The sequence below is a fragment of the Paroedura picta genome, chromosome 1, assembly GCF_049243985.1.
Source record: "Paroedura picta isolate Pp20150507F chromosome 1, Ppicta_v3.0, whole genome shotgun sequence".
Lineage (NCBI taxonomy): Eukaryota > Metazoa > Chordata > Lepidosauria > Squamata > Gekkonidae > Paroedura > Paroedura picta.
In genome coordinates, this window is record NC_135369.1 from 29,435,292 (window position 1) to 29,557,187 (window position 121,896).

The following is a 121,896-nucleotide window of genomic DNA, read 5'->3' on the forward strand; positions in this document are numbered from 1 at the left end:
TGTTTCAGTCTATTGCGATGTTTGAGAGCAGTTTTATCCAGGTAAGTGAAAAAGAGAAGAGGCTATCTCACAATTACATGTTGTGGTCTAGAACTTCATAGCTAGGAATTCTTATCACTGTAAGGATCAGTCTCCAGGAGGGACCTGGGAATCTCCAAACTACAGAGATCAATTCCTCTGAAGAAAACAGATGATTTGAAGGGTGTATTCTTTGGCATTGTGCCCCTTTGGGGTCCCTGTCCTCCCCAGGTTCCATTGTCAATCTCCAGAAATTTCCCAGCTTGGATCTGGCAACCCTATGGTGCCCACCCTCCAATGATGGCAACAACAGTGGCCCACCTGGGAAGGTCAGGTCAAATGGAACCTAAGGTAGGAGGTTTCAGGTGCTTATATACCAATGCCCAAAGAATGGACAATAAGGAACAGCTTGAGCTTCTCGTGAATGCTTCTTATTTTTGTGACCGAGGTAAGGAACCCTGCACCTCCTTATTGAACTGCATCTTGTTCTCATTGGCTCACATTTCCAGTGAGATCTGAATATGCAGGAGAAGTGAGCCAATTAGAACAAGATGCAATTCAATAAGGAGAAGTGCAAAGTTCTACGTCTGGGTCTCAAAAATGAGACACATGCATACTGGATAGGAGATACACTTCTGGGTAGCAGTTTGTGTGAACGAGATCTTGGGGTACTTCTGGGCTGTAAGCTAAATATGAGCAGTAGGCAGTAAAAAAGGTAAATGCAGAGGAGGACTCATCCCAGCTACCATCAGGTGCTATACAGAATCTGTGTGTCATTCCCACTCTGCAGACACTCCCTTGGTTACTGATCAAGTACTGGGCTCTGTTCAATAGTCTATCACCTGCAGAGCCCTTAATGTCACTTGGACCCACATGCCTGCAGGACCATTATGTTCTCTTGCGACAGTTTTTCTCATCTGAGCAAAAACCTTCTGAATATGCCCTTCTGCAAACAGGCAAAATGGGCAGCTGCTAATTCACGCACATTCTCTGCGGTGGTTCCCACATTACGGAATAGTCTGATGGAGGCTATTAGGAAGGCCTCTGCACTTCTAAAATGGGCAGACCAGAATTGCTCAGCAGGGGAGTCTTGTAGAAGCAGTCGAACAGGGGTGCAATGGATCAGCTCGGGAGGAGACCTCCCTTAGGAAAAATGTATTTCTTCCCATCCTTCAAATCCAGCCCTGCTTCATTATGTTGTCTGAGTACGAACCTTTGCCATTGGACTCAAATGTTCTAATCACACTTTGCAACCTGCTTACTAATTAACTAAATCGCTTTGCTTTATAAGGAATCTCTGCTGCCCAAATTAAATGTTCAAGTTGAAATGGATGGGCAGTTGCTTTCAAAAGTAGTTCTTAAGCCAATGCGTAATTTGTTAGTCGAATTTACTTCCACAAGATGGGGTGATGACCTTTGTGGAAGATGGCTTTAAAACACTTGGAGGAGAAGTCTGTCAAAGTCTGTGAGCCAAGAGGGAGGCCCATGTTCGGGGACAGTATGGTGGCCACTGCAGGAGGGAAGAAGTGAAGGTTAGCTCTTGCCTTATATGTCCTGATTGTGGGCTCCCTGGAGGCCTTTGGCCAGCCACTGTTGGAACTATAGCTAGATTTCAAGCACCGGAGCCCCTTAGAGATTTGAGGGATACAACTCTCAAGAGTCGGAACTCCCTTTGTCAGGAGTCTGGATTCTCAAATGTTTACACTCTTGTGGGTCACTAATAACCACCAGGAAGTGCTGACCTGACTGCTGGAGACAGGAAAGACTCCATAACTCTAGAACTACAAGATGTCATAGTCCCACTGTATACGGCACTGGTCAGACCACACCTGGAGTACTGGAGTACTGTGGAGTACTGGAGTACTATGAAGACAGGTTGAGGGACTTGGGAATGTTCAGCTTGGAGGAAAGGAGGTTGACAGGAGACATGATAGCCCTCTTTAAATATTTGAAAGATTGTCACTTGGAGGAGGGCAGGATGCTGTTCTCGTTGGCTGCAGAGGAAAGGACACGCAGTAATGGGTTTAAACTACAAGTACAATGATATAGGCTAGATATCAGGAAAACATTTTTCACTGCCTAAGGAGGTGGTGAGCTCCCCTCACTGGCAGTCTTCAAGCAAAGGCTGGATACACACTTTTCTTGGATGCTTTAGGATGCTTAGGGCTGATCCTGCGTTGAGCAGTGGGTTGTACTAGATGGCCTGTATAGCCCCTTCCAACTCTATGATTCTGTGATTCTGTGAACTACCCCACCTCCCTGGGTGGTATAATATTAGTTGGGGGGAATTAGAATGCTATGTTTTAACCTAAGTACCATGCTGTTTACCCATCCTGAGCTGTATTGGAAGAGTGGGCTAGAAAAATAAAGTTTTAGAAGGTTCTCCTGAACTCTGATCTAGCTGTTCTACTGCAGACACATCTGGCTACTCTCTGAAAAAGCCAGAAATGTAATACTGGGCAAGACCAACTCTTGGTTTCACCCAACAGGGTTCTTTTTAGGTTCTCCAGTAACTGAGCCATCTTGTCACCTGGGGATGGGGCCATGGCTCAGTGGCAGCACATCTGCTTTGCATGTCAAATGACTGCAGTTCCATCAATGACACCTCCAACTCAAAAGAATTTGGCAATAAGTGATGTCAAAAACCTTGCCATGAGACCCTGGAGAGTTGCTGCCAGACTCTCACCTTGACAGATCAGCTGTCTGACTCATCACAAAGTTGCTTCACATGCCCAGATTGCCACGCTAGAGACAGCCACCTTGTGTTGCTTGGTCCCTACAATGGGTCACCAAAAGCAATATGAGTAGTTTGCAGCACTTTGTTTTCTCTTCTTGAAGGTCACAAGGAAGGGCAAGCAAGTCTTTATCCACAACAACTGCAACCAGGCTATCGTGGGCATTGCTACTACGAACCCGAAACTGCCCTTGCCCAATATAATGTTCATCGCTCGTCCAGGTGTTGGCCGGGTCTCGTCAGAACAACACAGAGAAGAGCTGATGCTCACCAGGTGAGTTGGAGACATGTGCAGCAGCCATGGGATTGTACAGGGTGGAGTCTGCACAGAGTTTTTATTCCAATCCCAGGTCTATTCAGTCCCTGCCATCTCCATTTTGATTTTGTCTGATTTAAATTTTCCCTCTGCAACAAGCATGATTGATCCGGAGTGACCCTACCTTTATCCTGCAATATCCTGGAGTGGTTTTAACCCTCAATATTTGAAGAATAAGATTGAGAAAGTATGAGAAAGCATGAGGAGTTCCAGCTGCTTCGAATTTGTTCCTCAACTCCATGGTAGAGAAGCCCTGATTGGCCAAGACTGCCCAGGTGACAAGCTTGCCTTAAAGGGGAAGCCCCTAATTTCTCTCAGCAGAAGCTCCCAGAAGCCCTAACTTCTGTCAGTAGAGATTTGCCTCTTGTTTTTTTTCTCCCTCCTCTGCTGTCTACAATCCTCTCCCCCACACACACACCTTCAAGAAAACAAAGAAAACGGCTCCAGCTGTGCTTGGCTCCCCCTCCCCTTCTGAACTTCCCTAACCATGTTCAGAACACTTTTCTGTTTCAATGGGGGGGGGGAGAAAAAGACCCGACTTCAATTCTATTCAGCAGGATCCACAACGGAATAAACAAGTAAGTGCAGATTCAGCCCAGGACAATTCCTCTGCACTGAAGACACTTTAAGAAACAAGAAAACACGATGTGTAGGTGCTTGTAACCCTCAGCAAGAGACAGTTTTGCTCCTCTGCCCCATTAATTAGTCACTGAACAGCACATTATACGTTTGTGAAAAATAACCTTTGGTTCTCTATATTTTTCTTTCTGTTTTTAATGTCTTTACTATTAGGAGCTGGATCTCAGGACTCTGACCTGGTACACTGGATCTTATGACTCTCTTTGGCTGAGTCTTTCTCTCTTAAGAAGGACTTCCTCCCACAGAGAATGATTTTTTCTATTGGAGAAAGTTTTTCTTTGTTGAAGGAAGTCTCTTCTGTTGGAGGTAGGTTTGGTGGAAGAGAGTCCTAGGATCCAACCCTAGATGTAATATTTATTTGTTCATGCATTTTAAGGAGTGCTTTAATTGTTCTCCTTCCTTATAAAACAACAGTAGTTGATGGACCTGTGAAAATTTAATTCTGGGTGTATGGTGTGCAATACTTTTGGAACTGGCTACATAGTTTAGTTTTAATGGAAATAGGGTTGCCAATCTGTCCTTAGCACATTCCAAGAGGTTTTTAGGGCAGTGCCTGAGGAGGGTGGCGTTTCAGAGGATGTGATGTCGCATCTTCCATGCTGCTCTGGGAATTTCTCTAATCTTTATAGCAAAGACAATAGAGACTGGGGGAATACCTAAAGTATCATGGAAGATGTGACATCCATTCCAGGCGAAGATTTGGACATTGTGACAACACTTCTGGGCAATGCTCTATGCCTTCAACCATAGAAACAAGCAATTCCTAGAACGCCACCTTTGATGCTACTTTCCCCACCTCCATTTTTGATGGCTCTAATCATCAAGGGTTGGGGATTATCTGCCATCACTGAGCAAATGATGAGGCTAAATGGAAAAGGGGGGCAGGATGTAAGTAGGAAAGGTCCACTGGAGGCTGAGATAGCTAGCCAATGAAAAGGAAGAAGAGAGAAGAGTTGGTTTTTATACCCTGCTTTTCACTATGCTAAGGGGTCTCAAATTGACTCCCGATCACCTTCCCTTTCCTCTCCCCACAACAGACACCCTGTGAAGTAGGTCAGGCTGAGCCCTGATATTACTACTCTGTGAGAACAGCACTGTCCAGACTGTGACCAGCCCAAGGTCACCAAGCCAGCTGCTTGTGGAGGGGGAATGGACCAACCATGAGAAAGACAGCTGGGCTTGCACCTCCTTCTGAATAGAAACAGGCCCTGAACACAGCTCCTTGTGGCCAAATGGGCACCTCCCGTAATCTGAATTTCAATTGCTCTACAGGATGGAACATGGAAAGAGAGGAGAAGGGGGTTGGACTAGATGGCCTGTGTGGCGCCTTCCAACTCTGTGATTCTATGATTCTATGAGAAGGAGCTAGTTGTGAGGTGTGTTGGGCCTCATTTGGTTGCCCCAGGTGCACTGCATTTTCATCCTCTTGGCTTTCCTAACAGACTCATCCCTTTGAAGTTTGTGCGGATCTCCATCCACGACTCCAAGAAGAGGCTCATCAAGATCAAGCTGATCAACAGACGTTCTTATTACCTGCAGTTGTATTCCTCCACTGAGGATGTCAAGGCCTTGTTTGACTGCTGGCTGACGCTCATCCGTATCCTCCATCATCCACCACGGAACTACCTGCAGCCCTGCCCCAAATCCCGCACAATGGGAAAAAGCCTTCGTGTTCAAGTTGTCTCAAGCGAAATAGACACAAAACCAGATGAGGGCTTTTTAGAGAGAGAGGTAAGAGCCCAGGGCAAGCATCTGGGGAAACTGTTTTTCCACAGAGAGTTTTTCAAAATTTCCAATGGAAAAAATGAGAAATTTGGGAGAGCAGTAAAAACTATCAGATGTTTTACTGCCCGAAGAAGTAAAATGGGCTAAGATTGCTCAAGATGTAGCAGTATGCGGCTCTCATTTTAGTATTGAGTGTAGTTATATAATTTTGCTTTTAAAAAACGAAGGCAGTTGATAACTATTCCAATTCATACAGTTTTATATGCAAAGTAAGTAATGTCATTGAGTGGATCCCATTCTTTCTGGCTGGCTTGCTCCTAATCTTCCCTTCCTTCCCCTTCCTTCTCTTAATTGCTACTTTTGTCCCACAGTTTTCTGCCCATCTCCCCATCATCTAAAGGGAACCTGAACTAAGGGGAGGAACCAGACGCATGCCATTAACATGCTGAAGGGCATTTAGTGTCCACTTGTGACCAGCTGGTGCTTTCTAGTAGCTGCAGATGTCGGTCATCTTTCAGCTGGAGTCTTCCCCTCTTTATCCTCGCATTGTGGCATCTATTTCCCCCCCCCTCAATCTCCAAACTTCACCCCTCCTGGTATTGCCACTCCACCCACCCCCCAAAAGTGCTGTCCCTCTCAATGACTTTGTCATCTCCACTGCCTGACTGATATTTCTGCTCCGCTGCCTCCCCCTCCATCTCATATTCTATTTGCAAAGACTGAATTCTCATCTTTTTTCTACAGCCTTCCTTTCTCCATATCCTCCTCCAAGCCATTGACAAGGGCACCATGCCTCAACATCCTCTGTGACCTCTTCTCTGGACTTCGGCTCCCGCATGCTGTCAGTCATGAATTCATGTTGCATTTCCATTTATGGTCCCTTGATGGGGACCCTGCCTCATGCGCTGGTCACCACCAACCTTCACTGTCACAACCTCCTCCTGCCTGGTCACTCTTCCTGTCTTCCTCTCTTTCCCTTTATCCAGAACTGTGACACAGTTGTTCACCTGGCTGTCAGATGCCCTCCCTGGCTTCCTGTATGCTCCAGAATCCAACACAAACTCCTTGCTTTCAAAGCTTTCCCTCCGCTTATCTTGCTGCCCTCAGCTGAGAGTCAGAGTAGTGTAGTGGTTAAGAGAGGTGGCCTCTAATCTGGAGAATCGGGTGTGATTCCCCACTCCTCCACATACAGCTGGGTTGGGTGACCTTGGGCTAGTTGCAGTTCTCTTTGAGTTCTCTCGGCCCCTCCTACCTCACAGGGTATCTGTTGCCAGGAGAGGAATGTGTTTGTAAGTCATGTTGAGACTCCTTCCGGTAGGGAAAAGCAGGGTATAAAAAAATAGATTTTCTTCTCATGATCAGCTATATATCACACCCTGCTTTTCCAGGTCTACCACTCATCCAAAGGTCCACCACCCAAAACACGCCCCCCTCTCTTCCTTAGAACTCCTTTTCTGTAGGCACAGCCCCTCTGGCCTGCAGAAATGAAGCCTAGACATTCGGAAAAGGGGACTCTTGCATGTTCTTTCCCTGTTTACTCCCACTTACCCTCCTTTCTCCTTCTCTTGCTGTCCCTTTTCTCCTTCTCTTGGTATGTCAACTTTTAGATTTGGACATTCCTTAGGACATAAACCCTTCTTTTACCCTGTCATCCATATCAAAGGTGAGAGGTAAGCAAATGAGTAACATTAATCATTTCTTATAGGATGCTCCAGACTCCTGGGAGGACGAGATGGATTCTTTAACGCTAGAGATGGCTCCTTTGGAGAAGAAGTCAACCAAAGGATTGCTTCCAAGCCAGGAGACCATCATGGGAGAAGCTTACACACAATCAGAGGATCACATCATCCGCATGAGATCTAGGCTGCTGACCAGTAGCCGGCGGAGCCTAATCTCCGAACTGGAGAGCTTTGAGAGCTACAACATGAGCCTGACTTCAACACCAAAGATATCACAGTAAGCCCTGAGGGGAAGCATTTTTGTCTCCAAAACACATGTCACATTGATGGCAGGACAAAATGGCTACAGCCTGAATCATAGCATATGTACTGGTGGCTGTCCTCCAAGTGGTGACATATCACAGCATGGATGTCACCTCCTAGCAGCAAGTTGATCTTTTTTCGAAGATCCTGCCAAGTGGTAAGAATCTTAACAGGCATTAGCACCTGATTAGGAACCCGAAGGAGCAGGGAAAACTCTTACCACTTGGCAAGATGGCACAGAGAGCAGAAACACAAATAATCCAGGGTAAACTCTTTCATGCTGGGGTACTTTGGTCATCTGTATTGTGCTAGCAAGCTAAAGGTGCAGGTATGTATTGAAACGACCAGAGGCAGCTGGCTTATTCACTGGCAGTGTTATGCATCAGAACCTACCAGCTCAGGAAAAGGAGGAGAGCTCACTGCAGTCCTCTGGGGTTATTCTGGGCCTTGGAGGGCACAGCACCCCCAAGTGGGCTCCAGAGACATAGACCTTGTTGGAGTCCGAGATTCTGCTGACACAGGCTACCAGCCCCCATAATTAACCTTTCAGTCCTAGGAATGGTCAACCTGAGCACAGGCCATCCTTAGAGGGACCTCCCGTATGCTGAGCAGAAGCTATGCCCCCGAACCACAGCACCCTTCCCACTGTCCCCAGTAGATGAGATGCTGATGCAGTATCCGAATGTCCAGGGATACAGCATGAAGAGTGGGCGGCCAAGACTGCCGTAAAATCTCTCAGCAACCAGTTGCTACCTGGAAGCTGTAGATGGAACATTTAACAGCTGAGCTCTGTAGTCCCAATTCTCTCCTTTCTTAAGCACTCTTGGGCTTAGATCTTCCCCAGGCTGCCCTCTGCCTCCTAGACATCTCCATGCTCCTCCTTCCTTATGGTGGCAAGAGAGGGACAGTGTGGCGAGTTGCTAATTGCTTAGTGCCTGTCTGTTTCCCCACCATAGTTTCTGCAGCCAGTTGGATTGCAATGCTTTGGAGCAGGGGAAGGGGAAACATTCATTAGTTTTCAAGAGCTGCTGTGCCCAGGACTTGGGGTCAGAGCAGGAGGTTGGCCTTGGCAATTGATGCTCACACCTCAATGTTCCCTCCCGCTGCTCCATTGACAAGGGTTGCCCGAGCATGAAGAGAACGGGGCTGACTGAGAATGGATGGAACGAGGCACAAGATGATCAGAATGTCATGTGGAATCTAGACAGTCACTCTGTTGGTCGTACAAAGCAGTGGTGGGAGTGGCCAGGAAAGCTGCTTGGGGGTCTCTCTGCCGCGCAACTTCAGGGAACTGTCCTATGTGCTGAAATTCATATGCAGTGTCCTTTCTCTGCACAACTCACAATGCTAGTGTGGAACTTTCAGAGTTCAAATGCTCTGGGGTCACCTGAAAGACCAGCTTCTCCTACGATAATATTGTCCAAATGTTGAGATAATTTAAGAGTATTACTCCAGGTCCCCCCACTTTTGAAAGTCAGGTGAATTCCTGCAGGAGCCAAGGCTCCTCCCCTCTCCCCATGATTCTTTTCTACTTATGCAAACCCTTCTCCCCAAGAACTCTTTGCTTGGCCTCATCCATGCCTTCCATTAGGCACCAAGTAAAGTCTAGGTGGAGGACTCAGAGCACACGTGTTCCATGCAGAAGGCCCTAGCTGTTGGGAGAGGCTTTTCTCTTGAGACCTTGAAGAGCTATTGCCGATGACAGCATACAGTTCTGAGCTAGATAAACTAGTGGTTTGACTTGGTATGAAGAAGCTTGATATGTTCAGTTCCATTCTGTTCAACTTCCTCTTTGGTGGCCCGCAAATGTGTAAAATTTTGACGTTGTTTTATTAAGTTGCTCAATAATGACCTAATACGTAGTCATCATTAATGCTTCCATTTCTGTTCTGCTGGTTTTGTATTGTTTTGCAGTGGTTAAGAACAGCAGCTTCTAATCTGGTGATCTCGGTTTGATTCCCTGCTCCTAATCTGGGTTTGATTCCCCAGTTTGGTGTCGCGTTTAAGAGTGGTAGTTTCTAATCTGGCAAGCTGGGGTTGTTTTCCCGCTCCTCCACATGCAGCCAGCTGGGTGACTTCAAGCTAGTCACAGCCCTGATAGTGCTGTTCTCACAGAGCAATTTTGTTAAAGCTCTCTCATCCCCATCTACCTCACAGTGTGTCTGTTCTGTGGAGAGGAAGGAAAGGCAATTGTAGCCACTTTGAGAGTCCTTTGGGTAGTGGCAAGCCAGGTATAAAAGCCAACTCTTCTTCTTTTTATTTATTTATTTATTTATCATACTTATATACCGCCCTCCCCGGAGGCTCAGGGCGATTTTCTGTTCCTCTGTTTATATATTGCAAGGACTGTCTGTAGAAAGGAAGTCTGTAAATCTTGTATAAACTGAAGAAGAAGAAGAGTTGGTTCTTATATGCCGCTTTTCCCTACCCAAAGGAGGCTCAAAGCGGCTTACAATTGCCTTCTCTTTCCTCTCCCTCTAACAGACACCCTGTGAGGTGAGTGAGGCTGAGAGAACCCTGATATCACTGCTTGGTCAGAACAGTTTTATCAGTGCCGTGGCGAGCCCAAGGTCACCCAGCTGGTTGCATGTGGGGGAGCGCAGAATTGAACCTGGCATGCCAGATTAGAAGTCCACACTCCTAACCACTACACCAAACTGGCAGTGCAATCCCATGCAGAGCTGCTCCAATCTAAGCTGACAGATCTTGCTGGATTTAGAGTGCTAACTTTTGACATAGGATTTCATTGTAAATCACCTACATCTCCTTGGGACACAATGGTGCAAAGCTGATTTGGAGTCTGCAGGGGTTAGGTCTAGTAGAACCTGAGACATCATCAGCCTCTTCTCCAAACATTGGCTGAATGAGCTCCAATAAGCTTCAGCCACCACTTTTCGAAAGGGCTCTTGGGCAGATGCCGGCTGCCACGCAGGGAAGGTGGGAAGGGAGATTTAGGTTCCTTGGCTGGTCGAAGGCCGTTATCTTCTCTTTTTTATTTCAGTGCTCTTCATACTGCCTCATAGCTATCCTAATGTTCTCAAGGCAGTTTACCAGGAACTAAAAGAAACAAAGGAAAAAACCCTGCAGTGGGCAGAGAACGTTCCCACCAAACTCCTAAATCGATAAGACAAGCAACAATAGCACCATCCATACATTTGAACGGCAGCAGCTGTTAAGATTTAAACTAATTTAGTTTGGCGGTATTCAGAAGAGCAGAATATGAAAAGCATAATAAATTAAATTAGTAGCAATACAGCCTGTGTAATTAGAGGAAACAAAACTATCTAAAGACTAACCTATAAAAGACCAGGAGAATAAATGGAGTTACCAGGCACCTGGAACTTAAGTGGCAGGGAGGGAGTTCCACAAATGAGCACCATGGAAAAGGCCCCATCAATGGCCAGCCCACCTTGATCAGACAGCTTGCTATAGTGGAGAAAAGGAGGTTGAGAAAAGGAGGTCAAGAGGGGACATGATAGCCCTCTTTAAGTATTTGAAAGGTTGTCACTTGGAGGAGGGCAGGATGCTGCTTCTGTTGGCTGCAGAGGAAAGGACACGCAGTAAGGGGTTTAAACTACAAGTACAACGATATAGGCTAGATATCAGGAAAAAAATGTTCACAGTCAGAGTAGTTCAGCAGTGGAATAGGCTGCCTAAGGAGGTGGTGAGCTCCCCCTCACTGGCAGTCTTCAAGCAAAGGTTGGATACACACTTTTCTTGGATGCTTTAGGATGCTTTGGGCTGATCCTGCGTTGAGCAGGGGGTTGGACTAGATGGCCTGTATGGCCCCTTCCAACTCTATGATTCTGTAATTCTATGATTCTAGGAGCGTGGACTTCTAATTTGGTGAGCCGGGTTTGATTTCCCACTCCTCCACATGCAGCCAGCTGGGTAACCTTGGGCTCACCACAGCACTGATAAAGTTGTTCTGACTGAGCAGTGATATCAGGACTTCATCTACCTCACAGGGTGTCTGTTGTGGGGAAAGGAAAGGAAAGCCGATTTGTAAGCCGCTTTGAGACTCCTCCTGGTAGAGAAAAGTGGCCTATAAGAACCAACTCTTCTTCTTCATACTCAGCAGGGTTTGTGTACTGATTTTAGTGTTTTGCAGTCTCCAACAATGCAGTCTTAAGCAGAGTTACATCCTTCTATCAAAATCACTCCACTTCAGCAGGTGTAACTATGCTTAGAAATACACTGTAAGATGCTTCAGTCTGTTTTGGGTTTTTCAAGTGAGCTCCAGTGTTTTGAATGGTGCCTGGACAGGAACTCTCAGGGCCTTCAGGACCTGGTGAGAGGACTTCTTGCAGCTGTGTCAGCAGACTTAGTAACCTTGCTCCTGTTATTTGCACTAAAAGATATTCCCAAAATCTTAAAAACAAAAATCCAATTCAAATTCAAAAATCCAGTGACAACCACTATGATAAATTATGAAAGCCACCAATTTAGCCCAGTGGCTTAGCAAAACCAGCAACAATTCCATAAACGTGATGTCCCCACAGAAAAGGCCCTGGTCCCTTATGGCAGGGGTAGTCAACCTGTGGTCCTCCAAATGTCCATGGACTACAATTCCCATGAGCCCCTGCCAGCAGGGGCTCATGGGAATTGTAGTCCATGGACATCTGGAGGACCACAGGTTGACTGTCCCTGCCTTATGGGCACCAATTCTGCCCCAGTCAAGAAAAGAACTCAGAGCACAATGCATAGAATGACTTGTAGGGGATGAAGTGCACTCCAAGGCACTCTGGACTCAAACATCTGGGATGGTCAAAGGTCAGCTGCAGCACCTTGAATTTAGCCTGGTGCCAACTGGCATTCACCAGTGAAATATGACTGATGCCACTTGCGGCAGTTAATAATCTTTCTTCCAACTTTTGGACCTGCAGAATTTTCTGAACAGTCTTCAAAGGTCAGCCTATACAATATGTTATTGTAGTCCAATCTGTGATCTTACCAAGGCAGACAGTCCTTTGCATGTCATTCTAAGAGCACTGTGAGACAGAGTTGGATACAAATAGTTTCAAGTTTGAAAATCAGGGAACAACCCTGAACTTGAAATTAAGTCCTGTTTTATCCAATGAGCCTTACTCCCAGGAAAGCATTCATAGGACAGTGACCTTGAGCCTGTATGCCTCAAGGTTATACTGTCCGGAAGCCACTTATTTATTTATTTATTTTGTCTGAGCATTGACTAAAACCAACCTATGCCTGATTTTGGCCTGTGGATGATCTTGAAAAAAGCATGGTCATCTAGGAGCAGCAATCGCTCTGTAATAGCCACTTGATAAAGTTACCTTCTCTGAGTGTAAAAGTTAGCATGATCTACAGTGTTTTCTTGAATGTGGCCTTCAGGGGGTTACAACAACTGCTAATCTGTTTCCTCCCCCTAGGAGATACAGCACATTATCAGATGAGTTCTCAGACGACTCAGACTTAACTCTCAGCAGATGCTCCCTGCCACCCACACAGGTTCCAGGTGAGCACAAAACCTTCCCTCGGTTGCACATTTCTTTATACAAAATGGCTCTAAGTTGCATAAGGATCTTAAGGGCTGCTGTTTTGGGCCAGTCCATTGCAGGACTGGTACCTTGGCCATAAATCCAGCAGGAGGCTTGAGAATCACTGCCAGTGCCCCCTGGCATGCCCAGCCCTAAGACAGAAGGGGCCTCCACATTTGCAGTTGGCCGTGGGGCGGCGGCTGGTACTGCTGCAATGAACAGGTGGCCTGAGCTTGGTAGGCTTGGTAGGTATGAGCTGCCACCACCATGAATGGGACCTGCCTGGCAAGCAGCGCAGCAGCTGCTAACAAGCAGCCCCAGCTCCACAGAAGTCTGGGCGATATGCATCCCTCAACAGCTCAGAGGGATCTGGCCAGCTTGTTCACCTTGCTGCTTGTGCAGCCAGAGCATCGGCAGATCCTGCCCAGTTGACTGGGTGAGTTCCACCTGACCCTGCTACTCTGGCTACCAGAGTGTCTTGCATCTTCCTCCTTTCCTGGAGGGACTATAAGGTCTTGGCCAGCAGTCTACAGCCTTGCCATGGGTGTTAATCAAAGGATGATGCAATCAGGGTGCAACCCTTTATGCAGGGGACTGAGAATGAAATAGTTATCCTATACTCTTGAGTCCTCTAGGTGGGAAGTTGGTCTCCTGTTGGATCTTCTACCTGTTTAGTGTTTAGATTTACCCTGATGTGCTTGGCATCCAAGTAATATTAGGGGCTGGGAGATATGACAGTGGGACAAGAGTTGTCCTTTGAAGAGTACAGAGATGCAGGAATGCTCAGAGCCAGTCTCCAAGCCACCCCTAGGAAAGAAGGTGAACAAACCCTTCAACTCCCTTCCTCTTTGTCATGAATGCGGTGTAATGCCAGACTGGTTAAATACAAGAGTGATGCCCTGTGGGATGTTTCTTGACAAGGTGGCTTCAGTCTGGCCTACTTGACCAACACCTGGTTGGGAGGTGTTGAGGTGGATTCTCTTGCTCAGCTGATCCTCCTCCCCAGTTACTTGGTCTTTCATCAGTTTGAGAGGGCAGTTGTTGAACAGCTTCAGGTCTTTTTCAATGAGACTTCCACACTTGACCAATTCCAGTCTGGCTTCAGGGCTGTTTTGGGGACACAGATAGTCCCTGTAACTCTTCTGAATGAATATGGAATATGACTGACGATTATATTTATGTATTGGCTGCATGCCTGCTTACTTGGTTTATATAATAAAAACTGGAGAGCAGGAAGGAAGTGGGCAGGTGAGCAGCTGGAAAGGCGAAGGGTGTCTTGGATCGCTCAACCAGCCAGAAAATCTGGGGAAAAGAGCTACACAGATCATTGTCACCATGTAAAGGCAACCAAGGAAAAGAGTCCGAGTGTAACGTAATGGCTGCTCTGAGTCTGGAACTGGGTGGGGTGGGGTAGGGATGCATTAAAGGGCACTATTTTAAAACAACGTTCTGGCTTTCCCTGCAGGGTACAACAACCAAGGAATAAGGGCAATGTCAGCTCTTTGTGCCTCTTCATTCTCTCTCACGTGTCTGTGTTTGTGTTTGTGTTTCCAGAAAAAGGAGAAAGCAGTGACGTTAATATCGTCACCATCTTTTCCATTGTCTCCAAACATGCTGACACAGGAGACTGCTGCAAAAGCTGATCACGGATGAGGAAGTACCTAGGACTGATGGTGCTAGAGGCCAAAAAACGGAGCCAAAGGTGCGAGTAAGAAAGCCCTTGCTCGATTCCGTTCTGTACAGGTATCGGGGAGGGGGAGGGGCCAGCCTCCAGGCAGGGTGAGCTCCAGACTACCAAGATAGATTCCCCTAGATGAAATGGTAGCTTCAGAAGGTGGACTCTACACCATGACATTCCTGCTAGAGATGCCAGGCTCCAGATGGGACCTGGGGAACCCCCAAAATTACAGCTCACCTCCAGACTACAGAGATCAGTTCCCTGGGAGAAAATGGAGGTTTTGGAGGGTGGACTCTATGGCTTTATGCCCCACTGAAGACTCTGGCCTCCCAAGACTCTTTCCCGAGAGCCAGCTTGGTATAGCGGATAGGAGTGCAGCAGACTTCTAATCAGGCAAGCCAGATTTGATTCCCTGCTCCTCCCCCACATGCAGCCAGCTGGGTGACCTTGGGCTCACCACGGCGCTGATAAAGCTGTTCTGACCGAGCAGTAATATCAGGGCTCTCTCAGCCTCACCTCCCTCACAAGGGGTCTGTTCTGGGGAGAGGAAAGGGAAGGCAATTGGAAGCCACTTTGAGACTCCTTCAGGGAGTGAAAAGCGGCATATAAGAACCAACTCTTCTTCTTCGTCCCCAAACCTCCAAGAGTTTCCCAACTTGGATCTGGCAATTCTGCCCCCCCCATCCCCCACGGGTATCCAGCAAGGATTTGGCATACCCTAATTTCTGCTGAGTTCCCTCCACATTCATCAAAATATCCAGGAATTTCCAAACCCAGAGTTGGCAACAGCACCCCCAAATAGCACGGTGTTTCCCCAGACTGGGTAGGCAGCCTTAGCTGTGAGGAGGGAATTAGGAGGCAGAATGCCAGGGGCCCTGGTTGCTCAGGTTGCTGGCAAGGCACTGCTGCTGCATGGCCACACGTTCAGTGGCCCCTTGACTGCAGTGGGAAGGAAGAATGTGGCTTCCGGGCAATCACTTTCAGGCAAGCCTGCCTCCAGAGGGTGGCTGTGAAGCTAAAACGGCCAGGAAGTGATCTTGAACGTTGCTCTGAGCTTCTGGGAGGAAGGGTGGGCTAAATTGTGAGGAGGGGGACAGTAAAAGGAAAATCTATGGTGTCCCTAGCCTGTTTGTGCAAACCACAAGCCCTGTGATTTGATTTGGCATGAGGCTGAGGACGGGCCTGGGTGGGGTGGAGACGAACAGAGGAAACATCTCCTGGAAGTCTGTGGTGGCACTCGATGGTAAGGAAAGGAGGAAACAGTGGTGAAAATAAAATCAGAATTCAGTTACACCTTTAAGACCAACAAATATCAAGGTATGCTCGGGGGTCGCATAATACGACCCACAAGCACGCTTTGAATAAATCTTGGTCTTAAAGGTGTTACTGGGCTCTGATTTTATTATGCTACTTCAGACCAACACAGCTACTCATTTGAATCTATCCTAGTGGAGACCTCAGTCACACTGGTCCATTTTGACCGATGTGTTCATGTCCTCTCTTTTGTTTGTTATTTTTCTGAGGAAACAGAGGCATATCCATTTATCAAATCTGTTTGTTCCGCCTCTTATTTCACTTAGTTCAGTTACTACTTTGTTATGCCATTGGTTGCATTAAGCTACTCCATGTTGTCAATATTTAACTTTTAGGTTCCTGGCTCGGTTTTTTTGTTTTGTTTTGTTTTTCATTTCATTAAGTAACCAATCTACTAGTGTCACCGTCTCAGATCAGCTTCCATCAGGGGCCATTCTGTTCATCTGATGCAAGCAAAATAGCAGTCTTGTGGCTTTTTAAGAGAGATAGTGTGATATGTGGGCTTCCCTCACAGTTTTTCTTCAGGGAGAAACTTGCAAATGGTGCCACGGGTAAGGAAGTGGAGAAAGAAGCCAAGCTGCAGCATAAACCCAGTGCAGGAATGCCCTTCCAGTGTGGCAAACGCTTTTGTGAACTAAAACCAAATAATTATTACCTTCAGATGACCAAAATATAGATATAGATTGCTTCCACAGTTTTTTCCTAATGGAGACCAGCACACACATCTCTGCCCCCAGTGCAATACAGGCTTCTACATGGTGAGCACAACTCAGCTTTCTCCATTTCTTGAACATTTCCTTTTTCTTCCTTAGCTCCTCCTGAAGTTCTCTGCTCATCCAAATAGGAGGAAGTTCTCTGTACACCCAAACAGGATGAAATTCTCTGTTCATCCAAACAGGATGAAGTTTTCTGTTCATCCAAACAGGCTTCTTGGATTCCTTACCATGTTTCCATCTTGCTAGAATAGTCGTGGTTTGAGCATGCAATAGCTCTTGTTTAATTCAACTCCAAGACAGCGTGAATAAGGAGTGAATAAGGAGTGGGCCAGGAAAAGGAGGCTGGATCTGTAAAAATGAAAACGAGAGCATCCAGGCAAGTGCAATGTCCAGGGGAATGTGTCAATACAGACTGGTATCCCCATACCTATGTGAGCCTGTGGCCAGTATTATACTATTAATATATATAAGGACTTGTCACTGATGAAAGAACTGAAAACGGAGATTACCTGGATTCCGTTTTGACAAAAGTCCTAGAGAATAAAGAAACAAGGAAAACTACAAAAATAGGACATTTTTCTTTATTTATCATATTGCCAGTGGATAGGTCTGTTTCTCTCTGTTTGCTTTAATTATTAGACCGTCCTTCTTATACTTTTGTATGAAGTGCAATGTCCATGCCTAGGCTTCAAAACCACTAGAGCCCACTTTCCCAACTGGTCATTCTTTGCTTTCTGGAGCTAAACATGGACAATATCGACAGCCAGCCTGACATCATGTAGCTGAAGCACACGATCCCCAGGCTCCCAACGGGAGGGTGGTATGAACATACTAGACCTGAAAGCCACAAAGAAGGCCATTGTGAAGGCTGTCCGGAAGAGGGGAACTTCATACCTAGATGTACAAACCCTGGACAACTGCCAAAGTAAGTGGCCTGGCAGCCAAAAAGAAATAGGGAGTCATGGGTCAATTCAGGGGGTCAATGAGCACAGGTCCTACCAATCCCTTAATATGCAGTAACATGAAATGCCTGACAAGTGAATGTTAATGGTGTGAGCTGAAAAGTCAGCCTGGACCACTGACCTTGGGCTTTTTTGGATGTGTAGAGAGGCAGCTTTTAAACATTAAACAAAATAGACTATAGTCCATAAAAGTTGATGTGACAATACATCCGTCAGGTGTCACAAGGCTCCCTTTTGTTTCTCCCCCGTACCTGATGTGCTTGGATTCAGTAAAGAACCTCTAGCAGAAAATGTTCATGATCTCCACGTGTCACATCCTGACACTTCCAGTCCGCCAGAATGCAAGAATCTTGTCTTTCTCTCCTCCAGCCGACTGCCTCCTTCAAAGCAGGAAATCCAACAGGGGAAAGAGGACTTGGTTTGTTTCATTCAAAACACCTAAGAAGATTGGAACTTGGAAGGAACATTCCAAGGATAAAAGGGAAAGAAATACCAGGAATAATAGAAGACTGCACAAGTAAGGGTTCAAAAAGAAAATGTGAGCCTTTTTGAAAAAGGAAATGTTTTACCTTCACTGTTTTCTTGCATAGAATGTCAGCCGATTCCTGTCAGCTAGATTCAAAAGTAATATATTTCAGTTTAGTGATTACCTGCCTCTATTCTCACCTGGATAGCCCTCTCTTCTCAGATCTGGAAAGCTAAGCCCTGGTTAGTTGGGTGGGAGACCACCAAGGGGTGCTCTGCAGAGGCTGGCCATGGCAAACTCCCTCTGAATGTCTCTTGCCTTGAAAACCCCTATGGGGTTGCCACAAATGGGGCTACAATGGCAAGGAAGAACAGCATATTTGGCAGTCTCATGAAGGAGAACTTTTAAATATGTAGATTACTCTGTGCGGTATTTTGGGCTCGTCGTAGTCCAATAGCAAAAGGCAAGTCTAATTTCCCTAAAAGGTAAAGGTATCCCCTGTGCAAGCACTGGGTCATGTCTGACCCTTGGGGTGATGCTCTCTATTGTTTTCATGGCAGACTCAATACAGGGTGGTTTGCCAGTGCTTTCCCCAGTCATTACCATTTACCCCCCAGCAAGCTGGGTACTCATTTTACTGACCTCGGAAGGATGGAAGGCTGAGTCAACCTTGAGCCGGCTGCTGGGATCGAACTCCCAGCCTCATGGGCAGACAGCTTCAGACAGCATTTCTGCTGCCTTAACACCCTGCGCCACAAGAGGCTCTTAATTTTCCTAACTGGCAATATATACATCAGTAACTCCTTACGCCTAAGCTGCACATGTAGCAGCTCTCGCACATCCCAATTTCACATTTGATTGCTTAACCAGAAGCCAGATATCCAAGGGGAGCTCAGAGGCAGATACTTGGCACAACACAGTAGCCCTTTTCAGACATTCTGTGAAGATTCAAGGAGGTGGCAGGTTACAGTGGATGAGTGATTGGGATGTGAGTGTTCTGCATACTGCAGGGGGTTGGACTAGATGACCCATGAGGTCCCTTCCAACTCTATGATTCTAACCCACCAACTGCCCACAAATACCCTCAACATGCCCAGTTGCTGTGCTGTGTGAATAGGGGCCACATTTATCATATGCATGACCCTAAAAACTTCAGGGGTCAGTTTGTGCACGGTGGAGCTGTACCTTCCACGATACTTACACCCATTTCTCCTGTTCACACATCAGGAGGATCTACACAGGATGTGCATGTGCCTGCAACATCTGCAATGTGCCAGTCATGTGCATGTTCTGTGAATTTGCTTGTGTGTAGCTGGCTGTCACTCCTGGAGCAGCCATGTCTCCTTATGCTGCAATCCTAAAGATCCTTTTCCGGGAGTAAGTCCCACTGAATAGAATCACAGAATCATAGAGTTGGAAGGGGCCATACAGGCCATCTAGTCCAACCCCCTGCTCAACGCAGCATCCTAAAGCATCCAAGAAAAGTGTGTATCCAACCTTTGCTTGAAGACTGCCAGTGAGGGGGAGCTCACCACCTCCTTAGGCAGCCTACTCCACTGCTGAACTACTCTGACTGTGAAACATTTTTCCTGATATCTAGCCTATATCGTTGTACTTGTAGTTTAAACCCCTTACTGCGTGTCCTCTCCCCTGCAGCCAATGGGAACAGCATCCTGCCCTCCTCCAAGTGACAACCTTTCAAATACTTAAAGAGCGCTATCATGTCCCCTCTCAACCTCCTTTTCTCCAGGCTGAAGAAATAATATGGATCTGACTTCTCAGTAGGTCCACATAGGATCCCTCCATTAAAGTGCTTTTCTGTTTTCTTCTACAGGTGATGAAGCAGTTTGGAGGGGTGTGAAATGACAGGAAGGGAAAGGACTGAGCTGGCCACCATGGGGCATCCCATTCCTACTCTTGACTGCAATTGGTCGGTTTTTAGCCAAAATATCCAGAATATGAGAAAGGAATGTGTGGAGTTTGGTTCTGGAGGTGTGGAACAAACAGTTTAAAAAGCATTGTGATTGAAGTGATGTAAAGAACTCCATCATGATCTGATCTCTTTTAGTGCAGTCTATCGTGGCTACATGCTGAAACGACCCTTTCAGTGGGCTGGTCTGCGAGCAGGATCCCCTACCTCACGTCTCAATGCTTTAAGCACCCCCGTCCCTGCACGTGTGCACACACACCTTCAATTAACCTAGGTCCCACCTCTGAGCCCCTGCTTACAACCTCATTAGCAATGAAGCCAATAGGTAATTGAGTTGTCGGTTTAATTGGATGGGGGGGGGAGAAATCACCCGGCTCTCCTTTTCCAGCACATTGAGCATAAAGAGGCAATCAGATGGGCTTAAGGTCTATTGTATTAGCAAGATGAGCGGGTGATGGGAATGGCACCAATTAATATTTCTGCCCATTCAGCAGGAATGAGACAGTGGCAAGTATATTTCGCTCTCCTGCCTCTTGTCAGTCCAATTTAATGCCAAGACAGGTGCAACATCTCAAGGATGGAAGAAGCAGTTTTGAGGCATGTGGGCTGCTGTCAAGACTTCAGAGTGCACAGCTATTTTCACACTTGACCATTAACAGAACTAGGAGGAGGGCCTATAAAGACCCCAGGGCACACTCGGTCACCAAGGATTGATGCTCTTTCCGGAAATCTTTGCTGTAAGGCCATCTGGAAGCCTCAAAATGACTTGCTTTCTCTGCAGGGCTGCCAATGAAATAATAAGAAGTATTAAAGACTTCTTTAAGTCTTAAGTGAGCTAAGATTGGCCAGGGAAGCCCACTGTAACAAGAAAAGATTTTTCAGTTACGTGAGGAGCAAACGTAAAGTAAAGGAGGCAATAGGCCCACTGTTGGGTGCGGATGGACAAACTCTAACGAAAGATGCAGAGAAAGCAGAAAGGCTTAGTGCCTATTTTACATCTGTTTTTTCCCACAGGTCAAAGTGTTTAGGCACATCTAGAGATGGCTGTAGCCAAAGGATAGTGTCTGGGTGGCAGGTTAACATGGATAGAGAGGTTGTCGAGAGGCATTTAGCTGCACTGGATGAGTTCAAATCCCCTGGTCCAGATGAAATGCACCCGAGAGTACTCAAAGTACTTTCCAGAGAACTTGCACAGCCCTTGTCCATCATCTTCGGAACCTCTTTAAGGACTGGAGATGTCCCGGAGGACTGGAAAAGAGCAAACGTTATTCCGATCTTCAAAAAAGGGAGGAAGGATGACCCGGGAAACTACAGACCAGTGAGTCTGACCTCTGTTGTGGGGAAGATAATGGAGCAGATATTAAAGGGAGCGATCTGCAAACATCTGGAGGACAATTTGGTGATCCAAGGAAGTCAGCATGGATTTGTCTCCAACAGGTCCTGCCAGACCAACCTGGTTTCCTTTTTTGACCAAGTAACAGGTTTGCTGGATCGGGGAAATTTGGTTGATGTCATTTACTTGGATTTTAGTAAAGCTTTTGACAAGGTTCCCCATGATGTTCTGATGGATAAGTTGAAGGACTGCAATCTGGATTTTCAGATCGTTAGGTGGATAGGGAATTGGTTAGAGAACCGCACTCAAAGAGTTGTTGTCAATGGTGTTTCATCAGACTGGAGAGAGGTGAGTAGCGGGGTACCTCAGGGTTCGGTGCTCGGCCCGGTACTTTTTAACATATTTATTAATGATCTAGATGAGGGGGTGGAGGGACTACTCATCAAGTTTGCAGATGACACCAAATTGGGAGGACTGGCAAATACTCCGGAAGATAGAGACAGAGTTCAACGAGATCTGAACACAATGGAAAAATGGGCAAATGAGAACAAGATGCAATTTAATAAAGATAAGTGTAAAGTTCTGCATCTGGGTCAGAAAAATGAAAAGCATACCTACTGGATGGGGGATACGCTTCTAGGTAGCACTGTGTGTGAACGAGACCTTGGGGTACTTGTGGATTGTAAACTAAACATGAGCAGGCAGTGTGATGCAGCGGTAAAAAAGGCAAATGCCATTTTGGGCTGTATCAACAGAGGCATCACATCAAAATCACAAGATGTCATAGTCCCATTGTATACAGCACTGGTCAGACCACACCTGGAGTACTGTGTGCAGTTCTGGAGGCCTCACTTCAAGAAGGACATCGATAAAATTGAAAGGGTACAGAGGAGAGCGACGAAGATGATCTGGGGCCAAGGGACCAAGCTCTATGAAGATAGGTTGAGGGACTTGGGAATGTTCAGCCTGGAGAAAAGGAGGTTGAGAGGGGACATGATAGCCCTCTTTAAGTATTTGAAAGGTTGTCACTTGGAGGAGGGCAGGATGCTGTTTCTGCTGGCTGCAGAGGAAAGGACACGCAGTAATGGGTTTAAACTTCAAGTACAACGATATAGGCTAGATATCAGGAAAAAGTTTTTCACAGTCAGAGTAGTTCAGCAGTGGAATAGGCTGCCTAAGGAGGTGGTGAGCTCCCCCTCACTGGCAGTCTTCAAGCAAAGGTTGGATACACACTTTTCTTGGATGCTTTAGGATGCTTAGGGCTGATCCTGCGTTGAGCAGGGGGTTGGACTAGATGGCCTGTATGGCCCCTTCAACTCTATGATTCTATGATTCTATGATTCTATGATTCTATGATTCTTTTAAAAAGGCATATCGCCATTTTCGCATGCTGAGTTTAAGGTAGGTTAGCAGCAACCAGATCATCAGCGCCGTTGTTAATTTTCGATCGACACCCAAATCACCCTGTTTGTTCTTGCTGCAGCCTTTAAGGAGCGTGGCAGGATGGCTGCCCAATTACTCTGAATGGGTATGGCCTACAGTGGCTCAGCTGGTGAGAGGCAAAGGACTTTGGAAAAGAGCAATCAGGTTACTCCAGGGGCACTGGTTGTTCAGTAATAGTCTCCTTCTGTATCTGTGCTTAAGTACCCACCAGAGCTTGTAGGAGCAGGAACAGGGAGGGGTGTGTTGGGGAGGGAGGTACCTTGAGGGTGCAGGATTTTCCCCTGGAGACCTGATTTGGCTTACAAGATCTACTGCCTTGTAGGAGTGCTTCTTTGCCCCTACGTATGGTCCGCCCATATATGTTTAAATGCATGAAATTCTACAGAAGTCTCCAGCACGCTCTTATCCAAAGGGTTCGTTCCTGTCTCTGAGACAGTTTGCTGGTAGCAAAATCAGTGATATCATCCAGGTACACTGCACAGCTTCAGAGCCTGGCTGCTACTTCTTGCTGGCCAAAAGGGGGCTGATAGTTTCAGCTGTTCTGCATCACCCTTCCCTCACCCACAGGTATCCCCTCCAATTACACCCCCGCCCCCAGTGGGAGTTCCAAGCTCTGGTTTCCCTTGCAAAGAAGAGCCGGAAGAAAGGACAAGTTGCTGCTCCTCTCCTGGCAATGGAACTTTCCTGGCGCCATTTTGAAGGGCTTGTCTGGCAGCGGAACGTGTCCTGCTGCTGGCGTCAATGAAAGACCATGCAAGAATTCACAGGGCCATTCTCAAGGGGATCTCCTTGGCTTGAGTGACCACAGCTGGGGAAGAAAGGGGCAGAAAACATGAAAGAACAATGAGACCCTTCTTTGCCCAGACCTCTTCAGTGTTGAACAGAGAGCTTGGGAAAGGATGGAAGTGTAAGGTGACCAGATTTTAACATTGGTAAAGCGGGACACCATTGACCGGGGGGGGGGGTTCTTGATTAAAAAAAAATTGTCTATATGGAGCAACAAAAAATTTCATTGAATGCATAGAATGCAAAAATAGTATTGTAATATATATTTTTTAATTTCAACGTAAGTACTATTTGCCAGGTACCCCCAGATGTCCCTCCAAAAGTGGGACAATCTGGTCACCTTATGCAAGTGGTAAGGTTGCTGGTGCCCTCATGGGCCCCTAAACTAAGATGCCATCTTTAGCCTCTGCCTTCCTTTCTTGGGATAGCCTGCCAAGTAACAGCCTACAGTCTTCCTGGCCTAAAAGAAGTTTGCCTAGCCTGCACCAGGGCCAGGGCCTTCTCAGTTCTGGCTCCCAGCTGGTGGAACAAGCTCCCAGAGGAGACTTTGGCCCTGTTGTAGCTCACTGAATTCCACAGGACCTGCTAAACAGAGCTCTTCTACCAGGAATTTGGTTGAGATCAGACTACAGGGCCCATTTAAAGGCCACCCCTTCCCTCGTATTTTTAATGAATAGTTTAAATTAAATTAAATTATCGATTATTGTCTATTGGTTTTAAACTGTTGTCCAGTGCCGCAAGATGACTGTGCCAAAAGGAGCGGTTTATAAATATAATAAATCAATCAAAATCTAATGGGACAAACTTCTAAACATCAACAAAGCTACTAAAATGCAATTCCCCTGTTCCACCTGGAGGCTGCTCACATCCAGAGAACACACAGAAGAGACTGTCTTAGAACAGGTAAGCTGCTGTTGTTCCCCAAAAGCACTGTGCCTGCCTCCCTCTGCCATAAGAATGGTATAGCTCTAGTCTTCCCCACCCCCACCCTGATTTGACCAAAGGCTTTGCATGCGCAAGACCAGAATCCCTGACACTGACTGTTAAAGGATCTCCCTGGCCTACATGTGCAACAGAGATTTGCCAGATCTAGTCCATTCAAATTAACAAGTATATCCTTGGAAACTCTGTCAAATCAGTAAGTACTGAGAAGGTATTCAGTGTCCAGGCCAATTAATTTCTACATCAACACATTAGCATCAGGCCCTGTTCGAGCATTAAAATCTCCAGCCAACATAAACTTGCAAAACAGAGGACTGGCCTTTCAATTGATTTCCTAATTGGACTTAACCCTGATATTATTTAAGGCCTGACTCCAGCAGTTGTTAAGCCCAATATCAAGAAGTATATCAAGAAGAATATCAAGAAGAATATACAAGATATCAAGAATATCAAGAAGAATATCCAAGATATATCATACCCACAGCAGAGTTTGCTCTTCTCTCTTTTTTGATAATCCTCCACCTAAATCGTTGCTTTCCTATACTTTTAATCTAACATTCCCAAATTATTTTAGAGTTTTCTTAGTATCTCAGTTGAATGCACAGCCCACTCCAGTTCTGAAAAGCAGATTAAAAAAAATTCCTTACTTAGACTGACTTTGTGAATGTTCTCAGGGGGAAATTGGTACTTTAATATATATCTTATTGGAGTGTTCTTTTTATATTAACTTTGGAAATAGGTTTTTAAGATAGTCCCCAGGTAATTTTTCATCTTTGCCTCATCACAAGCTAGTTTTACTCCTTTAGTCTGACAGACTCCTTAATTCTTTTTATCTGACGGACTCCTCACCCTGGCAATGGCAAGATTTTTCCACTGGTTTAGTGTTGTGTCCAGATGATGCTACTGAGCAGAAGGATTTTTGATTGCTCAAGACTTCTAGTTAAGGAGTTTTAATCAGATTAAAGGAAAGGATCATTGCAGGGCCAGCCAGAGAAGAGTCCATTTTTTTTCTGAGTCCATTAAAGTCAATGGGTTTAGAAGGGTGTCTCTCTACTTAGGCAAGGTTTTTCATATCACCTACTGTCCTTAAATGGAGATGCCAGGATTGAACCTGGGACCTTCTGCCTACAAAGCAGATAGAATCATAGAATCATAGAATCATAGAGTTGGAAGGGGCCACACAGGCCATCTAGTCCAACCCCCTGCTCAACGCAGGATCAGCCCTAAGCATCCTAAAGCATCCAAGAAAAGTGTGTATCCAACCTTTGCTTGAAGACTGCCAGTGAGGGGGAGCTCACCACCTCCTTAGGCAGCCTATTCCACTGCTGAACTACTCTGACTGTGAATTTTTTTTTCCTGATATCTAGCCTATATTGTTGTACTTGTAGTTTAAATCCATTACTGCGTGTCCTTTCCTCTGCAGCCAATGGGAACAGCATCCTGCCCTCCTCCAAGTGACAACCTTTCAAATACTTAAAGAGGGCTATCATGTCCCCTCTCAACCTCCTTTTCTCCAGGCTGTACCCTTCTCCAGATGCTCTACCCTTGAGCCACAGCCCACTCATCAGACAAAGTAGACAAAATTGACTGGCTGTTACACAAACACACACACACAAAAGTGGAAGTGGCAGAGCCAAGTAACTGGTGCTGACATTTCAGGAAGGGTGGGAGCAGTCCTGAAAATACATTCATTTCTCGGCTTTGCACAGCCTCAGCCATCTCTGGCTCATACATATGCATGCTTAGATAGAATGCTGATGATTCCAGCGTGGTGCTCGGGGATGGAAAATGAATTTGGAGGCCACAGCCTGAGACAAATGAAGCCCTGGCGCTATAGGTAAACAAAAGGAAAGGAGTCATATAGTATTTGCTGCCTTCTCAATGAGTCACAAGTGTATCGACTGCCTATGATCCAATTCTTATCCAAAAGCCTTTTAAAGAGAAAAAATCATTTCCTGCTGCGCTCGCTGGAAGGGAAATAGAACAGCCAGGAGAGATGAGCGTGATATAATCAGAAGAGACCAGTGGTCCAGAACGGTTTGATTGTCCCAAACCAGAATCTTCCTGCCCCGACATTCATAAAACAAGCCCAGGGAAGTACTTAGTGCTCTCGACAGCATGGCAAGCCTTCGTCGAGCAGTGCTGAGGAACGAAATGGACTCTCGTAAAACTCAATGCCACAGAAAGAGAGCAGAGAGACACTCTCACAAAAATGACGAAGCTTCATTGTAGTTGGGAAATTTATGATTCCTGCAGGCTGGGAGATGAGCATGCCGTTGCCGGGTTGGAGGTTAAATTATTTTTCCATAACAAATGTTCATTTTTATTTATTTAACTGAGCAGAACCCATTTCAAACTGAGATACTGCAGCAATTCATTTCTTGTACAAGATGGTTGGGTTCTAGTGCTCCATCATGGCTAAATGTCACAATGGTGTAGGGCAGAAAACTTTCCTCTCCCGAAATCCAGGTGGCTGCAGGGTACCTTGTGGTGGGGGACTGATGAAAGAAAGACATTCATTCATTCAGGATAGATTCAAATGAGTAGCCGTGTTGGTCTGGAGTAGCACAATAAAATCAGAGTCCAGTTGCACCTTTAAGACCAACAAAGCCTTGAATAAATCTTTGTTGGTCTTAAAGGTGCTACTGGACTCTGATTTCATTAATTAATTAATTAATTAATTCAAAGATGATAAGCCCCAAATTCTCTCCCTCCCCTTAAAAGATGCTTGCTATTCAAACCCCCTTAAATGCCCTGGCAACCAAGCCTTGCAGCACCTCATGAAGATCTCCAAGGAGTGGGCTGCTCTCAGCTCTAAAGGGAGACCATTCCAAAGAGTTGGAGACATGATGGAAAAAGCCCAGGCTCTGGTCAGTGCCAGATGGGCCACCTTAAATGGTGGGACAGCCAGCAGACAGCTGCCTGATGACCATAGTTGAAAGCACAGGAACATGAGGAAGAAGAGGGCCCTTCAAACATGTGAGTCCCAGATAGTGAAGGGCTTTAATAAGGTCAGAGTCCACTGCCCTTAACTCACTCACCGGAACCTAATACTCTGGAGAACTTCTGCCAGAGAGAATAAACAACACTTACCTGGGCCCATTCTGCACACGTTGGATAATGCACGTTCAATGCACTTTAGAAGTAGATTATCCTGTTCTGCAAGAAAATCCAGCTGCAAAAGAACTTTGAAGTGCATTATCCAATGTGTGCAGAATAGGCCCTGGACAGACCAGTAGTCTGACTCGGTAAAGACTGCTTCACGTATACGTACATGAATGTCTGTGAAAAAATATTCCTCACAGTTTCCCTCATTACAGCCCCATGACACATGCGTGTTGTCCATGTGGGTCCCGTGACCCTGAACACAGCCTTTTTGGGCATCAAATGGGACACTTTCTTCTCTTTCTACCAGTGGAAAGGCAAGCTGTGTTCAATCCAATGTAAATGTTCCATTTCTAAAGTGTTGCTCTATGCCGTTGTATCTCTCCCTGGGGCAACTATTTCAGCTAGCAGTGGCTTATTTTCCACCTAGCAGTGGCTTATTCCTCCTTCTGGGATTAGCCACAGGGGTAATCCTATCTAGTCAAGAATCACATATTACATAGACTGATGCTTCATAACCTACCAGAAATGGCTGCACAACAATGCCCCCAAGGGCCCGAAATGGAAATGCAGACTACTGTTTTTGCAAACGAGTGCCAAAATATCATTGGGGGGAAAATGTTTTTAGTACTGCTGACATTTTTTAAAAATTAAGAAATCTGGCTTGCCCTATTGGTGAACAATAAGGTCCACCTGCAAAGCCTAGAAACAGCATCTAGCCCTGTTGCCTTGGCAAGGCTGCCAACAACTTGGAGGGGAAATGCCCTGTCCCTTGAACAGGAGCCTAATGGGGTGTTAAATATCAAGTGATCTTATTTACCGCCAAGCTGTGAAAAGTACCACCTGACCATTTCCTTTCATTAAGCCTCTGTTAAAGGGGCAAGACATTTTTTCCCCCTCCAGGTATGCCTTGGCTGGAAATTAAGCAAGAATGTACCAGACAGAGGGGGAAGTTGAGATGGACTGCTGCAGAGGGGGGAAGAAGTCCTGTACAGAGCCCTTGCAAGGGAGGGGGGCACTTTAACAGGAGTTAGACCCATTGGGATGGGGCAGGGAAGAAAAGCCGCCGTCACTCATCCATAATCCCATTTTCTCTCAGCACCACTATTCGAGATCATTTTGCAGTCATTGCTCATTAACTTTCATGGCACTCCTAGGAAAGGGCTATTAGTATTCTTCCCGTTTCAAGGGGGACAAAGCGAGGATCAGTGCAGAAATTTGGAGCTGCTGTGATTTCATGCCTTTTTGGCTCCTAGGCTATGAAAGTCAGCACACCCAACCGGAACAGATAGTTTCTGATGGTGGCACTGAATGTTAGCCAGTGTTGTTATCCCTGCTGCTAAAAGAAGCCCCACCTGTTGAAATGCCTTCTACCTGCACAGTCTGCTTTTGCCTCGCTTTCCTCCAAAGTCTATGTTGGCTCGCCCTGTCTCATTTTATCCTCACTGCGACGCTTAAATTAGGTCAAAAGGAAGTGATTTTCCCAAGGTCACGCACAGAATTTCATGCCTGAGTGGGGCGCAGCACAGCCCTCCCAGCTCTTATTCCAGCTACAATGCTGCACTTGCTCTCATTCGGATCAACAAGGATTGTAAACACGCCCACCCCTTTCATAACATCGCAGGGCAAGGCAAGATTCCAGAAGGGTAGCCAGATTGTTGCAGCAGCTAATGAGAACGGTCACTCTGGAAGGATGCTGGAATGCATTCCCTTAGCCTTTAAGGTGCCCCTGGCCTCCTGCAGGCGCCTTCAGCAAAGCAGAAGTCCTAGGGTTTCCAACTGGCCAGGTGAAGAGGGGCCTGCCCCTTCGTGGGCTCATGGGAATTATAGCCCATAGATATCTGGAGAGCCACAGTTTGGAGACCCCTGAATTAGGGGGAGACCTTTTCTACAGGAGAACTCTCCTTTGCTAGTTGATTCCTTAATACCCCCCTCCCCTGCTTTCAGGCCATCCGTCCAGGAAGCTCATTTGGTCCGTACAGGAGAGGGGGCCTATTCAGTGGCAGTGCCATAATTATGGAACAACCTCCCCAGGGAGGAGTGCCTGGTCTTTGTTGAAGACGGTTTTAGTCGGGACGGCATTTGGTTGAGTTTAGTAGCAATCCTGAATTGTGATTTGAAATCTTGTGTTTTTATACTGTAAGTTGCCTTGAGCTCTATTAGGAAATAAGTGGGCTAATAAAAGCTTTAAATAAATCAAATAAACGTGGTGCTCAGATGGAAATAGAAGCTGCATATATGGGGGTTATGCTGTTACAGCAGCAAGCTGGGCAGGAATAGCATCCTTCATTTACTGCTTGTGCTCTCCCCCCCCCCAACACCCCCCAACTCCTAGCGTGTTCTGAACTGCACTTGTACAAAAATGCAGTCACAATGGCAATTTTGGTTTATTTGGTTTCTTTTGGTTTATCCCCCACTGCCAGCAGCCCAGGAACCCCCTGTGATGGATCGTTTCTAGTTCCATCCTCCAGGAGTTTCAGCAAATCACTTTCAAACTGGGGACTGGAATAGAAAAAACAGAAGAGTTTTGTGGTTTAACAGCTGGCCAACTGGCATTTAGGGCTTGTTGTGTTTGGGTGGGAGAAGCATTAAGAGGTCTGCTGGTTAGGCAGGGAGATATTGGGGACTTTCGGTGATTTGAAGATAGGCAGGGTTTGGGGGTCCTGTTTCCGTCAAAAACAATTAAAAAGAGGAAACCCATCTTCTCTGTGTTACAACAGTTTGGGAGCTGTTTCGGTCAAAAGCGTTTAGAAGTCAAAAGCCTTTCTGTTCTACGTTATGTCTGAAAAGGTCAAACACGAATCCTACTTAGTAACCGGTATCCTTTCTCATACCCTACTAGCTCTCCAGTAACTTTGTCACTTTCATACCGAGAAGGCTGCAGGGAAAAAAGGAATAACCAGGCCACCCCAACTGCTGAAATAAACCTGTTTCTTCCTTGTTTTCATCCAGCCAGCTGTGTGGTTCCTTCAAGCCAATAATCCCCTCATAATAATAGCCCAGTTGAAAGCTAGGTGGCAACCCTGAACCCAGGCATTGTACATTTGGAGGATTAGATGACTAAGAGGTCCCAAAGGTCTCAATTATACAAATAAAAGTATTTTCAAAAGAAATTTGTAGGGCATGCAATTTAAATCCTTTGTTTCTAGGTCTGGAGAAGCCGTGTTGTCGCATCCCTTCCTTCCCTTCCCCTACTGAGCTGCACCGCAAAGCCACAGCATAGCTCAGCTGGGAATGGGAGGGGGACGTCCATACAAAGGTGGTCCAGGAAACTTTCTGAAACATGATACTGTCTAGCAGATTAGCAAGCAATGGAATAGTTTATAATCTGCGTAAATTACAAATTGTTACAATATCGCTAAGCGTTATTTACAATTATTAAAGTGAAGGGCAGAAATAACCAAACATTTGTATAATTCAAACCAAATTTAATTAAGGAATCATTTAAATAAGTACCTATGTTGCCTCTGTTTTAAATAAGTGCCTATTTTGCCTCTATTTTTTCCCTGAAGAAGAGTAAAGGCACATCTAAGGATGGTAATAACCAAAGTACAATGTCTGGCTGGTGGGCTGACATGGATAGAGAGATTGTCCAGAGGCACCTGGCCACATTGGGTGAGCTCAAATCCCCCAGGCCTGATGTTGTGCATACAAGAGTGTTCAAAGAACTTTCTGGAGAGCTTGCAGAAGCTGTGTTCATCATCTTCAGGACCTCTGGTGGGACTGGAGATGTGCCAGAACACTGGAGAAGAAGGAATGGTGTCCCAGTCTTCAAATAAGGGAGGAGAGATCATTCAGGAAGCTACAGGACAGTGCGTTTGACCCCTGTTGCAGAGAAGATAATGGAGCAGATATTAAAGGGGGTAACCTTCAAACATCTGAATGATAACTTGGTGATCTGGAGAGTCAGCACAGATTTGTCTCCAACAGATCCAACTAGACCAACCTGGTTTCCTTCTTTGACTGAGAGACGGGTTTACCAGATGGTGGAAACTCAGTTGACGTTATTTACCTGGATTTCAATAAGGCATTTGACAAGGTTCCCCATGATGTTCCGATGAGTAAACTGGAGGACTGCAGACTGTATTATTGGATGGTTAGGTGGATAGATAACAGATTAGAGAACAGCACCCAAAGAGTGGTTGTCAATGGTGTTTTAGCAGATTGGAGGAAGGTCAACAGCGGGGTGCTCCAGGACTCGGTTGAGTCGGGTATTTTTCCCAGCCCTAGGGAAGCACGCCTAGCCTCGACCAGGGCCAGCGCCTTTTCGGTCCTGGCCCCCACCTGGTGGAACGAACTCCCGGGAGAGCTGCGGGCCCTGTGGGACCTTTCAACGTTCCGCAGGGCCTGCAAGACGGAGCTCTTCCACCAGGTCTATGGTTGAGGCTGGGGCTGCTGTGGTACATAGACTGCTCTCTCCCGGGCTTCTTCTTGAACACCGTTGACCTCCTTCTCCTCCACCTCCCCTTTTTAGAAAAGGGGGTAGGAAGGGGATCTTATTATTGTGCCGCCATGCTGTGATGTTTTAAAGTCTTTTAATGGGAGTTTTAATGGGGTTTTAAGACACTGTAACCCGCCATGAGCCATTTGGGAGTGGCGGGAAATAAATCGAAATAATAATAATAACAACAACAGCAACAACAGTGTTATCAATTATCTGGATGAGGGAGTGGAGAGACAAAGTAAATTTGCAGATGATTACAAATTAGGAGGAGCAGTGAACAGAGATAAAGACAGAGATAAAGTTCAATGAGATCTGAACATGCTGGAAAAGTGAGCAAATTAAAACAAGATGCAATTCAATTTGGAGAAGTGCAGAGTTCTACACCTGGGTCACAAAAATGAGAAGCATGCATAGTGGATGGGAGAGGCACTTCTGGGTAGCAGTGTGTGTGAACGAGACCTCGGGGTATTTGTGGACTGTAAGTTAAATATGAGCAGACAGTGTGATGTGATGGTAAAAGAAGCAAATGCAGTCTTGGGATGTATCAATGGCGGTATCACTTTAAAATCACAAAATGTCATAGTCCCACTCTATACTGCATTAGTCAGACTGCACTGGTGTATTGTGTGCTGTTCTAGAGGCCACACTTCAAAAAGAATGTGAACACAATTGAGAGGGTACAGAGGAGAACAACAAGGATGAGCTGGGGTCTGGGGACCAATGAGGAAAGGCTAAGGGATTTGGGAATGTTCAGCCCTGGAGAATAGGAAGTTGAGAGGGGAAATTATTGCTGTCTTAAAAGTATTAGAAAAGTTTTCAGAGCACTCATGCCCCCATCCCCAGGAATATCTTTGTAGGTAGCCAGAGTGTCTCTTGGACTTTAATTAGAGAAATATTAACATTATTTAGCCTACATGAATGACTTCTTCTCTGTTTTCATTTTGACAAACTTGACCAATCAGAGTCAAAAAACAATTTGTCTAACACAGTGGTTCTCAACCTGGGGGTCGGGACACCTTTGGAGGTTGAATGACCCTTTCGCAGGGGTCACAGAAGGGCAAGCAGCTTGGCTGGGGGGGCGCCATCCTCACAACAGCCTTGTGGGGTAGATCGAGATAGAGCGTTCATCTGTCTGGAGCAGTGGAAAAGAGTGAGATTGACATGGTGGGACAAGAGTCAGAAGTGATCTGAAAACCCCCAGAAATAAACCAATTTATATACAATCATGAACAAGGGATCTTCATGCCATTGGTCATTTTTGGTTTAATTTCTGTGAAAGAACACTGGCATAATTTTATGGTTGGGGGTCACTACAACATGAGGAACTGTATTAAAGCGTTGTGGCATTAGGAAGGCTGAGAACCACTGCTCTAACAAGCTTGCTTCCTACCGAAAGACTAATAAGGGGATCCCTCAACTTTGTGGAGCCAACAACCCCACTGACACCCACACACACACACACCTCTATTCCATGGGTATGATTTCAGGTCCAGCGACATGGCTTGAAAGATTGGAGAATGGGCACCGACATCTAGTGGCTTAAACCTGCATTGTGTTATAGTAAATGTTCGAGAGAAAAAGAGGAAACCTTTGGCAGACATTTCCCTCTAGTGGGGAAAGCCAGAAGGACATATCCTTGCAGAAACTGACATAAGGTAAGAAAATTTGGGGTAGGAAAAAGGTTCCTAAAAGACTTGAAAGAGACTGAAGCAACACGTTGTTTCCCATGATGTTATCACTGGATCTCCCATTTTCACATCTTCACATTTCTCATTCCATAGGGTGAAAAAATCACATTGCTTACCTGGCTACATATAATTTTGCAGTGGATTCAAAAACAGATGCAAAAAGGTGCAGGCTGGAGGAGTGAAGATGCTTCAACTTATATGCTGCAGCTACATACGGAAAGGCAAATGTGTGTATCAAGGAAGCACAAAACTCAGTAGCACATCGGCATATCGGAGATGCCATCCCCCAACAAACAGCGACAACATGGGGAAATAAGGCCAGATGTATAGGCACCCCTATCAGTACTTGTATGTTTGCCCCGGAAGGGATGACTAGTGACTAGTGCAGGGATAGTCAAACTGCGGCCCTCCAGATGTCCATGGACTACAATTCCCAGGAGCCCCTGCCAGCATTCGCTGGCAGGGGCTCCTGGGAATTGTAGTCCATGGACATCTGGAGGGCCGCAGTTTGACTACCCCTGGACTAGTGGTTTAGGGACAAGGATGAAGCCCATTACCTTGTAGGGTTGGATTTGGACCCCCCATGTACCTACAATTGACTGGGGAGGTGTAATGGGATGTTATTTGCCCAGTGATATTCTTTACCTGCGTGCCATGAAAAGCACTGGCTGCCCATTTCCATACATTGCACTTCTTTTAAAGGGACAGGGTGTTTTTCTCACGTTTCTTTTAAAGGGACAGGATGTCGGCAGCCCTGCATCGATGAGATTTTTTGTGAGGGGTGTGAAGGTGCAGAGAGTTCTGTTTGCAGTACCTCCTCGAGGTGAGCCTTCAGCTAGAGGCTCTTGCCGCACCCTACATTCAAAGAGAGTCTGTAACCATGATCTTACGGGAGAAGTATGTATCCTAGTGCCAGGCCATCAGCCCCTGCATTTGGGAGAATACCAGGGCGTGGGGCTATGGCTCAGTTGTAGAGCCTCTGTTTTGGAAGGAAGAAGGTCCCAGATTCAGTCCTTGGCAACTTCAGTTAAAAAGACCAAACAGAATAGCTCTGTGAGCCTGGAGAGCTGCTGCCGGTCAGAGCAGACAATACTGACCTTGGTAGACCAGTAGCCTGACTCAGTAGAAGGAAGGCAACTTCAGCACTCTTGTACGCAGCTGCTACAAGAAGAGCTCATCTTGTGACTGAGCCCAAAAGAATGGCTCATCGAGGCAAATGCCAAAAAGCACACCTACTTCGTTTTGTGCCATTCAGCCCGTGAGAGTGCTGGCTTGGATGCTGGTTTCTAGTTCACTCTTTGAAGATCCCACTGGCAGCAATTCATTATCTAAGGGCAAGGCAACCCAAACAGGTGTGGTGGTAAAGCACATTAATAGGATTAGTTAAAAAAACAAACAAACAGAGAATAATGCAACGTAAAGGATAACATTTCTTTATAGTAAGTCAGGCAATTTTTTATCTAGCTGGTGCCCTTCCTTGATAGACATAATCTGACCACAGTTATCTGTAGACTAAGGTGACCAGATTGTCCCACTTTTGGAGACACATCTGGGGGTACCTGGCAAATTGTATTATTGTTGAAATTAAAAAAATATATATTACAATACTATTTTTGCGTTCTATGAAACTTTTTGTTGCTCCATATAGATCAAATTTTTAATCAAGACCCCCCCCCCCAGGTCAATGGTGTCCCACTTTACCAATGTTAAAATCTGGTCACCTTACTGTAGACTGACTGGTGGAAATCTTGCATTGATAATATTTAGGCCGGACTATTGCAATGTGATCCTCCTGGGGCTACCTTTTACCTTTTAAGACAGTGTGGAACTTCAGAAGGTTCAAAGCTTGGCAGAAAAAGTGCTTGCCAGGCAATTTTGCTCCATCAACAGGAATTTCTAGGCATCAGAGTTATTTATACTCCTCTCTCCTAAAACTGTGAACAACCTAAAGGCTAAAGCTTGTGGACAACTCTGTGAACAACAAAGTATTTCAGACCCAGAACTACTGACATTGTGTAGTTCTAAAATTTGCAGATCTAATGCAAGCAAATGCAAGAAGGCTACATTACTCTTTTCTGCTAGAGTCAAAAGAACTGTAAATATAGGTAAAAGGTAAAGGTTTCCCCTGTGCAAGCACCGAGTCATGTCTGACCCTTGGGGTGACGCCCTCTAGCATTTTCATGGCAGACTCAATACGGGGTGGTTTGCCAGTGCCTTCCCCAGTCATGACCGTTTACCCCCCAGCAAGCTGGGTACTCATTTTACCGACCTCGGAAGGATGGAAGGCTGAGTCAACTATGAGCCGGCTGCTGGGATTGAACTCCCAGCCTCATGGGCAAAGCTTTCAGACAGCTGCCTTACCACTCTGCGCCACAAGAGGCTCTTACTGTAAATATGTTGCGTAGTAAATTACTTTTTGTATTAGGACTGTACCTTTTACTTAAGAATAGGAATTTAACATATAACAACATAAAAGCATGATAAATACCAAACAATTACTCTAATGTTTTGATAACTGTTATTTAAGAGAAAATAATAAATAATCTGTAATGTTAAGAAGTATAACCTTAACAATTATCCTGCTACATGTCATTCTAATATCACAAACATTACAAATTAACACCTTGTCTGAATTTATCCTTCCTCCGAAATGTTACATAACTGAAAGAACAATACTTTATGTTGTTTTTAAAACTAAAGGAATAGCATATATAGTTTTATCAGCTCACAGAACATATGGTTCGACAGCAACATGAGCATCTTAGAAGAATGTGAAAAAGAAGAAGGGTTGGCTTTTATACTATGCTTTTCTCTACCAGAAGTAGCCTCAAAGCAGCTTACAATTGCCTTCCCTTCCTCTCACCACAACAGACACCCAGTGAGAGAGCTCTGAGAGAACAGACTAGCCCAAGGTCATCCAGCCGGTTGCATGTGGAGGAGCAGGCAATAAAACCCCATTCTCCAGATGAGAAGCCGCCACTCTTCAGCATTACACCAAGATCTGCTATCTTGCAAAATGATAGTTACAGGGGAAATGTCTGTCTCTGCAGCTAATATCTTAAAACCGCCCGCGGCGCCACAGGCGCCGCGGACTAAATAAAGCAGTAAGGCCTTGGGGGGAGGAGTTAGGGCGGGCTCTGTCTGGGATAAAACTCGGAGGAGCGAATCAGGAGCCACAAAGCGGCTCCTGATTTGCTCCTCCGAGTGTCAATCCTGGACCAAGGAGGCAACGGGGAGGCGCGCAAAGCACACCTCCCCATTGCCTCCTTGGCCGCCATTGCCTCCACATCGAAATGGCCGCCCTCGACCCTCACCCGCCAGTAAGCTCCCCTTGCCCGGTGGGGGGGTGGGAGTCGGCCTTCTGTCGCCCCCGGGAGCGGCCTCGCCTGTCGAGGCCGCTCCCGGGGCCGACATAATGCCGTTGGAGTTTTTGGGGAGGGTGGGGGGGCGGGAGCCGGCCTTCTGTCGGCCCCGGGAGCGGCCTTGCCCGGTGAACGCCGTTTCAGTCTTTGTGGAGGGTGGGGGGCGGGAGCCGGCCTTCTGTCGGCCCTGGGAGTGGCCTTGCCTGGCGAGGCCGCTCCCAGGGCCAACAGAACACCGTCTCTGTCTTTGGGGATGGTGGGGGGGCCAGAGCCGGCCTTCACTCGGCCCCGGGACCGGCCTCTGTCTCTGTCTGTCTGTCTCTGCAGAGAAATGTCTCTGTCTCTGCAGCTAATATAATAGTATATTTGGCTTTATGGACCTCAGAAACATATATTCTGGTACCAAATGGAGCATCCTACATTAATTTTAAATATTGCAATAACATGGCAGCTACAGAAAAAAAAATCCTAAAATTGGGATTTCTACCCAGGAAAATTTTACAGCAATAGTGCCCTGAAACACACACAAACAATAAAATGTTCTGTATATATATGCTGGGGAGGGGGGTATATAGTAGATCCTGCAGGACTATCAGAGGTTGTTCTGTGTTTAGAAGGTCTAGAGAAGTTGCTGGTGTGGAATTTTCATGCAGATTTGACACATCAGATCTGGACTCAGTAGAGACTGGAATGGTTTATCTCACTGGTTCATCAAGGTTTGGGAGTGGTCCATACCCAATCTGATTACATCATATATTCTTTAGGCTAGATGTTGCTTTCATCTGTGCACCGCAGTAAAATGCAACATGCCTATATAGTGAGAAAGGGGATATCTGGGCTCTTGGTGTGATAATTCTTCCTTTCCCATAACCCTAACCCTGTCTTTTGTTTGTAGTTTTAGTTTGTATATGTAGATATCCCTGCCAAGTGATTGTAACACTTCAAGCATCTGATGAAGGGATCTCTAGCCCACCAAATCTTATGCTACCACAAATGTGTTGGATTTTTTGATTTAACAAGATGCTTTATTGTTTGGGCTACAACAAATTAAAATGGCTACCTTTCTAGCATCTTTGGCTTTTTTAAGAACCGAGGGAAAGGTTGGGGAGAGTACATCACAAAAATATTTGAGAGGCCCTACAAAGTAGGGGGACTAGGTTTTGTTTGTTTGGCTGGGTTTTGCCCGCAGTTGTGTGAACAATGTGTTAAATTTTCAAAGCAAGAAAGTACTCACAATCTGTTATGAGCTAAAAGATAATCTCAGCTGAGTTAAATTATTCTGAGAAATGCCTACACTCCACTGAATCCAGCCTGACAAAAATGTCTTCATCCTTTAAATTCTCTGTGGGGTTTTGAAAATTGCTCAGTGGTTTCACTGGAGGACCGATTGCCTCTTTTCTGCACATCCCTGCTGTAGAAGATTCTGGAATGTATTTCTTTTAGGATTTTTAAAAAAGTCTCAAACTATTCCAGTTGTAGGGGCAAATGTTTTCCCCCCTGTCCTGTTTGAGAATATTCTGTGGTGTCAGAAACAGGGCTGACTTGCAAGGAACAGATATTGGGCCGTCTTTAGCTCATTTTATATAATATTCTATGCTATAAACTGCAGGGGTAGTCAAACTGCAGCCCTCCAGATGTCCATGGACTACAATTCCCATGAGCCCCTGCCAGCGTTTTCTGGCAGGGGCTCATGGGAACTGTAGTCCATGGACATCTGGAGGGCCGCAGTGTGACTACCCCTGCAAGGATGATGATTTGAGTCTGAAACTTATGTCTTGTTTTATTTTGCTCAGAGTTGAATGATCATGGATGTGATGCATATTGTCAACATTTCTCAGTGCCTTTTGATTTTTTCCTTCCCTGAGCTTCATTCCCACAAGACTTGTTTAGGAGAACTGTGGCCTGTTCTCTATTGTATTTCTTCTCTGTTTTGAAGTTTGGATGATATGTTATTTAAGGGTTTTCTCATTTATCCAGAAGCCAAAGTCAAGGTGTCCAAAAGGCATGGGGAGAAATATGTGCCAGAAGATTCAGAACCAGAGTCCATGGGTTGACATCAGCATGTATAGTTGAAGAGGAGGTTTTCTAATATTCTGAAAAGGAAAACATTTGGGCGGGTCAAAAATGCCGGCTGAAAAACCCACCAATGGAGGAAACGGGGGGGGGGGGGGGGGTGGAGGTCACAAAGAAACCACAGTTCAGATAAGAACTGGCACTGATAAGGAACAAAATACCCACAATGCTAATGGGGAAAGCTTCAGGCAGAAGCCGGGCAGTCCTGAGGAAACTTGCACAGAAGGAAAAGTATGTGTGGAAAATATCTGGCTCTTATCTATTTGATCTGTTACACAGAAAGCAGTCCCAGCAATCCTCTGAAGCAGAGAGCCTGTCTTGGAGAGATGCCTATTCAGGATGCTTTGATGAAATGAAGAGGTGTATTTGGGCAAGCAGTTACTGGAAGCTGTCCAATCCCTACTCCTCAGTTATGAATGTGTAGTGTTCAGGTTTTTCTCCGTCTTGGGATACAGGAGTCACACAATGAGGATGTCACTTTTCAAAGGGGGCAGACACTCTAATCTGCTGCTGCACAAAACAACAAAAATTCTAGTGGCATTTTAGGCAAATGTAACACAAGGGTAATTTACACTGGTCTACATGATAGGGCTTTTGTCAGGTTTGTGTCAGACAATGACTGTTTATGCACTGGGAACTTCACTGCTTCAGCTCCCGTGCAGGAGCACAAATCGGGGGCGGATGAGGTGCACCAGGCCAAATGCTCCCCCGTGTGGGTGCAGGAAGAGGTGGGGCAACCTGCCATGACTAAAACTCCAGCCTGCAGCCCAGCATGAAACCTCCAGTGTATAAATGGTCAACATATGGGAAATAGTTTGACACTTTAGAAGAGAAATAAATGCTACGTGTTAATATAACAGGGAGGAGTGTGTGTGTGGGGGGGGGGTAGTATAAAAGTTCCATCCAGAAGTTTTTCTGAGCCAAATTCTGCTTTGTCAGATTGTTTTTTTTTCACTTTAGTTTGCATATCTACATCCAAATATGTTGCTTTCGCTTTCATGGTGAGAGGTTGTTTTAGGTAGTTCTGCTGTTTGAACTAAGATTAGCAGCTGTTCAGAGCGGGGAGTTCTCAACAGTAAACAAGGGCTGTATTGTGCTTGGAATCGCTTATTCGTTGCTTTTGCCAGTTTAAGGGGGGGAAATGGCAATCGCAACGCCGGAAGCTTGGGTGCGAGAGCTTAGGGAAGGACATGCTTGCAACCGCTATATTGAGAATGCACATGTCTTTTTTGGATGTGTTGCAGGTTGTTCTCAAGAGTCTAGCGTTTTTTTGGGGGGGAATCCACTTTTATGGATTCCCCGAAAAGCGCTACAATGAAGTGATTTTTGCAGAAGTGCTACAGGAGTGTTGCAGATTGTGTACGACGTCGTCCATAATGTTAAAAAAAATAGCGTTACACAATGGTAAGACTTCAGCAACATTAACGCTGTGCGGAATGGCCCTAAGACTTTTCCTTAGGCCATTGATCTATCTGAACCTGTACTGTCCATGCTGATTTGCAGCAGTTCTTGAAAGTCTCCGGCTCAGGCCTTGAACCCAGAAAGCTGTCTTCTGCTGCGTCTGATCGTTAGCCTATCAAAATCAGTATTGTCTGCTTGACTGACAGCTGCTCTCGTGGGTCTTTCATGTGGCCAACTACAAGATCCTTTCCGTTGGAGATGCCAGGGATTGAATGGAAATTTTTTGCAAAATTATGTATGATAAATAAAAAAAAGTATGATAAATAAAAAAAAATAAAAAATTGCAATATTAGTACTCTTTACAGTTTGGAAGTCTATTTGCTACTTTGGGAACATAAAATGCAGTGTGCATAAATTAGATAGACATGAAAGCATTGTGTTTAATATAGTAAAAGTACAGCTTATTCTGAAAATAATAACAAATTTCATTTACTTTCCTGAATTTTATTTTATTTTTTACAAATGGAATTACGAAGTCCTAAAACAGAAAGAACACCTAACCTTTAAGGAAATCCTTTTGCTGATATATGAGGACAGGCAAAACACACACAAAAACTGAAGGAAGCATCAGCATAAAAGAACATTATTGTCTCTCCTCTAATCCTCCAACTCCTTCATAGTACAAACATAAAGCGCTCATGGCTGTATTTTCTGAATTCAGATTAATTTTAACTCTTATCTTTCAAGTAAGTACATTTTCAGCCCCTTTGGTTGCTCTGTAGTGGTTCCTAGCCATCTTTTGAGGTCTAGCTGAGAGGACAGAAACAGATCCACCAACTACACCAACAAGAAGCCCACAAGCAAAAAGGAACCGGAAACCTTCTTCCTTCTCTTGTGACAACTGCAGAGCCCCCTAGAAACATAAATGCACCTTTCTCTTCCATTTGAGAATTGTATCCTCAGTATTTTCCCTGCCTGATTCCGCAGTTCTGATTTGCCGGCGTGTTCTCACTGCATCGGACTTCAAATTTACGCCTGGCATTCTGCATCTGTGGTTTTCTCCCATCACTGGTCGGGACTCCAATCGTGAAATTTATTTTGCATTTTCTTGGGAAAGTGGGCAGCCTCGCCTCCCCCTTTTTTTGGTCTGAGCATGCGCAATCACAAACTTGTGCCGTAAGGCGATCAAAAGTAATTTTAAAAAAACACCCTTTAGCCTGCTGAGATGAAGAAAGATGCAGGGGAAGAGGTCTGGCTGTATGTTGCTTCAGGACCCTTGTATTGCTGTGAGTCAAGTGCCCCCCAGGAGAGTCTCAGGTGACTGGCCACGTTCAAGGGGACTAACAAAAAAAAACACACACACATCCATCCCTTGATTCCCATGGCACTTGAATCACCCACTTCACATCAAAGAATGCACATGGAATTACCTGAATTAACCACATTTCTGAGTTTTAGAAGGTAGAAAACAGCCTTGTTCTTTCCTTGTGAAATGTGTTGCTATATTGTTGGTTTGAATTATGTGTGTTTAATTGTATAGTTCTAAGTTGGGGGGAAATTATTGTATTTTACATAACCCACACTGGTAATGCAGCTCGAAAATGGAGAGTAGAAACTAGAAAGAAAAAATATATATATAATTATAAAATTGTATGATGATATGGGGAAAGTGCTCCAAGGAAAGAAAAAAAATCAGCATGGAAGGAAGCATAATTAAGCTTTTCTCTCTAAAGAACTGTTACCTTTTGAGATGTCATGACATTCTTGTTGGAACATGCAACATCTGCAATGTGCATGACTGAGCATAATATAGTGTCCTGCAAGGGGCACAGCAGAAGAAATGCATTTAGCATAGTTCAATCAGGACCTTCCTGATTATTTTCAAATGGTCTCCTCCAGTGTCCTGATTGGATCTTTGGAGGCTTCCTGCTTTTTTTTTTTTTTACTATAATTCCCCCAGATTGCCTTCTGAACAGTTGTTGAACAGAAGAATGACAGCAAACCACAATTAGAACAGTTGTGATCAACATCAGGCCCAAATGCGTACTTGTCATTTGACATGTTCTTCAACTTTGTATAGGAAATGTTCACAGATTATATAAAACCTGTAGCCTAACATTCAGGTGCTTCATGTTTTTAATTTTGCCTATGTGTACGCCATATAATAAATACTTAATGTGATGTTATTTAATTGATGAAGCTTGATCCTCTTAGCTTAGCACATTTATTATCCTCTGAACTGTCAAAGGCTTTAGGGGCTGGAGTCAACTGGCTGTTGTGCTTATCCGGGCTGCGTGACCATAGTCTGGGAGATTTAGTCTTTATTGTTTTGCCAGTAATGGTGGCCGGCATCTTCAGAAGTAGGGCTCAGCAAGATGGGAATCTCTCCATGCCAGTTATTATCCTCTCGTCTTCCATTTTATCCTCGTTACAACAATGAGGTAGGTTACAACAATGAGGTCTGGCCCCAAGTCCCACAGCAAGCTTCTGTGGCAGAATGCGGATTCAGACCTGGGTCTCCCAGTTCCTAGTCTGCCATTCCAACTGATGGTTTTAGGGGATTGTGCCATGTAAAGTAGAACACCTGAGCCTGGCCTCCTGGTTGCTTTATCATGTCCTTACTGCTGTTCATAAATGCAACCCCTGGGTTCCTGATGCGTGCCACTTAGCTTTGGAGCAATTCAGCTTTCTCAGATGCTATTGTAATATTTATAATTTGTCTTTAGTCTCTGAAGCAAAATTGAGTAATTTGGGTTCATTGTACACGTAGGATAGGCCAAAGTATGTTAAGACTTACTACGTTGGACACAACTTTTCAGCAGTGGATCTGCCAGATGTTCAATGAGCCGCAATAACTTGAAATTCTCTTTTCTACAGCACTGCAAAAACTAAGTTGCTAAAAAGTCCCACATAGTTCAATGGGCATGAATACATGAAGCTGCCTTATATTGAATCAGACCCTCAGCCAATCAAAGTCAGTATTGTCTACTCAGAGCAGCAGTGGCTGTCCAGGGTCTCAGGCTGAGGGCTTTCACATTACCTCCTACCTGATCCTTTTAAATAGAGATGCTGGGGATTGAACCTGGGACCTTCTGAATGCCAAGCAGATGTTATTCCAGTGAGCCACAGCCTCTCCCTGAAAAGCCCCAGGTTCAATTTGTAGCCTCTTGAAAGACTATAGGAAGTCAACCTAGAAAAGATCTCCTGGGAGAAGCAGTGGTTCAGTGCTCGGTCACCTGCTTTGCATGTACAAAGCACCAGAATGACCTCTCTCACGCTTGTGACTTAAGAGCTGTGGACAGACAGTCTCTGACTCAGTTTAAGACTGCTCCATATGTGGTCAGTAAATAGACAGTCGTCTTCCACACTTCATTTTGCTGCACCCTGGATATTTGAGGAAGTGGGATCAAATTGATACAGTTGTTCTATGCAAACCAAGAAGCCATTGTACGTATACCATTTGGTGACTCTGGCTGGTTCAAAATAGAGAGTGTGCCAAGGTTGTATTCTTTCCCCCTTGCTGTTTGACTTGTATGCTGAGATCATTATGAGAGAGATTGAACTCATAGAATTAAACTCTGGAATTAAGATTGGAGGAAGGAATATAAATAATCTTTGGTATACTTATGACACTACCCCTGTCAGAAACTAAGGAAGGCCTAGGACAGCTGGTTACAAAGGTCAATGAAGCAAGTGGCCTTTTCTTAAACTCTAAAAAGACAAAAATAATGACCACTGCAAAAGAAAACCCCAGACATGTCACAATAACAATTGATGGTGAACAGATCGAATGTGTTCAAGAATTCATTTTTCTTGAATCACAAATTGATGTGAGTGGCGATTGCAGTATGAAAATAAAAAGTTGAATTTCTCTGGGTCGTTCCGCAATGATGAGGTTGAAGGGAACGTGGAAAAGCAAGGACATAAGCCTGACTACCAAACGTAGATTAGTTAGACCCATCATGTTTCCAATAGTCACTTATTGGTGTGAAAGTTGAATGATGAAAAAATTGGACAAGAATCAATTCCTTTGAACTCTGGTGTTGGAGAAGGCTTCTGTAGGTTCACTGGACTGCAAAAGTCACAAACAAGGGAATACTAATGAGTAGCCGTGTTGGTCTGAAGTAGCACAATAAAATCAGAAACCAGTAGCACCTTTAGGACCAACAAAGATATATTCAAGGCGTGCTCATGCCTTGAATAAATCTTTGGTCTTAAAGGTGCTACTGGATTATGATTTTAAGGAAATACTACAGTGCATAAAGCCTGATGTATCACTGATAGGCAAAATCATGAAACTCCAGCTCATTTATTTTGGCCATATCATGCAATCCAACTCATTGTAGAAAGCTATTATTCTAGGATTGGTCAGTGGAAAAAGGAAACCAGGCTGCCAAAGAACATGGTAGTTAGACATGATCAAAATGGGCACCAGTCAGAACATTGCACAGGTGAGGGGGTGGTGCGGGATTGGGGATTGTGGCGACAGCTGAGCCATGGGATCGCCAAGAGTTGGACTCAACTGAATGGCTGACAACTTTTTCCCCTCCATGAGTCTGAGAACAGGGAATGTAATATAGATCCAAGTGCACATAAGAAAAATGCCAACCCAGGGGTTTGAATCAAGACATTGATTAGAGACATGCAACAATTTGACCAATTTGTGAGCCACCCTGGTCTCTTTTTAATTACTTTCTCAGGAAGATGGGAGGTGGGAAATCACTAAAACTGCAGGTGTTTCATCTTTATCAAGAGAAAGCTGCAGTCAGCAAGATTGATAGATGCTGGTGAAATCATAATTCCTCGCAATCGAAAGTGAGGGGGTGGGAAATTCCTTTTTGGAAACATCCAATTATTTATTGCCCCACCCAACTCTCTCATCCAGCCAGGTCTCTTATCTCTTTTTCTTTTCCATATCAGACCCAGCCCAGGAGCCTGAGACATGTTATAAAATGTACCTCTTTAACTTGCTGCATGCTAAAAACCCTCTCCAGTTTTGTCCTCGGGGATCTAAATCTGATTCACCCAAACCCCACAAAGACTTGTGTAGGACACAAATCACACAGCATTTAACAGCCCAAATTTTGCAAGTAGTCACTGTTTCTTAGGCGTTGATATGATTACTCGTGTTCATCTTTTCCATGAAACATAAACAGAAAACCCTGGCTGGGATCCAGAGCATTCCAGGTTACATTCTTTATTTGCAGACACACAAGATGTTCAGCTTACTACCTCCAAGGACAACCTCCTGTGTCTCCCCAAAGGGCCTCCAAGATTGCCCCCCCCCAGCACCCCATGAGGCCCAAAATCTTAACATTTGTGATTTTTGACTCAGTGGTATTGAATTCAAGCCATTGGGAATCTTAATAATGAAAGATTGGTTAAAGTTTTGCCAAGCTTGAGGCAATAATTTGATTGCAGTGGGACTGCAGTCTCAAAACTTATTGTTTTTAGGTATTGTGAATTCTTTTTTATTTTTAAAATGTTGTGCTTGCTAATTTGCTGTAGATCCCTGGCCCTACGGAAATACACCTCACCTGACCCGGGCCAGGACCTCTTTGGTCCTGGCCGCAACCTGGTAGAATGAGCTCCTGGGAGAGCTAAAGGCCCTGATGGAGCTATCAGAGTTCCACAGACCTTTAAGATGGGGCTCTTCCACAAGGTCTTGGGTTGAGGCCAGGGCTAAGAATAATAGTGCCCCTCCTCAGGCTATACGAAGAAGAAGAAGAGTTGGTTCTTATATGCCGCTTTTCCCTACCCGAAGGAGGCTCAAAGCGGCTTACAGTCGCCTTCCCATTCCTCTCCCCACAACAGACACCCTGTGGGGTGGGTGAGGCTGAGAGAGCCCCTGATATCACTGCCCGGTCAGAACAGTTTTATCAGTGCCGTGGCGAGCCCAAGGTCACCCACCTGGTTGCATGTGGGGGAGCGCAGAATCGAACCCAGCATGCCAGATTAGAAGTCCGCACTCGTAACCACTACACCAAACTGGCTCTATATGCTAATATATGCTAATACCTTGTGTACCCCTCCCCAGGGTGAATTGTTGAGGAGTTGCGGGGGGGGGGGCTATGCCACCAATCTTATGTTGTCAGGAGGGTTGTAAGGTTTTGGGGGTTATGGGGATTTTATGACGGTTTTATGAGATTTGTGTACTGTAACCCACCACAAGTCTTTAGAGAGTAGTAGGCTAGAAGTGCAATAATAAATAAATAAACAAATGGATACTGGCCTGACATTGAAGGCCCATGCTCTCCAGCTTTGGGAAGCTAAGCACAGTCAGCCCCAGTTAGTACATGGATGGAAGACCATCAAGAAGAGATATTTGTTATACCCTACTTTACTCGAAGGAGTCTCAAAGCGGTCTACAATTGCCTTCCCTTCCTCTCCTAACATCACCTTTTGAGGCAGGTGGGGATGAGAGAGTTATGAGACTGGCACAAGGTCACCCAACAGGCTTCAGGTGGACGAACAGTGGAGAAGAAAACCTGGTTCTCCAGATTAGATCCCACCCTTCTTAACCACTATACCATGCTGATTCCCTCTGACATGAAGTCCAGCATCACTGCGCAGAGCCAAACAATGGCAAACCGCCTCTGAATGTCTCTTGCACTGAAAACCCCGTGAGGCACCATAAGTTGGCTGCAACTTTACTGCTATGGATAGTGATAATATAAAAGTTAACATAAAAATAATAAAATATAACCTAAAACATATCACTATGCATAGTGATGATAACTATCCATTTCCATGGATCGTGATAACATAACCGTTTGCTAAGTGCTATTTAGGTAACTTTCTACTTACTGACATTGGTCCCCGCATCTTTAATGTTGATGTAATCACACAGTGGCTCAGCTGCATTGCATCATGTCTTTTGCAAAACAAACAAAATTACACAGCCCAGAGCCCTAGTAATTGGCTCTTGCTCTCTCAAATAGCAGTGGCCTTTTGAACTGCCATAAAAGTTGCATTGGTTCTGTCCTCTTCACAAAGAATCATATCATAGAGACAGGCTTAAGCTGATGCTTGCAGTGGTGTCAAGGGACCCTTTTCCAGCTGTCTTTCGTAGTGTGGGTGCCAGTGTAGTTGTTCCCATGTTTGTCCAGGACCAGTAGTGTTAAAAGATATCCATTCTGGCAATGCAAACCTCTTGGCATATTTACAACCCATTTAAATATTGACAAGCCAGGCAGCTGACCTGCCCAGCTAGAATCTTTACGCTTAGGTCCCAGCCACACAGGGACGATTCCCCGTTCAGCTTTGAAGCAGCTGTCAATTTTCTGCATGGTGTAAGGGGTCAGCCTAGGAGACTCTTGGGTCCCTTCCATCTCTATGTTTCTGTGTGAATAGTACTTCTGCATGGAGATTTATTCCATGCTTTCTTCTCTTGTCTGCTTTATTGCCTTTCACCACCAGTGGTTTTTACTGCACTGCATAATCCAGGCGTTCTCAAGCAGGGTTTCGTGAAACCCTGGGGTTTCTTGACTGCCCTGGAAGGGTTTCTTGAATGAGTGGGAGTTCATTCATTTTTAACATATTTTTCAAATGTGTTGAACATTTATCAGGTGATATGACCATATATGACCAATGATGGGCCTTCCCAATCATATCCTGCACAATCACACCACTTCTGGGGTTTCTCAAAACCTGTTGAATGTTTCATTGTTTTTTCATTGGTAAAAAAGCTGAGAAAGGCTGGTAGAGCCTATCACAGAAGGGAGGTGGGGGGAAAAAACGAACAAGTATTAGGCCGTATCATTTTATTATAAAATATATTTCATATTGCTGTTGTAAAAATTACATTTCACATTTTTATTTTGTTTACAATAAAAAATAATACTTGGAAGACAATTGAAAAGCAAAGCTCCAATTAGACAGTAATTCACTGATAACGATATATTCCCCCGTTAGGCTGGACAGCGGACCACCATCCAAAAGAGTGCCTGTTAGCGCATTAAAGCATCCCATCCTTTTCCCCCACTCAAAACTTCTCCAAATTGAAAGGGTCAGCAGTTTCTCATCAGCTTCCCTAAGCTACCAGGCCCACAAAACAGTTAAACCTGTGTCACTTGGATTTATGGGGATCTGAAGTTAAACTGGACTAGAAGCTTTATCCTCCAAGCTGCCTAAATGTGAATCTCCCTATACTAAAAGTACATCATGGCCAGAAGTGATGTGGAGTGACTTGGCTCTTCCTTACCTCCGCCCCACCTCACTTTCAAGGGAAAATGGCCGATGTTCTGCCTGGCTCCCTTATTTATTGCATACACAACATCCTGCACCACAGATGGCGGGTGTAAGGGTTTGTGGCTACGTACAGCTGTCTTTGGGTGGTGTTGAAAGTGTGATGGCAAGTACTGTGTGGACATGTATGCATTCGTGTACACACAATGTGCATATCCATGCATACACATCCCATTGGGCAACCATTCAGCCATTCAAAGGAATTTGGCCATTAAATCTAGAAGCATGGGTTGTTACTGAGTTATAGACTGGGATATACTTTTTCTAATGGCTTCCAGTCCGACTACCCACAGACTGGTGGGTGTCAAAGGTGCTAAATGTCTCCACAGTATTTGTCTCTTTCGCTCTCGCATCTGGGGTCAAAAACAGGGTTTCACAGTGCATAGGAAGAACTGAAAGTAGCCTCCAGGGAGTGCTACTGAGAAAGATACACATGCATAAAATCTCTCTGTTCTCTCTTCTGAAAAGAAAACCGGGCTGAAGTCTTTGTGTCTTTGGGGGAAGGGGGGGGGGGTTGCAAGAAATCTATCTTGGGTCATCGATACAGTCACAAGACCTTGAAAAAAGGATGTGAAATGACAAGGTATGCCAAGGAAAGAAGAGCCATGATATGTTTTCTCTCCTAGTAATCCCCCCAAACTAGAAATGCACCTGTGTTCTTAAAATACAGCAAGGGTTCAGTTAGGACTACTAGCAACGAAGATCAGCTGCTCCTATGCTGACATGGGCAGAGGAACGGATGGGAGGGGGCACTTTTAACTACATCCATTTTTATGGAGGACAAAGGGACAGAGAAAACAAATACATTCCAAAAGAAAACCTGGCCTGAGAAATGGGTGCGGTGGCACTGTCCAAAATAGTCATAACTTTTTTTTCTTTCTTCCAAAACATAAGAAAAATATGTAAATTTTCTGGAAGAATTGAAGGTAACCGGGGTGGGGGGATTGCTTTTGGAAGGGGGTTCAAATTATTTTCTGTAAAGGAAACACTGGAATATTGGTTTGGGGTGATTTTTATCCTCCCAGGGAGCTCAGGGTAATTCTTCCTTCATCAGTTGGATCATTGCTATGAACGTTCACTCTGTCTTTGAGCTCAGAACTAGTATCTAAAACAGACCTCCTATAAGAGCTTTTACAAAAGCCATGTCAAAATTGGATGTGCTGTGGCTTTTGTGAGGACAGAACTGAACATAAGGGGGGGTGCAGTCACAGGAGGGGCCATGGCTCAGTGTTTTGCCCATCACAGGTTCAATCCCCAGCATCTCCAGTTCAAAAAAAAAAAAAGGGGGGGGGGAGATTTGCACCTATTCTGCACAGAATTGCAACAGCGGGAAGAAGAATCTCCTAGAACAATCCCTCACCCATTTTTATACAGATCTCCTTTTTCTCTTCCTGACCTTCACATTACTAAAAAAGCAAGATTATTTTGGGGGGAAAAAACACATTCTCAACGCACAGAAAAAAATCACTGACATATCATCCAGTCAAACGTGTACCGCACAGCTAAAAAAAAAGTAAAAAGGAAAACAAAACAAAAAAAACCTTACCCCATTTTTTAAAAAAATACTGATAACAAATATACTCCTATGTAAGATAAGGTGTCCCCCCCCCCCGCCCATGCTCCAAACGTAAGTGCTATAAATTTTGGAATGAGGCATTGGAGAAAGGTTGGTGATGTGCTGAAAAGCAGAGAATAGCCCCTAGTGAACTTTGGCAGTAGCTGATCTCCACCAACAGCACATGCTCCTATGGTATCTTGGGAACAAGGGAACCATTTTAGGCTCAAGAGTTTGTATAGCTCAGCAAGGGAATACTGTACACCACAAGCTTCAACGTTTCACTGCTTATTTGGAAATCCTTTTCAATTTCCCCGTTTCCCAATTTCCACTTGAATCAAAATGAAAATAAGCAAAAGAAGATTATCTTTTAAAATGCAGGGCCCAGGCTTCTGAGAGTGAGGGAACTGATCTTCAGCCATATCTGGACCTTTCCCCCCCCCCCCCAAGTCCCAGCAACACAAAAAAGAAAAGAGTGCTTTCACAACTCCCCTCCACTTTCACTGGAGAAGAATATTTTCTTTAAAAAAATCATTTATTGCCCAGTGTTAATTTAAACCAGAGATGGAAGCCCACCAAAACAAACAAAAATAACCCCGTCCTTCCAGAGAGATGGAGTTGCTTCCACCTGAGAACCATCAGGGATTGTTTGGCTATACAGGCCTTTCACACGATCCAGAGCAGGAGAAACAGAGTTGTTAAATTTGAATGTTGACTTTTGACACAGTGGTGTGAGCAGAATGTATGTGACAGAGAGAGGAGTTAGAATTATCGGGGGGGGGGGGAAGAGTACTTGAACTGAAATGACAAACCTGTCTACCTGGGCTTTGAGGGAAGACAAAGTGGGAACCGGCAAGGGATATGGGAATAGGAACAACTGCTGAAACACCTGACAGAAGCATTTGGCTCACTGGATGCAGGTGCCATCATGCGGAACCTCCATAAGCCGGTGTTGGACCACTGATTTGTGCCCAATAAGAGGCCTCAAGACAAACATGCTACGCCTGCACCAAGAGAGCCAAACCTTTTTACATCCTTACAAGCCACAAATCGGCACTGAAAACTGGCACAGCTGTAAGACTTCCTCTCATCTAAGAAAGGCTTCTGAGGGGATGCAGGCCCTTCTGCCAACATACAAAGGTGAGCTGCCAAAAAGACCAGTCGCCACAGCAGCCGAACAGCTCTATCGCCTCTCGGCTGCAATAGCCAACTGGTGGGGGGGAGGGAGGCTCAATTTGATTTGGGAGCCCTATCACAATCCACTTTTGGTGTTATATAGAGGGAGGGTGTATAGCTCAACAACATCTGCAGGGAAAGGATCTCTGATAGAGCTGCTGAACTAGATGCACCAGTGGTCTCACTCAGAGCAAGGCCGCCTTAATCCCCCATAACTCCTTTGTTTTGGCACCGGTGACAGGAGTATCAGCAACCAGACAGCCATTAGTAGCGTAACAGGGAAGAAAGTGGAGTGGAATGGGAGCCCATTGTGCTACTGAACATAAGAACTTCCCTGCTGGAACTGATTGGTGGAGTCATCCAGTCCAGCATCCTGTTTCACACAGTGGCCAACCCATTGCCCAGAAGGGCCAATAACAAGGTACAGAGGCACTGTTTTTATGAGTTTGCTGCTTCTGAATGCTGAGGTTCAGCATCCTACAACAGCCCACTGTAAGAGAAGGAAGTAGCAACATTCACAAGGTATCTGGGGTTAGGGGCAGGAAGAAAGGAAACGGAGGGGCCTGCTAGAGCTGAAATGAATAGTTTTGTCCCAGTTGAAAATGTAAAATTACAAAAGTCAATATTCAAAAATTGGTGTGTTTTTTTTTCCAACAGCCAAACTCCACTCTTTGAAAACATTGTCACTGAAATCCAAGTTCTGTGATCAAAACTTCACATTTGTAGGAGGATTCCAATGTTTCCTCATCGTCAAGTGACAATTTCAGATTTTTGTACAAATCCTGGCTAAAACATTACATATTCTTAAATTTGAATCATTTGAACCAAGGGTGAGCAAACTGTGGCATTTGCTGGCAGGAGCTCATGGGAATTGTAGTCCATGGACATCTGGAGGGTCACAGTTTGCCCACCCCTGATTTGAACATTTGAAAAGGGTCCAGATGAGATCAAATTCCAGCATTCTGATTCAACTGACCTCTAGTTTCATACAAGGCCATTTTGGCATCCGCCAGTTTAGCACTGAACAAAAGTCCAGGTTAGGAAAACAATCCCTCCCCCCTCCCCAAACATAGTGTGTATATTATGCACAAAATTACAAACAAAAGAGCACAAAAAATATCAACAAGCACCAATAATGTACAGAAATTCCTTTTTAAACTTCCCCACCCAACCCCATCCTGGTACCCTTATGGGAACAGGGCTCACATTTTTGTAAAGAAATAAGAGTTCTCAAAGTCACCTGGTTCAGTCACTATTATACAAGATTGAGGGGGGGGGGGACAGTTCTTCCCCATTAAAGCAGCACGCTTGCCCCTGCCACAGAACCTGCCCTGGGTCTGAATCTTTAGCTTATGGCTCCTGATTATCAAAACGCTGGCATGGAGGATCCCCCCCAAACTTTTATCACTGCCACCCATGCTCTCACCCACCTCTGCTGAGGCACTGTGCCCTGCACAGGTCACATAATGGTTGCAGCTGCCATTTTACAGTGGCTGAACAAAAGAAAATGGTACGATGTGGCTTTTGAGATGAAGGAGGCCGTATCCCCATTAGAAGAAACCATGGCTTAAGAAGTGGTGCTGGGGTGGGTGGGGGAGTAAGTCACGGTGTCAGCCCTCACGTTGAATGGCAGCACTGAAGTCCTGTGCTTGAGTAGTGTTTCACCCACAGTTGTGAGGGGTGCACTTAAGTGTTTGCTGCAAACGCCTGGCATTGTGTTCCAATGAAGTTCCAGTGTACTGAATATCCTTGCCCTTTGGGATACTGCATGTCCATATGCTGGATGGATCACTCGCACAAGACCTGTGCACTTAAGTGCCAATGTGCCTAGGCCCCTGCCGTGTCTTTAACCCACAGAAAATCCAGTAAACAGTTTTTAAAACTTGGTCCTTTTCCACATGATAGCTTATACACTCATGAAATCCATCTGCAAAAGTTACAACCAAACACATGAATATTCAGTGGGCAAGGAGAAAGACTTGTGGGCCCAATGGGAAAGTGTAATCCCTCACCCCTGTCTGCACACCGGATGAGCTGGATAAGTGGTTCATGAGGCCCTCGTTGGAGAAGAATCCTTCCCTCCCAAAATCAGGAAGATGGAACCCCAGAAATATTTTTTTCTGAAGCTTGAAAGGAAGGGGAGGGGAGAAATGGAAATCTGGGGAGGATATTCTAAGCCCTTTAATTTAAAAAATCCTCTTTCAAAACAACAAGACGTAGTCCTTAAAGTGTTCTACCTCCTCAATCCCTAGAATGCAAGAAGCAGGCCTGACTGTCATAGGCATCGTCTCAAAATGAAAACAGCCTTACTGTTTAGATTAAAATGGTAAAGGTATCCCCTGTTCAAGCACCGACTCACATCTGACCCTTGGGGTGACGCCCTCTAGCATTTTCTTGGCAGACTCAATACAGGGTGGTTTGCCATTCCTTTCCCCAACTGTTTAGGTTATAACATACAATTTAAAATACAATGTTGTTATAAGGTTTAAATTAAAGCCCTCAGTTCTTAGTAGCCTATAACTGTATGATAGGGAATTCCCCAAGTTTTTGTCTAGTTAAACCAACTGACGGAGGGATTGTGGCTCAGTTGCAGAACATCTGCATGGCACCTAGAAGATCCCGGGTTCAATCCCCAGCTTCTGTAATTGAAAGGACCGGGTAGTAAGTTGTGTGAAATAACTTTCTCTGCCTGAGACCCTAGAGTAGGGGCAGTCAAACTGCGTCCCTCCGGATGTCCATGGGCTACAATTCCCATGAGCCCCTGCCAGCGAATACTGGCAAGGGCTCATGGGAATTGTAGTCCATGGACATCTAGAGGGCCGCAGTTTGACTACCCCTGCAGAGAGCTGCTGCCAGTCTGAGGGGACAATACTGACCTCGGTGGACTGATTTGCTATAAGGCAGCTTCATGCATCCATGTGAATTTTACCTGTTTCTTGCTTAAGGATACTATGATTTATATACTGTTTCCAGGCCTAGATAGGGTCTCATTTTTATTTACGACAATGCCTCTGGTTTGTTTTCTACTTTTATTCTTGCTGTCTCAACCAGTAAAAAAATTCAAATAGGTATTGGTACATAGGATGCAGCAGTCTGAAGCTTCGTCTCTAACTCCCAGAGTATTGTTAATTATGGCTTGAATAATAGGATTTTTTTCTCATAAATAAGCCAAACAGGGTTATTGTATGAGCTAAAGCATACCTGATCCAGTTCACATGCTTCAAACAGTAACAAGTTGGCTTAGACAAAAAGTAAGCATTGCATATGTTTCAATTTCCCCCCTAATTTCCATTTCCCCCCCCAAAAAAAATATCCTCCTGATCCTTAAAACAATGAAGGGACCCCCCCCCAAAAAAAATGGCTTCAAAAGTCAAGGAGCAAGGCCTCTGCATCAGCTGCATCTTCTAATAAACTCATGACAGCCCTACTAACTTGTTTTTGGCTGCATTTAGTTGCAGGCAAGATTCCTGTATGCAGAACCAAGGCTTTGGCACTAGACTAGCTCAAAAAGAAGTGCAGGGTCAGCCCAAGACACTCTGCCACTCACAAAGTTCTCGGCATAACCCAAGAGGAATTCTGGGAGGCAGCACCTGAGTAGCTTGTCGCTTCGCTGGTGCTCAACGGCTTGGGCAGCTTGTGCAACTCGGCAGCCCCTGCCAAGGAAGGGAGTAGAAAGGGGAACACTAGATTGGCTCTGTGTTTTGGCATCCCTGGCGGGTTTGTTTTGATTACAACTGGAGAAGCTACAAAACTGCCAAACAACAAGACCTTTTGCTAGACAGCTTCACACATTACATTTTATCTGTACTAATATTTTTTTTAAAAAACCAAATATACTACTTCAATGTGTGAATAATTCATGTGCAAGTTTGGAGACATGTACGTCAGACTAGAAGACCTATCAGGGAGCCAAGATTTCCTGCAGCTCCCCATTAAATATGCATTCAGGAGGAACCTCCAGTTTGCTGCCATGTAATGTGCAGAATGGCCTAGAATGGTTTAAACCAGGAGTGCAGGAACAAAGCCTCAAGAAAAAAAAAGGACCCCGTGTTCTCACTGCCCCACTGGCTCAAGCAGCACCACAGGCACCAAACTATTTTAGTGCTCTTTGTTTTGCAAGAACCAGATTCCCCAATTGGCGAGGTGGAACAGGTATCTAAACCCTTCCTGCCCCACAACTCTGGCACATAGAAGTCCTGCCAAAGTCATCTTTCCAGACAGTTCAAGTGTTTTTGCTTTCTCCATCAAAGTGACCATACAAGCCCTGGTGGAGAACAGTCTGAGGAGTATTTGCAAGTTCTTTCTACTTTGTGGTGTTTCCAGGTTTGATTGTAATTTGATTGTAACTTAATGCAATGCTGATTGTTTTCCCGACTGCATCTGTTTCACAAAAGCAACATCTGCTTCAGAGTGCAATCTATTCATTCATTTTTGGGGGGTGGGGGACTCCAGCAGAGAGGAGGAGCAAGACCACCACTCCCCTCCACCAACACGCTCTGTTCCCTTTTGTGCCCATTAAGTAAATTCAGGGAGGCAGGAAGGACAAACTTAATGCTCCATACTGCAACCCAGCCAACCTCATCCACCTACTGGGGAGCAGTTTAAAGTTCTTTGGTCCCTGGGCCCACCAAGAAAGACATCTGTAAGATCGATCAAGCCAGCCATTTTCTGCTTTCCCCCCTTTCTTTGTCCCTCTTATTTACAAACAGAAATGGAGACTCTGTGTGTGCGTGTGTGTGTGTGTGTGTGTTTTAAAAAGGACAATGTGTAAAAAAACATCCCCACAAAACATTGTAAAATAGAAAACCTGGCAGACGTAGACTGTACAGAGCTCAGGGTGAACATGCGGCTCTCCAAATCTCCAATGAAGCCCTAGGATCCACTTCCAGGCCACCGCGCCCCAAGATACAGCAACACACACTGAGGTGTGTGTGGTTGGTTGTTTTAGGCCAGTGGTGAGAGGGAGATCTCCAAACCTTTCCACTTCATCGTGTGTGTGCATGGACATGGGTACTTTCAGTCCAGAAACCTCTGGCAGGCCTTTTTCCACCGACAGGCAGTGCACCACTGGTCACGGTGCTCGATGCCGTACACTTTGCGGCACTTCTTGGCTTCGCCACGGACTTTCCTGCAAGTGAACAGTGCAAGTTTGTTTTGCTTACTCACAAAGCCTTTAAGCTCTGCTCCACAGAAACTGCAAAGCGCCTTACGTCAGAATTAATAAACATGCAAACAATAACTAAAAAGCACAATACGCAATTAAAATATAGGCAGGGGTACATAAACATTGGGCACATGAAGATGGGTAGTCGTGTTAGTCTGTCTGCAGCAGCAGAAAAGGGCATGAGCCCAGTAGCACCTTGAATACTAACAAGGGGAGGAGCTTTTGTGAGTCAACTGCTCAATTCTTCACTTCAGGAAAACATGTGTCAAAATAGAATCATGGATCAGACTGAGCCAAGCGCTAGTTAACTCTCAAGAGATCTCCAGAAGCAGATCTTTTAAGGCGAAGGGACTGTGGCTCAGCTGTAGAGCATGGGGTCCCCAATGTTTCTTAGCCCTTGGGCATAACTGGAATTCTGACTCAGGGGAGTGGGTGCAACAACAAAACGGCAGCCACAGGAGACAGAGCCAACCACATAATGGAAGCAGGGTCTGCCATATAGAGGAAGCCAACCACAAGGGAAAAGGGGGGTAATTTGAAAAATATACTGGGGGGAAGTGACACTGTGGGGGCAGCTGCCAGAGAAATGTTATTCTTAATCAGCCAATAAGATCTCCAGTGACCAATCAGAAGCCCTGCTGGGCAAGTGCTGCGCCTGGCTCCACCCACTTTCTAAAAAAAATATGTATGGAGCACTAAGGAAGGTGTCTGAAAGCATTTTGTTGTGGACCTCTGTGGGAGAGAACCTGCTTTGCATGCAGGAGATTCTGGCTTCAATCCCTGACATCTCCAATTAAAAGGATCAGGCAACAGGCCATGTGAAAGACCTGAGATCCTGAAGACCTGCTGCCAGCCTGGCCTTGACAGACCCAATGGACTGACCCAGTCTGAGGTAGGTTCATAAAAGGTCTCTTCACTCCTGGTACTTTTTAACTATGCTACAGGCAGAACCAGGGCCCTTCTACATAGTCAACCGTGTGCTCTGCCAGGACACCATGGCTCTTCTCCAAAGGCAGACCCTAAAGGCCTACTCTAAAGTTGTGTTTTATAGGGTGAAACCGCTCATCCATCTACTCTACTATTATCTTATCTGACTGACGCTAGTTGTTTTTGTTTTTGTTTTTTTTTTGGGGGGGGACCTCTCAGCCCAGTCCCAGTCCTGCCTATTTCTATTTGGAAATGCCAGAAACTATACATGGGACTTTTCGCATACAGGGCATAGGTTCTGCCTCTGAACTACTGCTGAGCTTCCACCCCAGCAAGTGTCAGTGAGAATGGCAACAAAGGTTGAAAACAACCCCAAAAAAATCATCATGGAAGCTCAATTCAGATGGAGTTAACCAACAATTAAGCTCACCGATGCCCTGTTCCCCTGGCCCCATCTCCTCCTGCCCATGTGCAGCTTACCAAGTGGTCAGGACATCCAAATGTGGATGGCCTTAAGAAGTCAACGGAGCCAGCCTAAGCAGAGTTTCACCACAGTAGACTTAGAATGGCGTAACTCTGCTTAGGTTTGCACAGTAAGATTTGTTTCTTGCCCAGTTTTTGAGATTCCTAACTAGTGAGTTTAGAACCCCAGCTACCAGGAAGGAAATGACCCCTAGTCAATCCCAGATTAAGACATCTAATTAGAACTGATGAAAGATTCCTATATTTAGTCTGAAAGTAATGCACAGAGAGGAGGGAAGGCAGCAACTTTTTCACTGGTGCCTCTAGTTGTCCAGTGTCAGTATGATCTGATGTGACTGTCAGAACCAGGTTGGTTCTGCCAAATAATGGACTTTCAGCCTCCCCCGGCCCCTCTTATTGTATGCCTATGGAATGTATAATGCCAGAAGGTAATTGGCTTTATATGGGAATTCAGATTAAGCCTTAGGTGTGGAGATTCCAGTCCTCGCCTGGAGATGGGAACCAGTTTATGTCTTTCTCTGTTCTCTGCGGATTGCCTGGAACCTGATAAGAGTCCAGCCAAATAACCTTGGGAAGGCGCAGTTGCTTCCCGCGTAAATTAGTTCTCACAGAGGCCTTCTCTGGCGCCAACAGTGACGTATTAGAGTAACGGTCATGGTTCAAAGAAATTCTATTTTATTGTTCAGCTGTATGTAAATATGTACATCTCACTATATATGTATGGCCACATATATGTATGTCCTATGTTTACTATATTTGTATGACCACTGTTCGTTAGGAATTATAATCTGTAACATGCAACCTCTGTAGTTAGGTAGGAAGCCTAACCAAAGGTGGGCCCCATTGAATTATGGAGACAACTGACATTCCTGAGGGCGGGGATCAGCATGTATAATCTCTTGCCTCTCTGGACGTAACTCAGAACCGACAATGTTGTCCCTGGATACTTTCACTTCTTAAAATAAAGAACTTTTGTTTCATAAACAAGGTTGCTTATTCACAGAGTCGAAGATCCTGACCGTTTGTCGGTTCTCTCAACTTTTGGGAAATCCCTGTCCCCCCGGTTCCTCACCTCCACGCCATGAAGAGCTGACAGCCCATTTCCACACATTAAGCCTCTATTAAAAGGACAGAGGGAGGGAAGGTGGCATAGTACGGACCAACCTGTCTCACTATTTTTTTTCTTACCAATCAGAACCCCTGAAACATTCTTCAGGCTTCGAGAAACCCCAGAAATGGCACGATGGTGCAGAATATGGTTGGGAAAGCATAGCTGTGGACATGCCCATCTGGAGCCCCTCCCCTTCCCACCCCCTCCAGACCCATCATTGGCCATTTCAGGAGGGACGGGTGGGTTGACATGCCCATGTATGATCATATGACCCAATAAACGTTTAGCAAATTATGTATATATAATTAACTCTCACTCATACAGGAAACCCTTCCAGGGCTATCAAGAAACTCTAGGTGAGAAAGCCTGGTATAGATTGAGCTCATCAGATTTCAGAAGCTAAGCCGGTTTGGGAGACCACCAAGGAAGACTCTGCAGAGGAAGGCAATGGCAAACCACCTCTGCTTCTCACTACCCTTAAAAGCCCCTTGATGGGACCACCATGAGTCAATTGTGACTGGATGACACATATATGCATTAAAAAATAGGTCATTTTCCTGCAAGCCTGCTGCCTGTTCAAAAGAGGGGGCCTGTGAGCCTAACCATGTTTGTGCACATTGCAGATAAACGTAATATTTCTCTGGACATCTAGAAGCAGACAAAGTGTTTAAAAAAAAACACAAAAATCTATGCCCCACCCCGAGGCAAGAAAACGAAGAGAATTGCTAGAATGAGATTATCTGAAGCCCCACTGAGGACATCATAGCCAGACCCTCTCAGCAGCTTCTTACCTGGTGCCACTGGGTGCCCGAGGAGGAGACGCAACGATCAGGTGGGATTTCAGAATGGGGGGTGGTGGTGGTGGTGGTGGCTGTTGCTGTTGCTGTTGCTGCTGCTCACTGAAACTCAGAGACCGGCTTCGAACCTGCAAGCAAGAAACTCTGGTTTTGTTCTTGTCTCACCATCATATCTGGTTTATATCCTTCGTGTTGCAAACAGCGAAAACCTGGGGGCTCCTATAAGGGTGCAGCGCCCACTCGGGGCCCTTCTGCCCTGTCCAGTTGGTTTTCCAGGGCCTCCAGCTCTCCTCCTCTGTGGTTCTGCTTGGCCACTCCCTCCTGCAATCTCCACTTCCTCTCTCCTCCTTCACTCTCCTTCAGTGTTACCTTCCTCCTCTCTCCTCTGATATTTTCCCCTCCTCCATCTGGTTTTCCTCCCTCAGTCTAAATGTCTTTCGCTTTGCTCCTCCAATTCCTGTCAGTCATCCACTCTCCTTTCTCCTTGCTTCTGACCTTCTCTTGCTTCTACTTTTCCTACCATCATACCCAGCTGCCTCCCTTTTCCCCACCTCCATGTTCCCACTAGTGAGGTCTCAAAGACTCAGCATTGGCTGAGCTTCTAGTGCCTGCTGGAAAGACAGGGCCTCATTCATCCCCCTCTAATGTTGGTGGAGTACAGGGATGTGACTGGGAAACTGGGGTGGCTATTTGAGCTTTGGGGGGGGCTGTCCCCCTTGCCTGTCCTGTGGCCAGGCTTGCTCTGTTCTATAGGGGCTCCTTGCCCCTCGCCTTCATTTGTGTGTGGTTGCCACACATCTCCTGCACTGCCACAGCCTCCCCAGCCCTTTCTCTGGTTCAGGTTGTTGTTCGCAGGTGCCACAGTTTGAGGACAACTAAGGATCTGGCCGTGCTCAGCGTTGGTGGTGGCTTCTCTCCCACTAGCGTTGACCTGCCTCGAGGCTCCCTAGTGGCCTGAGGTACGTTCAGAAGCCCACACCCCTGGCATGGGTGGGCTGGGTCTCCTGGAGTGAGCACCCAGGTGGAAACCCAGACACAAACTTGGGGGGGGGGGGGGTCAGATATAAATGAAGTAATAAGACAAATTCCAGATCCTTACCAGGACACACTTAGAGCTATACCATGTGGGGTAGTCATGTTCTTCAGATCTACTAACATCTTTTATAAGTTAAAAGAAGTTTAACTTAAAATCTTTTATGTTAAAAACAGTGGGCTGCTATACAGAGGAAGCCCACTGTGTTATTCTTCTTACAGAAATCCCACCACTATCTGCCAAAAAAGACATAGGCTTGGATCCAGAGGAATATTTAAATGGGGGTTTCTACCTGTAGACCACAACAATATAATTTCTCCCTTCTCACTGCAGCTCAGAATGCCCCCAACCAGCTGTTCCTGGATACCTGGGGACCCCCAAGGATAACATTTGGGGTTGCAGCCAAGGGGGAATGTGAGAAGGCTGTCAGCAGTTTTCCATCCACAGAAACACTCCACCAGATCCAAACATAATATGAACAATGTCCCCCCCCCCCCCCACTAGAGCAAACAGCAGTTTGGGCAGGGGGGAGAGATTCCTATCAAGGAAATAACATTTGTCCCCTGCAGTCCCCAAACCCAGTTCTTCCAATTAGCCAGCAGTTCCCACAACCAAAACATGTCAATATGCTGCCTTTCACCAGCCCTCCTGGTGCATTTCTGAAACGGGCCTCTGCCCTCTGAATGGGAGCTCTGCATCAAGACTCCTGTCTGTCCTCATCAACATGAAAAACCAGACTCACCGGCGAGAGGGTTGGAATGGTGGATGTGGCAGCAGCCCAGCTGATGCTCGTGAATATGTGTGGGGAGACAGGGATCTGAATGGATGGCAAAGCCTGCAACGGAAACAAAGGCAAGTGGGTCACATAGCAACCAAGTGCACTTCCCTGTTCCTGCCGCCCTGAGAGCAATCCTCAGCACAGAAACCTATCCAAGTTTCTTTGAAAGGGCTTACTCCCAAGGTAGTGTTCATAGGATCGCTCTATTTGTATAATAAGCTTACAAGACATGCAGCTCTTTTGTTTTTAGCGCTTCAAGATTTTTATCTTCACCCAGTTGCAGAGGTTTAGGATGGAAAGCTGTATGTACTGAAAAGTTTAACGCCTTGCCTCAGACATGCAGACTTAACCAAACCAGAAGAAGAATTGCTTTTTATACCCCTCTTTTCACTGCCTGAAGGAGTCTCAAAGTGGCTTACTTCTCTTCCTGTCCTCACAACAGGCACCCTGTGAGGTAGGTGGGGTGGAGAGAGCTCTGACAGAGCTGCTCTGCAAAAACAGCTCTAGCAAGACTGTTAATAGCCAAGGTCACCCAGTTGGCTGCACGGGGGGAAGTGGGGAATCAAACTCAGCTATCAAGATTAGAGGCCGCAGCTCTTAGACCGTTTATGCCAGGGGTAGTCAAACTGCGGCTGTCCAGATGTCTATGGACTACAATTCCCAGGAGCCCCTGCCAGCGAATGCTGGCAGGGGCTCCTGGGAATTGTAGTCCATGGACATCTGGACGGCAGCAGTTTGACTACCCCTGGTTTATGCACTGGGAACTTCACTGCCCCGGCACCCATGCAGGAGCACAAATCAGGGGTGGATGAGGTGCACCAGGCCAAATGTTCCCCCGTGTGGGTGCAGGAAGAGGTGGGGCAACCTGCCACAACTAAAACTCCAGCCTGCAGCCTGGCATGAAACCTCCAATGCGTAAACAGTCTATGTGACAACCAAATTGACTCTTTACAGTCTTATGATTCAACTTTGGGCATTAAAATACCAGAAGGCAAGTTTATTGCAGCCAATATGTATACACAGTGTTATGGAAAGAGTCCTAACAGCCTAAGAAAACCATTTGGGGCATTTGAGAGGTCCTTACAGAAAGACAGTGTTCAAACACCTCTGCTCATCTCTTGCCTTGAAAAACCCATGCTAGGAAGCTTCATGGGGTTTCTATGAGTTGGCTTTGACTTGACAGAACACTTTAGCATGCAGAAAAGCTGATTTTTCAGCTAGACAGCCAAACACGCAAGACGTTTATTTAAAATACTGACGTGCCACACTCTGTTCCGATTCTTAGGATGATTTATAACAAGGCAAAAAAATACAATTCACATCCAGACACTGTAAACTACAGCTTACTCAAACAGCAAATAAGCAGGGGAGGGAATGACAAAGCATCTCATAAAAGTACTAATAATTAGAGCACTAAACTTCCAGAATTAGTAGCAACAATGAAAATCCAGGCACCGTAAAACAGTTTGGATTCCATTCTGCTGATGCCAGCAATTCCCCCAGGGAAAAAGAAATCTACATATTTAAATGGTAACTAGACAAAAATATCTTGGCCTTTAGCTTCCCATGTGAAGAGGGCCTTTAAAAACTGACATCTTACTTGTGTCAGAACATTAAAGGCATTTGACTAAAACTTGCCACCCCTTTTATTGTATTCCAGTTGGCTTTTGCAGTTATGATTCATCTCTTTCTCTTCATAAGTATATTTTCATATGTATATTAAATGCTAAATAAGGAACCGTTCTTCAAAATAAAGCCTACATGGCTAGGTGCCAAAAGATGTGTAAGAAGGGTATTATATAACACTAGAGGCAAAGCCCAGTGCTCCCAGGGAAACAACAACGGGCACTAGGATGCACACCTGTACTTTGGCCTTCCAGGGGGCTGGCTAAATGGCAAAAGCTCCTGCCCACCCCTGGACTCTTGAGGCCCTGCCTCCAAATCTCAAGGAACATTCCTGACCCAAAGGTCACCAACCTCCAGGTATAGCCTGGAAATCTCCTGGAATTGGATAGGATCTGCAGACTATAGAGATCAGCTCCCAAGGGGGAAATGGTTGTTTTGGAGGAAGGACCTTGCAATGATAACTCATTTCCAGGCTCCTGGAGATTAAAAAGGCTTGCTTGGGAGGGGGGAACTCTGTGGCACTGTGCCTCAGAGAGGTTGTAGGATGCCAGTCTCCATTTAGGACCTGGCGATGTGATGGAATTGCAGGCCATTTCCAGGCAACAAAGATCAGTCTCCCCAGAGAAAAGGGCTACTTGAGAAGGGGGGACTCTCTGACTTTGGATACCATGGAAGTGCAGGGATGCCAAGCTCCAAGTGGAAAACAAAGAGAAATGTTGTGTGGCAGTAATTCCTAACAATAAACGTTCAATATTTACAAACTTGTCACAGTTCCTTCCTTCAATGAAAATATTTAATTGATAGCAAAATGTGCATAAAATACTGAAAACCTTTCAGTCTGTATGTTCTTCACTTCAGTTCAATATCAAAGTAAATCAAAACAATTGCATGCTACAATCAAACATGAAAACATTGGTTAGCAAAGAACTTACAGAGGGTTTCTCATTTACTGCCTCTATCAGCTTTTCTCAACTTTTTTTACCTATGAGAACCCCCTGAAATATTCTTCAGGCTTTCCAAAACCCCAGAAGTTGGATCTCTTGGTCACAGCTGGAGGCTGGCATCCTCACCACTGTTCACTCCACGAAGTTGAAAGAGGCCAGGAGAACTTACTGGCAGCAGAGCACGCTCTGAGGCCGGATCCTCTTCCACCCAGCAAACTTCTGAAACTGGCAGGAAATGGAGAGCCGACTCCCTATCAGCCTTTCCTGGCTGAGAGCTCCCTCTTGATTGGGATAAAATACCAAGGCAGGCCATTCCTGGCTGAGGGCCATGACTTACTCGTGAGTAAACATTCCCACGGTAGAGGTTTTTCCTGGCCACCCTGAGATCCAGGGGGCCATTTCTGGGCCTCCCACAGGAAATCAGAGGTGGAGAGCTAACCCCAAGAGCCAGCTAGGAGCGTGGACTTCTCATCTGGCAAGCTGGGTTAGATTTCCCACTCCTCCCCCACATGCAACCAGTTGGGTGACCTTAGGCTCACCACAGCACTGATAAAGCTGTTCTGACCAAGCAGTAATATATCTCAGCTTCACCTCTTTCATGATTTTTTAATTAATTCTTCTCCCATCGGCTGACAAAGCAGCAGCAGGAAGTGGGGACTGCTGGTGGGAAGTCTACCACTATAGCACAAGACCTGCCAACCCTTTTATCAGACCTTCACCATTTCATTCTCACACTATTGTGAGGTAGGTTAAGCTCAGTGTGCATGACTAGTGCAAAGTCACCTAACAAGCATCTATGGCAGAGTAGGGACTTGAACTTGGGTTTCCCAGATCCCAACTGTGCTGGTTTATTCCACTGCAGCATTTTTCCTTCTATTGTTTCAAAAGCTGGAGGGGAGGGTGTTCTTTTGCTTAAAGATATACTCGAAAACCATAAATATCCTGCAATACGCCATCATCAGTTCAAAATGTGTTGCAAGAAATGGCAGACTGAGCTCTGCATGGTGCCTAATACTACGATTCTCGACAGAGTTATTCCATTCTTCAACTTGCTGAATATTAAAGAGCTCAAGACTGGAGTAACTCCATACAGGATAGCGCTGTTAGTGTTCACATGGGCACAATGATGAGCATCTAACTAGAAACGAGATGCATCCTCCACCCACGCAGAGCTTTAATGCTGGAGAAGAGCTGAACCCTGAAGGGATACAATGCCAACAACAGACATTTACAAAAATTTAGTGAAGCATTTCCCCAACCCGACGCCAACAGCAGGAGCAGGGACACTGGATTTACCAAGTACCCGGCTTGCTGGGAAGGAGGGGCAGCTGGGATGCAGGCAACCCATCGCTGTCCTTGGAAACAGCTAAGGCTGCTTTTAGAAAGATGACACCTACAGTGACATACTCTTTAAAATAGAAAAGCACATGATTAACAGTAAAGCCACTCATTTCCAAATGGGAATAGGTGCAGAGAGGGAAGGACTGATTTCAACTAGAGTTCAATCATCCTAGGTGGCCCAAGCAGAGTCCAAACCTACGTAGACTCACACACACACACACCAATAACAAGCTAATCGCTGTACTGACCTGGTATGCATGGTCAGCCTGGATATGCCAAAAAGAACTGGGGGCAGACTGGCTGAGGGCACTGCTGGCCAAGGAAGGCTCCAAAGGGGTAGCCTGATCTGGAACAAGGATCTCAGATTTGGATGGAGACTGCTGGATGATAAGGGGGGAGGAGTCCGAAGGGTGGTTGGCAACGGTCCCCACAGGCTCAGGTGGTGTCTCTTCCTTCACTTGCATTTCAGTGTAGTAGAAGTCTTCTTCCCTCTTCCTCTGATCAGAGTTGGCTCCATCCCTACAGCAGGTGGAGTAAGGAAGACATGCTCAAGAGAAAGTTCAGGCAACAATGCCATCCTTGGGCAGTTCACAACATAATTAATGACAATTCCATAAAAAATAGTATAAAAACACTGTTAAAACATTAATCAGTCATCGATCATAACCCGCTGTGTAATTAGCCACCATTATTTTGACCTGGTGCAATCTCTTCTTGCATTTGAGAGAATTTTCAGAGGAGGGCCCATTCCACGATGTTGCTGTTACTCACCCAACCAAATGCCTGGAAAAACTCCATTTTGCAGGCCCTTCTGGACTGTGAGAGCTCCTGCAGGGCTTGCAGCATTTCTGGAACTCATTACACCAGGTTGGGGACAGGATCAAAAAGACACTGGCTCTGATTTAGGCCAGACGTACATCTCTAGGGCCAGGGGTCACCAGCCTGTTTGTATTGGCAGAGTGGGGCATTCTTAGGAGGTGTCAGTCAGGCTGTCCCACAAGGCCCAGACCACAAATGGGCTTGAAGGTCAATACCAAAACCTTGAACCTGATCTAGAATTCAACTGGGAGCCAGTGCAGTTGCCTGAGAACAGGCCAGAGATGGGCCCTCCAAGGTGTCTTAGTGAGGACCTGTGTTGCTGTTCTGAACCAGCTGCAATTATCAAGAGATCTGTGTGTTGGGGGAGTCAGTAGTGCTAAGGAGCTGGAAAACCAACAGAGTATCAAAGTGGGTGGGCAGGTAACTGTGAATTTCCTGCATTCTGCAGGGGATTGATGACCTGGAGGTCCCTTCCAACCCTAAAATTCTACGATTCTATGAAAAAGGGATATGGGGGAAATCCCAACCAAAGTCCCTGAGACAAAAGAGGTTGTGCCTTTGTGGGAAAAAGGGCAAAACAAAACTTCTGATTTTTGACTGCACCTGTCTAGTTAGCCAAACCAGTTTCATTCTAGCACCCGAAAGGAAATTAACACATCCTCCCCACCAGAGGGCCCCCCTCTACATCACATCAAAAGCACAGCTTGAAAACACAGCTGTGACAACCCACACTATATCCCCGACCACACTGGAGAGCAAAACCTTTAAGAACTCATGAACACATAAACCTGATTAAAATATCAGTGCAACAGTAGTCTTTTGCATACAATAGAACTGTGTCTAGGCAATGGGTATAGAGCAGGATCACACCCACAGGCCCTACACTCCATCTATGTGCAAAGGAGTTACATGCGCATAGACACTGTCTCTCCACACCCTGAAAAAACAACATAAGGTTGCACATATGTAGGCTCCACGGTGATGGCAACCTGAGAATTTTATACTCATTGACTGTGCATGCTTATGTTATGGGTGTACAGGGATGCTGTCAAAACCATGTCAGAGATGTAGGCAGCTATCTACAAATACAGATCTACAAATCTATCTACAAATACAGAGTGTGTGCCCTGCAGCCTAGAGTGCCTCAGGTCTGTTTCTGTGCCAAAGTGGGTAAAAGAAGCCAAAATATAACACCTATATGTTTTTTTTATTTAAACTCATATGATGGATTCCCATAGACATATGTCCTCAAACTGAGGCAAATATTTCCCTCCAAACTGAAATGTTGTTCCCTGCCAGACTGAACAGACCTTGTAGCATGGGTTTTTTTGTTATAAAATAAAGCTGACTTTCCCATCCTGTATGATGATGAAGAAGATGAAGAAGAAAGGTTTTATATGCCGCTTTTCTCTACCCGAAGAAGTCTCAAAGCGGCTTACAGTCACCTTCCCTTACCTTAGCAACTAACAAGCAGAAGATTTTATCCTATGTAGAAGAAATGGGTAGTTGGAATGAGGAATTAAAGCTTTTACATACAAACTAGTTGTTTTCCCTTCCTAGAAGTACTAGAATCCCTCTGACTTCTGAGCAGACTGAAGCAAGCTTTCTCTCACACAAATCCAAGGAAACTCTCACACTTGATTTCCTCTTTTTTAACTGGCCAGGGATCCTCCTTTCTCTTCTTAGAATAATTCTCCCCTCTCCTTTGGGCTGAATTGGGAGATTCATCTTACTGCCCAAATTCCGTCTGTCAAATATCTGCCCCAGTTCTTCAGACACTGTGTAGTTCACCTTTCAGTTTTTAGTAAAGATTCTACTTTAACTAAGATTTCTCCTCAGACCAAGCGTATAAGCCATGGCACCTAATTTTACCACAAAATCTGGGCAAACTTATTGACTCGCGTATAAGCTGAGGGTGGGAAATGCAGCAATTACTGGCACATTTACATTAATTGAGGCACCAGTAGGTTAAATGTTTTTGAATATTTATTTCAAAGAAAAACAGTAAACTAGCTCTGTCAATGCAAAAGAGGGCCAACAAACCAGAGCAGAACAACAGTACCCGAAGTTGGCAACCTCCTACAACAAGTACAACAGCTACCAAACTGGGAGAATGGACTACTCTAACTACAGCTACAGTGCCCCCACCCCAGAACAAAACACTGAAATAAAGAACTGTCAAACTCAACACTGAAAGAAAGAACTGTTCCATGTATCCCCCATGTTGTATGTAAACCGCCCTGAGCCATCTGAAAGGACGATATAGAAATCAAATAAATAAATAATAAAAATGAACACCGAAAGAAACACAACCCCAAGAAGAAAAGGCAAACAATGCTGCCCCCCCCCCCAAAAAGAATAAACATTAGGAGAAACAGTAAATCCCAAAGCACTCCCAAAATCCACCTCACCCCACCCCACCCCCAGAAACCAAAAAAAAAATAGTTTGGAAGAAGGAAAAAGGAAAAAAAAAAAAAGGTCAGAGTCCCTCACTCAAACCATTGCTGCCCTACAAGCAGCCAGAGCAAGCAAGCTTCAGCTTGCAGGAGGTTTGCAGAAGCAATGTAACGATTGGCTGGCTGGGAGCAGGCTGTTAGTTCAATTACCGTATATACCCGCATATAAGCCAAAGAGGACTTTTTCAATGTGAATACTGTGCTGCTTATACATGAGTATATATGGCACTTATAGCAATTTATCTAGTGCGGCTTTGACAAATGTGGCTTAAACCATAATTGGAAGCCTTACCCCAAGTGCTGAGTCTTCACATGTCTCTTGATCCCAACAATAGAACGAAGGACTTTGCCACAGCTGGGCCACAAACACTTGTACATCACCTTCACAGAATTCTAGGAGAAACATAGATCAGGGTCAGCCTGTGGCCAGGCCCTCAAGGGACTCCAAATATCTGTGCAATTAACAGTTTCAGAACTTCTCTTTCTCTTGAAGGCACTCTCCCCCAATCATCAGGGCAACATTAATTGTCCACCCCCCACCCCCATACACACACACACACCTCATTTTCTTACATAATTCCTGGGCAAATTCAAATTGAGGAAGTAAAGACTTAACTATGACTCCTAATTTTTAAAAATTAATTCTAGAATTTATTAATTCATTTTCTTCAAAAGCTGTAGGAACCAAAAAAGAATTCAACACTCCCGCTCCCACTTCTGCTCTCCCCACAATCCCTATTTTTTTCATTAATTGTAAGATTTATTATTAACCTTTCCTAAATATTTAGGGAGGAGCCTCTTGTGGCGCAGAGTGGTAAGGCAGCAGACATGCAGTCTGAAAGCTCTGCCCATGAGGCTGGGAGTTCAATCCCAGCAGCCGGCTCAAGGTTGACTCAGCCTTCCATCCTTCCGAGGTCGGTAAAATGAGTACCCAGCTTGCTGCTGGGGGGTAAACGGTAATGACTGGGGAAGGCACTGGCAAACCACCCCGTATTGAGTCTGCCATGGAAATGCTGGAGGGCATCACCCCAAGGGTCAGACATGACCCAGTGCTTGCACAGGGGATACCTTTACTTTTTTAAAATATTTAGGAGGGAAAAAAATGAATTCACCAATCCTCTCTCTGCTCTCCATACAACTTTTTAAAATTTATTGTAGAATTAACCTCCTCAAAAGATCTAGGAGGGAAAAAAGAAATCAATCACTCATCTCCCACTCTTTCTACTCTCCACACCTTTCTTTTCCTTGGAGCAGGCTCCTCAAAGACAAAAGGATCCGAGTCCGTCTCAAAGCCATCATCAGCCCGAGGGGAGCTGAAGGCTTCACTTGCATACTTGGGGCTGGCCTCAGAGTGGGGGGGCGAAGGGGTGGAGATGCCACTGCCACCACTCCAGTGCCCGCTGGTGGTACTGCTGCCGCCGTCGGACATATCACCACTCTCTTTCCACACGTCGCACGCTGCTTGGGATGCTGAGGCACAGAAAGAGAGAGAGAGAAACAGGCATGAACAACCATCTCGCACTCAAAGGGTACCAGGTGGGAAAGGGGGGGGGGGGAGGTGGTTAAGTTCCAGTGCACAGCAGTGTGATCTGCCAGTTCTTACAGCGCTTTTGTGGAGATACATACAAGAAAACTTGTGGCCATCACAAGTCTGGGGGGGGGGGTTTATACTCCAATTTTCACTACCTGAAGGAGTCCCACCTTTCCCTTCATCTCTCCACAACAGATGCCCCGTAAGGTAGGTGGGGCTGAGACAGCTCTAAGAGAGCTCTGCAAGAACAGCTCTAAGAGTACTGTGACTAGCCCAAGGTCACCCAGCTAGTTGCATCTAGAGGAGTGAGGAGTTAAACCCAGTCCTCCAGATTAGAGTCTGCTGGCTCTCAACAAAACATCCAGGGACAGAAACAAGCTGAAAAACTAATAATCTTTCTTAATAAGAACAGCAGCAAACCATACTTAGAAATCCTGTGCATCACCTGATCCCAACCAGTTTGTTGATACCATTTTAAGGAGAAAGAGTAATAGCGGGGCAGAGAGAATATAAGAAGTTATAAAAGAAAGTCCTTCCCTCAGAAGCTTGCCACATGAGATCCTTTAAACAAAGATGCCAGGGACCGAATCATCTGCGTGCAAAGCAGGTGCTCTACCACTGAGCCAGCCACAACCTCCACATGACTGCATTCAGCTATGCAATGGGTTTATTTCTACTAAACAAAAATGCGCTTCCTAAATACAACACCTTGCATATTCATATCAGATGTATTCATCCAAATCAGCAAATGAGGAATTATTTATTTTATATCAAACACTAGAAATTAAGCCCGCTGTAAGAAAAATACAGCGGACACTAGTGGGCAGTGGGTGGGTATGGGAGGGCCCCCCCCCCCTTGGGAGGGAGGAAGGAAGGAAGGAAGGCATAGAGAAAGGGAGAGAGAGGGAGAGAAAGTGAAAGAGGGGGGAGGAGGGGATGGGTCCGCGGTGCAGGTGTGGGGTGGAGGGAGCTGCGAGGGCTCCACTCCTGCCGGCTGCAGCCGGCGAATGGGGGGCTTCTGCCGGGCTCAGGGAGGCTGTCCCTTGGGCCTGGGCAAAGCCCCCCCGGGCGGCTCCGATCCAATCTCGGGGCTTCGGGACGGGGCAAGGGTCAGGCCCGCCGCGTCTGCCTGTCCCTTTGGCTGGGCCTAGGCCTCCCCTGGATGGCGGGTCCTCGGAGCCTACTTTCCCTCTCAGCGGCCATCACAGGAATGGCGGCCGTGGGGTGAAGGTGGCCCACGCTGGGGGTTGGGAGGTGCTGCACGCCTCCCAAGTGGTCAGTCCTCGGGCTAGGGGCCAATCGCGTGGTTGGCAACTGGCCCCTTGGCCCAGGACTGACAATCGGAGGGCCCAATCGGGAGGCTTCCCCATTGGGCCCTTCATTTGTCAGTCCTGGGCAGGGGGCCAATTATTGCCCCCCCCCATCCTGGACAGCGCCCACCCCCCAAGCCCTTATTGTTTTATTTATACCACTCCCGTGGAGTGGTTACAGATGGCTTAGTTCACACTACTCTGGTAAAGCTGCGTCAGGCTGCAAGTGAGATGGAATATTCTTCCATGCAAAACCCTAACCCCTCCCCCATACACCTAAATGGGCAACCATTTAGGAAAGGCTCGAAGTAGTGGGTGGGCATTTATGGTTCGCCACACTGACTTCCAAAGGGCCGAAGAGTAGCCTGATGAGAAGGCTCCCTGCTACCTGTTTCAGACTGTGTGGACATGAAATCAGCAGGTACGGACTACCTGTGACTCCTCTTCATTCCTGATTTGAGGCTATCAGGGGCCTCAGGGACACCAGAGGCCAGGATCAAAAGAGAGGTAGGACCCCCACTTCTCACAAACCAAACCAACTGGATGAGATTTAGTGACATGTTTACTGGGGAAAGGACAGAACCTCATGGCATTCCACAAGTGAGATCCCAAACTGGCATCCCCAAGGACAACTCTCTGCATCTGCAGTGGGCACGAGTTGACTGAAACCCCCAAAGCCACCTTCCTGATTGGGAGAAATGCTGGGTATAAATATTTTCAGCAAATGAAATGCTGTTCCCTTCTCATCAACTCTATTTTCAAACCGCTCCAGCAAGATAGGATTGGCCAACTATGTCAGAGGCCATAGATAAATCAAGCAGGGCCAAAAGGGTTGTATTACCCATGGCCAACTATAACTGGAGAATGTCCACAAGGTCCAAACACCAGGCCTGAGGCCAGAACAAAACAGGCCCAAAGCAAGCTGTTCAGGGTATGTTAGAGCCTCAAGTATGGTTTGAGCTTCTAAACGTACAACAGGTAAACATAGCTTAGAGCTGCACGTCAGCATTCATTTCCTACTGTTTCTGCTTTAGAACTTCACTCCCAGTTCACAAGTTCAGACATGACAGCTGAGAGACTGAGCTGTAATCTGGGAGGTTGCCAGTTCAAATGTCACTTCAGCCACAAATACTCTCAGTGATCTCAGGCAAGTGTCTTTCTCTCGCTCTCTCTCTCTCTCAGACCCCACTATCTGCAATAGGACAACTGTAATATTGGACAACCTCACAAAGCTATTGCAAGGATATTGTGATAATGTGACATGCTACCAATACTGAAACAGCTGTACAAACATACTATACTAGGTGCTGCTATTATTGTGCCAAATCTTACTCAGCAGAACTATGGTCTGCAAACCCTCTTCATACCATGGCTTCCAGTTTGGGGTTTTCCAGCCTGACATGGTCAGTTCAGACAGCGTGCCAAACTAGAGTTATGCTTCCTTAGTCCCACTAGGGGAGAGGTGATAGAAGCCAGTGTTTTGCATCCAAATAATTGCTTCAATTAAAGCAGGCGGCTGGAAACAAAAGAGCAAAATGTGCCCCCCACCCCATTTCCGTGGGGGGGGGTTCCCCTTAAGCATTGCTGACCATGCAGCTTGCAGCTGATCAACGGGCTTGGCTGCAACACTCAGCTGCAGGACTCCGGCATTTCCCACACTGGCAGGATCCTATTTTTATGCTCTCAGATCCAAGGCGACTCTCCAGAGAAATGGGAAGCGCCTCTAAATAGGAGCACTGACTCCCTGGTGCTCCCGTGCCTGCCGCTCCTGTAATAGGTCTGAGCATCCGACGGAAAAGCAGCAGTGGGTCGGGTTTCTTGTCCCATGTATCTCGCTGACTCTGGGAATGCAGACGGCATCCCTCATTCAACCAGCTGCCCTTCTAGGCAGCTGTCTGGCGGCTACAGAGGGGGAACAGAACAGATTGCCACAAACAGCAACCTTGAGGGATTTGACTCACAGCTTCTGAGATTGTAGGGGGTTTTCCCTCCCCCCCTAAGGAAAGTGTTCTGCCTTCCTGGCTTCCAATTGTTCTCCTATCTTGCTTGAAATGAGGCCAGAGTGAGTTCCTAACCCTGAGTCCATCTCCCATGGCTAATGTGGAGGTCACTGAAATATACATTTTTTAAAATTAAAAAAAAAATCAGAGAGGAATCAGAAGCCCAAGGAAGGTGGGAGGGCAAAACCTGTGCCCCATCTGACAATCTCTGTGAAGATCCTTTACTCCTTAACAGTCACTTTTCTCATCTCCCACTTCCCAAAAAATGCTTGCACAGGGGATACCTTTACCTTTACTTAGAATGATATCAGCTAGACATCAGGAAAAAATGTTCACAGTCAGAGTAGTTCAGCAGCGGAACTGGCTGCCTAAGGAGGTGGTGAGCTCCCCCTCACTGCTAGTCTTCAAGCAGCAGCTGGAAAGAGACTTACCCTGGATGCTTCGGGCTGATCCTGCATTGAGCAGGGGGTTGGACTAGATGGGCATGGGGGTGGACTAGATGGCCCTTCCAGCTCTATGATCCTATGATTGAAATCCTGCACAGCTCCTATTTATTTAAGTGGGATTTGCACAGGAGAGCGTCCTGTGGGTGAGAGCTGCCTGCCTCCTGGTCTGCGGTCTCTAATGACATCCAAAACCTATCCCCAAGGCAATTGCCTCATAGCAAGAGGGCAGGGGGAAGATAGAGGAGTGGGACAAGGAGCTTGGAGGTCAGGAGCCTAGGTAGCTTAAGGAAGAGTAGCCACCGGATGGAACAAGTGGTAAAAAGAGGCTGAAGGGAAATCTAGCACAGATTGAAACCTAACAAGCCAAGAATGGGACTCAGCCTACTGACTCCTCTTCTTCAGTTGCAAAAGGAAACCAAGCTTTGGAACATGGGCTCCAGTGATTGGCTGGCAGTATGAAGCCTCTTTATTGGTCAGGCCTGGTTTAAATTCTAGGGGAAGCTGGCTTTCTTCTGACCTTAACTCAGGGCAGGCATTATCTACAGGTCACTGTATTTTTGGCTCTAGCCATGTGAGATTTGTGCACAGGAAGGAAGGAAGGACTACCAGAGCCAGGAACGACACTGAGAGAGCAGGGAGGGGTTGAAACTTCCCAAGTTTGAGTTAAGCAGCCAAGGTATTTTGCTGACATCTCTAAATTCATGTCACTGCACTGTTTGCTGTGCCTGCAGAAATAGGCTCTCCCTGGCTGAACAGCTGCTGCAGCAAACTCACCAGGGATGCTGGTGTCACTGTTAGGGGGGCTCTGGACAACTGGACTGCAGGATAAGCTGGTCAGGACCATTGCTGCCATCATCTCATCCATGTCCACTGCAGCATCCGATTTCCTGCAACAGGAGGAAGAAAAAAAAGTAAGCCTCCCAGATCAAGGGGCCAATGTCTTCTGGTGAACATAGCACTGGAGATGGAAGAGCTGAATTCAAGTCCCACCACAACATCCTGTGCAGCTCCTGCTTATTTCAACTGGCTCATAAAGAAAGTATCCAGGGTAGATTGTACCGCAGAACTACTGCAACCATTAACACTCCCCAATGGAGGAACTCATTGTTAAAAACCAGTCTTCCAATAAAGCATCTTGATTTTTAAAAACTTTTAAAGCACATTTAGGAACAAGCTTTAAAAGACAGCTCTAAAATAAGCAAGGTTTAATAAAGGCCAGGACACCTTTTTAAATACAGGCAGGAAAATGTACACAGCTTGGACTTTCATACCAAAACAGCAGCACCGCCTTAAACAGAGTTAAACTTTATAATCCCATTCAAGTCCCTGGATTTAGAACAGAATAACTCTGTTTAGGATGGCACTGTAGGAGTTCCATTCTCCTGCTTCTCCAGGAGGGCTAAAAAAGGTCTATAAAACATGCTTTTAGCATAATGAATTATTCAAGCCGTTAGTCCAAACAGCCCCCAAGAGCAGGTCTTTGGAACACTGAGTACCTGGAAATCAGTCGACAGCATGCATGGTCTTTTCATTGCCAATTTTAAATATAAAGCGTTAGCTGGGTCAGAGTTAAGAGATTTCTTGGGGGATTGCAGGTTTGCCCACCAGAATTAAGTAATGGGCCTTAACCAAGGACATTCTAAGTAAATCTGTATCTACTCCGGGGAGAAAACCGAAAATAGACACACAGAAATTTCACATTAAAATAATAATCCCAGTTTGACACCAAGAAAGAAGAAGAATTGTCCTCAAAAACTTATCAGGGACCCCAATGAAAAAAATTTAGTAGTGTTGGATGAGTATCCCCATAAAGATGCTTCATCTTCCCCCTGCAACCCAAAGGTAACGAAGTGTGTTGGGTCTCTTATCAGATTCAAAAGGGAAGCGATTTTTCACTGACTGTGTACTGCACAGAGTTTATAGAAGTCTGTGGTCTCTGGACAGACCCTTCCTGCAGGAACCTAGGGGAGGGCCTTTCCTACCACAACCCACTGTGGAACTCACTCCCCTGATAGACTAGATTGGTCACCAGGCCTTCCAAAACAAACCGATGGTATTTTTATTTCAGAGAGGCTTTGAACAACTGTGAAATTTTTCACAGTCAGAGTCGCTCAGCAGTGGTATCAACTACTTAAGGAGGTGGCGAACTCCTCCTCACTAGCAGTCGTCAAGCAGCAGCTGGACAGATACTTATCATGGATGCTTTAGGCCAATCCCGCACTGAGTAGGGGGTTGGACTAGAGAGCCTGTATGGCCCCTTCTAACTCTGTTATTCTAACTTTGTGAAAGGTGTGATCACTCTTGTTTAAGCGTAATTTGCTTGCTATTTCATCATACTGGATTTTTTTAATGAGGCTCACCCAGCCCTCAGCAATTCTGTTGTGTCCACCTGGCAGGACTTCCAAGGCCTCAGAAATGGACTGAGAAAGATGGGGTTGTTTCCCATGATTTCTTCTCTCATCCAGCAGCTCTTTCTGGGCCCAGAGCTGTGTCCTTGCTTTCTTCCTGGCCTCTTACAGGAGCCCATTTTAAAGAGTCTGTCTAGCCCTGTCTATCAAGCCCCATCTGGCTAGCCACACCTGGCTGATTCCTGGGGAGTGGAGATTGCTTTCTCCTCTCCCTTTCTTCCTCCAGCAAGGCTGTCAATCTTCTCTTCTCCTCCAGCCCCTCTCCCAATTGGCTGTGGCCTGGGTGGGCTGGGCTAGGCCAACAAACAATGAGTTGGGCCTGACCCTCAATTCATAAACTCTGAAAGTAAATTAAAAGCATGCACATTAAATAGGCATTATTTATACAGGATGAGAACATTCTGTTGTCCTAATGTTTTTTCTCTCTTCTTATCAGAGCAGATAATATGAAGTCTCCTCTCAAGAGAGCAGGGAGGTGTGCTCAGAAGACCTTCAGAAAGAAAGACAGCAAAGGTTCTCCAATCCAGCAATTCTGCTGGCCCACCAAAGGAGGCCATAGTGATGACAGACCATACCTTTTGGGTACGTCAATATTCCTTGAAACTGATCTCGGAGCAGATGCTGTGGCAATAGGAGCTGTAGTTGGACATTGTTCCATTGCCACAGGGACAGTGTTGTAGCCCATCGTTGTGGGAATTCCATGGTCCAACTCAAGAGTCGGGAGAGGCGGTATCTGGACCTCGGCTAGCCTCACGTCCTTGGCTTTCCTGCAGACGTGAAACCCTTGCTCCAGGAGCAACACCTTCACTTCATTACTCATGGGATCATGGTGGTCCACCAGACCAGCATTTTCTTGACCATTGTAGAAGACATAAACCTACAAAGGGAAAACTTACTGTCAAGTTAAAGCTGGTATTTCATCCTCCAACACAGGTGTTATTTTGCAGATACCCAGCACAGCTCCCAATTTCACTTCTTGCACAATGTCTGTTCTGAAAAATAATTCGGCCCATTCCTGGAAAACAGATCTGTCCATAGCCATGAGCTCTAACAGCTGGAGGCAGTCTCCATGTTCTGAGGCGGAATCACTCTGATAACTACACAAAAAAGTAGGGGGTAGCCGTCACTTCAAACCCGGCTTTCCAAAAATATCTGACTAGTCATCATTAGAGGCAAGAATATCGGACAAGATGGACTGTGAATCTAATCCAACCAAGCATTCTTGGGATTCTAATATGTCATGTTTTAATCACATGTAAAACAGGATTTTGTTTTTAAATTCAAAATCAATTTGCAGAAGCCTGAATAGCAGGAAAGGATTGAGTTTATATTATTATTATTATTATTATTATTACTATTATTATTATTATTATATTCCGCCCTTCCCCAGGGGCTCAAGTTGCCATACTTGGGAGTGTTACAGGGAGCCAGACATTTCATACCTACGCTTTTTATGCCTAACAAGGTCCACATGCATTTAGACTCAGGTTGTGTAACACAAGTAGCAACAGGTAGTGTAAGAAGCAAGTGGCTGCCAGCTGGTTTTCACAATATCTTCAGATGAAATCCAGGACAGGCTGTTGAGGCCCCCTGTTATACCATTCCTTACCAAACGTGCTCAGATTCAAACAAAATGAGTGCATTTGGCAAGGATGGGGCTCAATCTTCTAACAGCAAAACCATCCCTCCCCTACTCTGTGGAGAGGCCCTATTCAAGTTCCATATGGGTCTTCCCCCTCCAATATGACCTAATTGGAGATAGCTATTGCCTAACTTCCCTAAGTCTATTTTTATGAATGTAATTATATCTATGCTGAGATGCGCACACTTGTGTAAGCTATTCTTGGGGCCTATTTATAGGGGAACTCCAATTACCGTGTGGAAAGATCGAGGATGCAGCAGCAACCAGTTCTGTGATAAAGAGGTGCAGAAAATGGCAGGCACAGCAAATTTTGGAGATCTCCCTGCTGAGGTCCAGAACGTTTCATACAAAACAAAATCCATCTTTTTTTTGTGAGTGCTCTTAACAAAGAGGGAAAAAAAGACTACCCACCCATGCTCAAGTTAATTTTTGCCATAAATGGTTCTCTGTTTCTTCTTTTTGCATAAGATTCTCATGGAAAACCAGGCCTGCTTCACCATGCCACTTGCCTAAGGTTTCCACCTGGAGATTTGGGAGGTGGAGCATGAGGAAGGTGGGCTTTGGGGAGGGGAGAGACTTCAATGGGGTATAACACCATAGAGTCCACCTTCCAAAGCAGCCATTTTCTCCCGGTCAACTGATCACTGTTGCTTGGAGTTCAGTTGTAATTCCTGGAGAACTCCAGACAGCACCTGAGCCTGATATGTTGGCTAACAGAATAGAAACGAATGGGTGGCCAGTGGATCAAGTTTTGGGACTTGAACTGGAGAGACCCAAGTTGAAACCTCTACTTGGCTGCGAAGTTCCCTGAGTGATCTTAAACCAGCCACCCTCTTTTAACCCAGCCCTACCTCACAAGTTTGATGTGATGATAAATTGTGGAAAACTCCATGAATGCAGCTCACTGAAAGGGTAGACGATGATGTGGGAATGAAAAGGGGGGTGGGGTTGCTTACACCTGCAAAATGCAGCAATCCTCTTCCATCAGCAGATACTGCCATGGGATTTCTACTGAACATGCATGGGAGTTACAAGAGGTATAATACTGTTTGTTTTCATTAAGAACCCTGTCTCTATATTTGATTTTCCATTGGGAGTTTTGGCTTTTTGCTATTTTGTTTATCTGGCAGATGCATCCAATAAGCCTTCTGATCTTGCTGAATCCAGTACTTCCAATTAGAGGTGTGCATTCAGATTTACCCACACTGAAAACATACTCAAAAAACACTATCAGTATTTTTCTAGCAGATTTTAACTTCCCAAATGTATATGGGATTTTTTGGGAGAATTGGGTGGTAATCCCCCCCAAAATCCTGGATATATTCAGGAAATACTGGCAAAACTGGGCAGCTGCTTTTTCCCCCCTCTGTGCTTTTCAGTTTGGGTTTATTGGACCAGGAGAAAAATGGGATCTGAATACTCTACAGCCAGGGTCGTCAACCCCTGGGCTGCAGCCCAGTACCGGGCTGTGAAAGCCTTGGCATCGAGCCGCTGGTGGCCGCGCCACCCTCTCCCCCGCCTGGCAGCGAGAAGCTCGCCGGGCCTTGAGCGAATCTGTTGCTTTGGCGGCCAATTCGTTCGAGGTCCAGTGAGCTTCTCACTGCCGGGGGGGGGGGAAGGGAGATGCAGCTGCCGGCACACTGGCAGGCGCCAATGGGCACAAATGCGCATGTGCGCAGCTCTGTGCATGTGCGTTTGCACGGAGCTGCCACGCATACGCATTTGTGCCCCTGGGGGTTGCAAACGTGCACGTGTGGCAGCTCCGCTCATGTGCATTTGTGCAGAGCTGCCACGCATGCACAGCGCCCAAGCCACCATCTGCCCCCCACCCCCGCAAGCGGTCCCCAGCCTTACAAAGGTTGGGGGCCACTGCTCTACAGGTATTTAGATTGGGTTTTTTCAGTAATCCCAGTTGGGGTGGGGGTAGTTGTTTCCAGCAGACAAAGATAAAAAAATATTAAGAATTTTTTTTTCACACCCCTATGTGCAATACCAAAATTGGTATCGGCATTTTCTGAAAAGTGGCCTCTCATCTAAACTAAGCATGGAGGCATTCAAAATATTCATTTATGTATGTATTTATTTATATGCAGGTGGTTCACAAGTTAAAAGTTATAGTCATAATAAAAACAATTAAAACAATTAAAATCATGCCTATCCACCTTGGCTGGGATTTTTGTTTCTGTTCCTTATCTCCTGCTCACAGGGTGGTTTACTTTAGATGGTTTTCTTAGGGTGAGCCCCAGATCATGATGTTATTTTCTGTCGATCACTGCCCCCAACCAAAAGCCTAGCAAAAGAGAACGGCCGCTTCTGATGCCAAAGCACCCAACCCTACTCCTGGCCCTGGCTGACACCAGATGTACTTCTCTAGGGCCGGAAATCACCAGCTGTTCATATTGGCTGAGTGAAGTGCTCTTTTAGGGGCATAGTCAGGCAGTCACTCAGATACACCAGGCCCAGACCATGAACGGCCTTAAAGGTCAAAACCAAAACCTTGATAGGTGATTAGTTTATTTTGGCCAGGTTTTCAAGACATAGTTCTGTTTTGTACAGTTCCCAATTATTTTATTGAAGGCTTTCCCTCAATGTGGGTATAATTATTTCTGAGTGGGTTGTTTTATGTAGACAGTTTCAGCTAAAGACAAAGAAGCCAAAACATCTTGTCATAAAATCCAGCAATACAGGCCCTTGCAGTCTATCCCTTCTTGATGCCACCAAATTTCTACATGAAATACAAAATCTGCAGAAACTACAAATATCCCCTACCATGTTATCTGCCTCAGTTTACAGAAGCAGACAGAAATACAAAAGAACCAGCACCAGAATTTTGGATCCATTATTCAGTGTTACATCACCAAAACTACAATACAACCATAAGCAGAAACCATGTTGATACCTTTTGTCCTGGTTGCAACACCAGCCAGTTTTGGTTCTGACCGGTAGCCTCTTCAGACTGCTCCTTTGAGTGGCTCTCCTCATATGAGGCAAGAGTAGAAGATGTTTTGCTAAGCTCTGGTTGCAAAGATGAAACTTGTGTTGTCAACAGAACCCCGTCCCCCAGCAAAGGGGGAGCAGAAATGCGGGCACCCAGCAGGGACCGCTTCCCCAGCCGCCTGGACAGCACGCTCGCCATCTTGGACACACTGCCAATAACAAAGATAGGGAGATAATGAAATTAGCTTATAGAAGATGGATCACACATACACCATCGATAACCATGTCTCAGAGAATTGCGCCCCTGGTTCTCAGTGCAAGAGTCAGCTCTTCCTAAGGAAGTCTAGGCAGATGCCCAGCAAGGGAAAAAAGCTTTCATAATTCATCATACAAGTTTTGAGGTGTGTATTGATAGCCTCTAAATGTGCATGACTTACAGAAGAGGTCCACAGGATGTCCATCAGCAATATGGTGCACAACCACACCTTTTCTGGTGTCTGTCAAGTGTTTTTAGAAAGTAGACAGGGCTTCGAGTTGACTGTGCAAGTTTTTAAAAAGTTGATTAACTAACAGATACTATCACAGTACAAGGATCTTCACTGCATTACCCTGTGTGTATTCTAGAAGATATTTTTAAACATTATGATCATTTTGAAAGGAATCCTGTTAAACAAAACTTCTACCTAATAACGTTGAAGAGTTACTATTAAAAGAATAACTCCCTGGCATTTTCTAGCTGGCTATGCCTCCTGTGGCTGCCATTTTGTAGTTGAATCCATCATCTGCTCTCAGATTCTAAAGGTGCCTGCAACTTAAGCAGGGTTGGCGACCTCTGATCTACAGCTTCCATGTATTTTAGAAGAAGAAGAGTTGGTTCTTATATGCCACTTTTCCCTACCCGAAGGAGGCTCAAAGCGGCTTACAGTCACCTTCCCATTCCTCTCCCCACAACAGACACCCTGTGGGGTGGGTGAGGCTGAGAGAGCCCTGATATCACTGCTCGGTCAGAATAATTTTATCAGTGCTGTGGCGAGCCCAAGGTCACCCAGCTGGCTGCATGTGGGGGAGTGCAGAATCGAACCCGGCATGCCAGATTAGAAGTCCGCACTCCCAACCACTACACCAAACTGGCTTTACTTAGTACTTGTTAGAATCAGCCAGCACCTGAGGTGGGGTTTTCCACCTTGGCATTGTGATGCCTTTATGGCGAACCACTCACGACTCCAGAGAGGGAAAGAAAAGGGGAGTCACCATCGATCCAAACTGCTGCTGGCTTTTAGCTTGCCAGTGTCCCCTAGCTCCCTTCTTAGCTCAAGTGTTGGATTGCAGTTGATTCTATCACTAGATTAAACCTCAAGGGGATCTATTTCAGTGCTCCAACCCCTGAAGCTAGCCCTAATCTTATTGGGATGCTTTCACCATGTGATCTCACAGTGGCCCTGTGCTCGCAGTGTTTACAATTCCACCTTCTCTCATCGAGCTCCCTTACTCTTCTGTTTTGGAGATGGCTCTGATCCCTCCCCTTTTCTCAGGTCAGATTAATCTTCCCCAGGCCATGTTAAAAAAAAAAAAAAAAGTAAGCCTAAAAATGCCTTTCATTGCAGACAACAGAGGATAGTTGTTTTAAAATTCAGTGTGTATCCAGCATCAGTGTTGATTTTTTGCCAACGAAAAGGCAAATAATGTGACTTACAAAAATTATTCAACAACTGCAGTCTTATACACACACTCACTAGGGATCCCATTGTGATTGCCAACCTCCAGATGGGGCCTGGAGATCCCCTGGAGTTATGACTGTTCTCCAGTCTGCAGATATCAGTTCCTCTTGGGGGGAGGGGGAAGAAGGCTGCTTTTGAAGGATAGACTCTGCGGTCCCTCCCGTTGCCAATCTCCAGTCTCCCAACTCACCCTGTTGAGGTCCCTCTCAGCTCCTCGTCATCTTTTTGCTGTCTCACTCTTGCCTGCTGCCTTTTTGCACTTCTTGCCCTCCACAAGTGCTGCTGGAAATGCTGGAAGAGGGCAACGTGACTCTTCCGCCTGTCAATCAATCTAGGCAACCAATCCCTTTTCTCTGTGTTTTTAAAGTCCCGCAATGCCTGCCATTTTTAAAAATTCATACTTCTCTGTTTAAGCGCCTATACATCTAACCGTAGATCTATGAACACCACCCCTTACGGAACACCACCCCATATGGAATCACAATACTTTAAAAAATTAATCTCGTTCCTGATTTGGGGGGAGGGGCTTTAGAGAGGCATGTTTTGTATTAAAACTTTGGGAAAAATTTATTTCTGGCATGGCCTGCACGCTTGCCTGCCTACTCATTGCTCCAGGATGTTAGACCTTTTAAAAAAAAACATTCCCATCCCAAGTATAAGGGAAGAGAGGTGCAAGGGCAAAACAAGGCAGGTGTCTTTACTGCATTTGCACCTCCATACTTTCTCTCTGCTGGTGGCCTGGTGGTTGCTCTCCCTTAGCTAGCACTAAATAGGTTGGTGAATCCACTTTATGAGATTCCCCAACTAGGACTTTAAAAAGGAAGGTGTAGCCAGCCGGTTACTGCCCAGACGCTGGATGTTGGCGATGTCATATGGAGGGGCCGGAATATAACGACTACATAAGGTAAGCATTTCATTACATTTAAAGAGTGCAGTAATGCCCTTTTGTTTAGCTAAAAATGTGCTTACTATCTAATGAAGTATGCATGCACATGAAAGCTGATATGTTGAATTAAAATGTCTTGGTCTTAAAGGTGTCACTGGACTTCATGCTACTTAACAACGTTCTTAAAAGGAACTGTCCTAATATTGCCTAAGAGCTTCCTGTACCCGACCTGGAGAGCCCAGGCAAGCCTGATCCTGTCAGATAAATAAAAACTTACTGTAATTTCTAAAATACCGAGAAAAGTTATTATTAGCCAGTGTTAGTAAAATGTAAATTCCATTTGTAATAAACAAGAATTACTTCCAAATAAACACGGCTATGGTTGGAGGAATGAAATGCCATCGGCTATTCTAACTTTCCCTTGTATCAGTTCCATTTCCGAGGGAGGGTCATATTTTGTTATTGGCCTAGGGAAGCTCCACACAAATTCTAATAAGAAGGGAGACTTGAGGTGGTGAAGCCAGCCAAGGGAAATGGTTTTAGCATGGTGAACTTCAATGTGAATGATTCAGACAAGGACAGGAATCAGAAATTGCCAGCTCCTGGCTATGAAGATCTGCCAAAACCGCTCTATGACAAATCGCCAGTTTCTTTTGGTGAATTTGAACAGTGTCAAATGGAAGTCACAGCCATACCAAACCATGGGTTTTGGTTTTTAATTTCTCCTTTCATGGGAAGTTTTTTCTTCTTCTGGAGAAACCCAGTTTATTAGTGTGGACACCTATCTCAAACCAACATTCTTCCAATTCCATGCAACACAGTTGCTGTATCAGCAGCTATATACACAAACGTAGCCACATGTTAGTCAGGGATGTGCATTTGAATGACATGAGACAGACCAAAAACAATGGCTGGCAACCACCTTTTGGATGCCTGTCCCTTTTTAGTCCACAACTCCTGAAAGCAAACACATACAAGACACTTGGTGAACTTTCCACACATACATAAGGCAACAGAGGAGAGGAAAAAGACTTTCTCTTGCATCATTAAACAATGTCCAGCTGAACTCACATGAAAGTTTAATAATTCGCTATGGAAGCAGAAGCACAAGGGTTAACTAAAAATATACCTATAGCAACACAGAGAAACTGTCCTTGATTTAGGACAAGAGTGAGGAAAAGGAGGAATTTTTAAAGAAATAATGATTAACTAAAAATAAAGCTGCTTTTGTGTCTGATACAACTGGTGAAATACATGGTTTTTGTAGAGACTCTACACACCATGAATGCACGTTCCAGTTTCAGCATCGTATCTTCTACTATACCACATCCCAGACCATTCAGGGCGCCCCTGTGCCACAAGAAAGATCATGGCCCTCGGACAGGGACCCCAGTGGCAGGCAAAGAAACTCTAATGAGTCTGGAAAGAGCTGCCAAGAGCCATCCCAGGAAGAGGGATGGAGAAGATGGAGAACAGTTGCAAGTTAATGACAAAACTGGGGTGCATGAGAAACAAGACAAAAATAAAAGCACTGCCCAGGGTTATGCCTGTTTGGTGTAGTGGTTAGGAGTGCGGACTTCTAATCTGGCATGCCGGGTTCAATTCCCCTCTCCTCCACATGCAGCCAGCTGGATGAACTTGGGCTCGCCCCAGCACTGATAAAGCTGTTCTGACCGAGCAGTGATATCAGGGCTTTCTCAGCCTCACCCACCTCACAGGGTGTCTGTTGTGGGGAGAGGAAAGGGAAGGCGACTGTAAGCCACTTTGAGCCTCCTTCGGGTAGAGAAAAGCGGCATATAAGAACCAACTATTCTTCTTCTTCTTCTATTTGGAGGCTTGCAATGAAAACCTAAAAGTTAAAGGTAACACAACAACCGTTCCCACTAATAAGAAATAAGAGGTATCATCTGTCAGGACATCCTCCTGCAAAGGCCCAAATAAAATGAGCAAAAGAAACTCCAGACATGATTGTGCCTCATGGGATAGATCTACCTGCCGTTCACTCCATGGAGCTGCCATCTGAGGACTGCCACATTGCTTCATGATATAATAATCCCTCAAATACATTTCAGGACCTGTAGCATCCTTGCAATTGTTAGCAGAGGTGTCTAACTTCTACACATTCAGCAGTGCCAACCTGAAAGTCACGTGCCAACAGGAAGCCCTGCCCCCTAACCCATATGCATAGGTACAAGCCCTGCCCCCTAACCCATGTGCATGGGTACATGCAGCAGGTTCTCTTAGGGAATGTATGTTCTGCTAGGCTTCACCAAAGACAGGCAGGGTGTTCCCTGTGCACATTTCCAGCACAAGTTGGTGCAACTGAATGGCTAAAATATATTTAGAGGCATTCATTTATTTTACATTTCCCAGTGAATATGAATACACACACATGCACACTAAAATAAGAACTGTCTGGGTAGAAGGTACACAAACAAAACTGATGCCCACGCATCCCCAAGGGACAATGTTGACAAAAAAAAAGTCACTAAGCTAAGGGATAGTTTCTGCTCAGTAAACAGGAGGTTCACTTCTAACTCAGCAACAACGTAGTCCATTCAGCCTTAACCTGTGTGGCCCAGGCTAGCCCAACCTCATCTCAGAAGCCAAGCAAGGTCAACCCTGATGAGAACTTGGATGGAAGACCACCGTGGAAGTCCAGGGTTGCTACATAGAGCAGGCAATAGCAAACCACTTCTATCTGTCTCTTACCTCGGAAACTTTACAGGGTCACCCTAAAATGGGTACAATGTGATGCCACTTTCCATCACCAGTCCGGTAGGAATGAAGGAACGAAGGAACCACCATTGGGCCTAAGTGATCTATGGAAAACTAGTCCAAGATTCAGCCTGCAGACTTGTAAATACTCAAGAGGTTCCAAATATGCAGAGATTCTGTGTAGCACTTAACTTGTCAAATATTATCTGCTCAGTTTTAAAAGTTCCTTCACATCTAAGAATAACAGCAACCATACCGTCTGGCCAACTTAACAGCATTTCATCTTCAGTGAAGCTACAACACTAAAGCCTTGCCACTGTTCTTACTTTAAAAGTATAGCAAATACTCCAGCCTTGAACACTGGTCTTCCCTAAGTGCAAGATGGCACTCTTCAGCCAGGCTTTTGGTTGAGGCTTTTGGTTAAGGGGAGATCTAGGGTCCCTCTTCTGATACTCTCTTTCCTAGGTTTTGTTACTTTCATTATGTGTTTATTTTTAATCTTTATTGTTTAAAATTGTTGTAAGCCACCATGAGTTGGGCAGGCCAAGAGTAGCACCATAAAAATACAATAATAAATAAATAAATAATAAATAAAATAAGTATATTTCTACTCAATTTTTTAAAATGATAATCTGACTGGCAAAAAGATGTAATGAGTATCACATACACTAACACAGCATTAATTCAACAGACCCAGATTCAAATAAGATCCATGGGTCAAGTATCTGCTTTGCTTGCTGAAGGTCCCAAGTTCTATCACCAGCATCTCCAGTTAAAAGACTTGAGGTCCTGTGAAAGAAGGCACCTTAACCCCTAGAGAATGACTGTCAAGCCAAAATAGACAAAAATTCCTTTTTTCTAGCCAGGATGAATGTGTTCCCATCAGTACATGAGTGGTTGTTATAGGAACATCCTACTCTAGGACAGATATTGCAGATGTGAATGGGGAGAGCCAGAAACATTGGATCACATGATCTTGTATTGCCCATGTTATGACCTATACAGAGTATAGTGGTTGGTTCCAGTCCTAAGCAATTTATTGTCTGTTGACAGAACTAAGTTTGTACCATTTTTATTAAAGGATGAGGATTCAAGAATTTCTTTAGCCATGGCAATATTCGTCTCAGGGTTGATTTTGTGGAAGGAAAGTATGAATTTTATATAATGGCGTTAAGAAATATTAAAGAGTTAATTCCAAATTTGGGAGTTGGCTTTTATACCCCACTTTTCACTTCCCAAAGGAGTCTCAAAACAGCATACAACTGCCTTATCTTCCTTTCCCCACAACAGTCACCCTATGAGGTAAAAAGGTAAAGGTAAAGGTATCCCTTGTGCAAGCACCAAGTCATGTCTGACCCTTGGGGTGACGCCCTCCAGCATTTTCAAGGCAGACTCAATACGGGGTGGTTTGCCAGTGCCTTCCCCAGTCATTACCATTTACCCCCCCCCAGCAAGCAAGCTGGGTACTCATTTTACCGACCTCGGAAGGATGGAAGGCTGAGTCAACCTTGAGGTAGGTGGGGCTAAAAGAGCTGTGACAGATCTGTTCTGTGAGAACATTATCAGGACTGTGACAAGGCCAAGGTCACCCAGCTGGCTGCATATGGAGGAGCAGAAAATCAAACCTGGCCCACCAGATTAGAAGCCACCGCTCTTAACCACTTCACCAAGCTGGCTTAAAATAGCATTTGAAATATAGAGAAATGCATATTATTATATTAATAAAACAATAAAAAGAATTCAGTGTGGCCTGAGACTTTAAGTCAAATGAGCCAACCATTAAAGGAAAGGGAATGGATGAAAACTGGTTTACAGACACCGCTGGTTTAGACTCGACATTAAAGCTTCTCCATTCTAGGCTATCTCAGTCTCATACCCTCATCTGTAAAACGGGGTCAGCCATGGGACCTGCCTTGTAGAACTACTGAGCTAAGGAGATAAACTTGAAGGACACAAATGTTCCAAACACACAGACACACGCATCAACTGTATCTGGTTCTGAATTCTGTGGTAGTGGACTGTACTGTCAAGTCACAACAGACTTTGAGTAACTCCACAGTTTTCAAGACAAGAGACATTCAGGGGTGGTTTGCCACTGCCTGCCTCTGTATCACAACTCTGTATTTCCTCAGCGCGACCCGATCCAAACACTAACGAGGAAAGACGGTGCTGAGCTTCCGAGATCTGACCAGATCGGGTTAGCCGGGGCCAGGGGTAGTCAAACTGTGGCCCTCCAGATGTCCATGGACTACAATTCCCAGGAGCCCCTGCCAGCATTCGCTGGCAGGGGGCTCCTGGGAATTGTAGTCCATGGACATCTGGAGTTCCGCAATTTGACTACCCCTGGCCTGGGCTGTCAAAGTCAGGGCTCTAATTCTGTGGATCAACTCAATATTGTGAGAAAAGAGCAGAGATTTCAGTTCCTCGGAAATTTTGGTGCCATTTACTTTCTCCTGAGGTGTCCCTGGGCCCTGAACCTCAGGTTGTAAGCCTGCAAGAAAAGGCCTGCTTACCAGTAGGGGTTCTACTCATGAGCAAAACAAAGAAAGCAGGAATCGCATTGGCCAAGGAGCCAAAAAACCAAAGGGGAGAAAGAACCAACATAGATAATATATAAATCAGAGCTAATTGGAGGGGGGGGGGCAGCATGGTATAGTGGTTAGTGAGCTGGGCTACCAGCATATGGGAAGTGTCAAATCCCCACTCAGCTCTCTAGGTGGGCCACAGCCTGTAATTCTCTCAGCCTAACATCTCCCCAGGATTGTCATGATGACATACTGGGGAGGAAAACCATACAAGCCGCCCTGAGCTCCTTGGAGAAAGGGCAAGATAACAATGTATAAATCGGGAGTGTCCTGGGACTGGAAATCCTAAAATCAGTTGTTTTCGTTGTTTTCAAAATTAAAGCAACACCTGCAGAAATGCTCGATTAAAATCTTGGGGAAAGAAATGGTACATGAAGATCTAGCTTCTTGTACAAGAGACTATCAAAACACACATTTAAAAATCAGTCTTGCCGACCAAGCTTGATTCTTGTCAGCAAATTCTGAGTTTTGTCATCCACACACTGCTGCCAAAGACTGAAATATCCTGCTGTGTATTAAAGTTGCATGTCACAATGTGTATTTTGAGATTCATTTTTGAATTGCGGTGTCAAAATTCAAATCCCAAAATGTGAGGCCTGCAGGATTTGGTTGGCAAACTAAAGTCTGTTGTTTACAAATGTCTTAATGTTTCCACATGGCTTCGTTATCACCTTACCCAGCCAGAACAGGGGATATTTCCGGCTGAATATCCGGAAACGTGGGAGTTATTTTTTGTTCCAAAGATACGGATTTGATAAATGCCAAGGTATGTTGGCTTAACCTTTTTCCAGTTTAGGGATGAAAGACCCCATCCGGGGACTAGAAAAGGAACACTTTCTAAGTGGACAATGAACTACTGTGATCACCACCATCATGATCTTAACACAGCCCGTGGCGCCACGGACTAAATAAAGCCGTAAGGGCTGTGTGGGAGGAGTTAGGGCAGGCTCTGTCCGGGATGAGGAAGGGTGCCGATTGGCCCCTTCCTCTTGACAGACCATCGGACGGGCCAATCGGCAGGCGCGAAGCGCCTGCCGATTGGCCCGGCCGATTCCCACCCTGCCGACAAGGAAGCACAGCGGCCTGACGCGGTGAGAGGCGCTTCGCGCCTCTCGCCGCATCAGGCCGCTGCAAAGTCGCCCGACCCAGCAGCCGAACAACGCTCGACCGACCCAGCACAGCTGCCAGAAGTGGCGGCAGCGGCGGCGATGCGATCGACGGCGCTGCCGTCATTGCCGCCGCCAGAAGAGCCGCAAACAGTGGAGGGAGCGGCGCCATGATCGCCGCCCGCGCCTGCCCAGCGAACGGCGGTGCCCAGCCCACGATCGCCGGAGGGACCATGCTTCGCTGCGCCGCCGAGTCCACGACCAGCCGCAGCAGCGACTCGGCCGCCAGCGCCACAGCCCGCCGACGAACCGCCGAGGAGCCCCAGCAAACTGAGAAGCCACTGAGGAGCAGCCGTCAAGAGTCGAGGAGACGCCGCAGCCCACTGCGCCCAGGAGCCCAACCCGGCCAACCCGCAGCCCAACCGGCCGAGGAGCCGCCAAGGAACCACCGCCCGCCTCCTCTTTCAGGTAGGCTTCCGTCCCTCGCTCTGGCCCCAGCGTGCTAGCGCCCATTGTATTCTTTATACAATGGGCTTTTTTACTAGTAACAATATAAAGCAATGACTGAGTGTTGAAAGCATTTAGTAATCCCCAAAAGAACCCTGCAAGGTAGGCCAAGAAAATTTAGCCTGAAGAGGAGACAACCAAGAGGTAATATGATGGTCATCTTCAAGTATTTGAAGGGCTAGGATAGAGCTGAACTGTTTTCTTTTGCCACAGAAAGTCAGATCAGAATCAATGGACTGCAATTAAATCAGAAATGTTTTCAACAAAACATACAAAGAACCCACATTGGATAATGTACTTTCAATGCACTTTAGAAGCAGATTTTCCTTTCCCACATAAAGCAAACCCTGCTGCAAAAGCACATTGTATGTAGTTCCTCAGTGGAACAGGCTTTCTCAGAAGGTGGTGGGCTCTCCTTTTATAGAAGCCATCTGACAGTAATGCTGATTCTGTGAACATTGGCAGATCATGAGAGAGAGGGATTTTCCTCCATGCCAGATTGGCCAGGGATGCCTGGAGGTGTCTTGCTTTCCTCTGAGCATAGACAACAGATCGCAGGGCAAGAGGGGGAGGTAGTTATGAAATTCCTGTGTTGGGCAAGAGGTTGGACTAGAAGACCCTTGAAATCCCTTCCAGCATTAGGTTTCTATTATCCCCATATTGCTGATAGGAAAACAAAGGATGAGGTAATTGTCATAGACAGATAAGCATTGTCATAGATAGACGAAGGCTAATGTGGTCTAGTGGTTAAGAGTGTCAGACTAGCATCTGGAAGACCCAGGTTCAAATCCCTACTCATGGAAATTTGCTGGGAGACCTTAAGCTAGTCAGACCTCCCAGCCTAACCTACCTCACAGGGTTGTTGTATGGATAAAAAAGGGAAAGAAAACACTGTACACTGTTTCAGGTCTGTTGGGGAGAAAAGCAAGGAGAAATGAAATAAATAAATTTTCCCTGCAGTGAATCCACCGTCAATGTGATATCTGAATCACTGACTTACTGTGTACACACTCACTATAGATATTGGACTTCTCAATGCAACGGAGGGCAATAAGTGTACAACACCACAATCACACAAGACAGTCTGATGAACATTTACTCTAAAGTAAGTCCTACTGTCCCTCTCCTGCATAGCCTAATCTCACCAGATCTCAGAAGCTAAGCAGGGTTGGGCCTGGCTAGTATTTGGATGGGAGACCTCCAAGGAACACTAGGAATCGTGACTTGGAGGCAGGCAATGTCAGACCACCTCTGAACCTTTCTTGCCTTGACGTCCTATAGCTGACCCACAAGTCAGTTGCAACTCGATGGGAACAACAAAAACAACAGATTGTGCTGTGTCTGATGGGGAAAAAATAAAGAAATGAAGCCCTGCTGCATCCAATGTGGTTTAGCTACAGATAAGTGTACTTTTCAGTTTTCGCACACACAAAGTGATTTGGCCAAAGTTCTTGGAAAGTTAGTTTTTGACTGACTAGCCCCTGGATTAATCAGAACATAGATCGCAGCTACTTCAGCCTGCGCTTCCCTAGCATGGAAGAGGCGTGCAGGGTGACCGGCTGGGCAGCACATTAATGGGTTAAGGGATCAGCGACAAGAGGAAGAGGGGAGGAGCTAGAGCTGGCAGCATTCTTAGAAGGCAAGCCTGCAGCTTGTAAACTTAGATCTGATATCCTCAGCATATTCCTGCAAGAGGCAGGGAGGAGATTGTTACAGAGGGGTGTGGCATTCTCGCCTGGAGGAAGAAGTGAAGGGCATAAGGGTGCAGGGGGGGGGGAGCAAAGATTGCAGAACTGAATGCATACACAGCACAACCTAAGAGGGGCCATTTTAGTCCTCGTTTTTACAACTTTTTCTGAAAGGCCATGGTAGCCTGAAACACGTGGAAGTCACCTTTACAATGTCTTCCAGTCCCCCCCCCCCTTCATCATCACAGCAACAAGGCTGCACTTCAGGAAGCTGATTTTACCAAGAAGGGGAAGACAGGACAGAGTGCCTTGAACAAGGCACGTGCACAGGGGGGGCGTGTGCAAATGGACCGAAAAGCAGAAGTTGGGCAGTTTTTTGTTCCCCGGAGGGATGATTTCCTCTGCAATACAAATGACAAACTCGCCTCTCAAGTTAATGCTGATTTACTGCTCAGTTTTGCCCCCTCCTGTCATGCTTCTGATGGACTGTACTGTCATTCTATTTTACGTTAAAGAGCAACTTGTATGCCTGTCCAGAAGTTCATTTGACAGACCTTAAAAAAACACACCATCAGCTTTTCTGAAGTACAGAAACTGATCCAGAAAGTGTAGTGGGGGGTTTTGTGATGACACAAGAATGAACAAATTGGTTGCAAACAAACCCATTTCTGATTAAATCAGGCCCAAGGATAGCTTTGTATTTCTGAACAAATCATGGGGAGTGCACTACCACAATGGCCCCATCACATAAATTATGCAGTATGTATACACCTCAAGCATTCTAACTTGACTAGGTTTAAACCCCAGTACTAGCCACTTTGAAAGTGACTCAGGCATTTTCTCCTAGCCTGCAGCGTGAGTTACTTGGGTGCATGGGCAGAGCAGCCCCAAAGGGAATAACTTTTGTAAGTGTTCCCTAGCAGTCCAGTCCTATGCACTGTTAACTTCAGTTAAACTCACAAATCAAGGAGCATTGAGTCACTCTGCACAGGACCACACTCGTAATTAATCTCTCAGGTCCAAGCCAACACGTTCACTGCTGGTCCATTTTGCTAAAGAGGCGAACAAAAGCTCTGGAGACAACATGCCCAGTGGAGCATCCAGCACTTAAAAACTAAGGATGGTCACACCAAGGTGCAGAGAAATGCATTCAACAGCAAGAAGGCATAAAACAAAGAAATGATCCACACACACCACATAATCAAATGTTAGTTTTCCTCTGACTTTCTTCTCTGTGAGTCTGCAGGGAAGATGATATCAAGCATTAAGGCTCCACTACAGGAAGGAGGGGAAACTCTGCAATGTGGTAACACTCTTCCTGAGATGCTCGTTTTTGACATGTAGTGAATTTTATTTTTCTTGCAGAGAAAATCCAGTCACGAGATATCCCCAATAGCTGCTGGCAACACTGGTACAAGCAGAGGTAAAGGCAATTCCCTCCAAGAAACATTCCCTCCATGACAAAAACTAACATCTCAGGAAGAGTGGGTGTCAATATGCAAAGTGACACCGCTCCTAATTTCCCCCCTTAATCCAACTGTTCCTCATCATATGCCTGTACTAATTCTTGCACAAAGAGCGGGCAACCAACTTTTGTACCAACTTCTCTTGTACAGGATTCTTCTGTGCCCTTGACAATCAGGCAACAGTGTCTTAGGAGCCTGAGCCACAGCCAGTGCATCAAGGAGTATAAAGAAAGGACGGGGGGCAAAGGAAAACAGAGCAGACTACCTCCCAGGGATGGTGACAAGGTATGCTGACTGCCACTTAACAAACGTCAGGCGAGAAAGGGAGCAGTTGCATCACGCGTCTGGAGGAATGGGATATGACTCACAGGGGGTGTGGCTCACATGCAGCAGAATCGAGATAAAATCCACGTCTGCTCCACAGGTTTCATGGGACAGGGAGACGAGAGCCAATTAGAGGGGGTGTGGTGGCCCGTGTGAAAAACAGTACGATGGGCATGCACCAGAGGCAGGTACGGTGTTCCACAAGACCAATCTGTTCCATCACAGTGAAGTTGGCCAGTCAGAAGGGAAAAAGCAGGCTGGGGCAACAAGAGAGCATGGTGCTCCCTAGCCCTGGGATGTCTCTTCTGTCCGCTATAAGTGGAAACTTTGACTGGCATCCAGGTAGGTTGCTTTAGATTAGGGATCAGCAACTGGAGGCTCAAATCCAGGCCACTAGCAGGTGTCACCCACCAACCTCCCTACCCCCCGGAAGATTTGAGAGATCGAAGAAATAAAGACATGGCACCTGGGGCAACCAAGACCAGTTTGGGGGATGGGAATAAGGTCAGGGAATAAGTGGCTACAATTCTATATTTCCAATGCCCTGCTTTGTCATTGCCCATTCCCCTAAACCAGGCTTTCTCAACCAAGTTTTCCTGAAACCCTGGGGATTCTTGAGGCCATGGAAGGGTTTCTTGAATGGGTGGCAAATAACTATTTATATATCTTTTATATATCCACCCACCCCCTCCCAAAATGGCCAATGATGGGCCTAGAGGGGATGGGGTGGGGAAGGGCCCCAGGTGGACATGTCCACAGCTATGCTTCCCAACTGTATTCTGCATGATCCTGCCACTTTTGGGGTTTCGGGAAGCCTATTTCAGGGGTTTCTCAACAGTAAGATAGTTGAGAAAGGCTGTGTTAAACCAACTTATTCTGCATCCAGCGCAGAGCTTCTCAAATGAGAGATGCCAGAGCTAAAGCTTGCCTGGAGGGCCCAAACCCACAAACTCACAAACAGCTTTTCACCTGGCCGCTTAAAGTATCAATCCCTCTGAGGGAGCTGATTGCAGTTATTACACAGTGGTATTAGTAGGCTGTCAAGCACTGGAGTAAGTGGTCCAGGACTTACTTCGAAGTTAATGTGTTTAGGACTGGGCTGCACAAGTCGCAGGAAGGTGCCAGACTCAGAAGACTCAGGTTGCCAACTGGACACTGGAGGATGGCAAATGTCCTATCCCTTCACTAGAGCTGAAGGTTTTCAAGGCATAACACTACTTGATCATTGCTGCAGATCAAAGTGACATTTCAAAGTTAGCAGCCCTACTAGCAACATGCACGGAGGGGCAGAGGGCCGCCGCACGAGCAGGTATGGCAGGGTTGTGTGAAAAGCAACACAAACGAAACGGCAGGAAAACACAACAAGGTCAGTTACATAAGAGGGCAGCTCCTCGCAGGATCCGAACATTGCAACACGGGGGGGGGGGGGGGGGGGCAGAGAGGCGGCGAAACGGAGAGAGCCGGGGCAGCGGTGCGGTCAGCGCCACAGGAAGCCGCGCGGCAAAAGCACACGAAGGGGCGTGGCCTGGCGCCCAGCGGAGGCAGCAGGACATGGCCGCGAGAAGCGGGGGGCGTGGCGACGGGGCCGAGCCCGGCTGCCAGAGGAGTGGGCGTGCCATGTGCAGAAAGAGGGCAAGGCGCGGCTGCAAGCGGAGCGGGAGCGGCGCTGCTGGCTGCGCGCTTCGGGAGGGCAGGAGCCGGAGCCGGGCGGGCTCCAGAAGGGGGTGTGACGGGGCCCGCAAGAGCGGCAGGAGCCGAGCCAGAGGGTGTTGACGGGTTGCGCGCCGCCCGCCCGTGCAGAGAAATGACACGGAGGGAAGCGCGAGGAGGAGAAGGAGGAGGCGTGGCAATCACGCGTGGATCAAAACACAACTCCGTCCACTCGCGCGCGCGCGCACACACACCCTGGGGGGGGGGGGGTGCTGCAGCCAGAGGGATCCCACAGACTAGTCACGGGGGACAATGCCTGGGGAAGCCTGTGGCGCTCCCCCGGACGAGAGAGGGCTAGAGGGAGGAAAGGGGGTGCGAGGCGTGCAAAACCTCCAGTCCGGAGGCTACGGGGGACTTGGCATAGGGAGAGGGGGATGAAGGGGTTTCCAGGGGCAGCATACGTGGGGCGCTCGAGGGGCAAATGGAAGGGGTCCAAACCGGCCCCTCGCACGGGGAGGAAAGGGCCCGCGACCGATCTCCGCAGAAGGACTGGGTCGCTCGTCCGCGGCCAGAGCGACTGGAGGGCAATGCAGGCGGCAGGGCGCGCACAGGGGCCCCTCGTGCCAGTCGAGCCCAGCAACTGCGGCCCTTGGGGGGCAGCGGAGGCCAACTGTGCAAGCCGGGGGGGCACGCGGGGGACAGCAGTGGCGCCCGGCCGGCCAGTGGCTGCAGCCGCCGCTCCGTCAAGCATTCCCCCGTCCGCCTGCCGGTCCCCCTTGGCTCGCGGCGACGTCGGCGGGCCGCTTTCCGCGCGGCGACGGCGCCAATAATCGCGGCGCGCACGGAGGACTCCCCTCCCGCCGGCGCCCCTCCGCTTACCTCCTGCCGCTCGCCAGCTCCGCTCCCTCCTTCCCTCCCGAAGCTTGTTTTGAAATTCACCTTCCCCTTGCGGCTCCCGCCCCCCCCCCCCCGCTCCGCGCCCGCGTCCCCTCCTCCCCGCCAGTCCCCTCCCCTCCGCTGTCCCCGGCACAGGCAGCCTCACGTACGCGGCTGCAGGCAGCCCCCGGCCTGGAGTGCCGGCTGGGAAGGGAGGCGCTCGCAACAAGCCGGCCCTACAGCGGCGCTGCCAGACGGCGGGCTGCGAGAGGGCGCGGGCGGCGCGGCTCCAACCAGAGGGCGCTTGCTGCCGGCGCACGGCGGCGCGACGCTTTTCCGAGGCAGAGAACTGGCGGCGGCGGCGGCCCTTCACCTGCACATGCCCCGCAGCCCGGTGCTCCCGGAGACGGAACTCCGCACTCGGCCGAGTTTTGCCTCGGAAAGTCTAGCTGTGGCCTCGAGCGATCGTGGTTCGCCTCCATGAACAAGGGCAGTCTACCCCTAAAGAACATCATCTTCGGGCCCTGCATGCAAGCTCCGCAGAGGCATCGGACTAGCGTCCGTGGAAAACGGTGTCGGACTCGGTTTTTGGTTTAATCCAGCGGAGTCGCTCTTGTTTTTTCAAGTGCAGACTGTAGCAAGCTGGAAAAGAGGCAGGCGGCTTTCTAGGCACACCATTCAGAGCAAACCAGGCCCATTCCTTACATGCAGAGGCCAATCGCACAATGCCTGTTTTTATGCTGCCCTTTCGCCAATGATCTCAAGCCAGCGCACATGGTTTGTCCCTCCGTTTTGTCTTCAACCACCACTGTGAGGCCTGTTAGGCTGAGCCGCTGAGGGGCAGAAATCTTGGATTGGCACAGCCAGCTGCCTGCATTTAAGGTGAATTGCCTGGTAAAGCAGACCTGGCAAGGAGTCAGACCGCTTTGGAAGGGGTTGTGCGCTCCCTGAATGAGCAGGTTAGGAATCTGGAGTTGGCTATATAAGGTTGGCATGCAGGCATTCTGCCACCTTCTATCTGTTTCTTGACAAGGATGACTAGCCCGTGCTGATCTATGTTTTTATGGCACCCAGCTTTGATTGTTGTCATACACTGTAAGGAAGACTGAAAGACTGTCAGGCACACACACTAATTAATGCACTTTGCCACTGAATTATACTGTGCGGAATGGAAAAATCCACTTGCATATGGTCGCTGAAGTGGATTGAAGCTGCATTATTTAGCATGGGTGAAGGTGCCTTATTGAGAGCCTTCGGTCAATGCAAAAGGCCAGTGAACATAGAGATCGCACCACCCTGACTGCTACTGAAAGATTTTCTCCGGCTTGCCTATAAAGCCACAAAGGGCAGGGAATCAGAAGGATCCCTGCCTGCCCGTTAAGGCATTCATCCCAAGCCTTGCTTGCTGTACTCTGGCCATGGAGGTGTGGTGGGTGGCAACGAGAGACCAGTTTTTCAGTAGAGGCACTTTATCAATATCCATCAATCTATGGAATGTTACATCCATCTCAGGAAGTTCATCAGGCAGCAGCCCTTCCAGTTTTTAGACACCTAATTAAGACATTTTTATTTGCCCAGTGTTTTTATTGGAGCTCTCTCATGCTTACACTTTTCAGCAAATTTATTTGCCTGCTTTAACATTTTTATCATCTAGTTTATTTGGCTGCTTTAACATTTATATCATTCATTTTATTGGTTGTCCATCATGCATGTGTTAAGTGCTATTGTTACTTCTAGCTTATGACTCAATGAACTAATTACCTCCAAGACATCCTATTGTTAACAGCTATGACTCAGGTCCTACAAACTGAGGGTCATGGCTTTCTCATGTTGCCCATCTCTTCTCCTACAGCCTTCAACCTTTCCTAGTATTATTGTCTTTTCCAGTGACTCTCATAATGTATCTACAGGACCGTCTATTCCCTTATACCCTCCCCCCAAAGAGTATTAAGAGCAGCAGATCAAGATCTGCTTAGCATCTCCAGCTCAGAGAAAGTGAAATAGGCCACAGCCAGGGCCTTTTTGGTCTAGCCTGCAGAAAGACATCAGGGCCCTGTGGGCCCGGAAATATCAACAAAAAGTTCTAGCCCTGTTGCTGGGAACTGAGGAACATCACTCCACCACCTCTGAAACTCCCAAATCTGAGTGTAAATATATTTGGGGACATGGAAATGATTATTTTAGATTTTATGTTATTACTATTATATCAGGCTTTCTCAACCAGGGTTTTGTGAATGGGTGGGAGTTAATATATATATAATATCAGGTGATATGCCCTTATACAGTCATGTTGACCCCCCCCAAAAAAATGGCCAATGATAGATCTGGAGGAGGTGGGAAGGGACAGAGCCCCAGGTGGGTGTGTGCACAGTTATGCTTCCCCACCGTATTCTGCATGATCGTACTAATGGTTTTTCTAGAATCCTGAAGAATGTTTCAACAGTAAAAAAGTTGAGAAAGGCTGTGCTATATTATGTATTGTTACCCACGCTGAGCTCCATAGGAAGAGCAGGATATAAAAATAAAGTGTATTATTATAACATGACTGAAGTACACTAGCCTCATTTTAGTCATTTTAGCTTCCAGGGGGAATTCAAGCTTCATTTGATCTAGAACGGTCATTCTCAACCAGGGTTAGTCATAACCCCAGGATTACTCCAGTTTTTTTTTTTTTTTTTGGGGGGGGGGTTATCTTTAAAATATATATTACAAAAACTAACCCAGGGAGGAGTCAAGGGGACTGATTAGTTTCTGCTCATCTGTCTGGCCTGCGGTGACCTTGTTGAATTCACACATAACTGCGGCCCTCCAGATGTCCATGGACTACAATTCCCATGAGAGTGGGAGTTTCATGGGAATAGTAGTCCATGGACATCTGGAGGGCCGCAGTTTGACTACCCCTGCACAATGGAAAAGGGATGAAGAAAGAGCTGAATCTGCCGCACTCTCCCCCCCATTGGCTCCTCCCATTCTCATCTAATTGCTGCATATTATATTGCTACTAGATTGGGTTGTTAATATTGCTGACTGGGTAGGTATTTCAATGATGAGTGGATTTGTTTGTTTCCGATTTTGTCATGGGCCCTTTCAAGCAATTCAAGAGGCAGCATTAAAGTGTAGCCAATAAGCACATAAATGTTTATAAAAGATGCATATAGGAGACTACAGGCTTCTCTATCACAGTCATTAATCACAGTTAACAATGCAATCCTGGGCTGAGTTACTCCAGTCGAAGTCCATTGATTTCAATATAAATATCCTTGACTTTTTACCTCTGTACACATAGTTATACCTTCCCAAGCACAGTTTTCAATGTATTTAGAGTAGTCCAGCTCTGCTTAGGAATCACAGTGTATCATAGCATTATGGGCAAACAAAAATGTGATAAGTGTGATACAAGAATGTGTACCAATTTTTTGAGTGAGTGTACATATTGCTTTCAAGGTGTTTTTCTGGGCACAGATTTACATGGAATATATATTTGTATATAAATTATGGTCATAAAAATATTCAGTCTCTTTTGAGCAGTCTGTTTCCAAGACATGGGATAAAAGATTATCACTACTAACCACCTCATCCCTCATTTTGGCTGCCTCTGATTGATACTCCACTTGTGCATTATAAATTTGTTAGCCTCCTTTCTCCCTTGTGGAACTCAAGGCTTTTTACAATAGAAACTAAACATCATAAAAACACAATAATAAAAGCAACAATTATAAAACCCATAAATAGTCACAATTTAAAAACTCCAATGAGGACTACCATATTTTCACAAAGTACATTTTGTATACCATATGAGGTATGCATGTCATGCACACAAAACCTTATACCTTGAATAAAACTTTGTTAGTCTCCAAGGTGCCAGTGGACTCAAACTTTGTTCTGCTGGTTCAGACCAACTTGAATCTAACCCCTGGGGGGTGAGAGGCTTCTTATCTTTGCAATCTGACACTTCTGCTGGGGTTCACCAATGATGGCAAAATGCTTTCCCTACACCATGTGAACTGATACCCTTGAGAAGTAGGAAAAGCTTTGTTTCCAGGATTAGATCTGGCAACCGCACAGCACTTGCAGTGCGATCCTAAGCAGAGTTATAACCTATCAAATCCCATTGGCTCAGAAGAACGTAGCTCCGCTTAAGACTGCTCATTGTTGCTCTACCCCATGGATTTCTATGCACGCACGCAGGGGCTATAGTTCTGGACAAAGACGGACACAGGGGACATGGCTTGGTTTTAACAACGGCCTCCCTCCCTCCCCACTGTTTGCTTTGCATGTTTGCAGACATTTGTTTGGAGAGATACACCTACAGGGCAAACAGAAGGCTGAGTTGTTTGTAGGAAAGGGGTGTAGGAATGCCATTTTATTGAGTCTCCTCTAATAACAAGGAAATAGGCTAGCCATGATATCAGCCACGGAGACCTCCTGATATTTTTTTTAAAGCTCAGCCTTTATTTTTAAGGAAGTTCTCCCACCCCCGTTATTCCTGATCACAAGACAAAAACCTGACAGCTCATCAAAAATGTAGTAAAAACCGGAACAGTTTTTAAAAGAGAAGCTCAATTATATGTGTTATTTAAACCCCCTAAATATAGTCCAAAATGAATCCAAGGTTTAATTGGGGGCAGGGAGACAACAGACCTGGACAAGATTACAGATATGGAGAAAACAACCCTCAGCACAGGGTTGGTATAGTGGTTAGGAGTGCGGACTTCTAATCTGGCAAGCCAGGTTTGATTCCACGCTCCTCCCAGGCATGCAGCCAGCTGGGTGACCTTGGCCTCACCACAGTACTGAGAAAGCTGTTCTGACCAAGCAGTAATATCAGGGCTCTCTCAGCCTCACCTCCGTCACAAGGTGTCCTTTGTGGGGAGAGGAAAGGGAAGGTGATTGGAAGCCACTTTGAGACTCTGTCAAGTAGAGAAAAGTGGCATATAAGAACCCACTCTTCTTCTAAATATCCTATAAATGTGTCAATATATGCATTTCACAATCTTGGACATTTTAGCCAATACAGCTGAGATAGGTGTGATTTTTAAAATTTAACTCAAATGAATTACAATTGTCTCTTTTCCATGTTTCTGGATTGAAAAGGGTATCTCTAAAGATGTGGAGATCTCACACATACAATTGATCTTTAGGTGTCAGAGATAAGTTTGGCTGTTGAAACTGGCTGCCCCCTCCAAAATCTTCAAGTGGTTCCCAACCCAGAGCCCCGCATACCTAGATGTGACTTGGACTGGGATTTTAAAATACCCACAATGTGGACCAGCCCACCATTCCACCTATCCAAACCTGCTTTTTGTGGTCAAAATTGTGAAGATAAAAACACACACAAGACGGTGGCTCACTCCCTCTCCTTTGAGAAGCCTATCTCCAGACATGGGATAAAAGATCATCACTGCTAACTATTTCATCCTTCATCTTCCTAAACATGCTGGAAATAAACATAGGAAAATGCAGTCTGCTATATCATTTTTGTCTGCCCTGATTGATACTTGTGCAATATAAACTTGCCAGCCTCCTTTATTGTAAGGCGGCTTACAATAGAAACAAACCATTATAAAAACACAACGAAAGCAACAATTGTAAAACCCACCAAAAGCCACAATCTAAAAACACCAATTAGGACTGCCAATAATAAAATCAATCATATGCAATCCTAAATAAAAATGCCACCAACTGCCTCCTGAAGAATGATAAATGAGAGGTTGGAGAGGTTGATCCTCATAATTGTGGGGCTGCTATGGAAGAGGCCCTCTCTCATGTACCCACCAAACAAGCATCTTTAATCAGTGAGACAATCCTGAGGGCATCACCTTGTGATTTCAATTCCCAGGCAGGAGCATGTGGGAGAAGATGGTCTTTTGGATACCCGATCTCAAGTCATGTAGGGCTTTAAAGGATAAAAACAGCACCCGAAATTGGGCTCAGGAGCACATCAGAAGCCAATGTAATTGCTTTAGTGTGTGGTCATATGCTCCCAGCAGCTGACCCCAACCAACAGTCTAGCCACAGCATTCTGCGGTAGCTGCAGTTCCCAATCCTGTTCAAGGGTAGCCAGAACAACCCTCTTAGATGGAACTGGGGTCCCTCACCATGAGGCCCTGCCCTCCAGCCACTGATCAGCTGGGTGCTGGTGGGGGGACATACCAGTAGAATAAAGGCCTTGCACAGGAAATATTATCACACCAGTGATTTCTAGGTGATCCTCTGGTATTTGTACATAACCTATGGTAGAAGTCAGTTTTACCATAGAGTTTTTACCCAAATACCAGAGCATCACTCAGAAGTCACTAGCGTGATGATGTCATTTCCTATGCAGTATCAACACCGCTACCTAGGCATTCTTTCTACTGGTAAGTCCCCCCCCTCTAAGAGTAGCCCATGATGCCTGGCCTGTACAAAACACATCATACAACCCAACTTGTACATTCATAGCTTGTATTTTGTATAGATGAACCAGTACATTTTAATTCTTCAGGGAGGCAGGAACACTTCTGGTTAAAGAATGTCATATTACGGCTCTTAGAGGCTCCAATGGACTAGGTTAAAGAAAAACATCAGGAAAGGTAGGGTAAGAGCTTTAACTAGAAACAGTTTATGCTACCTTTCCACCCAAATAAGGGTTCCCAGAGTGGCAAACAATCATCAAAATAGATTTTAAAAACTTTAAAATGGACACATATATATAAAACAATTAAAAACTACAGTTCACAAAACATATGCATGGGAAGCAGGGCCAATGGGACCGTGAAACAGAACAGAAGACACCCTGGCAGAAGACAATGGGAGACGGAGGAATATCCCTGCTGAGAAAGTGCCACAATTTGTCACTAGATGACTCCTTACCTGGACGGCCCAGGATCTCATCAGATCCCAGAAGCTAAGCAGGGTTAGCACTGGGATGGGAGACTGCAAAGGAAGGATTTACAGAGGCAGGCAATGGCAAACCATTTCTTGCCATGAAAACCATCAGGGTTGCCTTAAGTCAGCTGTGACTTGGCTGCACTTTCCACCACCACTTAGGTTAAATAAACTTTCAGCCAAGCTAAGTAGGCTGCAAAGTGGATCTCTGTGCATCTGCTTCACTTGCATGTGGTACATGGGGGAGGAGGGGGAGGAGAGTAAATGGACTGGGAGCAACAGAGTCTGTTCTTTCTGTCCATAAGGATATATTATTTCCATGCAGAAATCTAACCCTATCCAACACAGACACAATCACGGTTTGTAGGATGCAGGGAAGGGATCTGTGGTGAGTGTCTCTTCCACACAGCTTGCCTGTAACAATTTGCTGCCTAGAGACTCCTGTTACCCTGCAAACGTACACACAACTGTGCATGCTCACATCAGATCTGTTCACACAGCCAATGTTGCAACTCTGCTGCATGCTACAGAACACAATCCATTCAGAAAAGTGCACAAAAAGCAAAATGCCTTCAAGTAACTAAAGCAAATGAGCCTCATTTCACTCTGCAATCTTTTTGGAAACCATAGTGGCAGTAAGAGAAAATATTAAGGAAAATAAGAAAGAAAACTGGGGGAAGGGAGTCACAAACTTATCTAGTGGGAGTTAAAGCAGTTCAGTTACCAGAGGCAGTAGAATCCCAGACATGGGGACAGTATCTGCCAAGATTTACAAACCTGGACAACGGTACTAGAAAGGACAAAATAAAACAGAAGTCCAGTGGCACCTGAAAGACCTACAACATAAGCTTTCCTGACAAACAGCTCACTCCAAAGTGGATGGGGAACCCGATCTACAAACCTTTTAAGGGAGCTTTAGGGATTGGGGGGCAGGGGGTTGGGAAGGGGACAGAAGATTCAAACAATGCTGAATGATGCAGAGAACACAGGATTTTTTTTCATCTTGTATCATAATTCTAGAATTCAGGACTGCTTAGTGAAGTTGATTGACAGGTAAGTTCAGGATGGGAGTCACTTGTGGGATTCCCTACCAACAAGATGCAGTGGGCAGCCACCGGCTTAGATTTGCTGTTAACAGAAATAGATCGTTTGATGGAGGACCAGTCTCTAAAACCGTAGCCGCTGGAAAGGAACTAGGCTTGCCAAGCTCCAGGGAGGGCCTGGAGATCTCCTGGAATCACACCTGATCCCCAGGCTACACAGATCAGTGCCCCTGGAGAAAATGGCTGCTTTGGGAGGTGAATTCTACAGCATTCTTCTCCTTCCCAAACCCTACCCGCTGATCCCAAATCTCCAGGAATTTCCCAGCATGACACTGACAGCCCTCACAAGGAATCCTCGGCAGGCATGCAAAGAAAGTCCAGCAGTGGCCATGAGCCTGGAACCACGGAGGCAGCAGACTTGTAGGTCAAATCCTGGGGGCAACCAAAGGAGCGGGCAGTGTCGCCGTCGGAGAGTAGGATGCCAGCCTAGGTGCCTCCTGCCCGCCTACTCTAGCCCTTCTTCGGGTTCTCCTGCGAGACCAGCCCGCCCGCCCAATGTCCAGCGCCAGCCTCCTCTTCCTTTCCTTCTCTTACCTCGAGCCGCTGAACGACGCTGTCTAGCAGCCACTCTTCAGGGCCGCGATGAACGGTCCCGCCGCGCTTGGCCGCCCGGGCGAAGAAGCCGCCTCCAGTGCCACGCGGCTCCACATGCTCCCGGCGCCGGGCTTTGCTTCTCGCCTTCCTCTTGCCGGCCGGGTTAAAGCTCCTCGGGAAGGGCTGTTGTAAACAAGCTGCCCACATGGGCCAGCCCCTCGGCGCGCATTGGCTGCGCGGCTCTATTTAAATACACGCCCCCAGCTGGAGCGCAGCGGAAAATAAACACCCAAGCCAAGGCTCGCGCCCGCCCACAACCACACACACACACACACCCTCCCTCTGCTCGCGCCGCCGCCTTTTTCGGATTGACCTCCGGAGCTGGCGCTTTTAGCGCATTCAAAGACGCCCGGTTGCTCCTGCAAAGTGGTGTGTGAAGCGCGCGCTCCCCAATGCTTCACGCTCCCTCTTCCTCCCCGCGAAGGAATTCCCGCCTCGCCCAAGAAGGGACGATCAAAGAGAAAGTCGGCCGCCTGTTATTAATTGTTCTCCGGCGCATCCGGGCCTCCGCTCCCGAACTGGCTTTGCCATGCCCGTGGCGGGCGGGCGGGCGGCTCGCTTCGGAGCCCTGGAGCGAGTCGGCTCAGCCATTTGCGGGGGTGTTGTGAGGAAAGGGGCGCGGGCTGGACGGCTCCGGATTCAAATCTTTTTCCCCCGTCTGCGCCTCGCCAGACGGCCGCGGGCGAGCGTTCTTACGGCCTCTCCAGCTGGGATATGGGCAAAAGAATGCTGACCTACTTTTTAATGATTGGAGTAAGGTTTGCTGAGGAAGCGGAGGGAAAGCCCGGGGGAATCTTCTGAAGCAGTGGCCTTTCAACCCCCGCTTCCCCGGGGCGCCCTGGCTCCGTGATAGGGCATCTGCTTGGCATGCAGAAGGCCCCGATCGAATCCAACTCCTAGGAGCCAGGATCAGGCAGTAGGTGATGTGAAAATCATCTGTCTGAAGATCTGGAGAGTTGCTGCCATTCAGGGCAGATGATACTGGTCTTGATAGGCCAGTGGCCTGACTCAGTAGAAAGCAGGGTCCTGTGACCCTCCAGTGCATCACTGAGGCATGTATAGAAAGAGCACAGCACCACCTGAGTCCCACCTTCCTTTGCAGCTCCTCTTCCTGGCATGTGACTCTTGCACCTCTGGAGTCCCAGGGTTGTAGTTCAAGGGGACCCCGGCAACAGCTGGATTTCCTGGCTCAGCAAAAGCCCAAAGACTACCAATCTAAAGCATGACATTATTTAAGTCTTGAATTTTCAGCAAATAAACAATGTAGTAGGTTAGGTAATTTCTAATCACAATACAGATTTTGAAGCAAATGAAATGCAATAATAAATCAACCATTCTTGATGTTGCTAAATTAAAACAGCTGGCTGCCCAGATTTATGCATTCTGCAAAACTCTAGCATTTCTGTGGCTAGATTGTGGCCTAAATCAGAACCATTTTAAAAGGGCATCTGACCATGTGCAGGGTGCATCTCCAGCCAGTCACTCCATAGGACAACTAGACCAATAGCCCAGAAATAATTATTTCCAAGCAGCAATGAACTCTGTTCCTAAGTCAAAGTCTGTTCCTAAAATCAGCTAAAGTTAGTCAAGGAGACTCCTGCTTTCATTGATTTTTTTCTGGAAAAGTAGGGGGTGCCCTTTAAGAATCCCATCACTCAACACTTATACTATGTCAAACGCTGTGCTAAATGCTAAATGCAAAACAGAACATAGAAATGGTGCCTCAGCTATATCAGAACAGAGATTGATATATGAACAGACAGCTTTACATAATTGCTCTATAAAGTGAAATGCTCATTATTATGACTGGTAAAGATGGATATAGACACCATAAATTACAGGGATCCTTGGCAGCAATGGTTGGGATGATCAGATTCTCCTGCCCAACATTAGGTGGATGGCTTAATTTTGTTGTCCCATTGCCTCTTTTCTATGTTGCTGCACACATTCATCTGCATATACCTGCCCAGAATTCCATTTCTTGGTCAAGCACACAGGGAGAGGCACACGCAAAGACAAAATGGAGTACCATTCAGTTCTCTGTGGCCTACTGTTTCCTGTCTAGGGCATGTGCAGATGTTTTAGGAAATGCCTCCTCTTTCAGAGCATGCCTAATCAGGCATCCATGATGAAATAAATAGGGACACTTTTTGTCTTTGCAGCTTGCACAAAGACCAAAAACTCTCCATAAAGCATTCCTGGTGTAGTTTTGTGAATGAACATGTGAGAGTCCTGAAAGCACATTGCAACCTGGCCATAAACTCACTTTATTTCATTTATTTACATTACTTATAGTCTACTTTTCTACCTTGGTCTCAAGGCTTCGTGGCCTTACGCAAACCACTGTCTCTCAACCTCAGTGGTTTAGCTGTAAGATGGGAACAATGATACTGGCTTACCTGTTATCTCTGTGTTAAGGATTACTTAGGTAGTGTCTGCCTGTGCTACATGTCTTGCCTTACCTCAACAAATGGCAGTAACATAAGAAATGGTGCAGCCAGCCCCAAGTATTTCCATTCTGTCATTGAACTACAAGTTATGAATCAAACAAGGAGCTCCTAAACAACAAGCTAGCCTAGTAACACTAATGCAAGGATGGCCATATGGAGGGATGAACTGCATTGGGTGGGTGGGGGGTGTGCTTAACCCTTTCCCTACTGGTAGATTTTCCATGCATTCTTCCCACAGGCTGTTTGTTCCCTTTTTAGCTGGGTTCAAATGAGTAGCCGTGTTGGTATGAAGTAGCACAATAAAATCAGAGTCCAGTAGCACCTTTAAGACCAACAAAGATTTATTCAAGGCGTGAGCTTTCGAGTGCAAGCACTCTTCGTCAGACTAAGTCATAACAGTAGGAATATAAAAACAAAAGTTAATCTTGTTACATTAGTAAACTGTGTCACAGCAACCACACACAGCCACATGATAACTCCCTGCCAAAACAGCCAATCAGACTCCTCGAACCCATTTGTAGTTCACAAAGACATCTTTAAACCGCTCCTGTGGAGCGGATTAAATAAAAGGGTAAGGGCTGTTTGGAAGGAGTTAGGGCGGGCCCTGTCCGGGATAAAAATTTGGAGGGCCCAATCAGGAGCCGCAAAGCGGCTCCTGATTGGGCCCTCTGTCCATCCAGGCCCAAGCAGCCAAAGGGGAGCCGCGCAAAGCGCGGCTCCCCATTGGCTGCTTCCCCCAGCCGGAGACTCACCGGGCAGATTGAACTGGCAGCCCACGCAGTGAGTCCTCCGGCCGGGGTACTCCTCCTCCTGCTTCTCCCGGCCGCAGGAGCAGCCTTGCCACATCATAGATGCGGCGAGGCCGCTCCTGCGGCCGGGATAGGCACCAACCATGGTCCTGGGGGGGGGGAACCGCTCCGCCTTCTCCCGGCCTCTCCAGCGGCCGGGAGAAAGCCGCTGATCGTCGCCGGTGGGGGGGGGGCGCAGCTCTAGTGTCCGCTGTATCAAAACTACAGCGGGCCTTATTTCTAGTATCAGAATTAAAACTGTCAAAGCCAGTGATCTACGGCAGTGGTCCCCAACCTTTTTATCACTGGGGACCACTCAACGCCGGGGACTACTCAACACCTTTTACTGAGGCCCGGTGGGGGGGTAGTTTACTCCTCTACTCTCAACCTCTGCCCTAGCGCTCTCTGATCGCTATGGTAATGTTTAAACATCCCTTCAAAATAAGATACAGACACGCCACAACAATGAAGTGTGTTGTAAAGGGCTGGGGGGGGGGTGAAGTAAAGGGCCAGGGGGGGGGAGAAGGCGTCCTTCAGGGCCCACCTCCAATTAGTCGAAGGACCACATGTGGTCCGCGGCCCACAGGTTGGGGATCGCTATTCCACGGCTTTTAGCTGGTCTTATTTCCAATAGGAAATCAACTGAGAAGGAGGAAAACCTCAGAGATTACGAATAAGGTATAGTTGTTAGGGAAAAGGGTAGCAACCCTTGCCCTCCTGTCAGTTCTTTGGGAAGCCTGTATTGCCCTGTCAGAGGCAGCTGCAGGATGTGCAGATAGGGACATAAATAGAGCCCCTGCCAGATCCTATGTAAGACTCCCTTCCAATCCATTCTCACATATTCCACAGTGGCTGGTTGGGTGTCCCCAGGAATCCTTCAGCCAAAACCAGGAAGCCTCCTTCCTTATAGCCTTCTAACAAGTGGCATTCAGAGGTACAGTGCTTCTAAATATGGAGGTTTCTTTTCAGCCACCTTGGCTGTCACTGATAAACCCTCCCCTCCCGCCCCTGCTTTCCAAGCCACCCAAGAGAGTCGCCATCTCTAGAACTTGTGACACAGAATTCCATGAAGCAGATGCTACTGCACATAGTTTTTGCATACTTCCTAAATGTACCCTCCTCTCCCCTTTCTTCCACACCCCCATGAGTACAGACCATCTTAGAAGAGGTTGGGGCCTTGATTTAAGGACTGAAACAAGCTCCAAGATGGCTTCATCTAGACTCTCTCTCTCCCTCTCCCTTCCCACTTGACGGCCTCTGTCAGCCTGGGACACAGCCAAGCCAGCTGCACACTGTGCCAGCACTAGGAGCACATGGAGTGTCTTTGGCTGGGGCTCTGAATTGCCCGCTCACAAGCGCCATGTGCTTCTCAAATGTGCAGCAGAAGGAAAAGCTCTGCGTTTGTCCCAATGTCTCTGGTTGTGTGGGAGAGCAATGGACACAGAGAAGGAGGTGGGGAGCAGCCTTTGGCAGTAGCACATACGTTATATTTCTCTTTCCTGTTTCCAAAAGTGCACTGGCTGGAAGGAGCTCTTTGCCTCATGGTAAGGCACCTGGAGGGATTCTGTGCAACTTTAAGGGAAAAGAAGATGCATATCTTAAGCCTGTCACTAACCCTGGCCAGCACCTGATTAAAGCTAGCCAGGTAAAATTAGATTGACACACCAAAAAAATTGATGCTAAAGCCTCACATCTAGGAAAGCTTGGTCCTTGAATCAGCACCTAGTCTGATTCCCTAAACCAGGGGTAGTCAAACTGCGGCCCTCCAGATGTCCATGGACTACAATTCCCAGAAGCCCCTGCCAGCATTCGCTGGCAGGGGCTTCTGGGAATTGTAGTCCATGGACATCTGGAGGGCCGCAGTTTGACTACCCCTGCAACGCTACACCACACTGGCATCCTTGAAGGACACTGAATCTAGTCTTGCCCTCTGGAACAGCTTGGAAGTCTTTGCCCTAGTTACTGTAAGGTGGAGTGTTTAAGAGTGGCAGACTCTAATTTGCAGAACTGGGTGTGATTACCAGCTCCTCCATATGCAGCTAGATGGGTGGCCTTGGGCTAGTCACAGCTCTCTTGGAGCTGTTCTCGCAGAACAGTTCTATTACAGAGTTCTCTCAGCCCCACCTATCTCACAGGGTGTCTGTTATGAGAGGAAGGGAAAAGTGCTTATAAACTGCTTTGAGACTCCTTCAGGCAGTGTAAAGCAAGGTATAAAAAACCAGCTCCTCTTCGTCCCCAGCTAGGTAAATATTTATTTTTATTTTATTATTAGGTTTATACCCCACCCCTCCTGACAACTTGGCTAGGGGCAACTTACAAATTAAAAGGCAAGTAGCCTTTACAATAGTCAATGCAATAAAACAGTAAAATCAATACCCCCCCCGCCCAATTAACACATAAAACAGTCAGCCCAAAACAATAGCAATAGCAAGATGGCGGACAAAAAACCCAAAAATAACTCCCCAACTCCCATAATGGCGTATGGTGGAACAACAGGTAGTCAGATGTACTAGTTTCACACACCCACAGATTGATCAATTAACCTCAGGATCTCCTCCTAGCCTCAACCAAAAGCTTGGTGGAAGAGCTCTGTCTTATAGGCCCTTCAGAACACTGATAGCTCAGCTCTTCTGGGAGCTCATTCCACCAAGTAGGGTCAAGGCCAGACGGACATCCCAAGGGCCCAGGACAACCAGGGGATTCATATCCGCGGAGCAAAGTATCCTGCGGGGGGCATAGGCAGACAAGCAGTCCTTCAGATAGGCAGGACCAAGGCTGCGGATACCCTTAAAGGTTAGAAACTTGATCCGGAAACAGACAGGTAACCAGTGCAGTCAGCAAAGGCTGGATATGGGCCCTCCAAGGAGTTCGAGTGAGGACCCTCACAGCCGCATTTTGTACCAGCTGTAATTTCCAGGTCAAGGACAAGGGCAGGCCCATGTAGAGCAAGTTACAGAAGTCTAACCTGGAGGTGAACCTATAGGAAGGGCAACTGACAGAGAATGGTACAGAGTAAATAGATACCTTGCCTTTCTCCCCAGTGAGGACACCTACTGGCTTGCTTCATTCTCCTCTCCATACCATTTTATCTTCACAACAACACTGTGAGGTAGGTTAGACTGAGGGAGAATAATCACCCTGAGGACACCCAGCAAGTTTCCATGGCAAAATATCTTCCATACTTTATGTGGCAGGTCAAATCCTGTGGGCCTCTTGTCTGTGTTTAGCAGGTTATAACTATAATGTGGGACTTATTTTTTTCCATGTTCGCAACCATTCTGTAGATTGAAATTTTGTGATTGCAGGATTTGTGTGCATCTTATTGTCAGGTGTCTGGACTTCAGTCTGGATAACCCACATTAGCCAATCTCTGTGGATGAGCAGCTCTCTGTTTTCAATGATCTTTCTATATTCTATGTCAATTATCTTTCTATATTCACAAGAATATTAGAAGGTTCCAAGCCAAGCATCCTCTTATGATGGACTCCTAGGCTCTTCTGAAGTACCTCCTCCTCCAAAGGGTTCGCTCTTTTCTTAAAGCAACCTTTCTCAACTTTTTTTCCCAAGGAACTCCAGAAGTGGCACAATTGTGCAGAATATGCTTGGGAAGCATAGCTGTGTACACACCCACCTGGGGCCCCTCTCCTCTCCACTCCCGCTAGACTCATCATTGGCCATTTTGGGAGGGAGGGCTTGTTGACATGACTATATATAGTCATATCACCCAGTAAATGTTTAACAAATTTTAAATATATATATATATATATTAATTAATTAACACCCACTCATTTGGGAAACCCTTCCAGGGCTGTCATGAAACCTTGGTTGGGAAAGCCTGGCTTAAAGCTTTAAAGGAAAAAGATGCTTTGGGAAAGGAGTAAGGGGAAACATACTGGGAGGCCCAAGAGGCCCATGAGTAACATGCTGTGTACCAGTGGATTAGAGACTTTTGAAAAAAAATGTAAGTTGGGAATTCAGTGAAGCTAGAACAGTGGTTCTCAACCTGGTGTCAGGACCCCTTTTAGAATCAAACAACCCTTTTACAGGGGTTGTGGCAGGGCAAGCAGCTTGTTCTGGAGGGGCACCATCCACACAATAACTTTGCAGGGTAAATCGAGATAGAACGTTCATCTGTCTGGAGCAACAGGAAAGAGTGAGATTGGCATAGTGGGACAAGAGGCAGAACTGAACTGAGAAACCCTGGGGGAAAAAACAATTTATATCCAATCATGAACAATGGATTTTCACGCCATTGGTCAGTTTCGGTTTAATGTCTGTGAAAGAACACTTGCATCATTTTATGGTTGGGGGGCACCACAACATGAGGAACTGTATTAAAGGGTCATGGCATTAGGAAGGTTAAGAACCACTGAGCTAAAAGATCCTGGTAATCACTATAATGCAACAAACTAGCAATTGTTGACTTTTCAAAAAGCCGGAAGAAAGCTACGTGGTGGCTGGAAGAAATCGGCTTCTTTTGAGCAGGGCCTTCAGAACTGGGCACATTCCCATCCAGTTGACATCAAAGCTGTGGAAAACCAAGAAAGTGGACAATTGCGGGGGAGTCATTGGCTGGATGCCCCCTCCCCTCAGAAACTCTGCTTCACCAAAACCTCCATGCAGAAGCAGCCTGAGGAAGTTGTTCAAGAGAGATCACTTTTTATTGCTTTTTTCTCACTTTCTCCTCTGGTTATTCAGGTTCATAGAATCATAGAGTTGGAAGGGACCTCATGGGATAGTAGATTTTTGAAGCAACACAAAACCTGTTTGGCAGAAGCCACCAAAGAGAGAGGAATACACTCCCCCCAAGCACAAATCCCTCTGTCAACCCCTTTGAACTTCAGCATTGGAGAGTCTTTGTATCAGTTTCAGCAGTTGCATGAACTGCTATTATCCCCCTGCCTGGAGGCCACAGTCCTGCAAAAGTGTTAGTGAGCTACTAGCCGATTCCACTTGTAAGAGCCCCATATGGATCACTGTCTAATTTGAGCTGTGGACAAGGAGAAGAACATGAGCACACGTGGTTGAGCAATGCTTGTCAAAACCACAAAGATTCACAGACTGGTGTCGGACCAACAGACGCTTCCTCCTGGCTACGGTCAAAGATCAAAACAGCAGCAAGACTCTGGACTGAGTCGATAGAAGATATTAAGGCTGGAGACTCCTTCTGTTCCACAAGAGGGTTGAAGCTTTTCCAGAAGAGTTATGCCCTTCTAAACCTATTGACTTTGATGGGTGTGACTGCTTAGGACTTAACAGTGTTTCTTGGGGGTTGGACTAGATGACCCTCGAAGTACCTTCCAACTCTATGATTGTAAGATGAAAGACGTTGTGAACGGGGCAGGAGTGGATAATTCAAGGTTCCTCGCGGCTTATTTAGACCCAAGTTCTCGTCAAAGGACAATAAATCCCATTAATGCCATGAATTTGGGGCCTGTTCAGTCAGTAGAATCTAGGACTCATGATTTGTCCTAGGCTGTACCAAATTGTTACATTTTTTGTCCTAGGTTGTAACAAACTGTTGCATTGTTTAATGCATCTTGTGAAGAAATGCATTGGGTTTTTTTGGAGGTTTTAATTGAGCATTACTTTCAATCTGAAGCTCTGAAGGATCTGGAGAGGAAGAAGCCAGTCTAACTGCTTTCCAGATGCACCTGACCTACCTTCATAAAAATGCTAAAAATCTAGCAGGAGTGGTAATGGATGGAACAAGATCTTCCCCTTTTCCAACCAGATAACAGAGATTTTGAGGACTTTAGACGAGAAATCCTCCAGGAAGGAGAGCTTCAAGGTAATGAAAACTCTGTAGAGATTTGTAACTTACTAAGTTAAAGAAGCCTTTCCTATATTTTAACATTTGATATAGTATGTACAGTGAGGTACAGAGGGATTGTGTCTTACCAGTTTCTTTTAAATCCCTTGCTCAGTCTGGTGCTGTGCTGAAAGTATGCTTGTGAACATTTTCTTTTTAATAAGTACTTTAGAACTTTGGATGCTAATAGTGGTTCTTTGTACTACATCAACTACAAGTCTTGGACACTCCATTTTAAAAGGAGTACCAGGGGAATACAGTCAGTTGGCAAGCAGCTATTTCTTCAAGGGATTCATAAGGCAGCAAGCTATCTCTATGGTGACCAGGTGCTAGGCAGTGGGAGACACAGAGGCAGGGTCTCAGAGTTGAGAATGGAGGCTGGGAGTCCTGACTCTCACAACACAGAATTCCTTAACTAAGGTCAGGTGGTGGTGCTGAGCTGAGAAAGAGAGAGGCCTCTCCGGCTGTTCCACCACATTCCTCCCTCCCTTCTAAGTAAAATTTCTTTCCTGTACATATCCTAAACTTCTCCACTGACATGCTAGTTTTTTTTTTTAAAGGGTAGAGATGTAGACATTTGCAGAATTTTGCAATATCTTTTTTGGGACTGGGGTGCTGGGTAAGAAATGTTGGTATGAGTCTGAACTTACTGTAGTGCTTTAACAACATAAAAGGCACCATTTATATTTTAGCACATTAAATTGTACTATTGGAGACTTTCATGAAATTTAAAAGTATAAATAACTTCATTTTCTACAAAATCTGTACACACAACAGTCAAGAAAAAGCAAGCTGCAAACTGAACATATATTTTCATTTTTGCACTCAAAGGAGGCGGAAGAACTAAAAGTTGAGAAAAGAGTAATGTTGTAAACTATAAATGTGTCTTATTTAGACAGAAACGTAGTCATAATAGTGCTAACGGTATATTTGGACATCTAATTATTAATGTTTCTGTAATTGAAAGTTTTCATTTATTGAAAGGTAAATCTGGCAATACGGCTACGAAGCAATTACCTTCAGAGGCTTTTGGCAAAGGGTTCCATGGAATTCCCCAAAATGTATAATTTGCCGCTGCGTTTTGAAGATGACATGCTTTGTTTTCTAACACACAGAGAGGGATTTAATAAAAATAAAATAAAGGTTAACAAAGTTGTGGGGTTTTTTTTTTTTTTTTACATCTAGTATAAGCCTTCATGATCTTATGGCCAACTCTCACTTGGGAAATTTGCGGTGATTTCAGGGTGGAATCTGGCAAGGGCAGAGTTTGTGGAGCCTGAGAACCTCTCAGGGATTTAATGCCATAAAGTCCACAGCAGCCTTATTTTGCCCCAGGGGCAGTGATCCTGTCTGGAAATAAGATGTAATTCTGGTTGGTCTCCAGTCCCTTCTCCACGTGGAGGTTAGCAGCCCTTTGTCAGATTCACTGTTGTATATGTAATCCTTATCCATGGTTCCTCTATATATTTGCGAAACAGCCTGGGGGGTAGGATGTGTCCGGCTGTCCAAGTTGGAATAGGGCCAATCAGGGTGCAACCAGCAATTCGGGCTGCACTCTGATTGGCCCTGCCCCTGCAGCTCCCACCCTCCTTCCATGGACTCTAGCCTCTTTGCTTTCAGACGCACCTCAGTGTCTGGAGCCAGCAGCAGGTAAGGGAAGAGGGCCCTGGGCAAAGGATTGTGATGGAAGGCTTGCTAACAAAGGCCTCTTGGCCTGCTAAGTAGGGCTGCTAACGAGCTGGCCAGCTCCCGCCCGCCCAACTTTATCTGGCTGCGAGCTTTGGCCCAAAGTCACCTTAAACTGCCTGGTTGGGGCCCAGGAGAGGGGGGCCCTTTAAAGGCCCATTCTTAGGAACGGGCTTTGAAGCTAGCATAAAGTTATGAAAGCCAAGAAAAGCAGAATGTAAATGGCAAGACATAATTATGCAAAAGTCAAGTCTAACCAAGAAATGCATTCACAATACCAATACTCACAACACAATGTCATTAGTTTGGGTAAAATGGTTAACACCTAGAATAAACGAGGAACCCGTTTCTTGCTGCCCTTAGGAGCAGACTTGAGCCCTTAAGAGCAGACTTGAGGAATTGAGCAATCTCATTCAAGACAGCGTCTGCTTTTGAAATTCTATTGCTGGAGCATACTGATGTCTAGATTAGCAACAGTGTCCCAGGTAGGGTTGCCTGTTCCAAGTTGGGAAAGACCTGGAGATTTTGAGTGCTGAACCTGAGTAGGGAAGGGTTTAGGAAGAGATAAGACTTCAGTAGGGTAAAATGCCATGCAGTCCATGTTCCAAAACGGCCATGTTCTCCAGGTGAACTGATCTGTCACCTAGAAATCAGTTGTAATCCCAGGAGGTCTCCAGCCTAGTTCTGAGAGATGCTGAAATGTTTTACTACTAATTTATTAATATTAACATTTATGTCCAACGTATACCTAGTTATTCTTTTGCCTGGGGACTGACCAGTTTATTATATGTAGAGAGGAGATGGGCATTGCTGACCCTTGATAGTGTGTATCGGACTGAGAATTTCATACATTATGCAGCAGTAAATCCAAATTTACAACTGAGCCTTTTTGAGCCGCCTGTCCCTGCTCTCCCTGATCTACCTCCTGGCTCTCCCCCGCCCTCACAAGAGAATCTGGGGAACCCAAGTTTGGGAATGATGGACCTCAGGATTTTTTAAAAAAATGAGCCTTTGTTCCATTCTCCTTAATGAAACATTTTGTGTTCATGCGTATCTCAAGAGAAAGCAAGTTAACTAAAAGATATCACAGTGGTCCTCTCCCACTGTTACCACCCTTATGGAACTAATAAGATCCTGTTTTGCTCTCTGAGGATGTATCTCCATATCAGAGAAGAAACAGATGAAGTGTACACAAAATTTAAAAGCATGGAGACATGCTACCATTCAATCAAGTGAGGCAACCACACTGAGCCAAGTCTCAGTCCAAGATAGATTTCATTAGTGCTGCATTATCTAACTTTAATAATAACTTAATTACAGATCCCATATTACTTTTACATGCACCCCCTCATTTTTAATAGTTTAGCATTGTGGCTTGGGGCATATCTGCATGTAACTCTTTTCTGAATTTATTATGTACCGTCACAGATTCTTTCCAATTTCAATAATAATTCATAGAATTGTATTTGTTCTATTACTTAGGCTATCTGAGTTCCGCAGGGCCTGTAAAACGGCAGTCTTCCACCAGGCTTATGGCTGAGGCCGGAGCAAGCTAATATAGCTAACAAAATCTATTCATCTTTGGAGTATTCCCATCACTAAACTGAAAGGAACTCGAGAGGGGAAATCGGAGTTCTGCAAGGTGTTACTGTTGTTTCAGCTGTGACTTTAATAGGATAAATGTACATATGATGTATGATGTGAACCACTCTGAGTCTGCAGGGAAGGGCAGTCTATAAAACCAATAATAAATAAATAAGCTACAGACCTATCCTTGTTTGTCTAACCTACTTATCTATTACTGATTGTTCTGTTCATTTGCTGACCGTATCAATTCATACCTCCAAAATGGCTTCCTATCATTAACATCATCATTCAGGTCTTGTGTATTGAAGGGTGTGGCTACCTTTCTGGAGTCAACCCATCTCGTGTTGGGTCATCCTCTTTTCTGGCTGACTTCAACTTTTCCTAGCATTATTATCTTTTCATGGCATGATCAAGGTATGATAGCCTCAGTTAATCATTTTAGCTTCAAGGTGAATTTTGGCTTGATGTGATCTGGAACTCACTTATTTATCTTTTTGGTGGTTCATGGTATTCCAAAAACTCCTCCAACAACAGAATTTAAATGACTCCATTTTGATTGGGTCAACTTTCTTCACTGTCCTACTGTCACAGCCATACATAGTAATGAGGGATGCCATAGTGATCCATGCAACAGTCACCTCCAGACTGGATTTCTGTAACTCGCTCTATGCAGGCCTGCCCTTAGCCTTGACCCAGAAACTACAGCTGGTCCAAAATGCAGTGGCCAGGATCCTCACAGCAACACCATGGTAGAGGACAGGAAGGCCTGAAGGATCATTGTCCATGGGGTCACGATGGGTCGGACACGACTTCTAACCTAACAACAACGTTTCATGTATAGTTTCTTCAGTTCCATGTAAACTGCACTGAGCCTTTGGGGTGGGCGGTATATAAATGTGAAAAACAAACAAACAAATAAAAATAGTCTGACTTATCTTGCTCTTGGTCTGTAGTGACAGTTTCTTAAACTTAAGGATTTTGTCTAATTTCTGCAGGGCTGCTCTTCCAAGTGTAATTTGCCTTTTAAATTCCTTGGTTGCAGGTTTTCTTTTGAATGATGGATTATAGGGGAAGAACCATAATGGATCAAATCAGTGGCCCATCTAGTCCAGCATCCTGTCTCAAACCATGGCCAACCAATTACTGTGGAGGGCAAACAAAATGGCAGGGAGGTCCCTGATGTTGCTTTCTGGCACACATTAAGAAGTTTACTGCTTTGGAATATAGAAGTTCCCTTTAGTCACCATGGTTAGTACTAGCCACTGACAGACCTATTCCCTATAAATCAAATTGTCCTTTAAAGCAGACTATGTTTTTGGTAATCACTACATCCTCTGGCAGTGAGTTTCACAGTTTACCAAATTATGTTGTTCCGTATTTCCCAGTGATATTATTTGGCAGTGAACCGCTGTGTGATAATATGGTAGTAAATACCAATGGATATTGGAACTGTGCCTCAAGCATAAGTAATCCTGATTTGATTGTCATATGAAAACATGTAAGCAGGGATACTGATAACAGCACTCAACTGAATATGCCAAGTGAGGACTGAGGATCAAACACAATAGCCGAATCCACACATCTTCCCATTCATTTTCTGTTTTCTACTGAAAATGTAACACCTGTAAAAAGAGACATTTCAGCAGATGCTGCAAGCTGAAGTGCAGAAGGGGCAGGGCTTTGCTCCTCTACCCCATACATAAGATGTCCATTTTTTTGTTTGGGGGAGGGGAGAAATCCCACATTTAACATGTAAACAGGAAGACACACAAATACCCATGGATCTTCATCGTTGCTTTGCTAGTTCTGTTTTTACACTTATGGTTGATTCTACAATTTGTACTCTTTGCTGAATTTCCCAACCTGTTGATTGTATTGGCGTACTCTGTAATCCACCTTGAATTCAAATGAGAAAGTTGGACTATAAATAATTTATTTACTTCTTTCAAACCTCACCTTTGTCCCCAGTGAGGACTAAAAGATTTAGTTCAAACATTTCCTAAAGAAGAATGTTTACGTTTTGTTTCCCAAAAGATACCTTTGCTCCATAATTTTCTCCAATATTTTGCTCCAATATTTTCTAGTCAATGTCAGCTTGCACATATATATTACATGTTTAGTGGTTTAATTTAAACCTGTAGATTTAGAAGGAGGAGGAGGTCCCTTCCAACTCTATGATTCTAGAAGGAGGAGGAGGAGATGGCTAAGTGCAGTGTGGAGCATATGAAATGAGCCTACATGGCTTTGAGGGGGAAAGTGAAGGACTTGGGAGTGCAGGTTGTGTTTTCATCGGTTCTTCCTGTTAATGTCTGAGGCTTAGAAAGGGAAAGAATAATAATGCAGACAAATGATTAGCTACATCACTGGTGTCATCAGAAAAGGTTTTGGTTTTTGGACCGTGGATTGCACTATCATGATGAGGCTCTTCTATCAGGAAATGGTTTGCATCCCACCTGGAGATGGTGGGAAAAAATGTCTTTGTGAAGAGTCTGGCAGACCTTATGAGGAGAGCTTTAAACTAAGTCCAGTGGGAGAGCAAAGCCTAGTTCAATGACAATAACTGTAGATGAGAACACTGCTAATTTAAGGGAAGGGCACATATAAAAATACAATGCCTCTCTCAAAAATGTGTTTCTATTTAATTTCCCATTTTTCTTTCCTTTTGTTTTTCCCCCCAGAACTTTCCCTTAAATGTTTATAAACTTCCAATAAAAATATTAAGACTACTGAATGCGTTCAGCCATGTCCACTGCTTGCTGTCATAAATTCCTCACCCCTGCTCAGCCATTCCAGAATGCAGCCATTCAACAGAATGCAAGATATGTATTTTAGAGTCACCTCCCTTCCATGGGAGGTCCCACCCCCAGCCGCCGCCGCCGCCACCTAAAATTCCATTCGGAGTTGAGCTCCTTGTTCCGGCAAGCACTGTAGGGTAGCTGAGGGAGCGTGCATTCTGCGCCTGCCAGGCTATGCGTTTAAATCAGGCGCAGAGGACAAGAAGCACGTGCAGCAGCCACAAGGTTAAGACATATGGGGGTGTGCAGGAGGCAGATGGGCTTGCAACTGACAGGAGCAGGGGGAGAGGAGGGAAACGAACGTGCGTCGGAGACTCCCCCGCGCCCCCTCCTTTCAGTTTGTACCATGCAATATGCTCATCCTATTGAGAAATCTCAGAGTAACCCCACTTAGATTGCTCTGGGTTTTCCCCTCCCCACGTGACGGTAGGAAGCTCACCCCCCCCCCCTCCAGGCTCCCTCCCTCTCCAGGCTGAGTTAAAAATGACTACGTGCAACTCCCCACGTGGAACCTGCGCACCCCACCGCCATCCACAGAGAACAGCCGGAGCTACACGTTCGCGCTTACGAACGGGAGGCAGTGGCAGCCAATCAGAAAGCGAAGCGCCTGGAGCGCGCACCCAATCGGGACGCACAGCAGGAGGTTGGGAGGCGAAGTAGCCTATCCGAACGCAAACCGGGAGAAGGTTCGCTCTGGTGGGCTACAAGCGAGGGAGGGGCCGAAGGGAAACAGAGGGAAGGAGAATGGGAGGAGGGATGTGGGCGGCCAAGGAGACCCAGAACCAATCAGCCAAGAGAATCGCGCAGAGGGGAAACTGGGAAGAACCAACCTGACAGTCTTATAGGAAAAAAGGGGCGGGGATTAGAAGGCGGGCAGGTTGAGACGCGTCCCGCGGCGAAAGCGCGCTCTCGTGAAAGCTGGTGAGGCGGTCGGAATGGCGCCCGCCCTTTTCTCAGCGGAGGGGTCGGGTGTGTTCTTGCCGCAGCGCGAGCCTAAGCGGCGTCGCTCGCCCCGCCCCCTTTGAAAACCCTCCTGAGGGAAGCTGGACGTTGCTCCCCTCCCCCCCCCGTCGTCGCACGCGCCGAGCAATGCTTAACCGCTTCGGGCGCTCGCACACATTAAGCGCGCTGACAGGCGGCTTGTTTACGCAGGAGTAAATCTGCGCGTAGATCTGCTTCTCGCTAGGAGGGTGCAACCCGTTTCTGTATGGCTTCAAAGGGCGAGGCAAAGCCCACTTTGTCAACACCTTTCCCGGGTGTTGGTGTGTGAAGAGGGTTGACCTCTTGAAAAGTGTTGTGTGAAGACGTGATTCGAAAGAGAGCCAGTCCCGCAGCCACTTAATCCTGCACCAGGTCCCAAGTCTGAGCAAACGGTGCCCCTCAAGCAGCTTCGGCTTCAAGGCG

General features: G+C 46.0%; 2 protein-coding genes across 6 annotated transcripts in view; one reads left to right on the forward strand and one right to left on the reverse strand.

Moving 5' to 3' along the window:
- LOC143833924 (uncharacterized) overlaps positions 1 to 20,090 on the forward strand; it is a 24,889-nt gene extending 4,799 nt beyond the window's left edge. The window contains exons 3-11 of one of the 3 annotated variants that reach the window (XM_077330484.1): positions 1 to 41; positions 2,857 to 3,026; positions 5,150 to 5,438; positions 7,138 to 7,388; positions 12,805 to 12,890; positions 14,467 to 14,614; positions 16,717 to 16,996; positions 17,952 to 18,099; positions 19,883 to 20,090. The exon at positions 1 to 41 is cut by the window's left edge and continues 117 nt beyond it. In XM_077330484.1, the coding sequence (XP_077186599.1) occupies positions 1 to 41; positions 2,857 to 3,026; positions 5,150 to 5,438; positions 7,138 to 7,388; positions 12,805 to 12,890; positions 14,467 to 14,555 (926 nt within the window). In that variant the 3' untranslated portion in view covers positions 14,556 to 14,614; positions 16,717 to 16,996; positions 17,952 to 18,099; positions 19,883 to 20,090. Of the gene's footprint in view, positions 42 to 2,856; positions 3,027 to 5,149; positions 5,439 to 7,137; positions 7,389 to 12,804; positions 12,891 to 14,466; positions 14,615 to 16,716; positions 16,997 to 17,951; positions 18,121 to 19,882 lie in introns of all 3 variants that reach the window. The other 2 variants (XM_077330388.1, XM_077330298.1) reach the window with 2 other exon arrangements.
- Positions 20,091 to 48,313: 28,223 nt separating this feature from the next.
- On the reverse strand, positions 48,314 to 105,854 carry ZNF395 (zinc finger protein 395). 3 transcript variants are annotated; one of them, XM_077331547.1, is made up of 10 exons: positions 105,315 to 105,854; positions 81,249 to 81,495; positions 77,283 to 77,584; positions 75,074 to 75,186; positions 70,247 to 70,482; positions 69,305 to 69,405; positions 65,986 to 66,256; positions 61,791 to 61,883; positions 60,010 to 60,143; positions 48,314 to 56,661 (listed from the first exon to the last, which is right to left on the reverse strand). In XM_077331547.1, exons 2-10 carry the CDS (start codon positions 81,483 to 81,485, stop codon positions 56,550 to 56,552), a joined length of 1,599 nt encoding a protein of 532 aa, XP_077187662.1. In that variant the 5' UTR covers positions 81,486 to 81,495; positions 105,315 to 105,854; the 3' UTR covers positions 48,314 to 56,549. The 3 variants fall into 3 exon arrangements, with proteins under 3 accessions (XP_077187662.1, XP_077187672.1, XP_077187654.1); XM_077331557.1 differs by lacking the exon at positions 105,315 to 105,854 and adding an exon at positions 96,981 to 97,000; XM_077331539.1 differs by lacking the exon at positions 105,315 to 105,854 and adding an exon at positions 96,814 to 96,893.
- Between the last annotated feature and the right edge of the window lie 16,042 nt (positions 105,855 to 121,896).

Excerpts from the sequence above, each read along its gene's own strand:
- ZNF395 (XM_077331547.1), bottom strand. The coding sequence starts at position 81,485 with ATGGCGAGCGTGCTGTCCAGGCGGCTGGGGAAGCGGTCCCTGCTGGGT. Across the intron at positions 77,585-81,248 it reads TGTTGCAACCAGGACAAAAG|GTTTATGTCTTCTACAATGG; the intron begins GTATCAACATGG and ends TTCCCTTTGTAG. Across the intron at positions 69,406-70,246 it reads CTGCTCCAAGGAAAAGAAAG|AATTCTGTGAAGGTGATGTA; the intron begins GTGTGGAGAGTA and ends TGTTTCTCCTAG.